General features: G+C 47.5%; 1 pseudogene; it reads left to right on the plus strand.

Annotated features, from left to right (window-relative positions):
• Positions 1–7,487: 7,487 nt before the first annotated feature.
• LOC149357894 (uncharacterized) lies at positions 7,488–8,645 on the plus strand (annotated as a pseudogene).
• Positions 8,646–144,179: the final 135,534 nt, after the last annotated feature.

Raw genomic sequence — 144,179 nt, forward strand, 5'->3', positions numbered from 1 at the left:
ATGGCCATTTTAAAATGGACATAGAACATGGCGCCAGGTTTGGTGATTTTCCTGTCAGTTTTAGAGCCCTTATTAGCTCGTTCCCACTTTCGCGCCGTCTTCAGCCTCCGCAGGGACACCTGCCCTTTTTCACCTGCCACCTCCAACAGGCTGGGGGCAAAGCGGAGAGACGGCAATCTCCTCTCCACCTTATAGGGAAGAGAGATAGAGATAGAGGTTAATGATTGCAGCAGAGATGTGCCTGGTAGTTAACCACGCATGCTACTCCAGATGAGGGCGAAGAAGAGGGAAAAGAACAGGAAAAAAAGAAAAGGTGAAAGGCAAAAATTAAGCGAACACAACAGTCGCGCACTCAAAAACACACAGGATTATCAAAGGGTGTCATTAAAATCGTATCCCTAAGATAAACTAGTAGGGCTTTTGTACCACGCGCAGCAGAAGTTGAATAACTCCAAGGGCCAATGGCATGCTTCAGGCACAGGACGCCGTCCTGACGGAGGCCTAAAGTACTTAGCAATGCATTGCGGTGTGCAGTGAAAATCTGGCAGCAGTAGACCAAGTGTTCCAGATTTTCGCGAAAACCGCATGTCGGGCACAGGGAGCTACTTGATGCACCAATTTTATGAATAAAGTATACTGTGTGAGGAAACGTTCGAGCGAATTCGGTGCAGCCAGTAATGCTCACGCCTCTACTTAAATTGCGTGGCATGCGAAAGTCACAAGTGGGGACGATACGAAGTAGGGGTCTGTATTGACGCTCCGGATCACACCATATGGAGAGTTGCGTCGGCCAGGATTCGGCAGCCACAAGTCTATAGCGCCATTGCTACGATAAGAGGAAATGGGAAATGGAAGGAGAGAGAAAAAGAAATGGGTGAGGGGGAGAGGGTGGGAGGTAACGGGTGGCAAATTTGAGGTATGGAAGTCCTCCTCTCCTCTTTGAAGGGAAAGGAGAAAGATGGAAAGGGGAGAAGGAAGACGAAGAGAGGGTAGTAGGTGACTGGTGGCAGGTAGCGAAAGTGAAGATAGAGTCCAGCGTGTCACACTGTGATTGCTGGATTGGATTTGTAATGTGGATTGGGGCTACGACGTGTCACATGGTGCATGGTTGACGGACTGGAGCACGCCACCGGCTCGCGCGGTCTGAACCCGTCAGCGGCAGCGGCTGCTCGTCCGGGTGAAACACTAAAGCTACAGCATACTTTGCCACGTTAATCGCATCGATCGTCTATACTTTTTTCTGTACCTGCTCTGAATGCACCGAGGACAATGTTTTCGGTCTCGCAAGCCAAAAAAAAATTGTACACGCCGGCTCTCCAATCGTCGTTTTTCTTTAAGGACACAGTGTATATAGCGCAGCTTCAATACTTATTTTTAGTGACGCCGCTTGCGATTGAACTCATTCTTTGTGCGTGAGAATATATGGCACGCCTTTACTGTAGAGGGTGTTGGACACAATAAACGCTCTCTTCCTGCACTGGACACCACCGCGTCCGCATCGGTAATTCCATCGCTGCACCTATCGCATCGTTGCACCCATGCGACATGGTGTGAGAAGTGGCTGCGCCTGCACTTGAGTCTCATCCCTAAGGCGCTGGCCATCGCCGTTTGACATGAAGCTCTCGCCCCGTCTGGGATCCAGCAGCTACTGCAGACCAATTTTTGAGTATTACCACAACGCCTGTATACAGGACAAGACAAGTGAGGAATCTCAAATGACGACTCTTCTGATTGCATAGGAAGGAAGACTCGAGAGATTCTGAAGACACTCAACCTTGACGATGACGAAATCAAATACTATGCGCTCATAAAGCCATAGTTCGACGCGTACTTCGCCCACTCAAGAAACGTCTTCTACGAGAGCGCTCCTCTCTCAACCGGGGAAACCAGGACACATGGGAGAGAGTAAACACGCGCTTAACGGTGCTGCTCGCGTTGGCCGCCAGATACAACTTGGGCGATTTGACAGAGCGGTTGATTCGTGACCGCTTTGTTGTCGGATTGAGAGATTCCACCTCGTCCAAGTCGCATCAGATGAACCCAAATCTTAGGCTTGTGAGTGCTGCACTGAAGGCGAGAGTTGAAGAAAGCGCTAAAAAGCATCTAGAGCACCTGAAGTTGAGAAACGGGGTAACCTAGTATTCTTATGTGACCATGAACGCAAAAATTATTAGGAAGGTGAAAATGAAGGCAGTTATGCTCTAGTGGCCAGCATTTTTCAAGCTTTCAGATACTGTGACCCCTCCAAAGCCAAGTGCCCAGCGAAATAGAAAATGGGCGCGAAGGCAAGCTCATAGGGCATTCTGTAAAGCTGTGCACAGGCCCGCCTAATTGTCGCGGAATCCCCACTCGCTAGCGCCTCATCGAGTCTCAGCCGACTCTTCACCAGCAGCCATTTCACGACTACAGACTCTGAACAGCCTTGCCGTCTTGACCAATTCGAACGCTGACTGGTGCTGTGACCTCATTGGAAGGTTCGAGCGGCTGGCTGCTGCAGCATCCCGGGGTTTATAAAATCCGAGCCGTGTTGAATGCGAGCAGCGGAATGGGAGCAGATGGAGACATCAAGCGAGAGAGGCGCCCTCCCTGGGCATATCGCCTCGCTCCTTCGTGAGAGCCCGTTGTGCTCTAGGCCCCTGTGCCGATTACGTAACCCCCTTACGTATACGGTACATAAACATTTTGTTCACTCTCAGTCGCCTTGACCTTTACGGCTCAGCTCTGAGCAACAGTGGCAGCAAGCTGAGATGACCCAGTCGCAATAGTGGTGACAAGGTAGGAACCCCGGTCCCAACAGTGGCGGGGTGGGTTGCGCCCTCCCACCCGAGGCTCCCACCTTGTCACCAGCAATCCCAACAACATAAAAGACGAATAATCCGTTAAACTTACCTAATCAAGGTTTTAAGTTTTGTTTTTACGCCGTAGTTGTGCAGATAAAGGCCAGAATTTCCGCATCGGAATCGTGGTTCAAGATTTCGAACATGAAAAAGATGTCATTGAATGCTCCTTAAGTTGGCTTTCCGACGTTGGACATTGATTACAGACATCGCCGCTCTAAGTGTCATCCCGGAAACAGCGTAAATGTTTTCTACGTTTTAAAACACCTTAAATGGGTAAGTATCTGCTGCATCACATATTCCATTTGAGCAGTGGGTAGCGTACAAAGCCAACCTAACGTGCTTTCAAAAGAGCGTTTTTCACGTTTAATATCTTAGACCCCAATACGGATTTCGACATTTTCAAAATACTTTCAATGTTGACGGCCTTCAAATTCGCAAAGTAAACTTGTGCCCTTATAGAAAACATTTTCGAGTTAATTAGTTGATTTGGTTAATTGGCCAGCTTTTAAGTCCCCTTTAACGCGTAAATAATGACCGCTTTGAAGCCCAGCCAAAATTCACACACAACATCAAAGTATATTTCACAGCTAACGAAAAATCGATATAGAATAACTAGAAACACCTGGGCGTTTCGTCGAACATAGCAGACGTTTTGCCGTTTTGCTCGCAAGCGTTCTTCAGGCATACACACAAAGATGGTGAGCATCCATCCGATATTCATCCCACGGCCTTCCCTTTCATCGCGCATCGAGATCGCTATTTTTTGCTCGCACATATTTTCTCGATCACTTTGTTTTACGCAATCATTTTCATGCAAAACTCTACAAAACGTCAGCAAATAAAATGAACTGGTGTGTAAAAGTTCGCATTTGGGATTTTCCTTTTCCCGATATCCATTTGACTTTTAGGTCTTGTTAATTTTCTATAGGGGCCTGATAATAGCTATCTATGAAGCCTGCATTTCTGTGCAACGCTCCAGAGGTACTACTTAATAGTTTGGAAGGCACTAAACTAAACTGGATGTGAGACTTGAAACATCAGTAGTTGAAAATACGTGGTGCCTGATAGCTATAACCGATGTCATCCTTCTTTGCGAACACTGCCTCCCAGTTTATCGAATCGGTTACTTTGCCTGCCCAGACAATGTTAATAAGCACTTCGCCATTTCAGATTGTAACAACAACGCTTCACGGTCCAACGACCATTGTAACGACACTTACTTCGCTGGAAAAAAAATCCAAACACTCTTTACGCGTCAAATGGGAAGCCTTCTACTAGAGATTGCCTGCGTGGCTGTGACATGCAAAAATCAGTCACTACACCTTATGTTTGGTGGACATTCAAAGGGGAGGAAATCTTTTCGTCAATTAAAACAATATTGTTAATTCACTCTTATTACTGGTCTTAAGTCTAATGTTCTTTCAGCGGGGTATGTAGCTAACATGACCGTTAACTGGCAACCTCATCGTGATTGTAAGCGCGTCGAGTGAGATCAGAAACCGCTTTAGCCAAAAGGAACCCTCAGGTCGTGCAGTAAACGCGTAGTAGGCACTTTACTACGTCCGTATTCTAAACGTAGCATATAGAAAAGTCTCTGAAACCTAAGGACGTGTCGGAATACGAGTGTTGCCAAGATAATTCCCTCATCACGCATTTAGTACTGGATGCTTGCGAGCACTGAGTTCTTTCGGAAAGTCCATACCGCAGTATGAACTGTTTCAGCATAGCTAACACAGAACTTACGATGGCATAGGACTGCAACATTTACAAATTTCTTGAGCCAAACATCACCCATATGGTAGATATGCTGCTTGAGCCGACCGCCACTGCTGCGCCATACCGCCAAGCAGCACCTGCAGACCGTTTTGTACATCCTCTCTTTTGCCGGCTTCAGAGAGAGAAAGTGAGTGAGTAAACCTTATTAAAACGGTGCTGGAACGAAGGCCTGCAGAGAGAAAGAATGAGCAAGCGAGAGGGTGAGAGGGGCCTCGTCAGATGAGAGGACAGCGAAACTAAGTTTCATTTCGAAGATCTTGGGCGAGCGGACGCAGTGAGTGGCCTCCTCTCCGAGCCGGAAGGAAGAGAACCGTCAGCCTGCGCTGCACGGGGCGTATGGCACTCGGCCCCTCCTGCGCCCGCGTTGCAAAACGGGAAAACACGGAGGCGGGAGCGGACGCACACCACCGGAGCTTTCCTCCTTGCGGCAGCGCTCTTGCGATCGACGGTCGCCGCGTTGGCCGTGGCCCGAGAACGCAAAAGACGCTGCCCTCCGCTGTCTCGGATCTGCACTGGCGAGTAAACGCTCCGCTGTCAACCGCTCTCGTTCGTTAATGCTGGTGCGCGAGCAAATCTGAAGTCACCGCTCGCAGAGGGCAGCCAGCAGGCAAGGGTCAGACTTGTCTTGCGTTGAGCCGAACGCTTTTACCGTAGTGAAGTACAGAATCTAAGCACCTGCAAGAAAATACAAACTTATAAGTCATGAATGAAGGCTTGCGGGATGCAGGTTCATGGGGAAAAGAATGCCTGCATAATCAGGCAATAGAAGTCCATAAAGAGCGTAGAGGCATGAGTGGGCATGTGTGCTTTGTCCGCTCATTCCCAACAATTCTGGACGAAAGCAGTTTAGAGTGGGAAACCGTTCATGAACGCAATTTGTTCATATAATGTAAGATTTCACTATAACAGTCAATATATCCGCAGATCACCCGAAGGCAGTCTTGTGTTTTTTAATCACCTTTTTGCTATCGTCAAAAGCGTCCCCTGTTGGTCTCCCGTGGCAGTTTTAAATGCTTAATGCGACAGATGGAAACACTTTAAAAGAAAGATTTTTGCTACATATCAGAAGAATTGACCATTACCGTCTCTGTTTACAATGTTCCAATCTTCAAAATGGCTGCCAAAGAATATTGGATATGGGAACAAATACTGACTGTCTAGCGGGGCAAAGTAGGAATAAATTTATTTTCGTGAATCCGCATCTAGCTAATTTTCTCCTTGACAGTAGTATATATTAGCCAGGAAGGAAGTGAGGCAGCTATGGCGTGTGTTTGGTGTTCGGTCTTTTGGGAGTGCAATTCCCTACTCTCGAGTAGCTGTTCATAGATGCCGGTCGAGGATAGTTCAAAACCGACAAGCTGCATTCATAGCGGATAGTAACGCAGTAGAACCGATAGTCATCACACGACATGACATCACTTACGGCGTTTTGATTTGATAGTTATTTCAGATTTATTTTCCTTTCCAGAATGGTGCAAGTGCATGCGTGACTGAGCCACTGAAAGAGGCTCCAAAACTGACAGCAGCAAAATGGCTATTTTCGCAAGCATGTGCCGAATACAAACCTGCTCCCAAAATGCTAACAAACAATTGCAAGTAAAATACTACTTTGGGCGAGTTGGTTCGTTTTGAAAGAAAAAACTGGTAATGGCGCAAGAAACGAGGACACGGAAGGCACATGAAAGACAGGACTGACGCACACAAAAGGCAGGATGGCGTCTGTCATGTCTATTATGTGCATTCCGTGTCCTCGTTTCTTGAGTCATTACCAGTTTTTTTTTGTTTAAAAAAATTGCGAGGACACTTTGGCAACTAAAGTGTTGAGAGGCGAAAGCCGAGAACACTATGCCGTGACGACTTCCGGTGGATATGACGTCACACCATTCCCATAGCTATATCGATACCCAAAATTGTACATTTTTCGGGGATCTTCAGTGCTAATTACGCTTAATTACCCATTTTTCCATCTAATCTGACACAAATCCTACGTTTTCCCCACCATTCTGTGATAATTTTCGCTATGCCATGACGACTTCCGGTGGATGTGACGTCACACTGTTCCTGTGGCTATATCAACGTCTGCGTTATTTCGACGTAATTTTGACATTTTTTGCTATAATTAATTAAATAACTACTCTACTGAAGCAAAATTTCGTTTTCTGCTATCTTTTTCAGTTCCCGAGTTAACACGAGTTAAACGCTGCCGAATGTGTGACACCCTCTGTTAACGGACGACACTATGAGCCAGTAAAGGCTTTCTTCTTAGTATATGCGAGGAGAAAGCGGAGACCGAAGAGAAGCAATGCAGCGGGGGGCTAAAAACGTGAAGTTGCCCGCTTATCTCACCGCCGATAGCATGTCGAAAGCGCAAAGTGTTATCTCTTCGAGACGAAGATATGGGCACAGCTACAGCGGACAAAGCGCATTTCACGTCGGCTCTTATCTCGCACCACATGTGTCATTTTACCGAGAACTATAATTTCTCAACACCCCATACACAAGTTTTAATACCCAAAAGAAGTGTCAATTGTTACGTTTTATGAACTCCATATTATATGTGTTTGAGAATTTTACATCAAAAATTCAGAATTATAAGAAAAATTTCTGACATAATGAAATGTTTCCTCAGTAATATCCATGTAGAAATCGAAAGTATTGCAACGGATAATCTCCGTGAAGACGACGTAGAGGAAGTGCCCGGTGTGTGCGCGCTTGCAGCTCGTGGCTAGCTATGATCTGTGTCCTGTGCTCCGGTCGTCCTTGTGCCGACATAGACTTCGGGCCACGTAACATCTTTGGTGGAGGTGCGGGGTAGACGATCTCCACGCCACTCAGCTCCGAAGCGGTCGTCAGGCCGGGGCTACTACCATCATGGCTCCATCCGGCGAGTCGCGAACCACTCCTGCTGCTCCCTTCGTGGTCATGGCTCCTCCCCGTGACCCCGGTACCTTTTCTGGGAATGACGGAACCGATGTCGACGACTGGCTCAGCCTATATGAACGAGTGAGCACCTATATCCGGTGGGATCCCACCGTGATTCTGGCGAATGCCATTTTCTATCTTAGTGGCACGGCCCGGGTCTGGTACGAAACCCACGAAGAAGAACTGACGAGCTGGTACACTTTTAAAGAAAAGCTCCGTACTTTGTTTGACAGAGCCGATGACCGGAAGCTCTCCGCGAAGAAGCAGCTCGCGTCGCGCGCCCAGTCGTCAACCGAAAGCTATGTGGCATATATTCAAGATGTCTTAGCGCTTTGCCACAAGGTGGACGCCGCCATGACCGAGTCCGACAAAGTGAGCCATATTCTGAAAGGGATTGCGGATGATGCTTTTAACTTACAGGTTTGCAAATACTGCACCACCGTGGACGCAATCATAAAAGAATGCCGTCATTTCGAACAGGTTAAAAGCCGCCGAATTACACAGCAGTTCTCTCGGCTCCCTAATACTTCTTGCGAGGAACAGCGATTACCACCGCCCCGCGCCTCTTCCGATGATGACCCCGTTGCCAGCACTGTGACCCGCATCGTTCGCCGCGAACTGGAAGCCCTTGCGCCTGTTCTGCCCCGTCCGACCGCACCTGATAACTCTCTACCCGCCGTGTCGCTGATTCAGGCCGTCGTGCGTCAGGAACTTGCTAACCTGAACCTTCATCCGGCTGTGTGCACCGCCAGAAGCCAGGACACCCCCCAGCCACCTCTCTATGTTTATCGTCGCACCTATTATTTTCCGCAGCGTTATCGGAATCCCAATGAGTGGCGTACGGCAGACGACCGCCCCACCTGCTTCCGGTGTTCTCGCATTGGCCACATCACCCGACATTGTCGCAGTCCATGGGCTTCAGCAGCTCGCAACGTCTGCCCCTCCTTCTAGAGTCCCATCTCGACCCGCACCTTCTCGCCCCGAGCCCCGTCCGAACGATCTGAAGCATCCGTTCCCCCTGCACGCCGATTCTCCCGCTCTCCGTCGCCGCAGGGCCGCCGCTCTCGCTCCCCACAGTCGTCTTCTACCAGCCGCTCCCATTTGTAAAACTAAATGATGCAGCTCCCGTAGGTGACGCTGCATCAACGACATGGACCACAAATCCTCTCTCGACCTCTCGACCAAATCTCATGGACGTCACTATCGACCGTGTTCCTGTCCGCGCCCTGATTGACACCGGTGCTCAAATATCAGTAATGAGTGCTGCCCTCCGCCGTCGCCTCCGCACAGTCCTCAAGCCTGCAATGTCCTGTGTGCGTGTCGCAGATGGTGGCACGCCTGCTGTCGACGGTACGTGTACCGCGCGCGTTACTATTGCCGGCCACAGTATACCGGTTCAGTTCACCGTGTGACCACCTGTGCCTATGACCTCATTTATGGCTTGGATTTTCTGACGGACCATTCCGCCCTCATTGACTGCTCGGATGGCGTCCTACACCTCGCACTTCCACTGCTGGATTCAGAACCCGTTGATATATCCCTGGGACTGTACAGTACCGATTATGCTCGCTGTCATCCCGCACCGCCTCTTTCGTTCCACTGACTCCATCTCGCCCAGTTCCTGATGGCGACTATCTGGTTACGCCCAACCTTGACCTCCTGCTGACCCGTAACGTTGCCCTACCTCATACCATCGCCACCATCCAAGCTAACGCCCTCTCTCTGCCTTTCCTCAACTTCGGCGTCTCTTCTCAAGTGCTCCCGTCCGGCATCTGCGTGGCTACACTATATCCTCTCGCTTCTTGCCACGTCGCTCAGTTGGCCAACACCGCTATTCAAGACACTGCCACCCCGCACCGGCAGTCTCCACAGTCGCCCGACGCCTTCAAGACCATGATGGCCACCGACCTCAGTCCCGACCAAACTGCCCACCTTCGTGCCCTTCTCGAATCTTTTTCGGATATTTTGGATGTCAACAACACGACGCTGGGCCAAACTCTCGCCGTCAGGCACCGCATTGAAACCGGCGATGCCCCTCCCATCCTCTGCCACCCCTATCGAGTCTCTCACGCCGAGCGTCAAGTTACCATTGCGGAAGTTACTAAAATGCTCGCGAAAAACATTATCGAACCCTCACACAGTCCCTGGGCCTCAAACGTCGTACTTGGGAAGAAAAAGGATGGCTCCTGGCGTTTTTGCATTGATTACCGGCACTTGTATATGATCACTAAAAAGGACGTGTACCCCCTGCCGCGTATCGATGACGCCCTTGACTGCCTTCATGGTGCCAAATTTTTCTCATCCATAGATCTTCGCTCCGGCTACTGGCAAATTGCTGTAGACGACCAGGACCGTGAAAAGACCGCCTTTGTGACACCTGATGGGCTTTACCAATTCAAAGTTATGCCTTTCGGATTATGCAACGCACCAGCCACATTCGAGCGCATGATGGATGCCCTTTTACACGGCTTTAAGTGGTCCACCTGCCTGTGCTACCTCGATGACGACATTGTCTTTTCGCCCACGTTTTCCACTCATATCACTCACCTTTCCCAGATCCTTTCCCTCTTTCTTTCATGCCGGCCTGCAGCTCAACTCGTCTAAGTGCCGTTTCGCGCGCCGCCAGCTCACCATCTTGGGTCATGTCGTCGACAATACGGGGGTCCACCCTGACCCTGAGAAGATCCGACCCGTCAGACTTTCCCCAGCCACGTTCTTCTAACGACGTCCGAAGCTTCTTGGGGCTCTGCTACTACTTTCGTCGATTCGTTCAAGGCTTCCCCTACATCGCCCGCCCCCTAACCAACCTTCTGAAGAAAGACACCACCTTCATCTGGGGACCCGACCAGGCACAAGCGTTTTCCAACCTGATATCGAAGCTTCCTACCGCGCCAGTTCTGGCCCACTTCGATGTGACCGCTCCCACTGAAGTTCGCACTGACGCCAGTGGTACGGCATCGGCGCTATCCTCTCACAGAGACAATCCGGAGAGCACCGTGTGATCGCGTACGCCAGCCGTCTCCTCTCTGCCCCGGAGCGGAATTACTCAATTACCGAACGCGAGTGCTTAGCTCTTATTTGGGCTGTTGGGAAATTCCGCCCATATTTATACGGCCGCCCCTTTGCAGTTGTCACTGACCACCAAGCGTTGTGCTGGCCCTCTTCCTTGAAAGACCCGACAGGACGGCTTGGTCGTTGGGCACTGAGCCTGCAGCAGTACCATTACTCTGTACTCTACAAGTCTGGCCGCTTGCACGCCGATACCGACTGCCTTTCCCGTTACCCCGTTGGCCCGTGTGACAATCTTGGCACTGACAGCGAGGATGCTCTGTGCTCCCTCTCTGTCCTCGCGAACATGGCTGAAGAACAGCGCCGCGATGCCGAGCTGCGCTCAATTATCGACCAACTCAACACCGCCCCATTCGACCCTCCGATGCGCCGCTCTGTGCTCTGTGATGGAGTTTTATACCGCAGGAGCCTTAACCAAGATGGCCCAGACCTCCTCCTCGTTGTCCCCGAGCACCTTCGCACTGCTGTCCTCCAAGAGCTGCATGATCTTCCCACTGCTGGTCACTTGGGTGTCTCCCGTACTTACGACCGCGTGCGTCGTCGATTCTTTTGGCCGCGCCTCTACCGCTGTGTACGCCGCTATGTTGCTGCCTGCGACGAGTGCCAGCGCCGGAAACGCCCCACCACTCTGTCAGCCGGTCTGCTTCAGCCCATTGACGTCCCACCCGAACCTTTCCATCGCGTCGGCTTAGACCTTTTGGGGCCATTTCCGGAATCCGCCTCGGGCAAAAAATGGATAGCTGTTGCCACCGACTACGCTACCCGTTACGCGATCACACAGGCACTGCCCACCAGTACGGCTACTGATGTTGCCGACTTTCTTTTGACCGACCTCATCCTACACCATGGAGCTCACCGTCAACTTCTTACCGACCGAGGCCGATGCTTTCTGTCCAGAGTTGTCGCTGACATTCTTCGGTCGTGCTCTACGAAACATAAGCTCACCACCGCCTACCACCCGCAGACGAACGGCCTCACAGAACACTTCAACCGCACTCTCACCGATATGCTGGCTATGTACGTTTCTCCGGACCATCGCGACTGGGATACCGCTCTCCCCTATGTGACCTTCGCCTACAACTCCTCCCGCCATGACACTGCCGGTTACTCCCCTTTTTATCTTTTGTACGGCCGCGAGCCCCTGCTGCCTCTGGACACGCGCCTTCCCATTTCTACCGCTCCGCCGTCTGGATACGCCCACGACGCCATTACTGGCGCTGACCACGCTCGCCAACTCGCACGCTCCCGGCTCCTTGCTTCCCAGACCTCTCAGCAGGAATTCTACAACCGCCGTCACCGTATGGTCTCCTTCACCCCTGGCTCCCTCGTCTTGCTTTGGTCGCCATCTCGCCGCGTGGGACTCTGAAAAACTTCTGTCCCGCTACATCGGCCCGTACCGTGTCCTGCGCCAAGTCACCGCAGTCACATACGAGATCATTCCGGCCTTCCACGGTGCCACGTCCTCTCAGCATCAGAGCGATGCTGTGCACGTTCCTCGCCTCAAACCCCACGTCTTGCAGTCGCCCTCACTACCCTGATGAACATCGAGACGGTGCCTTTCCGACCGGGGGGCCATGCAACGGATAATCTCCGTGAAGACGACGTAGAGGAAGTGCCCGGTGTGTGCGCGCTTGCCGCTCGGGGCTAGCTGTGATCTGTGCCCTGTGCTCCGCTCGTCCTTGTGCCGACATAGACTTCGGGCCACGTAACAGTATAAAGTATTATTTCTGCAAAATTCTATCAAAGAAACGCAGAAGTTCCCAACGTAGAGCTTTCATAGGGCTGCAAATAACACTTGATCAGTTTAGATATGGCTTTTGTTTTAGAGCGCGCGAAGAACAGAACATTGTTTTCTGAATCAGCCGTAGTTTGAGGGTGAATAAAAGCCGGTTTGGACACTCTTTTGATGCTTTTCATCCAACCCCATAACAAACAAGCTTTACCTTCTATCAAACTATTGACTGAAAAAGACTTGCGGCTGCGCTCCTCCTTTTTCACATTTTTTTGTTATTTGTTGCGCTTCTATTTGATCTATCTTCAGGGCTGTGAGAATGACCGAACAAAAATAGAAACAAAGCCTGCGCACCTTGCCCAGTTTAATGAAGAAAAATTAGACTGCACTCATTTTGGTGTTAAGCTTGTTTTACAGCGAAAATAGGAAATTTCAGCTTCTATACGGCTGAAATCTATTCCTGCAAACTGTTTAATATTGGGTTGCAGGCTTTCTTTTTATTTTGTTCGGCCTTCCATTATCGCAACCTCTTTTTCTTGTTTACCTCACATGGTCTCGGTTGAAGGCTTTGGGGGAATGTACAGAACAATCGCGAGCTCCTGCAGACTCAAGGTTACAGGAATGAAAGTTACCTACGATGCAAAGCTTTTGCAAAAAAAAACCTATCTGATCAGTTAATAATTGTGAACTTGCTTCCGAGCTGTTTTTAGTCTGTTAGCTGATATTGATACATGAAACCGCCAGCTCAAGCTCAGCGTGAATTATTTTTTACACCCGTTTGAGACTGGCACGTTTGACGTTGTCGCTCCCCAACGGAAATTGACAAACTGAAACAGTGTAACCACGTATAAGTCGTTTATTCCGTGGGTGGCATGCAGATGTGAACGAGGGTGTTGCTGCGGGGCCGTCAGCGCTTTCCAATGGGAATCCGGACACCCACCCCGACCTGCCCCTGGCCGTGGCTGCCGGTGGCGGGGTGTCGCTGGTGCAAGCCCTGACCCCAGATGGAGATGGTGGGGCCGCGTGCGGGCCGGTATATGTCGTGCTGGATGCTGCTGCTCACACTGTGCTGGGACCCGGATCCGCCGCCTTGCGCGTCAATACGCGTCTGTGGGAGCGTCCAATGACACAGTGGTCATGAAGCCGTTGTACACATTCTGCCCATTGATTCATTAGCCGTTTTGGCTTGCCCATTCTTCATACCAGGTGTTAGTATTCCGCAACTTAAAACATAGAAATGGGCAGTTAGGAAAGCGATTTGGTAAGGCTTGGGAGTCAGTGTTGAAATATTGGTCACCAAGATTCTCGGTAAGAGATTTCTTGAGAGGTGGAAGGCAGTTTCCATTTGTAGTGCATATTAATGCATCTAATTCACGTTAAAATATGGGCTCAGTAGCAGCACTTGCTGGGTTCATTGAATTAATATACGGCCCTTATAAATGGCCTGATACTAGCGTCTGTCAGTATCAGGCTGTTTAGATTCATTTCTTTGGTTGAACACATGAGGTGCCATGTGGCATTTAAGCCTGTGAGATATCAGCTGCGACAAAAGTTGAAGCGAACCTGAAGACTGAGCCACGTCAATCAAGTTAAATTGATTGTTTCCTACGTAATAAGCGAAATAACAAGATTTCATAAGTGCAAAAAGTATTCGAAATCGTCGGCATGAATGAAACCTACATGGCAAAATGCAACTGGGATAATTGCGTATTGGAAGTGCGTATTGGCCGATAAAATTACCGTGCGCGTAACTGCTAAGGTCTTGAATGCTTACAGAAAGAAAAAAAAAGCAAAATCTGCTCAGATTGTTGTTGCTTTTTTTCAATACATGCCATGTCATTTTTCTTTGCAAATTTTTATGGAATATTATGAGAAGCGATGTAGAGGGTCTCCATAGCTGCATCTAAAACTTGCCCGCTCCATGCTACACTACACTGCCGGTTCTAAATAATGGGGCGCTGTTAACCGTGCTCGATGGCTGTGTTCAATGCGTCGAAGTATAAAGCTAGGAAACAATTCTGGGGTCTTTTCTTTTATACAAATGTCTCGAGTGCTCAACATCTTCTGCAGAGCAAACTCGACTTGTGCGATAGCCTTACATTGGCCGCACCCAGACATGTATCATCAAAATCAACCTTAAGAATTGTTCCACGAGGTTTCTTCTCCAATCTTCTTGTTCAAGGTTAACCGTTAAACGAAATCGTACAACCTTCACGTCCTAGGAAACAAGCACATCTGCCGGCAAACGTATATGGAATGAGGCACAACAAATATGAACGCAAAAGTGGGGAGGTTCTTATTTCCAAAAGTTAAAATCTAGTAATTTTTTAGTTTTCCGCAAGCGATCACAGCACGTCGTTAGTGAAAGGTGAACACGTCTGTGTTCCATCTGGGTCAATAATAATATTTTTCAATTTAAGTCCGTAACTCGCATAGCGCCTTTCGGGTTTATGTCTGCCTCAGATAGCGAATCTGCACAGGCAGTATTGACTGAATACGACTTCACTCAATGGATACATACGCTCGGCGGCGGTGGAAGTTTCGGCAGCTGAATACGAGTTGGGGGTACTCGAATCGTGTCAGGGCTCTAAAAAAGATCGGGGTGTTAGCTTCGGCCATCTGTCTCCAAAGACAAAGCAGTCGAAAGGAGAAGTTTAATCCACAGCCTGTTTGGAATCTCGTCGTTCCGGTGATTTCGGGCAAAAAATTAAGCTTTGAGAGTCCTCGGCGTATTTCTACTCATATATGATGCTTATAGAAAACGAAAACATGGCATTTTGCTAATTCATCACTCCTGTCTTTCTGAAGTCAACAGCACTCGTTTAACCAGGACTAAAATTTTCACACACTAGCTCAAAAAGAGGAGACACATAAGGAAGACGCACAGGACAGACGCACGTGACTCTCTCTGTGTCTTCCTTACATGATTCCTGTGTTTTTTCTCGCGTTACTAGACCCGACATGCACCCTCAGCGAACATTTTTCCAGGGCCAATGTACCCGGCGTGGTATCTAAGAGGATTTGGCGTTCGGCTGATAACCCCAGGTTCGCGGAATCGAACCTCACCGGGGCAGCCCGCATAGCGATGGAAGGTGAATTCCTTGAAACACCAGTCAGTGGTCCGACGTAAGAGGGCGTTCAAGAATCTAGAGGGATCGAAATTAACCGGAAACCCTAAAATACGACGTCCCTCGTATCCAATATGCAGGTTTAGAATATTAAAGGCCAACGTCTAACATGGCTCAACCCTGGAATGCCTGTAAGCTTCTCCCTATAACAAGCGTAAAAAGTGACACTTACATGCTGTGCTTGACTGAGTGTGGCCATCACTGAAAAAAAAACAAGGTTACAGAATATTTGAATCACAAATCCCACAAAAGTTCTGTAACGTAACCCTCATATGAACAGGAAATGCCAGAAGGCCTGTCTTTTTTTGTCAGCATTTTTTTTTCGCGTGCTTGGAGGGATATTTGTTTTAATCGGTTAGATAGCGGAAGAACTAGCTTTCAAATATTTTTTTTTTCATTTTCACTAAATCAAAATGTGGCTCGCATCCATAAATAATATTAAGGAAAAATGCCTACCTACTACTGGGAACATTCGGAACATTCATCATCATCATCCTGACTACTCCCACTGCAGGGCAAAGGCCTCTCCCACGTCTCTCCAGTTAACCCTATCCTTCGCCAGTTGCGGCCACCGTATCCCGGCAAATTTCTTAATCTCATCAGCCCACCTAACTTTCTTCCGCCCCCCGTTACGCTTTATAGAAAGAAGTCTATACACACTTTATAGACTGTTTGAAACTTTTTGTGTAAGTTAGGCCACAGCTTTTATATTAAAAATAAGATTATGCCCCCGATATTTTAGTGGCACGAGAGCCTTCTTTTTCCTTATCCATTGTGTGTCTCAATCTACAATATCTCTGAGTAGTGTAAGGCCTATTGCGCAATTCAAGCGATTTAGGCAAGTGCCTGAACGTCTGTAAAATTACCATGCAACTAACCCGTCCGGGCACCTTGCCTGATGGACTGATGGATGATGGACTTGCCTGATGCGGCAAGTTCAATGCTGCCTGCTTGTATACGCTGCCTACACTGCGTGCAGTAGGCAACCGGTTAGACTACGCGACGCGGCTTCCTCTCATTGATTTTCGGTCGAAGCGCACTCGGCACCCCTCAGCTATGTCGGTTACGTGCCGGGCGACAAATGTACAGAAGCACCGAGAGGCCGTCTATTATATGCAATATTACACAGTGATGCCTCCAACGAAACAGAAAATAATTTGAGCCCAATGTTTTTCTTCTGTTCTTGAGGCCAGGATTCGAGGCTTTCATATTACTTCCCGAGTTCCTCACACAGGACGAACAGGGTGGCCGAGAAGCACTGCCGCGGTGGCTTAGTAGCTATACCTTTTGGCCACTGAGCCCGAGGACACGGGATCGAATTCATGCTGTGGCAACCAATTTCTGCGCAGCCAGATTCAAGACAGTCCTGTGGTGAAACATTTTAGTGCACATTAAAGAACGCATGTAGTCTGAATTAATCCACTATGGCGTCTCCCACAACCCGTGTGCAGCAGTGGAACGTTAAGCATAATATACAATACCGAGAAGCGATGCTCGCTACACCTCCTTAATTAAAATTACCTTCGCTCTCGCCCGTTTGACCTCGTCGTTGAGGAAGAAAGCGGGAACAGGAGCCGCCTGGGCAGCATGCTGAGGAACTCCATGCTTTCCTCGTTGTTCCCCGACGGGAGGCGAGCAGAGCAAGAGGGACTGCCGCTTCTGCCGCTGCCAGTTCATGGTGTGCCGCCTGAGCCGCGGCTCATGCCATTGGGTGCGACGGGAGGAATGACCAGGACTGCAGAGCAACCCGGGCACCTTGTCGTCACCAGGAACAGACTCCTGGCAACTGGGACCGCAAGATTAAGGGTAAGGAGTTCATGCGCAGCCAAAAACTAATGATTTCTCAGAATAATTTCCCTGCTAAGATTCTAACAAGGGTGAGGTACATTGGTTCCAAGTTCAAGAAAGTTCGTTCAAATGAAAAGTTGGAAGATGCAGCAGCCTTCTTTCGAAGTGTTGCTATTTGCGCAGGTGCTAGAATAATCTCACTGTTCTGTCGGAACTCATTTTCGAGTAAGTTCAGAAGTAAGGGGAGGGGGGAGGTGTAAGAAAATATTGGTGTGTCTCTGTGACAAGGTTGTTCGAGTTTACATACCAAATGCTTCAGTTTTCACATTGAAGCAATTATAACTATAAAATAAAGGTGGACATTCAGAAAGATAGCACACGAGTCACGACACCCAACTGAGCTTTACATTTCCTGGTGAAAGAAAGACATACACAATGCAAAAAGCGCGCTAAAATAAAAATGCACTAATAATAAGGCGACAGCGCGAAGGCAACCGGAAGAGCATCGAGTTATAGGTGCGCACTTACATGCGGCCAAGGAACGCAAGCTGGTTCCTATAAAGCTTGATTGATGAGTGTCTTAAGCAAAAAAGAGTATGAAAAGATTTGTGAGAACCTAACAAGGGTACGCCAAAAATTCGGAACTAACTCTGTGTAAAGAAGAAAACGAGGAAAACGCACTTGTGTTCTTCGAGATTTATATTACTTTATCGACTCCCCTAGTCGACGTGCCAAGCATCACAGATGGTGGAAAATCCGCGACTGCTGAAGTACGGGCAATCACTAGGAAGATTGCTGGGGTTTTTTTAAAACCGAATATGAGCAGGTAACATACAATGGTGTGAAAAACAAGAACATGAGCACCATATCAGCGCATCTTACAGAACCCCAGGTGTGATAACTTATCACGGAGTACTCCACTACGAAATCCCTCCAAGCTCATGACTCGCTCCGAGACGTCAAACTTCGCTCTTTGAAATTTTTTCAGTAACGATGACATTAGTTTTGAGGACCGCAAAAGTGGTGTTTTGCTGTGGTGCACCAGCTGCAGACTATAAACGTTTTTGTGTGTTCTCAAAATGAAACTTTGCGTTATAAGCAATGCCTTCTTACATTGCTTCGCTTTGTGCGCCTTTTTGCTCTGAGGTGAATTTTTACCTATTCGTCCAAACGAAGGTGCTGTTTAACTTTAGCGTTCATTCACACAAAAGTTTATTTGCAGTAGGTGTATCAAGCTGGCAAAGTATCGTCGAGCTGCATTCCTTGGCGCTTCGAAACACCGCCAGTCTCTAAACCAAAATTTACCCGAAGCGCTGTAGCGGTAGCACTGTCACGTCTTCGAATATTTTCTGGCTACATTAGTCTCAGAAAAATGGAAATTCTTGCTTCACTTCTGCCTTGCTCCCCTTCCGCATCTCAATTATTCTTTTCTTGTTTTTTTTTTTGCACAAAGATAACAACCATGCATTCACGCTCACATTAAGAAAAGCCTTTCTTTGCAGTTCATAACGGCTCATTCATTTTGCCAACGCCCAGGAGTTTATACTCTGGGCTTCTTCACCTTGCTTCGTGCTTTCCTGCGGCTGCTGCTGGTCGGTGGCGAAGACTGGTGCGGCGTTCGCGGGCTGGCGCGTTCAGGCATATGCGGCTGCGAACCAAGACATGGTCCAAGGTGACCCCTTGCGAGACTTCGTCGCACACAGCGTCTGCAGGACCAGCAATCCCAACATGAAACGCGAAAATACTGATTCGAGCGCCACCTAGGCGTCAAGGCACAGCAGCAATGCTCTCAGGAAGCCGCAGTTGCGCAAGCAGAACTTGAGCACGCAATCCGACATTTTTGTGGATGCGGTTGGAGCTATACTGAATAGCTTTTACAACGTCCTCGCCCTGTAGTTCAATGGAGCGCCTGCAAGGTAACATCTTCTACGCCCACAAATTCGTCAGCAAGACATACACTGCTGAAAGGCTTCATGATGTTCAAATTACTTGTTTCCCGCTGTTTTTTTTTTATCTGCTACTTTTCAGAGAGCTGGAGAGTCAACAAACTTATCTGAACGCCAATACCGGCGCTTCATGTTTTGTAACGTTATTATCAAGAGGTGAAAAGGGATTAAAAATATGACACTATACGATTCGTAACAATAAAAAAAATTGACAAGATAGCAATCTAGTCATGGCGAAACTCAGCGTATACGGCAAACGGGACACAGCGAACCAAAAGAGAAGAGGAAAATGAGTGCGACTAACAACTGAATTAGCGAGCAACAACTAAACGATGGGTGTTTCTAGATACCTAATGTTGTTATGCGTCTTCTACTTTTTTCCGATTATCATTTCTGTCCCATTTAAATGTTTTCAAGTACAAGACACGCGGTTCGGGGCAATTTGACCCGCATCCTTTTATCTTCTCTTCTATTTTTGTCTGCACCATCCTGTCGTATCACGATTGATTTACGTTTTTTTTTTTTTTTTGCTGAAGATAGTGGGTTTGCTCAAATTAGTTTTTCTCTCCAAATGCGGATAAGAGAATCGGTTTCAGAAATCGATTCCACTGCTGTGAGTATCCCGTGGAAAACAATGTCTCCTTCACTTAAGAGAATATTAGACGAAATTTGGGAATAAAATCAAATGATCCCGAATGAGCTATGTGGAATAGTTTTTGAGAAAACGTATCGTAAGGAGGCCCTGAAAAGACATGGGAAGTATAGTCTCTACCCTGTGCACTTAAGCACTAAGATTGCAAACAAGTTTACAGGCGTTGACGAGGCACTGCCAGCGCGCTAATGCCAATGGGCGACGTCTTACCAGGAGTTCATAAATGCGACAACGCTACAATCAGTTACGTTGTAAAGCCAAAGAAAAAGATAACGCTTGGCGTACAATGCAATTAAAATAAAACACAAGTCTTCCAATGCGTGACATCTAAGTTGTGTACAGAGACGCGCTAAGAATTAGAAAGGTCGTTCGGACTAATGTTTGAACGTTCATGTTTTCTGAAATCCCCGAAAGAGGCGAAAACTATAGAATGGTATGGGCGGGTGCCTTGTGCAGTCCCTGTCGCCCTTCTTGGTACTTCTGTGTCTGTCGTCGTCGTATGTTTCAACCCGCGCATTCCGCATGCACTATGAATGACTATTGAAAACAAGATATCAGGTATTCGGGGAGTCGAGACTTCTGAGTAATGGATTACTGTGAGTCATAGTCTGCACTCTTCGATATGAAGACATGCCGCGAAAGATATGAATGATCAACTGGCGATCAACAAAAGAACTCAAATATTGAACGTAATCCCCTCTACACACCTATATTAGAGTGCAAAAACTTGAACTTTAGGTACTCCACCTAAGTGATCTTGTTCATGTTCAGCAGTACGAAGAATGCCTTGAGTTGGTGATCATTCAGCATATTGTTGTAGCGAGATAGCCCAATACAAACGATAAGTGAAGGAGGATGAAGTGGGCACTGTCTCCCCCTGCTGAAGTTCTTTTCGTACTGCTGCGCTGGAACATCAGGTTCAATTCAACTACTGGACACATACGAACATTTCATAAACAATCATCCACTTTTCGGACCAAGCTCATAGCCCCAAAAACCACTTCCCCTACAACACGCCTTTCTTTTCCTAGCAGCGATTTAATATTACTGATATTTTTGAATCTGGATCAGAGTCACGTTTACACTAATTACGTCCCGATCGTTAAACGGCGCACACCTGATGCCGCCGCCGAGCAGGTTGCAAATGAGGAAGACGACCGAAGGCCGCATGCTGGCGATGTGAACGACGGAGCGGAACCGTGTAGCCCTGCAGGTGCCGGACTCCGCGCCTGTTTTCCGCCGCATGCTGGCCAGCCTCTCCGCAACCAGCGGACATATGAACACCTGCGTAGCGCACAAGAATAGAAGCGTTGCTTTGAAAGCATGCAGATAATTCCTAGTTGTCGTTAGAAAGAACCACTGCCATAGTAGAGCATAAACATCTGGTGTAGTTTTCAGCACATCTTGAGTATAATAAAGTTCCCCGATCATACATCTCTCGTTTCCTTCGAGGTCCGGCTGCACATATAGTGTTTCTTCCGCAGAAAGGAAAGAGAACACAGAGTTGTAGCTTACGGACCCTTTTAAATGCATGGTTGGGAAAATGAAAACTGGCACGGCCTGGCAATCCCATATTCCAAGTTCCATTCAGGCATGCCCCAGAGTCCCGCATTTGTGTAGGAACAAAAGAGGCAGTGACTACACAGTAATTTCTTGGCTTGAACAGTTGCACACAAAAGGGAAATATTTCATCGGATTGCGTTGCTACTACCGTTAAAACAAACGTTGGACGTACTCTGTGGTTACAAACATTGTAATACGTGTGCGCCTATCATGCATCCTATTTAACAGCAAACCACTTGATTTGAATATCATCTGAATCCATCGCTAACACATCGGGGCTTTTCTTTCTCCCGATGCTGATGCGTAAGAAATGTCACAGGAGGGCAAGGCTATTCCGGTTCATGATTAGGGGCACAGAGCACATAAATCTAACCTTTTAAGGCGGAAACCTTTAATGCCTCATCGTTGTAAGCAGTTGTTGTCGACAGAAATGTCACGGTTTTCAAATGGTCGAAACAGTCGTGACGTCACAGAGCGCGAATTTCAAACGGGGCCAATCGTACTTTGGCTAGTAACCATGCAACCAAATAAAGGGATGTGTAGTGATGCTCTAAGTAAGTGGGACTGAGTTCACTTAAATGCTTAATTACCCAATTAGCCTAATTAACCTTTCTAGTCAGGCCAGATAAATGAATAAAACCTAGTAGGAAACTGGTCGAGTACAGGAATGGAACACCGGTCTCAGGAACGCGAGACGAGCATGCTGACCACTCCGCCATGCCAGCTCGATGGTTTGGAATGAACGAAGGCGCGTCTAGTGAATACGGTGTCTTCGTTCACTCCCATCTTTCTCCCTTCTGGGTACGGCGAGGCTTAGGTGTCCACCCAGGTATGCGAGACAGATACATTTCTTTTCCTCAAAAACCAATTTACCGACGAGCAAGTCATCCGACTGAACGGTCGATAGCGTTTTGTGGACTCCCTGGCAGTGTTGCAAGACGTTTTCGCGTTTCACTCTTGAAGGCGAAGCCTAACATCTTAACAACGCATCTGTGACACAAACAGCAACATCGCGCTGAAGGCTTTCGCCTCACCGCACTTTAGGTCAACAAAGTGCCCCCCTGAATTTTTATCTTGACGCTCAGCAGTACAGTAAAGGGTATCAATCCTACGGCATATACCATGAGTAGTATATGTATTTTGTGTCTATGTCAAGGACGTAGGACGCTGTTGGATTTCACTGCTCTTTAAAAAGGCGTCAATGCACTTTCTGGCGCTGTGAAGCAGAGGTACAGGTTAGTGATGCCCTCTCAAATACATGAATAGAACCGCATCCTCACCTGCGCACAGCAGAAGCCGACGATGATGACGTTCTTGGGCTGCAAACAGGATGCCCCTAGCTGGCGGCACACCCGGTTTTCTCCGCCGCATAGGAGACCGTTCACTAGTGCCCGGGATAGAAGAACAGTGTCGACGAAGCCGGCCTCATGCGCAAGTCTCGCTACCGCCCACAGGGTCAGTCTGAGTCGAGCACCGCCAGCCTGCTCACAGGGACGCGTAAGTGAAGGTTCAAGCTAAGCATCAGAGTGGCGCGCGAGCTTCGCCAGAGTTGCGCATGGCTTAATACAATTTTCTTGTTCTTCGTGTTCCATCCAATGCAACTTGAGAAAATTTAAAGCCGCCGAGTCGGACAGCAGTTTTTTAGCAGCTTCCCAATCGCCTGCATTCCTAATTCATTCTGCATCCCCCCCCCCCCCACAGCAAACTTATATATGCGCTGGACAAAGGTTTAGTTTAGATCTATAATTGTCGAGACCCAAACATCAAGTTTCAGCCAGCTTTTTTTGTATCTTTTTATGGAGGGAAGTTTGCAAATTTCATACGGTATGCCGCCGTATTTCCTCTATACGCCACACCAAAATTAGCTGCTTACCATAACCGCTGTAGAGGTCACTGGGCAGGTACTCTTTACACCACCAAAAAAAAATACAGAGAATGTTTACTACATTCGAATCCGAGCTAAAGCACCGATCTCTGCAACGTAGAAGACGATGGTGAGCAGGCAGTGCCGCGGGACGGAGCAGATGGGAATTGATGAAGACTACGCTCTCCAATGCACAGCGCCACAGTGTGCAGGATTCCTAGCCTTCATCTATATTTATGCCGTTCTGGGTTTACGCCGTCGAATCTCTGTGCGTCATGCTGGGACGTTGAAACAATAGAGCATTTCACCCTGTACTGCCGGCGGTTTGCACTGCAGAGAATTCAGTTTTTTTGCAAATCCTCTAGCTCAGTTAGGGCTGCCGGTTACTCTTCCCGTCCTCCTATTCTACGGTTGGACCTTCAAAGGGCATGCCCTTAACAATGTGTGTCAGCATCGTTACGAGTATATTATTGAAACCGGGAGGTTGTTTTGTTAACTAATCGGCGGCTTTACTGCTCTCTCAAAATTATTTTATTTCTGATAATTGCTTTAAACTTTAGTTATTCAACCCACACCGCTTTGTTTCCTCGATTTTCATTCGGTTTCCTCAAGATCTCTCAAAAGTCGTGTTTTTTTTTGCACACAATTCTGTATTTGTATTTACGAGCCGCGTGAGATAATCCGGTATGTGTTTTTTCCTGTTTGGTCTGCTCCAAAGCATGGCCAATCTCCCACCGTTGGTATGTGCAATCGGCCGTCGTTTTTGAGGCAACAACCACGACAGTCTGCAGCGGTTCAACACACAGCGTATTGGCCGCGGCGACAGCCTAGTGGTCTCGCTGAGCAGCCCTTAAAAGTAATCCCAAAACAGTCATGGATATCAATTCAATTTATTTTTTCACCTCTAACTCATCTGAAGGTCAAATTTACACGCTCCACAATTTCTTCCCCGAGGTCCCGTAGTGAAGCTTTCGCTTCAGTATTAACGGCTGGTGAGCATCAGGTGCATCGAGGGACAGCAATGATTGTCTATCCACAGCGTGTAATGTAGGGTGTTCCAACTTTTTCTATTTAAAACAATGGAAACAAACTGAAGGAGAGCTGAGAACGTTAATCTATGTAATTTTTTGTTTCACCGCGTATTGGAACTGCCCTCTTAGGCTGCTGAAAGCTTAAAATATGATGGGTGGAAGTTGGTCCTGTATAAGTGCGGCCTTCATGCGAACGAACTCCTTAAAATTCAGCCAAAATGAAGGAGTTCCTGTGTATTACTGTGCACTTCTTGTGATTATGTGGTAACGGCCTCATTGCCAGAGCCACATTTAACACTGCTAAAAGACAATAGCCTGATCCGCAAATTCAGCATGGCAACCTTCGAAGGCTGGATCGAAACACGACTGCTAGGGTGGCTCAAGAAAAACTATGTCCCCACGCCGCTCTCTCCATTGCATTCCACGTATAGAATGTTCATTGCGTTCTACGGGATGACTTTCCGGACTATGCTTCGCGTCGAATAGCTACACAGCTGCCCGTCAACCCCTCCACCATAAGCTAAATGGCTGGCTAGATGTACAACATGCGCCAGGTCTACCTTCCAACATACACGTTGATAACCGGCTGAGCCCGACAAAGACTTTTCGCATTGATTAGTTCAACCATGCCATACAGTGCATGTGACTGCCTATGGGGTCCTGCGATCCCACTAGAAACATCGGGGACCGGAGCCTCCTTCAGTTTTGCTCGCCAGTGCCCTTCGCACCAGTGCTTTTTCCAGTGCTACGCGGGTAAGCTCCGGCTTCTCCGCTATCGATAGGTGGAACTAGGGGCAGGTACTAACCAGCGCTAGTAAACATTGCGATCTGGGGTGTTTTTTCTTCTTTTTCAACAAATCTGGGACGGCCATTAGACAACTCATTGTGTGAGGGAAAGAACTGTTCTGATGAGGATATATTTGAGAGATTCCCCCAGAGTGTAGAGCCCTTAGTCGAGGGCCCTATTTGCCGCAGCTGTCTAGGTGGCCCGGGCGATCAGGTCACGCTGGTCGTCCAGGGCTGAGCTACAAAGAGCGGCCTCTCACTGGGACGGGGAGAGGTGAGGTGTAGCTAGTTCTGGGGGAGGGTTGGGGCATTTCCGTGCAAAGAATCTCCTGTCGTAATTACATTTTCTAGGACCTGCAAACTGAGCAGGAATTGTGCTTTCCAGATGTCGAGACCACGTTTGTCGAAACAAAAAGGTCAGGGTTAAGAGCACGTTTGCTCAATCTCTCGTTGTGCTTTAGGCATTTGTTGTGATGTTACAAGCCAAAGCGTCCACACATACCGCATTCGTCGCGCCGTATCTGAGTGGTTTAAATCTTTGGCGCTTAGTTGAAAAGGTCCTGATAGGAACTGTTCGCAGCCCCATTTTTGGTCGTTTGCGATAAAGCACGAATTTTGATGTCACGCGCAGCGTCGGGGAGAAGAAGTGAACTTCCCTGCTGTCCAAAAACTTGCGGTAACAACTTCGTTTAACAGGCAAATATTGCGAAAGTAAAATTGAGTAGTTTTTGGGCTCCGCTCCGTTCCTAATATATTTTCTAGTAGCAGCAATCTCTACTTGCCTGAGAAAAGGTATGTTTTAAGCTAAACACTTACGGTGACGCGTGATCGAACCTGCCAGAGGTGCCGTTACTGCGGTCAGTGATTTGATAAAGAAACGGAAAAGATTCACATTTTAAACATGTTTAATGCGTCCATGTGCATCATTAGTCTATAATGGCTATCGCTTCAGGTGTTCGCTTTTTTAAGACATTCTAGATTATATTATGTACAGACAATTGCGCGACAACTGGCATCTACGATACTGCCCGCTACTTTTGCGACATCGTGAAATGCTACAAATTTCACATTCGTTCATTGTTCTTGTAATTACGCCCCCGATGGGGTGTAGCAGGCAACGCAACAAGGGCTCAATTTTCCGTAGGCCAGGCATTCTGAAATGCCTTCGCACAAACACCAGTGCCTCTGGAGACTGTTTGCTATTGGACTGGGAACTATACCAACCTCATCTCCCAAGCTGTTGCCATGTTAAGAACCCGCTTAGCCAGTCGCTCAGATATTGGCGATTGTAGTAGCGGTGTGACCATTCGACCCGACTCAACACCCTGGGTTTCTTCGGGACAGCGGAGTTCGGTCGAATCCATGTGTGCCCGCGCCTCACCGCTTGCTCTCCAGGCCCACTGTCTCACAGCGAAGCCGGAGATGGAAGGACTCTGCGGCTCCGATGGCGAGAATCGTCTTGTTGTTGACTCTGGTATCACGTCGTGTATGTGCGCTTCGCCGTTGACCGCTGGCGGTGATCAATGTGCAAAAAAAAAATCGCATTATAGCGGGCAAAAGGATTCGACAAGGAGAATTCTACAGTAAGGATTCTACAGAAGTGAACAAAGGGGGAGAGATGAGCTCGTGTGCAAAGGAAGGGAACGCCGATATTATTTGCAGTGTGTGCAGTAGTTTCACGAATCGGACGGCAAAGAGAATAAATAATTTTGATCCATTTTCGCAGAGATGAAGGATAACACGTTGCATTTTGAATCAGAGAATCCTTAGAGCTGGCCCATACAGCATAACGAATTTTGCGTATTGGAAGAGCACTTATGCATCAATTCTAGAAAAAAACCTTTCGGTGATTCTTCCACTTGTCCTCGCAAAAGAATGCAAAAAGTTTGATGTCCTGCAAAATTTCAGTTATGAAAGCAATCACATCTCGTTAAATCAAATAGTACACCAAAATTGAATTTACTTGCTTACAGTGTAGAACAGTTAACCTCAACGCAGCTTTAATCAGTGCCTGTTCAAACGTTTTTTGAACCGATGATGATCTTGCAATTAGTACGAAAACGAATACAACGCCGACCCATGGGCTTCGAATTATGCGAGGTTCGCATGGTTAAATGTTAGTGTCAGGCTGCCAAAGCGTTGCGAAGGGACCTCCGCTAACTACATCCTACAGAAATGCCAGCGCACTCGTGGCCCATGTGGCAAGCTTAAATATAATTCCGATTTTAGATCCAATAGCGACCACACCATTGCTAATACCCACAGCTGCATAGGTAGAGTGAGACACTATAGTGCGCTGAGTGATTCCGTTTTCCACCCAGTCCTAATTATAGTAGTAGTTATATTCGAAACCAATCTGTTCATAAATGCCTGTGCCTGCGCAGTACCCCTGCAGGATTGGCACACGCCATTTTTTTGTTTGCGCACACGGATGACTTGCAATGTCAGACACTCAACTGATACGAAAAAGCCCTTAGTTTATTGCAGAACCTCTGGTGTTCTGTTCAGCGGTAATATAAAATAAACACAAAGGAATACCTCCAGAGAGTAGGATGAGAGAAGATATTCAATCTGAACAACATGAAGCGTTCAGACACCGTCAGCGCTCGCCTTTTCCAAAACAGCGAGACCAAAGGTAAATAATGTAGAAAGTTAGGTACAGTAAAACACAATTCCAAAATGGTGCTCTTAACCTCCTAATGTAAGCACTTCCATGTGGCCAGCAGTGAGATGCCCAGAAGACTACTGAACGAAACAAAATATGCGTACAATGTCTAAGTCCCTGAACTTTATTGCCAAATTTGTAAAATTATGAATTCATTGCGTTGTTATGCGCTCAGGGGCCGCAGAAAAAAAAAGGAAGAAACAGATTTTCGTGGTGAATTCCTTTTCCCGCATACAACCCGAGTCTTGAAGAGCTCTCCAGTAGGGAAAAAGAAGACTTGGATGTGGTGCACACTGAGAGGGTATGATGGAATTCTACTTTAAATCGCGCGGACATGAAGCTAGAATAACTTATCTTTATACTTTCTGTAACAGTGTGCTGGCATTTTCCGGCTCTCCGGCATTTGCTTCGACGCAGAAGCCATCTTCACATTGAGGTATATCTTGAAAGTTGCGCAGAGCGCGGTGAACGTTCTGGAGAAAAATGACTGGTGTAACGTTATCGGAATCCTAGCGGAGCTCTACAAGGAATGACCGTGGTCAGGTCATATACCTCGAAGACAAGATAGCCCTCGCATTGCATCCCCTGCCCTGAGAAGGCAAGGTAGATAGATTCGAAGAGAAGGAGAGATTGTGGAGAGGGCGGCAGTAGGTCAGCTGGCTGGATGTTATTAGGGAGCTGACTTGGCTAAGGTGGCCGCAGCTGACAAAGGACATGGTTAATTGAAAGTTTATAGAAGGCGCCTTGATCCTGCAGAGGACGTAGATAGGCCGATGTTGGCTGACGTTTTTAGGCTGATTACCTATCTATGCGGCTATTAGTAGCAAAAAATGAAACAACGTCTTGAGTCAAAATCACCACCGGAGAAGCGGAACGCAGCGGTGTGAGGGAAAGAAACGCATCTTAAAAAACAACAGCGCAAAAGGAGGGACAAGAAAGTGACATTAGGACAGGCGCTTACTATCAACTGACGTTTTTACTTCAGAAGGCGGGAATATATAGGGTTTGAAGGCTTGAAAACAAATATGAAAAGGTCGTTGTAATAGGCACAAGTTTTAATACGAAGGCCGAAGGAAAGGCACGTGCCGCGCTCAGCTGCTAACAACAAAGGGGGGAGTGTAAGATGAAAAAAGTTCGGGGGCTTAGCTTTGGTTAAGCGTGGTAGGTTGCGAAAGCGAGCGCAGCGCCTCTAACGGAAGGAACGCGGCGCGTCGCGTCTAAAGGTCACGCGTGGCTACCGACCCCCGCTGCGCGACCACTCGACTTGGTATCCCATCTCTCACCCTGGTATTACGTCACGCTATGACGTCACTAGGCATGACATGACGTCAGAGGTCATTCTAAATGTCACGCGTGGCTACCGGCCGCCGCTGCGCGACCACTCGCCTTGGTAGCCCATCTCTCACTCTGGTATGACGTCAGAGGTCATTCTAAAGGTCAAACGTGGCTACCCGCCGCCGCTACGCGGGAGGCCGTTCATAAGCGTAGTATTGCTTTCGCACTAAAACCAGAAAACATACAAACAGGACCAAAAGGAACAACAGAAATGTTTGTAAACATCAAAAACAGAAAAAGCAAAAGTGCCGCTTGGCGTGTACCAAGCAATTGGTGATTACAAAATCAGATTTCCTTTTGAAAGACGATGAAGGATGGTTTGCTGACACAGCCTTGATTCTTCTTGTCAATGATGAAGGCTTCCCAGATTTCACGTGTGCGCTGGTCGAGGTATTTCTTTCAGATGCGTTTTCGGTTAAACAATGGAAAACAATATTCAGTTGGCGCAGTGAATAGCAAGGTTGCTACCTCTTCTCAATCTAAGTGAATTGCGGTGTTTCCGAAATCTCTCATTGATGCACCTTCCGGTTTGTTCTACATGATATTTTCCACATGACAACTGAATTTCCCATTCAACATGCGTTCTACACTGCATAAAATTCTGCCTGCGATTTGTGCCGCACGCTACAACTGGGGCCTCATCTGAGTTAACCATTTTACAAAGCGTCGCGAGCGTCTTGCGTGCCGAGAATAACAGATGGACTCCCACCCTTCCCGCTGTTTCTTGAGTCTGTGCATGAACCCTTCCTGATATGGACTGACGGCAGTTCCTGACCGCTCGACGTCTGGGCACTCTTGGCTTGAGTGTTGCGACAGTCTATTAGTAGTTTTGCAAAACAGTTTTGCTAAAGGAGACCCTCGGGAAATCTGGCCGATGTAAGTCAGCTCACTTCTGGGAGAAAGCTTATAGAATCCTGGTGCGGGCATTACCACTAGAATACATTATTCGGAGCAGAGATGGATATGGCTCGCTTTACTTGCTCGGAGAGTTATTGGGAGCAGTCCCGTACTTTCCGCTGCTCTTTAGGAAGAACGCAAACCAACCAGCCCAAATGTCTACTCCTTCCCAAAGAAACACAGTCACTCGCTCAGCCGAGTGCTACACACTCCGCACCCTGCGCTGCACACCGCATTACTTTTATACCGTCCAGCTTGTGTTGAAACCAGAAATTATTCAGAATGTTTCTGCTATCTTGCTTAGTGCTTAAGTTATTATAGAACCATCAGTGAAGCTGTGTTATCGTGAGAGACAAGTGGTAAACGCCCTGAACTGGCGCGACGTTTACACCATTTCTTTCCAAGTCAGTCGCGCTCCGACGTTGGTGACGGGTGTGACACCGGTTCAGGCAAAGTAAAAGCTTCTAGGTCATCCGCTGTCGCTAAGAATATGAGTGACGTCCTCCAAATTACTTAGTCGGCTGAGATTGTCGCCATGGCGGATATCGGAAACTTAGGCAGCGTTCCTTCTGTAAATTTAAGAAGCTTCATTTTATACTATGCTCTTCTCGGAGTGCAATAATTAAATACCATACCTCGGCAAGACGGAGCAGAAAGTTCGCGCATCTTCCATGGAGGGAAATGCACCATCACTTTCAATACTAAGCTTAGAATGAGAAAGCATGGCTCTGAATCTATGATGTGGTGTTACCTGTGTGATGTTTCCAGTGGCTTTACCGCCGAGGGAAGAGGCACCGGATTCCAGCTTCCAGGACTTGCAGGCTTCGGCGCCTGAGACCAGAGGCCACCCGAGGGAACGTCATGAACCGCCGCGTCACCGCCGGTACGCACCGATGTGACAACAGGCTGAAGCGAGACGGGCTGCGCTGCCGCTACTCCGTGGTCTGCTCCACCGGTGGCTGCGGCTGGCACTGGGAGAGCAGCCGAGGCAAGGGGGAAAGAAGGCTGCGGCGTGGCCTCCTCATGGTCGCTGGGTTGCAGCACCGGCTTCTGACTCGGCGTGGACGACGACGGGCTGCAGCTTTTGAGGCGCAATGGCATTCATCTCTTAATCACATGAGAAACATATACAAGCACATCCCGGCTATTTCTCGCGAGTAAGTGGACGTGTGCACAAAAGAAGAGTGCCGCCGCGGTCGCTCAGTGGTTATGGCGCTCAGCAGCTGACCCGATAGACGCGCTTTCGATCCCGCCCGTGGCGGTCGAATTTCGACGGAGGCAAAATTCTAGATGCCCGTCTACTGTGCGATGTCACTGCAGGTTAAAGAACCCCAGGTGGTCGAAATTTCCGGAGTCCTTCACTACGGCGTCCCTCATAGCCTGAGTCGTTTTGGAACGTTAAACCCCCCTCAACTTAAATCAATCCAAAGGAAAAGCAGCATTTGCTGTCCCATAAAGCGCACTCTTGATGCTAAATTAATAACTGTGACCATTTCCACACTTCCTCCCATTCTTGCATGCTAGGAAGGCAATGGGGCAGAGGCTGTCCTGAGTGTGCGATGGGAAAGAGTGTCAAGCCTAGAAGAAAGCAAAGCCTCTTTGCTGTCATCTGAAGTCTACTCGGGACCCTCAGCAGCAGTTAACATCAAGCTCAAAAGAAAGGGTCGCTCAGCCCGAGCTTGCGCAGTCTACACAAAATCTTAACTGTAGCGAGTTTGTAATATCTCTTATAATCTTCATTTTGGAGAACTAACCGAATAAACATACCTTATTCTTTACACCGCTAGCTGTACTGCTCGTAAGCGGGTGTTTCTGGGAGGCAAATGGTGCCGCCGTCGGCACTGGCGCCGTGAGTCCTAAGATTTTAAAGCACACTGTCTCCTATTCTTAACATGCGCAGCGTCCGTCGTGTGCACATTAGCACGCGGACGTTAAACACCAAATTTGATAAATCAGATGTCAATGCCTTCGGCATTACCAAAGATTCCTAATGAACATATACCAGGTATCCCAGCTAAATGTTACCAAGCTTTTAAAAAACACGAGGTGTCCTAGCCGTCTGAAACCAAATGAGAGTTGTTTAGAGTCGCGTAGCCAAGTCTGCAGTGTTTTTTGCGCTCTTCAAGGTTTACTGATTAGTTAAGTTAAATTAACTAACTTTTTAATTATTGACTTGAGGAACAAAGTGTCAATGGAAAAGTTGCAGATCGTTTTGAGAAACAGCTTACTGAGACATTTGCAGCAAAGTAATGTATACGTAAAGTAGTTTTTTTTACCGGCTTTAACCATGACCCGCATAATCAGAAAAAGCTTCCACATGACAACTGTGCCACTTCAACGTCCCAAGACGCGCCTTAAAGAATAAAATTCATTTTTTCTGAAGTCCTCTCCTCGATTCGATGAGACTTTGCGTGCACATTGGTGCAGAGAAGTGAGCGAGCAGCTGGTCACGTGACAACTTTCTTTTAAGGCCAATAAATGAAGCTACGCAAATGGTAACTTGACGGAAACAGCACTATTAGCGGTTTTTGAGGTGATCTAAAACTTTTGCATTGACACTTTGTTCCTGAAGTTAATAATTAAAAAGTTAGCTAATTAAACTGAACTAATTATACAACTTTTAAGAGCGAAAAAATACTCAAGACTAGGCCACGCGACTATGAACAACCCTGAGTTGGTTTCATTGGACTAGGACACTTCGCCTTTTTTAAAAGTTTGGTTACATGTAGCTCGGACACCCGGTATAGACAAGCGTCAGGCCGTGGCGTCACGGAGGTGCGGCGGCGCTGGAGTGAGCAGTGACTTTCGTTGTGTAGGCAAAAGCCGGTACCGTGTGCCTTGGGTATGCCACGCTTGAGCGTTTTTGAACGCATTTTTCAATATTCCGGCGAGCTGTGGTGCGGGTGGTTGAACCCCAATGCTGAAGAAAGGCAGCGGCACAAGTTTCCACAAGTTTATCGCATTTAGATAGGGGCCGAAGCGATGCGCAGCGGCCGTGGAGCGGGAACAGTTCGGCGACGGATCGGCTCCGCGGCTAGTATTGCATTTCTGCATCGAAATATTATAGTTTGCGTCTCTTAATACGCATGTTTGCTCTTCAGTCGCGCGGCGAACCGTGCAAGAATCAACGTCTGCAGCTTGTTCGCGTTCTGTCGAGCTCTCATTATTAGAAGTCGGGACTCTATCCATGTGGGTGTGACCGTAAATTGAACGCAGGGGACCGTTTTCAGGCGACAATCATCCGGACTACGTCCAGGGCATCTCTTCACGCTTAATAAAAAAAAAATTCTGCCAGTCGCCTTCAGCATTCATCGGGCCACTAAGCGCGACGCTTGAAGCAGCACTGTAGTCCGGTATATAGTAGGAATATACGACGTGTAGTTTTTTTCTCTATTTTCGCTTCCACGAGCTTCAACTTGTACGTTTTTCACCACCTATCCTAGAAAACGATTAAACGCCGCTAAGGTATCGGGAAAATCATGCAGTCTTATTTCCCATTTTACCTGAAATTTACAATTACTGGTCAATCAGAACCTGGCGAAAACAGCAAATACCAGATCAAAAGCCAGTTATCAAGCAAAATAAGCCCTACAATCAGAATGACTTAAAATATTTAGCTCTGCAGAGCAAACGTAACTTCATTGCAGCTCGGGGTAAACTTCTATCCATTCGCCTGTGCACCTCTCTTAAAGCCAAGCGAATAAAAAAAGCATTTTTTTTTCAGACATTACCAGTGAAGATCGCTTTTGCATGGCTCATTTAAAGTAACTGCATTGCTTCAGTGTCCAGTAGTGCTCGGCGTTCTCCGCACTGAAGTGGCTGGACGAGAGCAGGCACATCACAAAGGTTCGTCATGGGAAAAAGCTGCCTCCCGTCGTCCTTCTTCTTGCACTTAGCGATCGGGTATGCTGTATCGCCCCAAATGTTGAGACTACAGACCTGTATACCTCGTGCTTTCTCAGTTTCATTTAATAAGTCAACCTAGTCGACCGCTGTAGCCGCGCCGTAGCCGCGCTGTTGCTGCCGAACATAGGAGCACTGAAGGAAGCCTATGCAGTGCTTCGCCAGATAATTCCGTCTGGCGAACAGGTTGAAAAAGTGGTGAACTGCTCTCCGGTCACCAACAGAAATGTTTCTAACCACAAGCGACGCGCACGCTTTGAAATATGCGCGCACGCGAGTTGGTTTCGAAGGCAGCATCGCTTGGCGCAGGGTAGGCATGCTACGTTTTTGCCCACACTCCGCGTCGCTGCCGACCGCAGCGCCACCTTTGTTTACAAACATGACGGTTGTCTATAGTGCTCGGGGGGGGGGGGGGGGGAGCTGTGCATAGGAAAAAGGGGAAGGGCAAATATAGGACTATTATCCGGTTTTGAAGGACTCCTCGTATTGTGACAACAGGTACGTGGAGAAGGGGGATGAAATTGTTGGATAAAATTGCTCATGCTCCTAGGTTTGAAAACTTTGCGCTGGTAGAATAACTTCTTACTTTAGCCAAATGGCGTCAGTGGATATTTCCAAACCTTTGTAACTCTTCAAGAAAGTGTGTGAAGACGCATCTCATCGCACAATTCGCAAGTTTGTGTCGTACAGTGGTGTGTGGGCCAAAGCTGTCACGAGTACTTCTGGCGAAGTAAAAATTCTGTGACTGCATTCGGTAAGTACATTCCCTTGATTACCGTTTGAAAAGTATGCAAGTCTTGTTTGTGAGTCACACTGCATGTAAGAGCTTTACAGCGCCGTATCATACGAGCTGCCATCCTTGATCACGTGTTCACTCCGTCATTACACGCCTCCTCACTGCTCGGCGCGTGCCTCGTCGCGAAGGCTGCTGCGTCTGATGGTTCGGTTCCGACAGGCAGTGTTCTGGCTGATACGGTTTCAAAGCAGTCGGAAGACGGCACTGTGGTTTGGCCAAAGCTTCGAAGGACAAGTGAGAGCCCTAATTTGATCACTTGAGGTGTAAAAACATGATCATGCTTCATGTCGTGCCGAGCCGCTCAGCTCTGCCGCTTCGAGCTAACCGATGGATCGCCTGAATGCTTGTCTTTGCACGAGCTTAAGCCTTCGCTGCATGTTTTTTTTATTGTTATTGTCTAAAACAGCAAGGTTTAATACTCATGCGACATAGCAGTTCATTATCGTATTTTGTACATGCATGCAGACACCGCTCTAAGATGCTCACAGGCACATCGTATGCATTTGTTTAGAACCTGCTAACGGTGCTTAGGAAACCTAAAATATTAAATACAATTTTGTTAAACACAGAAATGCGACAAAAATGAATAGACAGACAAATGTTAACTATCATGGTAGCTGTACCATAAATGCATTGAGCAGCCTTCGAGCTGGTGCGAAGTCGTTTCGAAGGATTCCGCGATATAATTGTTATAAAGTGCGCATGGCAACGCGTTCAAACCACACGAAGTTCCCAATTAGGTCAGCCTCACGTATGAAATTGGGGTACGCTGCACGCTCGATATGTGGACACGAAAATGCTCGAGGTCTCGTTGGAGGCAAGTAATACCCGTGTCACAAGGACAGATTTAATGCTATTAAGTGCTTACTGCCTCATGTTTTAATGGCATTCGTGGGGTGCCACATGCATAAATTTAATGGCAATAGCCTTACTGCCATTCGCGGCCTACTCAGTTCGCGGCAACTCATTCGCCCGTGCAATGCGTACTCTCGTTCCCATTCCACACGCAGAAAAGCATGCAACATTCTTAGTAACAACTTCCTAGCCAGTAGAAAATTTTTAATTATTAACTTTCAATCAGATAAGGCATCTACCGCATTTTTGATGCGAAGAGCGCCATTTTAACCAGCCTTAATGACAGATACTCTCGACATGGGTGCTGGCATGCGAGTTTATAGCTAGTTTTTCGACTTGTAAGGCAGAAACAGCCGTATTTTCTGGAAAATCGTTTTTATATTACATCAGTACAACATTCCCCATATATTGTGCTCATTAGCAATGTTTGTATTCAGATGAAACTTTTGACTACCTTGGAAGCGTTATCTTCATCGTCACTTTCGATAATTGCATTAAATGAGGACGTGAAGCACCACCTCCGAAAATAATGGCATTAACGAACTTAAGGCCTTAAGCATTTACTGCCATTTCTTGTGAGCGTGTCGCACGGGTATAAGCTTCACTCTGAGCGCTGGCCTGCGGAGTCACTTTTAGCGATTGTCTCGCATATACTGCGATAAAATAACAACCATCCAGCACAGCAGCCCTAACGCAAATCCTTTCTTTCGAATATGATCGACGAAAAGTGCGCTACTTGGAGTGAAGTTCAGTATTAGCACCAAGATGTCATGTAATACACGGACTAGCGATAGCGTTGTCGGCTCGCACGGCGCTGCATTATACTATATGAGTTGCAGTATACTATATGAGCGTAAGTCGTCCTTTTTTTCCGCTCCTAAATCAGCCTTGGGTGCTCCTGTAACTAATAGCTGCACACGCCTTAACTTGCGAGCAATGGGGTCTCGCTGCACACGCAGACGCAACTGCACAGCAACTGAAAACCCGAAGTGACGGTTTCTGTGGCGGCACAGCTTGTTCATGCGGCTGTGTTGTGCACTTAACCTCTCAGATTTTCCAAGATCGAAACCCATCTTTCTATATTAGCTACCTAACGCTGGCGAACATGTTTGCTGCTTTCGCCTGTTCGGAAAGGGTGCATGGCGAACGAGCTCGAACCGGGGCAGTACTTCCGGGTGCAGTTCGATAACGTGAAGCTCGCAAATGATCCAAACCCGAGCCTTTAACTGTCTGACTCAATTCTTGAAATTCACAGTACAGTACGCATTTCCTCTTCTTTTCACATCTCTAGGGAAAGAACACATTAGGCAGCCACCTGCAATATTTTCACTCCTGCGTCGGGCCGTACACGCCGGCGACCTACGAGGCCCGCAATGGCGCCGTGTTCTGAGCGCTCCTGTGGCGCCATCTGGTTTCGAACAGAAGAACTGCGCGCTGTAAGCGGCCTATAAATCGGCGGTGCCCTGTGTGGGGTATAAACCAACGGCGCCAGCACAAATCTACCAAACAAATTTTGCCTTGCGCTACTTGGTTTCTGATCAACGTTTAGAAACAGCGCAGAAAACGAGGACGACAGTGCGCCAGCCATAGCAGTGCGCGTCTTGTTCGTATTTGAGCCTTGCATTGTCTTCGCTTTGTCGCGATATTTTAAAGATGGAAGACAATCTAGCACCAGCACCGTTCATCACATGGTCGCAGTACTCTTGGAGGAGAGCTAGTGGACGTGGGGTGTATTTACTTAATAGTGGCATATGCGTAATTATTTAGGGAACTTCAAGGCATATGTGCAAAAACAAAACTTAGATATTTATTAGGATCTAAAAAGAACCCACAATAACAGCCATTGTTGATCCTTTCTGCCTCCCCACATCCCCATCAGAATACAAAAATAAAAATACCAAGAATAAAGATATCACGCCGGGGAACGACATTAATACAGTAATATCTGCAAAGGGGACTTTGACCAAAGTGACTACGGCATAGTGCGTTGTGGTATATCTTAAATTAAGCCCAACTTCTTGTTGTCAAAGGACCTTGTCGATATGGACCAGTGGGTTCGGATTCTAAAGTTTATGCAGAGTAGTTCTTTGATAGAGGTGGTCTGTCACGTTTTCTTTCAACTATACGCTGCGATCCCACTAAAGCGGCCAGAGCACGTCGGTGCTGTGTGACTATCGTTGTGACTTATTTGCCGTTAGGGATAGTAAACATCCGCGTGAGTCTTTTTCGCGGTCTTCCGCTATTCTAAGTTATTTTATTTATTTATGCAAAAACATGTGTGGTACTAATTTAAGAATACTCATTCGTCACATGGCAGATCCGTGTCAGCGCTGCGCTAATTTGGCTGCGTAATTATGGACAGTTTAGATGGATGGCCCGTAGATGGCCCGATGGATGTGATGGATGGACAGCTGCCTCGATTACAACTTGCAGCCGGATGGCGTACGAAGGCGCCGGCGATTAATCGTAGCCGTTCATGCTGCCCGAGATTGCGTCTCAATTACCCTCGACAAAGGCAGATATAAATGGCGCGAAGCTTTGAGAAAACTGGGACTTCAGTGCTTAACCGATGGGCTACTACGCCCGCTGTCTTTTAAGAGAGAGAGAGAAAGCACGTAATCAAGCATATATTAGGTGTGTAAAATGTACGCGGCATGAGGCGCCAAGATCACCCGGTTCTCCAGTTGTGCCGACGCTAACCAGGCACTCCAGGAACGGAAGGGTGATTAGGAAGGAACGGTGTGAATAATGCCACCGGGCACTAAGAAGTAATCCGGCAGGTTAGCGATTACTTACCGGGGGTCAGTGCTCTCTGGCGAAGAGTTGTGGTGTTCGTCGGCTTCAGGTGCTGCCTTCGCATACGGGTGTGTGTCTTAGAACCGGAACCTAACGAACTCGTCGTCGCGGGAGCCACCATGGCAGTCGGCGTCGGAACACCAGGCCAACTCCAAGCTGACACCTACGATCACCAAAGAGAGAGAGAGCTGCGAGCGGGTCCAGCATATCCTGCGCAGGTAGGGCCGCATGAAACAAGAATCCTGCTCGTTGCCCTACGTGCGGTAGGAGGCTCGCTTAGGTATGCCGCAATGCAATATGGTATGGGATATCGGGTTAGGCCCCGAACCTACCCGTGGACCTGGCCTTGAGAAGTTGAGGGCTCCTCCTCAGTGTTTACTAATCCGGGTTCTTTACAGTGCATATATATCCCGCAGCACAGGCCCGCTTTTAAATAATGCTTCCATCCACGTGCGCCTGCTTAAAGCAGGTATAACGCTCCGTAAGAGCTGTGAGGTAGGTAAACGGTTCGAATACTTCGAGCGTTAACTAGTGACGATCCATTCAATGACTCAAAAATTTAAGGGGAAATCGGTATTCTTGCCATCACAGGCGGAGCGATACTTACTAGCTCAGCCGTCGAGGCCTCCCCGCCCTGCTATACACAACCAGAAAAACACGCGTGTTGTGAGGGCAAGATGCGACCTCGTGTAATAAATTTTAGGAGTGCAGCATATCAGCAAATTTGTTATTATAATTTTTCAGGGAAGTACATCAATAAATTAAAGGTTTATGCGTACAATTAGTTTTCACAGGATTGCTTTATTAAAATATGAGCAAATGTTCAATAATTAGATGCTGTCTTTTTTTAGATCTCAGCGAGTATGCTGACCCTACAAAGTTGACGGCATTAAAAGGACACTGAGGAGAGCTTTTTTAATATTTTTTTTATAGCAAAATCCCATAGTTCGGCATTTCATTGCTTTGTTTCCACTTGGCCAGCAGCGAAAGATGCATTTATTTCTAAGAAATTTGGATTCGAAGTTGAAACAGTTTTTCCCGCCGCTCTGATTCAAACTTGGGATTATCCTATGACGACACAGGGCTAAGTGACGTGAAACATGACGTGCACATGACGTAACGCAGACTCCGTGATTTCTGGCCGCCAGCAGTGCGGCCCATCAGCAGCCGAAAAGAAAGCTACCGCCGGCCGCACGTTGAAGGCATCTATCGGCTATTGCGGCCGGCGCTTCGTTTACGTTTGCACCGGCGTTTTGCCAGCGTTACAATAGATCCCGTTCTCGAAGTCGTCAACGAAGTTCTCGCAAATATACACCTTTAGCATACCGTGTACCTTGTTTACCGTTAGCGGAATACCGAGAGCCCGCATACCGCTGTGAGCAGGCGCTGATTGGTCCCGGCGCTGCAGGAGCGCGCGTAGCTGTCGGGTACGTGGCGCCATCTGGCTACGTCAAGGAGATTTGCGCATGCATTTGCTGCGCCTCAGTGATTCGTGGCTTCTCGTGTCCTTATGTTGCTAGAACTATTGGTTCTAGCAACACTGTTTTCTCCTATGACGTCATGAAGCTTGTACTTGCGAGTTTGGCCTGTGGCGGCGATACCTGTATTTTGGTTCTTGCTCTTTTCTACGTTACAAGAGCTCTGTTGTCAGTATGAATGGCGTTTATGTGATCAGGAGCTGGTATTCTGTCGATGCAAGTCAACTTCAATTTCTCCTCAGTGTCCCTTTAACACGTTCATTTCCGTGCATTTAGCGCTGGATTCGACGCTACTAATGTAGGTGCCTACCATTATTTGGCGAGTGAGGCGAAGTAAGAATTCGAGGCCTGGGGCTCACTGCTGTATATGCGCATATGCTTATGGTTTCAGTTTAGAGGATTGTCTTGTGACTTGTCTTCGTGGATGTAGATTTGGAAACTGGCTATAAAGTGTAAATGTGACAAAAGGCTATAAATGTCAGTGTCTGTCAAATAGAGGGTCTTTCATCTACCACTCAACTACTTTGCCTCGTCTCCGTTTCTTCGCGGCCTTCGCCCTCACCACGTTGGTGATGATGCTTACGTGTGATGAGGCCTGCATTAATGGCCGCACGGCATGGGTCCCCAGTTTCTTAAGCAGGCGGCACGACACAAGGCATTGAAAAATATGGTAACTAACATACATTACTTCCGTACGCTTCGGGCGTCACTTCAAGCTCCGTAGGCATCACTTCTGCAACACCTGTGAGTCCTTTTATCCTTTCCCATTTATTGCTGGCACCAAGCGTCAGCCGCCTGCACGGAACACAGTGAGTACCTACAATGGTGTTGCGATTTATGCAGGCAGGTGCTTCGTCGGCGTTCCTCGTTTCGATGTCGCTGCCCATGTTTTATTTAAGTTGCCTAAGTTGCCTTAGTTGGCATCGTGCGAACCCGGTGTGAACCCGGCGCAGACCCATATCGTCGAAAGCCATAAACGACAATAAATTTAACCAGCTTGCGAGATAAATTTCATGAAGGTCCAAGTGTATACATGAAGCAGGATGTCAAACCACAAACTTTCAAGGGGTAGCCCGAAAATAATGTAGAGTCTCATCGCAATGTTCGGCATTTTAATGGTCGAGTGGTACACCAAATGCCCTTCATTCGACGAGGGCAGTAAGTATTTACAACCTTTAGTTACATAAGACCTATAGCTAATTACAAAATACACATCTTCAAAGGCAAGACACAAGGCGATCCATTATACTGAAACCAACCCACATATAAAACACCCACAGGGCTGCGTCCGATCCAACTTCATCTCGGAAGCGTGGCCAAAGGTTCTAATCTCGGCGATGTAAAAGCTTATGATGCTACCGTCTTTGCTCAAGAAATCTTCGCACTTAAAATGTAGCTCCAGCTTTTCGATCTCGTTCATGAAATAGACTGCATGGAACACCTTACGCAGTCTGCGTGTTTTCAAAGAAGTAAAGAAACAACTAGCAGCAAAAAAATTTCAATATAGGCTGTGCTTTCGCGGCTTACGCAACACGTTCCGTCTTGTTACTGTGTATTCGACATAAGGCATTTTTATTATTGCGACGGCAATCTTATGGAGTTTCCGAAATGAACACCAATTTTCGGCTCCTGATTGTGCTATTTCGCCGAGAACTACTGACACAAAGTTTCACAGACTCCAGCGGCCTTAAGCTGCCGAGTCAGAGCAAATCACTGCAGAGACGCTAGATCCCTTCCGATTCATCTTGCATCGCTCAGATGTGGAGATGGCAGTGCCTGACGCCAATGGCAATTCCCTTCTAGCCGCTTGATTTTGCTGCATAGGTCATGACAGTAGCAGGTAAAAATTCAGGGGGCACTTTGACTGTCTAAAGTGCGTACAGGCGAAAGCGTTTTCCGAACCACTTTCGCTGCTTCTATGGCACTGGTGGCGCCACATATAATTGATGACTAATTACTAAGGAATGACAAATCACCATTTAGTGGTTAATTACTGATTAACTTCTGAATACTAATTAACTGCTAATTAATGACGCGTAAGCTTCGCCTTTAGGAGTGGAACGCGACAGCGTGTTGTAGCGCTGCCAGGGAGTCCACGGCAATCCATCACCCGTTCGGCGCGATGCCTTGCCCTTTGAACGCAACGGTTTATGAGGAAAGGAAATGGCGCAGAAAAATCTCTGTCATCTCGGTGGACAGCTGAACCGCACCGTAGAGGAAGGGAGGAAGTGGGAGTGAAAGAAGACAAAGAGGGCCGTAATGAAGAAAATGAAAATTGTATTTGAGGAAAGCAAATTACGCAGTAACTGTCTCACATATCTCGGTGGACACCCGTCAAAATTGAGGGGAGCACTTTTTTGACCTAAAGTGTGGTCACGGATGTGTGGTGAAGATGTTAAGCTTCGCCTCTAAGAGTGGAACGCGACAGCATCTCGCAACCCTGCCAGGGAGTCCATAGAACGCCATTGCCCATTCGGTTCTACACCTCCCTCGTCGGTAAATTGGTTTTTGAGGAAAGGAAATCATCTGCCTCTCGTATCTCGGTGGACACCTAAACCTCGCCGGAAGGGAAGGGAGGAGGATGGGAGTGAGCGAAGACACCGTATTCACTAGATGCGCCTTTGTTCATTCCAAACCATCTAGCTGGCATGGCGGTGTGGATAGCATGCTCGTCTCGCACGCCGAAGACCGGGGTTCGATTCCCGACCTCGACCAAGTTCCTACTGGGTTTTATTTGTTTATATGGCCTGACTAGAAAAGTTAATTAGGCTAATTGGGTAATTACGCAATTAACTAAGCTCAGTCCCACTTACTTGGAGCATCACTATACGATCCCTTCAATTGGTTGCATGGTGACTAGCCAAAGTACAATTGGCCCCGTTTGAAATTCGCGCACTCTGACGTCACGACCGTTTCGACCAACTGAAAAGCGTGACATTTCTGTCGACAACTGCTGCTTACAACGATGAGACATTAAAGGCTTTCGCCTTAATATGGAGGCCTCTTGGTGTAGATGACACTTTCATGTTTCCTACCCGTGTGAGGCTGAAATTATGAACTCCACTAGATGGGTAGCGAGGCGAGAAAGTGAGGCTGTGGAGGCGAGCGTTGGTACAGGGAGAAAAGGAAAACGCAGCATTTCGTAATTACTCCCCGTTCGTTCTTTCCCGAAAGCGAAATACGGGAGGATCTGAAAGGGCTGCTACTGAAACACAACCGCCTACAACTAAGCTGCAAGAGGCGTTCACTCGTCTTCTTCCCTGCAGCTAATTAACCCCACGTAAGAGAAACGCAGCACTTCGACATAAACAAGCTACAGCACACACCTGCGGCAAAATAAAATAGGCAATGCGTACTTCCTGCCGCCCTGGACTTCCTATTTCCTCCTCAGCATGGAGGTCTGTGCGATGTCTCAGAGCACGCCGAATGTGAACGAGCTCTTAGTGTCGTGGACAGTAAATCCACATTGGGAATCGAGTTGCGCGCCGAAGAAAAGGTAGAGCTAGACTTGGCTGAAATTGATCACATCGAAAGTAACTTCCCTTCACAAAGCTTACTATAAGCTGCTGCGTGGTAAGCGTCTCCTTATTCTCCAAGCGTCATCCCGATGGCCCGAACGGCATATCTAGGCGACGAATTTTCAGACCCAGCCTTGCCGTTGAGCGCTAGGAATGAGCGCTGGCAGCATGAATGATACCTTATCTTCGCAGAACAGAAGGCGAGCGCAACGAGTTCCACACCTGGTTCCCAGCTCGGCGGACACGAACAGCGCTGTGGCGTCCACGTCGCTCAGCAGGAACGAAGTCCTCGTAGAAGTGGCTGCCGCTTGCCACAGGGCGTTTGCGTTCAGTTCTAGGCTCGGCTTCGAATGGCCGCACGCGAGCTTCGCTGGCGAAGCACCACAATTTTTTCTTCTTCGTCTGCCGCCACTTTCGTGCCGCCCACTGGAGATTTTTTTTTCAGAAAAAAAAAACAATTTTCTTGTATTTCGGGACATCCTGCTGCGAACTACCGCTGTTTAAAGGCGCAATTCACACGTATACTCTGAACTACAATATATCAGTGACATCAAATACATCACTAGAAAGAACTGAGATTCGAAACTTGGGGCAGATGGTGAGAGTTAACCGTATAGGGCGTTCTCCAGAAAGGACAGTTTAAAGAGGCTCGTGATGCAAGAAATGAATGAAGCCAAGGCGTCACCGAAACAAAGCAGCATGGGGATTTTTTTATCTATGTAGTTTTATCAGTGGGTGCTATCCACGACCTCCTAATTTCGCGCAGATAGAGAACCACATCCCACTGGTAAAATGTGGTCGTTTTAGAACGCAGCTGTTAGGCGCCCGTTCCTGCGTCTCGCAGCGTCGCCGCCGCCACTATCCGTTGCAACCAGCAGTGATGGAGCGGGAGCTTGGAAGGGAGAAGGTAAAAGGGCAACCTGCCCCGCCGCGGTGGCTCAGTGGTTACGGCGCTCGGCTGCTGTCCCGAAAGACGCGGCTTCGATCCCGGCCGCGGCGGCTGAATTTCGATGAAGGCGAAATTCTAGAGGCCCGTGTACTGTGCGATATCAGTGCACGTTAAAGAACCCCAGGTGATCGAAATTTCCGGAGCCCTTCACTACGGCGTCTCACATAGCCTGAGTAGCTTTGGGACGTTAAACACCAATAAACCAAACCAAAACCGGAACCTCCTCCCCTCCTCAGCGACCGGCGCGCCAGTGGAAAGGGGGGCAGCTGGGCATAGCAACGGTTAGTCACACAGTAGCGGTATACCCAGCGCTCGCGCATCGGCGGTGGCAGCTCACCGCCGCTCCTTCGCCACACGTCATTGTTGCAGTCGAGTGAGTGAGACGCCTGGCTCCGAAATGGCCCAGTGATTCCGCGCCAAGCGATTCGGGGAAGCGGCAGCGGGTTGACCACAAGGCTTTCGCCACGCAGACTTTAGAATTTCCAAAGTGTCTTCGGTATTTTTTTAGGAAAGGAAATGCGCAGTATCTGTCTCCCATTTTCTTTCGTTAAAATTTACTCAGTCATCTGTCTCCCAAAGTTGCGAAACCAATAGAGGGCGCTTGGAAAGCAGAGGGTAAGATTTGTAAATTGGTTTTTGAGCAAAGGAAATGCGCAACATCTGCCTCACACATCTCGGTGGAAACCAGAGGGAGGCGCATAACTCCCCTCTTGGAACAGTGGACATCTCAATCGTGCTGTAAGCTACGTGGCGGTAGTGACAGATGTGCGCTGCATGCTTTGGCATTGACAAGCTTGTGCCAGAAACGCTGCCACCTGCCAGGGTGGCGGGGTAGTTAGGGGCATTAATGTAGATTAAAAAACAAGCGCGAATTTCTCGCCACTTATGCGGGAGAAACATCCCGTTCCGCACGCTCGTAACGGCTCCCCCAGCTGTAACAACCTCGTGAAATACTAGCGCAGAGCTCGTCCTTGAGAACCACGCATTGGTGCAGCAAGTGGAGCACATATCCATCTGTTTCTCCGTCCACAAAGCTTGCTTCATGACAATCAAGAACTGTTAGTGGAGTGTTTCTTGAAGAAGGAATATGTGTGAAAAATAACAAGTTGTCTGTAATTGTGCGTACATGTCTTGCTCGAATTTTTTGCCTCAGTCTATCCAAAAGCTGAAACAGCAGATGAGCTGCGCTCAAATCTCCGATTAGGAAGTAACGTAATCGTAGGCAATTTTTTTCTTCTGCTTTTGTTATTGTGCCATTGATAAAACTAGAAAAAATTTCCAAAAAAATTCCTATGCTCCTTCGTTTCGTTGACAGTTCGCTTCCACCAGTTGCAGTATAAAGAGCACAAAGTGCATAGTATGATCGTATCGTGAATGCCGCCTTCACTGAATGTGTATTCGGCTTGGCGGACAAAATATAAGGACATAGTTCAAGGAGTCAATAAATTATCGGAATTTCTTTAATCATCACTTTAATTTTTTGTTTTCTGCCGAATATTTTCATCACAGTCTTGAAGACTGCAATGACAAAGACGACAATTTGCAGCACATTCGTAAGTGCAACTGTTATTAAGATATTCACGCATGAGTTTACAGCCCTTTCGAATCCGATTCGTAAACTGGATGCTCAGAGTGCGCTAAAAACCCATCCACAATACTGTTGAAGGTACTGAAGTAATGGTGGCGACACCTGTTTGTGGTTGCGTGCCTACACGGCACCGAGGCCAGTGGACCAGAGAGGCGTTCGAGATAAGTGCATTGTCCCTGCAGCCGTGGGCCGCACGCGCCCTCCTTTCGTGATTAGCATTGAAATTGGCGGCGCGTCTTCTCCCGTCAGCGGCCTCGAATAAGCAGCTCGTAGATAACGCACAAATGTTATGTTTCCGCTCTGGATCAGGCAAGAAAGGAGGGTGTGCGCGCTGTTGGCTTGTGATTTATTATTTTCTCCCAAAATAACTCCAAAAGAAGTCAACTGACGAATGCTACCCTGTCATATCTCGGGGCTAAGTTTTATTCACCTGCAATGATCAAAGTGAGTGCCTGCATCCGCCACGCATGCCATGAATCTCTCCTTTCTGAACTCTAGCATTCCTTTTCGACCTTCGGGGATAGAGTGGCACATGTCGTGTTGGTTCTTCCGTTCAGGTCTGGTAGACCTTAGGGTTCAGCTATTAAGACTTCGTTCTTGACGTAGACCCAAGGAAAAAAATCTAATGCAGTTAGGTCGGGTGATCTAGGTGGCGAGAACATGGGTCCAGTGCGCCCTATCCACTCACCGGTGAAGTTCCAGTCAAGCCAGCCCCTTACACGCGGCGAGAAATGCGCAGGCACCCCGCCGTGTTTAATCCACGAGCCATGGACTTAACTTAAGCGCCTATAATACATGAAATTGCTAACAACACCACTTAGAATAATTAGCGTGTATGATTTTGCTGTTAGATTTCCGTCTAGGAAGTGTTGCCCAACTATTGGATCTCACTAAATGACACACGAGACAATCACTGACTACTGGTCTTGGTGGTTGGGTTCTCGGAGCAAGTGCTGGTTGTGGTCATATCAGTAGTGGGAATTGTGCCTATTTATCTCCTTATTACGGCAAAAGTCTGCCTCGTCCTTCCATAGAACTTTCCTAGAGATATCAGAGTATCCACTTTTTATCAATATATGATTCTTTCCGAGGCAGCTTCATTATTCTTGCACCCTTATTGCGTTCCACCAATATAGCCTAGAATAACTGTGCATCTAACAAGGGCAATCTCCCTCGCGTAAAAAGTTGTCTCGTGCACACGACCGTTTTCTCAAACCGCTCTTACTCTCCGACGGTGTATCGGTGGATACGAAATCTTCATGCGTCCGTATACAGTGCGATGGTCTTGCACGTTAAAAAACTGCAGGTGCTCGAATTTCAAACGGATTCAACCACTACGCACGCATCCATCAGAGGCCAAGTGCAGTTTAGTTCTGCATACGATGCGTACTAAAGCGACCGTGCCCAATAGACGTTCTGCGCACACCCTGGAGGGGAGTACACTCCGCCAAAACCATCTCTGGACTGCAGCGTATGCGACGCTCCGGAATATGTGTTCCCGAAAAATAAGCGTAAGGCAGCGACGTTTCTGATATCGGATATTCGAATCTGCCAAGACAACTTCGAATATATGGTTAAGCTTCATGGTGAAATGATTTAAAAAGGCGCTCAAACGCAGAATATTGCTCATTGTCATCCCTAACCTAAGATCTTTGGAGGAATTCGAACGCAAGTGCAGTGAATGTCACTCAGCAGAAGTTTTGAGTGCACTGTAAAAGGTTCTTTAAACAACGGCTTCCACAATTCTGTGGATACGCCTATAGGACATACGCCTAGAAACCAGTGGCTCTGGGCTTATGTCGCTTAGCTCCAAAGCCAAGTGTGTAGAATTGAATCCATCTAGCGGTGGCCGCTTATGCGTGGATATGACATCTAAAATCGCCTTTGTGCAGTGCGACGGTCTTGCACGCTGAAGAATCGCTGGTGTTCGAATTTCAAACTGTGTGAGCCACTACGCGTTCCCCTGAGCCCACTTGCAGCTTATGACTGCACACCATGCGCACCAAAGAGACCGTGCCGAAGGGAGAAACATAGCCTCCCACTGCTCCAGTGGGGTTGTAGACTGAACAGTCCCTGCGTATCAAAATCATAAGGTAGAAGGCCTCTCTCCAGCTGTACTGCAGGGAGCTTCGTGGAGTGTCGGGTATATAGTGCTCAGAAGTGACGTGTGTGCGGAGGTATTAAGATGAAGCTGTCTCCAGGCCACTTTCCTGGCATTGGATAAAGTATTGTGTGCCTCCGGAGATTCCGTTTTTTGTAGGTTGCAGTGTTATAATTCCCTGAAAGTGATTAGATGAACATGTTATCGCCATCTTCCCCACCAAGCACTAGGCCCGTCGAACCTCGACCGCGATCGTGTGTCCTGCTTTTACCATGGAAGTAGTTGTTAGCCGGAGCACAAGCAATCTTAGTGGCTTTAGTCGCGTGTGTTATTAAGTTTTTGTGTGCGGGCAGCGCAATTGTACCCAAGGCATAATTTCGAGCTGCATTTTTTGCGCCAACAGAGGCCACGCCGGGTAGTCTTTCGAATTTTGTCTGCAATGCTCTAGATCCTTCACTCCGTCTTTTTTATTAAAGACCTGATGCGTATTTCTTTGCATTTGACTGATGATCATCAGTTCTTTGAGAGGTTGACTAATTTCAGCTCTCAACCCGCGCACAGGAACGTAATGTAGACCTCGCTTGTACAGCACTCCTGTGCCGGATCTCTTGCTTGATAGGGGTTCATATTGAGGCGATAAGTGTGCAGCTGCGTGTTCTTCTAGTGTGTAATGAAGTCCTACCGCGAGAATCGTTTTTTTCCATAGGTTTTTGATGGTGCCTCCCGTGCCTTTGTACGCCATCCTGATCAAGGTGTTATTTCCTTCTTCTCAGCTTTTGTGACGTCGAGAGATGGGTTGACGTAAATTACGCGGCTTAGTACAGACGCCCGTATTAAGCGGATGGTTTCCTCCTCTTTCATTTCGTGAGATTTGCTGGTTATTCGTCTTAGGAGTCTAAGTAGCTGCTTCGTGGCTTCATTTAGAGGTTTGTACCCTTATAGTCTACCTCTTGTGCCTGTTTTCATCACGATTGATTTTGGTATTGATGTGAGTCTACCTTGCTACCTGTCTTGATTGCTTCAGCAGCAACAGGTGCCGTGACTTTAGTGGCGCGCATCTTCACCCACGCTATCGTGCATACTTTTCCAACGCCCCCGCCACCTGTCCTAGGCGTGATGTCGTCGCCGTAGTCAGCCTGTATAACACCTGGGATCCGGCTAAATTCGCTTGGAGGTTCGAGCGTGGTAACGTTAAAGAACAGATGAGAAATTATCGCGCCTGCACGTGGCCTCCTTCTGGTGCCCATACTAATTTTTTAACATTAAATTCATTTGATGCTCAGTGACCGTCCCGTCCCTGAGGAAGTCTCTAATATATTCGTGAGAATACCTCAATAAATGGGTGATGCCGATTGTCGCCCTCTCCGGAGGTGTCCAGCTTCGGGAGTGCCGTGAATGTCCCACTACACGACCCTTAGGCATATCACGCCCAAAGACTGAACCGAGGCTGTGTAGCCCTTGAATTTTAGGCGTGCGGTGTTTTGTACGGGAGGGTGCCTACGATGCGCTTTCCTCCTCGTTTAGAAAGCGGCGTTGAGACACTGCCTCAGATGTAGTTTTCGTCGGCAATACGATGTTGCTCCACGAAGATAGATTCCGTCCTAATTTCTAGATGTGTACTGTTAACAACAATACGTTTTTAAATTTCCTTGCCTTAACTTTTTTGGTGGCAGTGGTCTGGCCTCCATGCGTCCCGACTGCCTCTGCTGAAGCGGCCGTGGATGCCTTAAAAGGTTGAACTCCAGACAGCGTCCCGGTGTCTGGTATTAATGCACTTGATTCAAACTGACTGCATCTATATTCTTCATTATAAAATGTGTGTGCCCCCAATCAGATCTATGATCTTTTGCGAAACTATTAATTAACATTTCGACAGAAGTAATTCCGAACCGACATCTCACAGTGTAACAAAAAGGCGTGCATTGACATATTTTCGCTGTACAGGGTTGGCCTTCGGGCGATAACTGCTGATTTCATACCCAACTCTTTCGCGAAATTTTTTGCAGCAGTCTTAGCGTTAAACGCCCTCTTCGGCCGTAATTATTACAGGTCGCTTCAGTGTATGCTCCTCTGTAACCAAGTTAGCGGGATCGCAGACATTGTGGCTGTTCAAGGGTTTGGTTCCGTCACCCGTGAGATCCGATGATCAGTTTATATTTTGGGTTATGTGGTGCGCAATTCTCTACAACTTCACTGGGTCTGCAAATCTCGTCTTTTGTTGAGAACTCTTTGCTAAAGCAATTTTGTTGCCTTTGAAAAATCACCTCTAACGTAGCTCTGATTCTATTAGCAACTGACGAGGTACAGTTACTATGGAGCAAGGCGTAATGGCCAAATCTCTCTGAATTTTAAAGTAACTGACACCCCATTTCTTGTTCCCTATATCAATGTAACGCCTCGTCTAGTACGACCTATGCCATAAGCAAATGTGCATAAATGGTGGCAAATTATTCTAGCGCAACGCCCGCACCGTCCTTCAACTGGTGTGCGAGAGCTTGATACTCACCTACTGATCTTCCCCTCTGCAGTACTTCTGAGGCTCTCTCTTCTTCCTCCTGCTTTGCCACCGCAATTTTCAATTATCGACCGAGCAATACCTCAGGCCTTGGCATCCTGGTAATGCCGGCTACTAAATAAATCCTTATGTAATTCGGGTCCTGTTTAACTACATCACCTAATTCGCTGATAGCACTCCCTTCGTGTCTTCTTAGCAGTACGGTTTTTTTATTGGTGTTGACAAAAATTAGGTTGCATTCTGGCTTCGCTTAGGCTTTAAAGCTTGATCAGACCTTTTCCTGCTGTACTTCTTCATGCTGCTTGCCTTGCACGCATTGGTCAACTTTTAATGTTCAGCTATTTCCGTCATATCTCAGGAGTCCGGGAGTTTTGTTCATTGCCGACCATCTCGCAAAATATTCTTGAGCACTCTTTAAAAAAAATTGGCAGTGGTTTAGCTCTGATTATGACATTAGGATTGCAAAAGCAATGATGAGAGAGAGAGAGGCGATGGAAAGCACGCGTCAGCGGCGGCGGCCCTGGCACGCTAGTTATGCGATGCCTCTGCGCATGGGCAACTGGCGAGCGCTGCGGCGGCACCTGTATGTCACCAGCGCAGCGACGGCGGCGGCGCCCCAGCTGTGCGCAGTATGACGTCACTGCTCCTCGGGCTTGCGCAGTATGGCCTTCCGTGAGCTCCGTGAAATGTCTCGGCGACTCACGTAGTGTTGCTTTCGCAACAAAAGAAAACTATCAAATCTATTCCTTCGGCCACTACTCGCATGGACGGACGCAACTTCGATGCCAAAAGATAACAGGAACCACTGCGCTGTGAGGAAAGGAAAATTGCAGGAAAGACAATATGATACTGGAAGTAAGTGGCGTCAATTTACTTTTATTCATTATTTATTTATTTATTTCATGGCACTGTAAATCCCTTCGGGGATTTTTACAGCAACTATATGTTTACCTACACGAAGTGGGTTTGCAGTTCTGGGTTTAAAACACGAAGTTATGCAGGCGCTCAAAGTTGAAAATGTAGCATGCATTGAAAGAAACATAAAATGATAACGCGGAATGAGTGTCAAGTTTCACATACTATATGAGGCAAGAAAAATTCGAAATTTTTAAAACGTGAAAATCTACATCACGCTTTGTTTGTTGACAAAACAATTTTGCGAGCACCATCGACAGGTCTAAAGCGTTCCACTTTCGCACAGCTCCCTGAAAGCGGGAAGAACAAAACATAATATTTGCACGCATACATGCCTGCAGTGGGAGCTTACGCTTATGACGAGTTGCTCCGGAAAGGTCGAAAATAACGCACATACTTAACAATCCTGGATAAAAGCATTTTGGAGCAGAAAAGATTTTATCAACACAGCTCTTTCGCATATTCTATGATTTCATCATAACAATTGTAGTGTGCCAACTGTGACAGGTTCCGCTACCGCCATGCGCCGACACTACGCTGCGCCTGACGACGACGAAGTTGCCCCGCTCTCTTGGTGCTGGCTACGCCCGTCTACGCTGCCAGATCTTGCACGGCGGTTCGGTCTCTTGAGGACGCCTAATAAACGCACCCCTACAATTGGTGCAGGTGCTGAGTTCGTCCCCTACCAACCTGGAACTCCGGAGCCGTACGCTGCCGCCTGTGTCAACCATGCCAGATGAGACTGCCCCAACACCGGCGGCCAGTTCAACCACCGTCATTTGTTCTGGCGCCATCCGGCAGCGTGACCCTGCCCTCTTCAGTGGGACTGCCGACCAAGATGTTGACGACTGGTTGTCATCGTATGAGCGAGTGAGCAGCTATAACAAGTGGGATGACACTATCAAGCTGAGTAACGTCATCTTTTATCTCACGGACGTGGCGAACCTCTGGTTTCGAAACCATGAGGCGGACCTACCCACTTGGCCCGTATTTAAGAAGAGCTTTGCGGAAGTGTTCGGCCGCCCTGCGGTGCGCAAGCTCCGTGCCGAACAGCGCTTACGGGACCGCGCTCAACACACCGACGAGACCTTCACAAGTTACATTGAGGACATCGTTGACCTCTGCAAACGTGTCAACGCCGCCATGCCAGAAGCGAACAAGATCCACCATATCCTCAAAGGCATCGCTGACGACGCATTTCAGATGCTCCTCGCGAAAAATCCCACCACCGTCAGTGAGGTCATTAAGCTTTGCCAGAGCTACGACGAGCTCCGCAAGCAGCGCGCTTCTACACGGCGTGCCGGTGTCTGCGACGAAGCCCTCTCCACTCTGACCCTGGGCGGTACTACTCCTGAGGACTCCCCTCTTCTCAACCACATCAAAGCCTTCGTTCGTGAAGAGGTCGCTCGCCAGCTGTCCCTCATATCCCATTTTCAAGACCCCGCCCGCCAAGTTCCTGACTCGACCCCGTCTTTGGCTCCTACCATTCGCCGTGTCGTGCAAGACCAAGTCGCTGATCTGCTACCGTCCAGCCCTGTGCCCGCGCCTGTGACAGCACCCCTGACGTACGCCCAAGCGGTGGCCAGGCCACGACATACGCCGGCAACCGATTCCTACCAGGCCGCCCCTTCTTTCCGTCCTCCGCCGCCGTCTGAGCCCCCGTCTCAAGCTCCGTTTTCAAGGGTTCGCCCACATCCTACCAATCCCTGGCGTACTGCGGACAACCGACCCATCTGTTACGCCTGTGGTCTGCCCGGCCATGTCGCGCGGCTTTGCCGCCAGCGCCTTCCGCCTTCTCGACCTGACCTGCGCTCCTACCCGTACGATGCCGAACTATCCTCGCCGAGAAGGCCACCTGGTCCCCCCTTTGTTTCCCCTGACAGCCAAATTTACACCACTCGCCGATCGCCTTCCCCTCGACGCCGTTCCCCTTCTCCGATGCTGCGACGTTCTAGCTCCGCGCTATAGGGAAACTAACAGCCGCAGTTCCGGGGGCAAGAACTGCGCTTGTTTCGAACTCCTCAAGTCCTCCGTGTCGTCCCGCTAATGTAATCGTAGTGTTCGTGGAAGGTGCCAAGGTTCTCGCCCTCGTCGACACGGGCGCTGCAGTATCTGTCAAAAGTGAAGCTCTCTGCCGCCGACTCCGCAAAGTGACTACCCCAATTTCTGACTTTTCGCTTCGCACCGCCTCATCACAGCGCATTCATCCCTCAGCCGCATGTACGGCCCGTGTCCTCATTCAAGATGTTTTGTACACCATCGAGTTTATTGTGCTGTCTCACTGCTCACACGACATCATCCTGGGATGTGACTTCCTTTCGACTCATCGTGCCCTTATTGACTGCGCTCGAGCTGAAATCGCCTTTTCTCCGCTGTATGACGCTCCCTTTTGCGACGTACCTACGCAGTCTGCCAAACTTGTGGTCGCGACTGATACCGACATTCCTCCGTTTTCTGCTGCCCTCGTGCCGCTCTCCTGTGTCGGCGTCCCTCATTCAACTGTTTTCTTCACGCCTTCCGAAACCGCTTCCCGCCATCCCTGCCTCCTGCTTCCCTTTGCTGTTCTGACGATCGACCAAGGACAAAGTGCAATTTACGTCTCGAACCCATCTTCGTGCCCGTCAGCAGTGCTCCGAGGTGAATGCCTCGGGCGTATTGAAGAACTTGATTCCTGCCTTCCCTACCCTATTCTCGATACCACCGCTTCCTTCGATGTCGATGTGCTCAGCTCTAGTGATGTTCAGAATGATCCACCGCCCTCCGACGTCTTCCACCGTGCCATTGACGCCGACCTTCCACCCGCGCTACGTGATCAACTCGTCGCCCTCCTCCAGCGCTTCAGTTCTTCTTTCGATCTTCCTCAGACTACCTTGGGCCGTACGTCTGTCGTTGCGCACACTATCGACACCGGTACACACGCCCCTCTTCGCCAGCGCCCCTATCGTGTCTCGGCTTCTGAGCGCCGCGTCATTTCTGATCACGTGGACGACATGCTCCGTCGGGGTGTAATACAGCCCTCCCACAGTCCCTCGGCGTCTCCTGTTGTGTTGGTAAAAAAGAAAGATGGTTCCATCAGGTTCTGTGTTGATTACCGCCGGCTCAACAACATCACACGCAAGGACGTCTATCCCCTGCCACGAATCGATGACGCCCTGGACTGCTTGCAGGGAGCTGAGTATTTCTCCTCGCTGGATTTGAGGTCAGGCTACTGGCAGGTGCCCATGGCTGACGCTGATCGCTCAAAAACTGCCTTCATAACACCTGACGGCTTATATGAGTTCAACGTCATGCCGTTTGGCCTTTGCAACGCCCCGGCAACTTTCGAACGCCTGATGGACACTATCCTTAGTGGACTCAAGTGGGAGAGTTGTCTTTGCTATCTCGATAACATCGTCGTCTTTTCTGCGGACTTTTCTTCTCATCTCATCCGCCTCGAGCGCGTTCTGACTTGTCTTACTGACGCTGGGCTCCAGATGAATTTGAAAAAGTGCCGCTTTGCTGCCCGACAACTCACCATTTTAGGACATGTAGTCTCTAAAGACGGCATTCTTCCGGACCCCGCCAAACTTCGTGCAGTTGCCGAATTTCCGAAGCCCACCTCACTGAAGCAGCTCCGTAGCTTCGTTGGCCTTTGCTCTTACTTCCGTCGCTTCATCTTGAATTTCGCCACGATCATCGCTCATATGACCCAGCTACTCGCAGGCAGCTCCAACCTCTCCGCTTGGACGCCTGCTTACGATGACGCCTTCGACACCTTGCGCCGCTTTTTGGTTCCGCCTCCCATCCTGCGCCACTTTGACCCGACTGCGCCTACTGAGATCCACACTGACGCCAGCGGTATTGGACTGGGTGCCGTTCTCACTCAACGCAAACCTGGCTTCCGTGAATATGTGGTCGCCTACGCCTGTCGGACCTTGAGCAAAGCGGAGGCCAACTATTCTGTTACCGAACGAGAATGTTTGGCCATCATTTGGGCTATTGGAAAATTTCGTCCCTATGTCTACGGTCGCCCGTTCTGTATAGTAACCGACCACCATGCCCTGTGCTGGCAGGCCTCTCTCAAAGACCCGTCAGGCCGCCTAGCTCGCTGGGCTCTGCGATTGCAGGAGTATGACATTCATGTCATTTACCGCTCTGGCATCAAGCATAATGACGCGGACGCTCTTTCCCGCTCGCCGCTACCTAGTGCTTCATCGCCTGCTCCTGTGTCTGCTTACGACTTGTCCTCGCTTGCCACTGCCGACATGACCACCGAGCAGTGGAAAGACCCTTGGATCGCCACTCTTATTAACTTCCTTTCGAGTCCTACGACTGATAATTCGTCCCGTTCCCTCTTACGTCAAGCCCGTCACTTTTCTATTCGGGACGGTCTCCTCTATCGTCGCAATTACCTGTTCGACGGACGCAAATGGCTCCTAGTGATCCCCCGCCATCTACGCACCGACATTTGCGCCGCTTTCCATGCGGACCCCCAGTGTGCACACGGCGGCGTGTTGAAAACCTATACGCGTCTGCGTCTCCGATTCTACTGGCGTGGCATGTACCGCTTTGTTCGCCACTTTGTGCGATCTTGCCCATCCTGTCAACGGCGTAAATGTCCGCCTCACACCTCGCCTGCTCCACTGCAGCCGTTACCCTGCCCTGCCCGCCCGTTTGACCGCGTTGGCATAGACCTCTACGGCCCCCTCCCTCCCACTCCCGCTGGTCACCGCTGGATTATCGTGGGGGTAGATCATCTCACACGTTATGCTGAAACGTCTCCATTACCATCTGCCTCCGCCCGCGACGTGGCTTCCTTTCTTCTAAAGAACCTGATTCTTCGCCATGGTGCTCCTCAAGAACTGCTCAGCGACCGTGGACGCGTATTCCTGTCTGACGCTCTTGAGGCCCTCCTCAAGGAATGCCGCATTATCCATCGAACCGCTTCGTCTTACCACCCTCAGACCAACGGCCTGACCGAGCGTTTCAACCGAACCTTCAGTGACAAGCTGTCCATGTACGTCGACGCCAACCACTCCAACTGGGACCAAGTTCTTCCCTTCGTCACCTACGCATATAACACTGCGACACAAACCACCACTGGATTCTCTCCCTTCTTTCTTCTGTACGGCTGCGAGCCCCCCTGCACGATGGATACTCTTCTTCGCTGCCAACCCGACATTTCCGAGTCCACGCCACTGTCCGACGCTGCCAGGTACGCCGAAGAATGCCGCCAGCTTGCTCGCTCGTTTACCACGCAGACCCAGTGGCAGCAAAAACATGACCGCGACACTTCCGCGGCCTCTACCTCCTACCCTGCCGACTCCCTTGTGTGGCTCTGGGTGCCTCCCACAACTCCCGGCCTTCCGCGGAAACTGCTGCATCGGTATCATGGTCCCTACCGGGTTCTCAAGCAAACATCTCCGGTCAATTATATTGTTGAGCCTGTTGCACCCGCTCCAGACTTGCGTCGCCGTGGCCGCGAAACCGTCCACGTCGACCGACTGAAGCCGTACTACGACCCCTCTGTTCTTCCTTCCGCTTAAGACGCCAGGATGGCTCCTTTTCACCGGGGGGAAACTGTAGTGTGCCAACTGTAACAGGTTCCGCTACCGCCATGCGCCGACACTACGCTGCGCCTGACGACGACGAAGTTGCCCCGCTCTCTTGGTGCTGGCTACGCCCGTCTACGCTGCCAGATCCTGCACGGCGGTTCGGTCTCTTGAGGACGCCTAATAAACGCACCCCTACACAATGAATATATCCTCAAATCTCTCCTCTACAGGCTCGCATTTTTTTTCCTGTTAACGTGTTTGCTGTCGTCAGAAGCGTCCAATATTGATTTAATACGCCAGTGTTAACTGCTCGATGCGAGCGAGGGAAACAGTATTGAGAAAGATTTTGCTGCTTAACTGAAGAATGGATCATTACTTTCAATATTTCTATACCATTACTGTACATTTTTCTAATATTCGAAATTTTTGACCAGGAATGTTGGGCATGTGTGCCAAAGTCTACTTTTTTTTTATTCGAGAAGTCTGCCATGAGGCACAAGTTGCACAAGTTGCACAAGTGGGGGAGTGGAATGAAAGATATAGAAAGTTAAAAAAAGGGGTGGAGATCGGTTTCTCCGAGGCAGTCGTATAGGCTGCTGGTGAACTGATTGTTCATAGTCCACTTCACGTACTCCCCTTCGCGGTTCTACCGCAGTCCGACCTCCCTCAGGAGCCATTTTCTAATAGAGGCCGTAGCTGGGCAACTCCACAACAGGTGCCGCACATCACAAATGTCCGGTGCAGCGCCGCAGTAAGGGCACCTGTCAGTTGTTGGCAGATCTTTATCACGCCACCGATGACGGACAGATGGGGTCAGAGCCGCCCCTGCCCGAATCCGGTGCACTGAAACCTCCTCCTGCCGTATAAGACTACGGGGAAGAGGGTGCGAACACGGAGGTATTAGAGCGCGGCTTCGCTGGCGCAGAGCTTGTGAATCGGAGACATGGGACAGGAACGGATCTGATATAAGAGGGGAAGGTGGTGGGTCGTCTGATGTGTCAGGCTGAGTCATAACATCCCCTTGAATGTTATGTGGATCGTAAGCATGGCCGCGAATCCAGTGTATCCGTACAGGACATGGGTACTTTACGCAGAGCAGATGAATTGATAGTGTAGTATGGAATATGCGTCCAAATGCCTTAAGCTGTTTAAGGGCGGCGAGGTAGTCATTGTAAAGATGCACTGCATTGAATGTGCAAGCGAGCGGGTCGAAAGCAATGGCACTGTAAATGGCTTGAAGTTCCAAGGCCAGGGGGGTGCATGTATCCGCGGTGCGCATATGTCGCGCGGGAAGAGTCTACTTTAAGCTTTTCATGCGCGAAAAGAGGCTGTAACTTCAGATGGTGAAGCGACGCACGACAAAAAAGAGCAACTTAATCGGCGAGCCGGTGCATGACATGTTTGTTCAAGATAAACCGTGCAGCTTTTTGCGGGACATTCTCGGCCACAGCCATTTATCCTCGGTAAACGAGAACCAGGTGATGCTCGCGTCTTCTAAAAAGGACTGTATGTATGATAATTAGAGAAACGAAAACCTTCACTTGCTTGGTAGAATACTCCAGCGCTGCTATCAGTAGCAACAGTTTTCGCATCTCTTTATTTGCCACGATAGCAGTCCATCCGTTGTTTGCTGACACAGTGACGCCTATGTATTTATGCTTGGTAACAATCTTAAGGGTGATGCCGTCGTCGCTGTACAGGAAACTGATTTTACGTTTCTTTTTCGGTACACCTTAATTGAAGCTGTGTCGTCACAGTTCACAACTGCCGCTTCGTGCACCGTTCAGCTAACGGACCAACATTCTTGTTTATACTTATTTCATCGATGTGTATTTGTAAAGGTGAAACAGTGGAACAGCGCAAGGATGAGGAAATAACCGATAAGACATAGTGCTGACTTACAACTCACAGATTTATACAGAATACCATTCGACGGCAGCGGTGGCCTAGTGGTCTGAGCATCCGCCTCGTGCGCGGGAGGTGCGCGGTTCGATCCCCAGTGCCACAGGGTACCCACTGATGATACAATGGGTACAAGTATTGAAGAAGCGTAGCTTGTTGGGCCAGTTGGTGCATGGTAAGTAGAAAACCAGGGGCAAGGACGCGTTCAGAAGGAGAAGTGCACAGGAGAACGCAGGAAAAACAACTGAAAATTCTCTACTTGGGAATCACCAACATCAGAACAGGGCGCAAATGCGCGAGAGCAAACACAAATGTTAAGAAAACAACAAACACAAAATTGATTGAGTGACGGAAGATTGCATGTGGCAACCTATATCCCATTCATAAAACTGTACTCTTTGGCCGTGAGCCTAACAGAGCTGTCTCTGACACATTCAGTTCCTAACTGCTTGGTTTTGAAGGCTTCAAAGTCGTTGACGCATTGAGCTGTTTGACCTACGTAGGCCTTGATACAGGACAGTGGAAGCGAGTCAACAACACCGGTTGTGCATTTGGTGAACATGCTCTGGTGCTTGACATTACATTTGTTTTTTGTGCTAATTCTAGAGATGCGTGAACAAAGCGACGGCAGTTTGGAGGGCGCATAAAAGAAAACTTTAACACCGTATGTCATGGCTACCTTTTCAACGTTATGTGAGACTTTATGCAGGTATGGTATTACAGCCGGTCTGGATTCTTCACTAGGCATTTCATCTTTTTTTGTATTGTGACTTAAACTTACTGTTCAAGGTCTCAGCAATAGAAACCGGGACGTCCTCAGGGTAGCTCGCAGACCTCAAGCGGTCAAGCTGCCCTAAGAAACTCTTCTGCATATTGTGCGTACAATACCTGCGCAGAGCATTACCGAGGCAAAGGTAGGCAATCCCTTCACAAGTTTAGAATATGAGGAGGAGTAGGGCAGCAGGCTTTTCTTAGTCCGTGGAGAGTAGCTCCAGCCAACGTGCGTCAGCGACAGCTCGGTTAGGCTCACGGCAAAAGAGTACAGTTTCATGAATGGGACATAGGTTGCCACATGCAATCTTCGGTCGCTTAATCAGTTGTCTGTTTGTTGTTTTGTTAATGTTTGTGGTTGCTCTCGCGCATTTTCGCCCTGTTCTGATGTTAGCGATTCACCAAGTAAAGAATTTTCAGTTGTGTTTCCAGCGTTGTCCTGTGTCCTTCTTCTCCTTGTGAACGCGTCCTTTCCGCTGGTTTTCTACTATAATGACCCCAAGCTTTCCCATGGCCTGGTGCTCGGCTTATTTAGGGTGAAACGCTTTGGAAATGGGTCTTCGACCCCACCTTGAGTAGAAGAAAAATACATTGTGCCATGACACTCATTGGCCCCAGATGCCCTTGCGCCATAAAAATTCATCGTCATCATCATTAGGATGCAATTTCTTTAGTGTACGCGGGCATGACCGAAGAGCCGAAAAAACAAGAACTGCACACGTTCAAGAAGGCAACAACTATTGATTATTCACAGACAAATATAATCAGAATTTGATCCCGAAGAAACCAAATACTCGTGTTCTTGTTTTCAGATAGCAATTGAAAGGGCTAGCTAACACACCTAGTGCCAAGTTCCATAACCTGAGAGTCGTCTATGCCACAAAAAATCTTCAAAAGATGGAGGCCCGTGTACTGTGCAACGTCAGTACACGTTAAAAAGCCCCAGTGGGTAAAAATTTCCGGAGCCCTTCACTACGGCGTCTCTCACAGCCTGAGTCGCTTTGCGACCTCAAAGCACCATAAACCAATTTTCTACCTTTGACCTTACTTTCCCTTTCTGCCGTTTTTTTTTCGGTTTCTTGTCCCACCATACGCTATGGTATTTTCCAGAAGGACGTGCAAGAGGAAGAAGAAGGTGCAGGTGTAGGCGACGAAAGAAAACGAGGACCACAGACTGCCACGCGCCAGCTGCGATGGCGGAGCAGCTTCGATCTGATCCTGCACAAAGCTACTTTGGTGCGACTCCCTCACCTGAGACTTCCCAAGCTATCCGCTCATCCTGTGAGGCTGCAGTGGCTGCGAAGGGCACTGGCGGCGAAGTTTCGTCAGCTGCGTGCCTAGCTCGAAGCTCGATGTCGCGAGTCTCGGCCATCCCGTCGGGGCCAGCACATCCGGGCCCCCCAAGTGGACTTCTGACCCCTTCAATCGAGGAAAACCGCAAGCGGCCCCTAGAAGAGCTTCCAAAAGATGCTGCACTGGCTGTAACGAAACGAAGTAGGCGTTCTCAAGGTGAGGTTGCCATAGCTGCCCCACCAGGAAGGAGCTTATTCCATGGGCCATTCTCCAGCGCCATGAGCCAAGGTAACATCTCGCAGCAGCTTACAGAAAACACGAATGACTCAGGTGCTCAGGCACTTGCCAGCTCCTCCGTGTTCCCCGGGATTTTAAAGACTCCTGCTGCCAACGCAGGAGGTGCTTTGCCTGCGTCGAGCACTAAGTCTTCCACTGCAGCTAAACCTTGCCTGGAAACAGCGGCTTCAACCACTGGCGGCATTTCAGCTCAGCCATCACCAACTGTGCGCATGCATCATCCAGAAGAAGGTCCACGGCTCGAAAATACGAGAGGTGCGTCTGAAATAATCTGGCTTTCTATGCACGCCGCAAAACAAGCTACTGTGTGTAATTCCAACTCCCACATTCTTCGCTTTGCAACAGGCCAGTCTCATGTCAAGGAAAGTAAAACAGGCGTCGACAGCTGCGGAGGAGGCGATGCGAGTCGTTCCGCCTCAGATGAAAGGCCTTTGTCTTGGAAGAACAGGGCTACCGGTCCAGTTCAAATAGTCCATCCAATGGAGGTTCAGATTTCCATGCGCCGTAGGCCTACACGCAACGATATTCGGCTACAGACCGCCTCGCGAGAACATGGCCAGTCTGGGTACAACGAGGGCAGCGGAATGCTAGCAATAAGGAGCAATTCAACACCCCCTAGGGAGCGATGCAGTCGATGTGCTGCGATGGTTTCTGCTAGAGGTCTCGTACCTGGGGACGTCGTTACAGCGCTGGATGGTGTGTCTGGGGAAGACGATTTGCTGACCACATTCAGAAGCATGCAGATCGAAGATGACACGATGCAGAATCAGCCAGTGGCTCAACTGACAAGTATACATCTGCCTGGCGGAAAAACATGCTTTCAGTGTGGTAGGCCGACACTCAACCAACCAGAATGTGTGGAGCGTGCTCAAGGGTCCGCGAAGGAAGGAAGCGACGCTAATGACGAGCCTGAGGGCAAAAGAGCAAACCTCAACTACGCATCGCCCGACTCATCGACCAAAAAACGGAAGTGGGGCAAATTCGAAGGAAGATGTGAAGGAGAGCCGCGAGGCAGCGAGTTTCCCGTGACTCGCGGGCAATGCAAAAAACCCAAGGCATTGCCTTCGTGAGTGGAAGCGAATGAAGGAGATATAAAAGTCAGCATTATACCAACCTCTAGTAACGCCCCCTCGACTTCAACGCTACAACGGGCGTTTCCACACGAAGCGGCTTTCAACTATGACTCAACTGGCGCCTCGGCAGTTGTGTACGAAAGCCAGCCGTTTAAATACAGCGTGTGGTCCAAAAAAGAAACAACACAGTACGAAAGCTACATGGCAAAGGCGATGACATCGGCTGCTATGGGGAACAACACTTTCGATTCCAACGCTGGAAGAAAACCAAATGAACCCGACGCATCATTTCACCCTGTTGCGACGCCGCGGCCGGGAGCAAAAACGCCAAGCTCGAGCAAGAAGATGCATGATCAAAGCAGCACCTCCAAATCTCATGCTACTTGTAGTGATGTGCAATCTTCGTCTACAAGAGACACCAACGACTCGCAGTCGCCTAATCTGAGCCCCAGACCACTTTCAGCGATGGGCTTTGTTTCCGACATGACTTCTCCAGCGAGTTCACCTCTAGAGGATTCATCACGTAGTTTTTCCTCTGACAGGGAGCATGCCAATCCTCGGGCTCCATTCGAGCAGAATTCCAGCATGGAGGAGTGTATCCGAGACCTTGAGCCGTACATCCGACTGCAGGAAGGTTACCCGATACCGTTTCTTCTGGGGGACATCCCAGAGCCAGATTGGGATGACGATGGGGAGCGCCTAGGCCTGTAGCGGATGGATGGCCGTAAATTCAAAGTGTTGTCAAGTCGTTCCCGACTTCACTGTCCGGAGTGGCATTCTGTTGGTGAACGCTCTGATTGTCATGGGTGTCGAATACGCAGACTTCATCGTCGGCGGAACGTGTTCGTCGTTTTTTTTTTTTTGGAAACAAGTTATCCTTGCAAAGGCTGCCTCTTTATTTTTCTCTTCGCTGGCTTGGAGACCTTTGCACGGCCGCTGTGTATCTGTAGTTTAGTGCTGCAAAATATGAGCTGGACCGCGACATTGGTCGGGACAGAAGTGTCAGCTTGGTATAGAGACTAAGTGGTTTCAAGACACTGAGTGGCTTGAAAACACCAAGTGCCCTAAAAAATGTCAAAATTTTTGAAAACACCTTCAGATGTAATGTCATGATCAGCAATCAATGTGCCTCGCTGAATGTGTCATGACACGCTGTCGGCATGCGAAGGAAGAGACGCGCCACTTGCACCAACAATTGATATCCTGTTTTTTACTTGATCTTTCTCAGTTCAAACAGAGAGTCAAAAGGGGCAAAATACTTATAGCTGATATTTAAAAGCTGTTTCATGTCGCAGATTGACGGGTCTCTGAGGAGTTGGATGTGGTTATTGATTCAATATGTTAAAAAAGCGGCCCTTTAACTACGGAGTGCTCCGTTTCATGGTCACACAGCTAGAGTCATTTATAAATGTGGATTTGGTCAATTCCCACTGACTGCATGAAGCTTGGCTCTGTGCCACTGTCGAACTTATCTGTCAGTGCCCATATTTTAAAGGGTCAGCCTACTCACCGAGATGAGTGTATAAATAATGGCATATTCTGGTAGTTGGCACCCTATAACATCAATAACGAGGGGTCTGCGCCCGGTTTAGGCCGGAATTTATATTTTATTTCGGCGTTAAAAGTCGCGTAAAAAAGCATGGTGGCGACCCCAAACGTTCATTTTGTTCAAGAAAGTGGTAGTCTTTTTTGTAGAAGCATAAGTGAATATACTACGTACCATTTGTATGCCCCAATGTCAGAGAAACGCACGTTTTGTTCTAGTAAACTGTAGAAGGCGTACCGCTCGCTTTTTCTGTAAATCACATGAATATTTATAGTTACACGTACGCAAAACGCAGGCACATTACCACTTTTAGTTCAGCGTATGCTAGCAGAGACGCAAAAATAAACTCAGCCTATAGTGGCGCCATCTGGTTGTTAGGACGGGAACCATCGCTGTAAACAAACCGACTCTCCACTTAAGCCTAGGAGCGGCAGAATCGTCAATCTAATTATTAAAATAAAACAAATTTATCTCTTACATGTTTTCTTATAGGCGAGATGAGACGAAGCGAAAGACTGGCGCCCCATTTATGGCCAGTGAACGCACTGAAAAAGGTAGCAACAACGAGAATTCCGTCCGAAGCGGGAGGTACGGCCCGGCTTCGACGGGCGCCGCCATGTTTGTCGCCGCGCGGCGGAAATCCAGATGGTTGCCAGATGAGACTACCATCTCATACAGATGTGTTCCCACATCAATAAATTCTATTTTAAAATGTTCTACCGCACTTCTTGGCACCACATCTGGCTAAACGGTAATTTGAGTAAAGAGCTATCGGTTGCCGCAAAGAAAATATGGTCGATAAAATTCAGTAGACTGACCCTTTAAAGAAAAATCAGTTAAATGCCTGCTTCCCGAGGTTTTCAGTCTGCAGGGTTGGACAAAGAATCCCTCTCACTCACCTTCAGCCGAGGAAAAACGTAGGCCAGTTCAGTCCTGAGCTACCAGGCACATGTGCACTTTTGCCAAGTCCACGTTAAAGCGAGTGGCGTCGTGTTTTTCCGATTCGGGTGTGGAGACGATGCTGCTGTCACAAATCCGCTCTCTCAAGATGTATTCCGAAGCCACGAATAATATTCGGATCGATTTTACAGGCATCTGAAGAACAGAGAATCAGCGGAAACGAATGAAAACCGCCGTCCTCTCTATTATTCGATGGCACAAAGGTCCATCCTTAGTGTTCGATGACCTCGTTCTTCTCTTCGTCCCCTTCACCAGTGCATAGTAGCAGGCCAGATAATGATCCGACCGGCTGACGTCTCCGCCGTCCTCTCTAAATACACCTCTCCCTCCTGGCTCACCTCACGTGCCGGTATCACTGAAAAATGCTGTGCAAGAAGAAAGGCCAGGCTTGGAGAAAAAAAAGTTAACACCCAACGCTCAATCGCGGTCCATCCGTGCAGGCCGCTCGACCGGCGTCAAGGCAGGGAACCTTTTGCATGCAACTGTCGTGAATTCTTCGGTTCCTACAGCTGGCCCAGAGGCTTGGGCCTCTGAAAAGTTTAGTGATGTCACCGCCCGCATAGATTGCATATGCGCCTGAGCAAACTTCGCTGTCTGCGTTCGTCTCGGGTGGAACTCATTACCAGGAAGTCGAGACAGCGCACAGGCAGCGCCGCTAAAGCTAGCAGCTTATCACGTGCTGTTCGAAAGCCACTAAATCATTCTCTTTATTAATTACTTCACGGATGATGCCAGCGTACTATCTTACTGCCCATGCGTACTAGCCGTGCGCCACAAGGCGGTAGCCAAGGGAAATAAAAGCGCTTGCCCAAATTCCTGGCAATGATCAAGCCCTAGCTTAATGCTTGCACTGTTCTTTCTGTACCCACGAAAATGCAGGCTCAGCAGTTCTCCACTTATGGATAATCAGACCACAGCCACGATGGGGAAGGCATGGCGGAAGGAGTCGCGACAAACGTGCTTTCTTTTCTTCTTCTTCCTGCATTGCACCCGCACCTGGTGGACCTCGCAGCCCACCTTCAAGGGCTGCACGAATCTCGCTACTGCACCGAACTTCCGGCAGCTGCTCGCGACAGGCAATGACAGAACAACATGCAAATGAGGAGTCTAGCGCAGTCTGCAGAGTGCGAGGAAATTCTAGCACAGTTCAGACGTTCAGCACCAACAGATCCCCGACACTGAAGTCTCGCTAGGAGAACTGGTGCTACACTTTGCTTTGGTAGACCGACGCTGTCAATTGGGCACAAGAAAACACGCTCACGTCGGGCTGCTTCGTCGCGGATAGTTGCACCGGCTGGCAGCTTCCTTATGCCTGAGGGGACCCCGGTGATACTGGCTTAATTGTGTAAGTCGAAAAACTTCCGCATCAAAGAGGTAGAGGGCGCCAGCAACAATCATCTCATTGTTCAAAAATGAAGGCATGGAGGCTTCAAATGGTCATTCTATTGACTTTTATCGGCCACATTTTCTTTGCGCTAATCGAACGTTCTTTGCCTAAATGAACTTCTACCCGGCTGCGGGCTCAGAAACTCGACAGATAAATTTAAAATGTACTTTTTTTAAATGATAGTGTTTCATTTTTCGTGGTATTTGGCGTCTGTAAACCCTATCATTACATAAGCGCTCCCTCTAGAACCACAATTCCTGAATATGTCTAACTCGTTTCCAACATTCCTCCTCATTCTTTCTCACAACCCTTTCTATAAAGATGTTTGTTACTACTTCTACTAACGACGCAACAAGTACTACCCTCCGCCTGGGCAGAGAATAACGGGATAAAGCGTATGCATAGATTTCCTCAAAATATAGTTTGAAGCTTTTGGGGGTTCTCAGAACCATCCGCAAAGTAAAACTGATGGTACCTATCACACATACAAACCCCGATTTTTTCGCTAGTAGGAGCACTGACGATTGCAGCGCCATTAATAAAATAGGGGCAGTCTGAATTTACCAAACATCGCCCAAATGAATGAAAAACACTGTTAAAAACTGCGAGAAACGGTGACTATAGTAGGATACAACTTACAAAAAACTGTAGTTGGAAACAGTGGGCCACGGTCCGCGGCCTTTTAGCTGTATGACTCCTCTTGCCAATCACAACAGTGAACAAAATCACTTTTCAGTCTTTGACCGTATCAAACAAATTAGAGGTCTCAAAATTACTGAGCCTATATTTTCATGTGGTGATTAGCGTCTTGTTTAGATAGCATGATTAGGTTTAACTAAGGTTTACTTTCTGTCACGGAGGAATTCGATTCGGTGGTCCTGAATGTGGGTTGAACTTCACTGCAGACTTGAGTTTATCCGATTATAGTGGCAAGAGAATAAAAACGTAAAGGCGCCTGAAGATTTCAAGAACACATCACGAGCTAGTTCGTTTTCCATCACACGATGTCAGCGCAAACTACACAAAGGACCCAGAAAGGGGAGACGAGACACAGGCGCTGTTACCAGGTGGTGTGGATCATACAAGGCAAAAGAAAAGATGCTCGATGTACTAGAAATGAACTTGAAGAACACATCACGAGCTAGTTGGTTTTCCATCACATGAAAACAGGGCAAACTACACAAAGGTCGCAGAAAGGGGAGACGAGACACAGGCGCTGTTACTAGGTGGTGTGGATCATACAAGGCAAAAGAAAAGATGCTCGATGTACTAGAAATGAACTTGAAGAACACATCACGAGCTAGTCGGTTTTCGATTGCAAGAAAACAGCGCAAACTACGCAAAGGACGCAAAAAGGGGAGACGAGACACAGGCGCTGTGTACAGCGCCTATGTCTCGTCTCCCCTTTTTGCGTCCTTTGTGTAGTTTGCCCTGTTTTCGTGTGGGCCTGAAGATTCCAGCATTCAAAGTAGCCGTCTTCAATTCGTATATCACTCCAAGCTGGCTACGAGCGGAGGCACGCAAAGCTGCAGAGTTTGACCACAACATGGCGTCACCGTCTGCTCTGACCTAACTTGATTTGGCAGTTTGAACTCTAAATTATAGTTAAAACCGCGAGTTGACCACTCGTTATTTTCACCATGGAAAACATCTACAATAATAAGCCAATTTTTTTGTGCTCACTCCCATCTGTGTACTATCAATTTTTCTGCATCTTGAAAACAAAAACGAGGAAGAATAGGGCATTCTGAAGTGTGCGCGGGGGAAGTGAGACTGATGTCATGTCTAGAATGAGAAAAAACGAAGCCCTTTCCTGCCGGTTGAGGAGGAAGGAAGAATCCTGTGGAATGAAAGAACGGCGGCAACGAGAGCCAGGAGAGGGAATGTTTCACGGCAGTCGTGGTTAGCTAGACAGCGCTGAGCCTGACGCATGGAGACCGGAAATGAGTCGAGTGTGAGTAATAGCATGAATTTGGGCTGTTCTTTTCATGAAGAGCGCACCGACTATCTGGTTTTATCAGCGAAACCAATGGCCGCATTTTATCCATGTGGTTGACCTAGTCCTACTATGTGGACATCAACATCCCATGCAGCCGGAGTTTTTCCAACAGCAACGCAATTTATAAGCAGCGTGCTCATCAAAAACGATAGTCCAGAAAACGCCAACAGCGCGACGGAAGCGATGGATTTGTCTCCTCTTAGATACGTAGCCTTTTATTCCCCCCATTCCCTAAAATGAGGTCATGCTCACTCGTGAATTCTTCAGCAGCCCCGCCCAGGCTGCATGCCAAGAAGTGATACATACCGTAGTGACGGAAGCAAGGATCAAAGTAATCACCCTTATTATTGCCATTTTTCAGCGCTGTTCCGCCCTTGGTTGCAAGAAACCTCGCAGCCTGGCACTCGACTGCCCCGAGTTATTGCTGCCCTTCTGTTGTTTCCAACTGCACTTGCCTTAGCAGCTGTCGCAAGTGGCAAAGTGATAAACTGGACGAATGCTTCCGGTGCGTTGAGATGAAGACGCGAACACTATGCTGCAGCAGCAGAGTGTGCAAGGAGCTCCGCAGGCGGCGACGGCACAGACAGCATAAAGAGCACCCATGAATGCAGCACGAATATCACGAGCGGCAGCAAAAAATTGTCCTCGTGGATCGCGAGAACCACGCTCCGAGGGGGGCAATTCGCTAGGAGAGGGTGAAGAAAGCAAGCGAAACAGCGCTCATGCGACGCCTAGCCTGCGTCCTCACTGAAAGAGCAAGTGAGCCGCACTGCAAATTTAGCGCAAAAGGACATTGCACACACGAGAGAAACGAGTACACAACACGAAGCGCCCCCCGTCTCTCCTGTGTAACCGATGTCCTCGTCTCTTCTCTGAGTCCAATGTTCGTCTGCAGCTCGTTCATATAACGCAGTCGACCCGTGAAGCAGCCCGTGAGTTATGACACTTCATTTCTTTTATATGTGAGGCATGTGGTTATGACCTCCTCGGCGTCCCTACCCCCGCCAAGTTTTTCATTTCAAGTGTTTGAACTTTCAGGTAGAAATTGGCTCTCAATCCGGTTTGCAGTAGAGAGGTATTCTCAGGGCGGTACGTCGATTAAATTTAAGTTTTCGTGCCCTTTTTCATAACCTACCTATTATGATTTCTTGAATTTAGATAGTAACTTAATTATCTATTGCTACTTTTAAACCAATGGTAAAAGCGTACATAAATTTATTTAATCGCAAGGGAATGTACGCGGACATCTGCTGCAAGTACTGCTGTGACGTCTCCGTTAAACCAAAGAAAGTACTTAGCGGATTTGCAATAAGTAACAGCGATAAATTCGAGTACGTTGGCTACGTTTAACACGCCTTTGATTGTAATCTCAGGTCCTTCAAAAGGAAATTTGTTGAATTTGTGTTTCGTAACTACGCTGATAACAAGGAAGGGCTGCACCAACTGTGCTTTCTGTGCGCACTTATTATACTTCGTTTTCAAATCCATATGGTAGGTGCCTTTACGGTGCACCATGACGCATGGCTTTGCAGAGGCGAGGACTAAGCATAATTTGACTACGTGGAATTCATTGCCCTACCTAGAAATAGCCGTACCTAGGCAATATGCACCATCAGAAGGGTGTGGTACTATGTCTACAGTGGACAGCATTCGTATTAATTCCTGCGGTCACGGGAAACCGCGATATTTCGTGGCTAACTTCTGACAACCGCTATCAACGCCGGCCTGCGCAAAGCCGCTGTCGAGGCTTCCCTGCTTCAAGCGATCCGTGTAGTTGGTGCAAGCAGGTGCGGTCTTCTGAGTGGGCGATGTGAGCTGTCCGTGGTTTGGATGTCACTAGTGTCTTCGGCCTCCACGAATGCGGACAGGCTGGCGGACTGAGGATTCGCACCCATTGAAATACGTACGGCTCGCTTAGAAATGGAGCCCGTGGGATCTTATAGAACACTTTATCCACCCACAAACTGAAGCAGATGCACCGGGAGCTACTTTCCAGTGCTTATAACAACAAAGGGTAAAAATTATCGCCTAGGAAGACTTTTTATCACGAGCCTTTACCGTTTCTTTCACCCACAGGCCCACGCGAGCGCTGATTTCGAGACCACGAAGGGTGCGTACATTCATCAAAACTGCTCGGAAGTCTGGCCGATGCAACACACGCAGCGATCAAGTTCTCGGCTCCAGGCCTCCCAGAATGAAGTCCTAGCTTGGCCTGCCACCCGTGACGAGGTGTACCAGCAACTGTGTAAGCCCAAGCTAACTCTCTTTAATTTCATTCTTCATCAACAGTCGCACTTGTCGAAAATGCTGGCGTTATCGGTGTGAAGACAGTAATTTTCTTCTGTCTTAAGCCGCCACGCTCCAGAAGCGCCACCCACTTGCCACCTCGCCACTCTATCTGATAGCTAGCCCAGGCAGCAGCAGAACGTAAACGCGATAATTAAATTAAATTCAAAGCCGCAGTGGGAATGCCAGCAGCCCTCCAGAATCACTACCCATCAGCCACCTCCCTACGCAAGATTCCAACCTGCCAGTTAGATTCATTAGAATTAAAGCATCAGAGTTACCATCCAGGGTAAATCTAACTGCTCTCGCACCATACTCGCATCAGGGCCCGTATTCTATAAGCTGTACATTTTAAAATGGCCGTTTCGTCTCCGTCTGCTCCTCTCCGATTGGGCACTCAGATATATCCGTGGCTTTCAGGTGTCTGTGGAAAGCGACCGGCCATTGCGTGGTCGGCGAATGGACCTGGCATTTGGCTCGCATTGACTGCGATTAACTCTGCCGCTAAATATATTATCTGCCCTAATGATACTACCATATTTTTTACCGGAAATGATCTTTATCTCCACGTTCGGGAATGCAATGACACCATGCGTGAGTTACAAATATAGCCTGATTTAATTAAAATGTATGCATATCAATAATAAGAAAAGAAAATCTGCTAAATTTCGCCCTAAAAACAAAGTACTTCCTTCCTCCCTCGAGACTAAACTAAACTCGCGACTCATAGAATTTGTCGAACAATTTAAATGCCTAGGAGTATTTTTCCCCCTAAAGCATGTCTTGGGAACATCACGTGCTCCATGGAGCAACGAAGCAACGAAAAACCGGGGTCATAAGCCGGCTGAGATATGTTATTTCAAGACAAGTAAAGCTATATATATACTCCTCTATATTTTCATTTTCAACTCCTATTTCAACTATTGCCACTGAGTGTAGGGTACATGTGGGTACAGTTCACGGTTCGCTGTCTTCAGCGTATCTATATTCTTCATAAAAAGTTACTTCACCTCGTTTACAATGTCCCCTGTAACATGACAAAGGCGCACCTCTTTCTAGAAAGTGGTGTGCCAAAAATTCACAACTTGTATAAATATCGCTTGAGAGTCCGGTTTAAACTCAAAACACGTAGGAATACAAACTACATACGTAACCTTGCTGAACTACATCGCTGCATATCTCAACGACCGGTCCCGTCCACTGGCTGCCATTGATTGTGATATGCAGCTAACGATCGCTGCATATCCCAACGGGTCGGTTCCCACAGACGCTTGAAACCGGAGGGTATAATTAAGTGACCAATGACAGAGGACCAGATGGACGCGACATGGCCATTTTAAAATGGACATAGAACATGGCGCCAGGTTTGGTGATTGTCCTGTCAGTTTTAGAGCGTTAGTTCTTATTAGCTCGTTCCCACTTTCGCGCTGTCTTCAGCCTCCGCAGGGCCACCTGCACCTTTTCACCTTCCACCTCCAACAGTTGGCTGGGGGCAAAGCGGATAGACGGCAATCTCCTCTCCACCTTATAGGGAAGAGGAGATAGAGAGAGAGGTTAATGATTGCAGCAGAGATGTGGCTGGTAGTTAACCAGGAATGCTACTCCAGATGAGGGTGAAGAAGAGGGAAAGAAAAGGGCAAAAAAAGAAAAGGTGAAAGGTAAAATCAAGCGTACACGACACTCGCGCACTCACAAACACACAGGAGAATCAAACGGTGTCATTAAACCCGTGTCTCTAAGATAAACTAGTAGGGCTTTTGTACCACGCGCAGCCGAAGTCGAATACCTCCAAGGGTAATCAGGGAGAACTTTTTGCTGGGATAGTTGGTTCATTGCGACATGAGTAAAACAGCGCTAAAGAAGCCCGAAGGCGAAACGAAGAAGGGAGAGGAAAGACAGGAAAGTTGTCAGTTCAGCGCTCTATCCTGTCCCTTCTTCGTTTCGCCTTCGGAATTCTTTCACGCTGTTTTCACTCATGTCGAAACTCCAAGGGCCAATGACATGCTCCAGGCACAGGACGCCGTCCTGACAAAGGCCTAAAGTACATAGCAATGCATTGCGGTGTGCATTGAAAATCTGGCAGCAGCAGACCGCGTTCAAGATTTTCGCGAGAACCACATGTCGGGCACAGGGAGCTGCTTGATGCACCAATTTTATGAATAAAGTATACTCTGTAAGGAAACGTCCGAGCGAATTCGGTGAGGGCAGTAATGGTCACGCCTCCGCTTAAATTGCGCGGCATGCGAAAGTCACAATTGCGGATGATACGAAGTAGGGGTCTGTATTGACGCAACGGATCACATCATAGAGAGCGTTGCGTCCGCCAGGATTCGGCAGCCACAAGTCTATAGCGCCATTGTGACGATAAAAGGAAATGGGAAATGAAAGGATAGAGTTAGAGAATTGGGTGAGGGGGAGGGGGTGGGAGGTAACGGGTGGCAAAGTTGAGGCAGGGAAGTCCTCCTCTCCTCTTTGATGTGAAAGGAGGAAGATAGAAAGGGGAGAAGGAAGACGAAGAGAGGGTAGTAGGTGATTGGTGGCAGGTAGCGAAAGTGAAGATAGAGTCCAGTGTGTCACACTGTGATTGCTGGATTGGATTTGTAATGTGGATTGGGGCTACGACGTGTCACATGGTGCATGGTTGACGGACTGGAGCACGCCACCGGCTCGCGCGGTCTGAACCCGTCAGCGGCAGCGGCTGCTCCGTCCGGGTGAAACACTAAAGCGACAGCATACTTTGCCATGTTAATCGCATCGATCGTCTATACTTTTTTTTGCGCCTGCTCTGAATGCACCGAGGACAATGTTTTCGGTCTCGCAAGCCAAAAAAAAATTGTACACGCCGGCTCTCCAATCGTCGTTTTTCTTTAAGGACACGGTGTATATAGCGCCGCTTCAATACTTATTTTTAGTGACGCCGCTTGCGATTGAACTCATTCTTTGTGCGTGAAAATATATGGCACGCCTTCACTGTAGAGGGTGTTGGACACAATAAACGCTCTCTTCCTGCACTGGACACCACCGCGTCCGCATCGGTAATTCCATCGCTGCACCTATCGCATCGTTGCACCCATGCGACACGGTGTGAGAAGTGGCTGCGCCTGCACTTGAGTCCCATCCCTAAGGCGCTGGCCATCGCCGTTTGACATGAAGCTCTCGCCCCGTCTGGGATCCAGCAGCTACTGCAGACCAATTTTTGAGTATTACCACTACGCCTGTATACAGGACAAGACAAGTGAGGAATCTCAAATGACAACTCTTCTGATTGCATAGGAAGGAAGACTCGAGAGATTCTGAAGACACTCAACCTTGACGATGACGAAATCAAAGACTATGCGCTCATAAAGCCATAGTTCGACGCGTACTTCGTCCACTCAAGAAACGTCTTCTACGAGAGCTCCTTTCTCAACCGGGGAAACCAGGACACAGGGGACAGAGTAAACACGCGCTTAAGGGTGCTGCTCACGTTGGCCGCCAGATACGACTTGGGCGATTTGACAGAGCGGTTGAATCGTGACCGCTTTGTTGTCGGATTGAGAGATTCCACCTCGTCCAAGTCGCATCAGATGAACCCAAATCTTAGGCTTGTGAGTGCTGCAGGGAAGGCGAGACTTGATGAAAGCGCTAGAAAGCATCTAGAGCACCCGAAGTTGAGAAACAGCGACCCCTCCGGAGCCAAGTGCCCAGCGAAGTAGAAAATGGGCGCTAAGGGCAAGCGCATAGGGCATTCTGTAAAGCTGTGCACGGGCACGCCTAATTCTCGCGGAATCCCCACTGGCTAGCGCCGACTCGAGTCTAAGCCGACTCTTCACCAGCAGCCGTTTCACGACTACACACTGTGAACAGCCTTGCCGTCTTGACCAATTCGAACGGTGACCAGTGGTGTGACCTGATTGGAAGGTTCGAGCGGCTGACTGCTGCAGCTTCCCGGGGTTTATAAAATCCGAGCCGTGTTGAATGCGAGCAGCGGAAGGGGAGCAGATGGAGACATCAAGCGAGAGAGGCGCTCTCCCTGGGCATATCGCCGCGCTCCTTCGTGAGAGCCCGTTGTGCTATCGGCTCTTGTGCCGATTATGTAACCCCCTTACATATACCGTACATAAACGTTTTGTTGACTCCTAGTCGCCTTGACCTTCACGGCTCAGCTCTGAGCAACAGCGGCAGCAAGATGAGATGATCCAGTCGCAATAGTGGTGACAAGTTGGGAGCGCCGGTCCCAACAGTGGTGACAGGGTGGGGTGCGCATTGCCACCCTGTCAACACTGTGGCACCGAGGCTCCCACCTTGTCACCAGCAATCCCAACAACATAAAATACGAATAATCCGTTAAAGTTACCTTATCAAGGTTTTCAGTTTTGTTTTTACGCCGCAGTTGTGAAGATCAAGACCAGATTTTTCGAATCGGCGTCGTGATTCAAGATTTCGAACGTGAAAAAGATGTCGTTGAATACTCTTTATGTTGGGTTTCCCACATTGCACATTGATTAAAGACATCGCTGCTCTGAGTGTCATCCCGGAAACTGCATGAGCACCTTCTACGTTTTAAGACACCTCAAATAGGTAAGTATTTGCTGCATCAAATATTCCAGTGACACCATTTGAGCAGTGGGTAGCGTGCAATGCCAACCTAACGTGCTTTCAATAGAGCGTTTTTCACGTTCAATATCTTAGGCCCCAATACGGATTTCGACATTTTCATAACGCTTTCGATGTTGCCTGCCTTCAAATTCGCAAAGTAAACATGTGCCCTAATAGCAAACATTTTCGAGTTAAATAGTTAATTTTGTTAATTGGTCAGCATTTAAGTGCCCTTTAGCGCGTAAATAATGACCGCTTTGAAGCCCAGGCAAGATTCACAGAAAACATCAAGTATCTTTCACAGCTAAAGAAAAATCTATGTAGAATAACTAGAAACACCTGGTCGTTTCGTCGAACATAGGAGACGTTTTGCCGTTTTGCTCGCAAGCGTTTTTCATATATGCTCACAAAGATGGTGAGCATCCATCCGATATTCATCCCACGGCCTTCCCTTTCATCGCGCATAGAGGTCGCTATTTTTCGCATGCACATATTTTTTCGATCACTTAGTTTTACGCAATCATTTTCATACAAAGCTTTTCAAAACGCCAGTAAACAAAAAAAAAATACACTGATGCCAAAAAGTTAGCATTTAGGTTTCTCCATTTACAGATATCCATTTGACCTTCAGGTCTTGTAAATTTTTTACAGGGGCCCGATGATAGCTATCTATGAAGCTTACATTTTTGGGGGACACTCCAGAGGTGGTACGTAATTGTTTGGGAGGTATTAAACTAAACTAAATGTGGGAATTGAAACATCAGTAGTTGAAAATACGCGGCGGCTTATAGCTATAACCAACGTCACCCTTCTTTGCGAGCACTGACTCCCAGCTTATCGAATCGATTAGTCTGCCTGCCCAGACAATGTTAATAAGCACTTCCCCATTTCAGATTGTAAGAACAACGCTTCACGGTCCAAGGACCAATGTAACGACACTTATTTCGTTGGAAAAGAAATTCAAACACTCTTCTTTACTTGGACTTCTCTGCGCGTTAAATTTGAAGCTCTCTACTAGAGAGCAAAAATCACTCACTTCACCTTATGGTCGGCCGTCTTTCAAGGCGGGGAGCAAGCTTTTCGTCAATTAAAACAATCTTGTTAATTGACTCTTACTTTCTGGTTCTGGTTTCTGGTCTAATGTTCTTTCAGCGGGGTAAGAAGCTAAGATCACCGTTAACTGGCAACATCATCGTCGTTGTACGCGTGTTGAGTTCTATCAGAAAGCGGTTTAGCCAAAAGGAACACTTCATGTAGTAAAGGCGTAGTAGGCACTTACTCTGTCCGTATTATAAACGTAGCATATGGAAAAGTCTCTGAAACCTAAGGACGTCTCGAAATACGTGTGGTGGCAAGATAAATCTCTCATCACGCATTTAAAACTGGATGCTTGCGAGCAGTGAGTTCTTTCGCAAAGTCCATGCCGCAGTATTAACTGCTTCAGCATAGCTAACACAGAAATTACGATGGCATAGGACCGCAACAATTACACATTCCTAGAGGTAAACATCACCCATATGATAGATATGCTGCTTGAGCCGACCGCCACAGGTGCAGCATACCGCCAAGCAGCACCTGAAGACCGTTTCGTACATACTCCCTTTTGCCGGCTTCAGAGAGACAAAGTGAGGGAATAAACCCTATTAAAACGGTGCCGGAACGAAGGCTTGCAGAGAGAAAGAATGAGCAAGCGAGAGGGTGAGAGGAGCCTCGTCAGATGAGAGGACAGCGAAACTACGTTTCATTTCGAAGACCTTGGGCGAGCGGACGCAGTGCGTGGCCTCCTCTCCGAGCCGGAAGGAGGAGAGCCGTCAGCCTGCGCTGCAGGTGGCGTATGGCACTCGGCCCCTCCTGCGCTCGCGTTGCAAAACGGGAAAACACGGAGGTGGGAGCGGACGCACACCACCGGAGCTTTCCTCCTTGCGCCAGCGCTCTCGCGTTCGACGGTCGCCGCAGTTGCCCGTGGCCCGAGAACGCAAAAGACGCTGACCACCGCTGTCTCGGATCTGCATTGGCGAGTAAACGCTCTGCTGTCAACCTCTCTCGTTCGTTAACCTTGTGCGCGAGCAAATCTTAAGTCACCGCTCGCCAAGGCCAGCCAGCAGGCAAGGGTCAGACTTGTCTTACGTTGAGCCGAACGCTTTTACCGTAGTGAAGTACGGAATCTAAGCGCCTGCAAGAAAATACAAACTTATAAGTCATGAATGAAGGCTTGCGGGATGCAGGTTCATGGGGAAAAGAACGCCTGCATAATCAGGCAATAGAAGTCCATAAAGAGCGTAGAGGCATGAGTGGGCATGTGGGCTTTGTCCGCTCATACCCAACAATTCTGGACGAAAGCAGTTTAGAGTGGGAAACCCTTCATGAACGCAGTTTTTTCATATGTAAGATTTCACTATAACAGTCAATATATCCGCAGATCACCCGAAGGCAGTATTGTGTTTTTTTTTAATCACCTTTTTGCTATCGTCAAAAGCGTCCCCTGTTGGTCTCCCGTGGCAGTTTTAAATGCTTAATGCGATAGATGGAAACACTTTAAAAGAAAGATTTTTGCTACATATCAGAAGAATGGACCATTACCGTCTCTATTTACAATTTTACAATCTTCAAAATGGTTGCCAAAGAATGTTGGATATGGGAACAAATACTGACTGGCTAGCGGGGCAAGGTAGGAATAAATTTATTTTCGTGAATCCGCATCCAGCTAATTTTCTCCTTGACAGTAGTATATATTAGCCAGGAAGGAAGTGAGGCAGCTATGGCGTGTGTTTGGTGTTCGGTCTTTTGGGAGTGCAATTCCCTACTCTCGAGTAGCTGTTCATAGATGCCGGTCGAGGATAGTTCAAAACCGACTAGCCGCATTCATAGCGGATAGTAACGCAGTAGAACCGATAGTCATCGCACGACATGACATCGCTTACGGCGTTTTGATTTGATAGTTATTTCAGATTTATTTTTCTTTCCAGAACGGTCCAAGTGCATACGTGACTGAGCGACTGAAAGAGGCTCCAAAACTGACAGCAGCAAAATGGCTATTTTCGCAAGCTTGTGCTGAATACAAACCTGCTCCCAAAATGCTAACAAACAATTGCGAGTAAAATACTACTTTGGGCGAGTTGGTTCATGTTGAAAGAAAAAACTGGTAATGGCGCAAAAAACGAGGACACGGAAGGCACACTAAAGACAGGACTGACGCACACAAAAGGCAGGATGGCGTCTGTCCTGTCTTTTGTGTGCCTTCCATGTCCTCGTTTCTGCGCCATTACCAGTTTTTTTTTCTTTCAAAAAATTTCGAGGACACTTTGGCAACTAATGTGTTGAGAGGCGAAAGCCGAGAACACTATGCCGTGACGACTTCCGGTGGATATGACGTCACACCGTTCCCATGGCTATATCGATACTCAAAATTGTACATTTTTCGGGGATCTTAACTGCTAATTACGCTTTTATCCCCAATTTTCTATCTAATCTGACACAAATCCTACGTTTTCCCCACTATTCTGTGGTAATTTTCTCTATGCCATGACGATTTCCGGTGGATGTGACGTCACACTGTTCCTGTGGCTATATCAACGTCTGCGTTATTTCGACGTAATTTTGACATTTTTTCTATAATTAAATAACTGCTCTACTGAAGCAAAATTTCGTTTTCTCCTATCATTCTCAGTTCCCGAGTTAACACGAGTTAAACGCTGCCAAATGTGTGACACCCTCTTTTAACGGACGACACTATGAGGCAGTCAAGGCTGTCTTCTTAATATGCGAGGAGAAAGCGGAGACAGAAGAGAAGCAATGCAGCGGGGGAATAAAAACGTCAAGTTGCCCGCTTATCTCACCGCCGTTAGCATGCCTAAAGCGCAAAGTATTATCTCTTCCAGACGCACGAACAGGTCGCAGATATGGGTACAGCTACAGCGCACAAAGCGCATTTCACGTCGGCTCTTATCTCGCACCACATGTGTCATTTTACCGAGAACTACAATTTCTCAAGACCACATACACAACTTTTACTACCAAAAGAAGTGTCAATAGTTACGTTTTGTGAACTAAATATTAAATGTGTTTGAGAACTTTACATCAAAAATTAAGAATTATAAGGAAAATTCCTGACATAATGAAATGTTTCCAAAGTAATATCCACGTAGAAATCGAAAGTATAAAGTATTATTTCTGCAAAATTCTATCAAAGAAACGCAGAAGTTCTCAACGTAGAGCTTTCATAGGGCTGCAGATAATACTTCATCAGTTAGGTATGGCTTATGTTTTAGAGCGCGCGAAGAACAGAACATTGTTTTCTGAAGCAGCCGTAGTTTGAGGGTGAATAAGAGCAGGTTTGGAAACTCTTTTGATGCTTGTCATCCAACCCCATAACTAACAAGCTTTACCTTCTACCAAACTATTGACTGAAAAAGACTTCCGGCTGCGCTCCTTCTTTTCTACATTTTATTGTGATTTGTTGCGTTTCTATTTGATCTATCTTCAGGGCTGTGAGAATGACCGAACAAAAATAGAAACAAAGCCTGCGCACCTTGCCCAGTTCAATGAAGAAAAATTAGACTGCACTCATTTTGGTGTTCAGTTTGTTTTACAGCGATAATAAGAAATTTCAGCTTCTATACGGCTGAAATCACTTACTGCAAACTGTTTAATATTGGGTTGCAGGCTTTCTTTTTATTTTGTTCGGCGTTCCATTATCTAATTCGATTTTTCTTGATGCCTCACATGGTCTCGGTTGAAGGCTTTGGGGGAATGAATACAACAATTGCGAGCTCCTGCAGACTTAAGGCTACAGGAAGGAAAGTTACCTATGATGCAAAGCTTTTGCGAAAAAAAACCTATTTACTCAGTTAATAATTGTGAACTTGCTTCCGAGCTGTTTTTAGTCTGTTAGCTGATATTGATACATGAAACCGGAAGCTCCAGCTCAGCGTGAGTTATTTTGTACACCCGCTTGAGACTGGCACGTCTGGCGTTGTCACTCCCCAACGGAAATGGACAAACTGAAACAGTGTAACCGAGAATATGTTCTTTATTTCGTGGGTGGCATGCAGATGTGGAGGAGGGTGTTGCTGCGGGGCCGTCAGCGCTTTCCAATGGGAATCCGGACACCCACCCCGACCTGTCCCTGGCCGTGGCTGTCCGTGGCGGGGTGTCGCTGGTGCGAGCCCTGACCCCAGATGGAGATGGTGGGGTCGTGCTGGATGCTGCCGCTCACACTGTCCTGGGACCCGTATCCGCCGCCTTGCACGTCAATCCGCGTCTGCGGGAGCGTCCAATGAGAGGGTGGTCATTTGGCCGTTGTACACATTCTGCCCATGGATTCATCAGCCCTTTTGTCTTTCCGATTCTTCATGCCAGGGGTTAGCATTCCGCTACATAAAACATAGAAATGGGCAGTTAGGAAAGCGATTTGGTAAGGCTTGGGAGTCAGTTTTCAAATATTGGTCTCCAAGATTCTCGGTAAGAGATTTCTTGAGAGGTGGAAGGCAGTTTCCATTTGCAGTGCATATTAATGCATCTATTTCACGTTCAAATAACAGCTCAGTAGGAGCACTTGCTGTGCTCATTGCATTAATATACGGCCCTTATAAATGGCCTGATACTAGCATGTGTCAATATCAGGCTTTTTGGATTCGTTTCCTTGGTTGAACACTTCAGGTGACATGTGGCATTTTAGCCTTTAAGATATCAGCTGTGACAGAAGCTGAAGCGAACCTGAAGACTGAGCCACCTCAATCAAATTAAATTGATTGTTCCCTACGTAATAATCGAAATCACAAGATTTCATAAGTGCAAAAAGTATTCAAAATCGTCGGCATGAATGAAACCTATATGCCAAAATGTAACTGGGATAATTGCGTATTGGAAGTGCGTATTGGCCGATAAAATGACCGTGCGCGTAACTACTATGGTCTTGAATGCGTACAGAAAGAAAAAAACAAAATCTGCTCAGATTATTATTGCTTTTTTTGGATACTTGCTATGTCATTTTTTCTTTGCGAATTTTTAGAGAATATCATGAGAAGCGATGTAGGGGGTCTCATAGCTGCATCTAAAACTTGTCCGCTCCATGCTACACTACACTGCCGGTTCTAAATAATGGGGCGCTGTTAACCGTGCTCGATGGCTGGGTTCACTGCGTCGAAATATAAAGCTAGGAAACAATTCTGGGGCCTTTACTTTTCTTTTGTACTTATGTCTCGAGTGCTCAACATCTTCTGCAGAGCAAACTCGACTTGTGCGATAGCCTTACGTTGGCCGCACCCAGACATGTATCACCAAAATCGGCCTTAAGAATTGTTCCACGAGGTTTCTTCTCCAATCTTTTGTTCAAGGTTATAGCCGTTAAACGAAATCGTGCAACCTTCACGTCCTAGGAAACAAGCACATCTGCCGGCAAACGTATATTGAATGGGGCACAATGAATATGAACGCAAAAGTGGGGAGGTCCTTACTTCCAAAAGTTAAAATCTAGTAATTGTTTAGTTTACCACGAGCGATCACAGCACGTCCTTAGTGAAAGGTGAACACGTCTGTGTTCCATCTGGATCAATAATAATATTCTACTATTTAAGTCTGTAACTCGCATAGTGCCTTTCGGGTTTTTGTCTGCCTCAGATAGCGAATGTGCGCAGGCAGTATTGACTGAACACGACTTCACTCAATGGATACATACCATGGTAAAACAGCGCGGAAAAAACACGAGGACACGTCTGTACTTCGGATACATACCCTCGGCGGCGGTGGAAGTTTCGGCAGCTGAATACGGGGTGAGGGTACTCGAATCGTGTCCGGCCTCTGAAAAATATCGTCGGGGTGTTAGCTTCGGCCATCTGCCTCCAAAGACAAACCAGTAAAAAGGAGAAGTTTAATCCACAGCCTATTTGTAATCTCGTCGTTCCGTTGATTTTGGGCAATAAATTAAGCTTTGAGAGCCCTTGGCGTGTTTCTACTCATATATGGTGCTTATAGAAAACGAAAACATGGCATTTTGCTAATTCATCACTCCTGTCTTTCTGAAGTCAACAGCACTCGTTAAACCAGGACAAAAATTTTCGCATACTAGCTCAAAAAAAGGAGACAAATAAGGAAGACGCACAGGACAGACGCACGTGACTGCCCTCTGTGTCTTCCTTACATGTTTCCTGTATTTTTTCTCGCGTTACTAGACCCGGCATGTACCCTCAGTGAACAATTTTGCAAGGCCAATGCACCCGGCGCGGTGGCTCACAGGATTTGGCGTTCGGCTGATAACCCCTGGTTCCCGCGATCGAACCTAACCGGGGAAGGCCGCATAGCGATGGAAGGTAAATTCCCTGAAACACCAGTCGGTGGTCCGACGTAAGAACGCGTTCAAGAATCTAGAAGGATCGAAATTAACCGGAAGCCCTCAAATACGGCGTCCCTCGTAACCAACTTGCAGGTTTAGAATATTAAAGGCCAACGTCTAACATGGCTGATCCCTGCAATGCCTGCAAGCTTATCCCTATAACAAATGTAAAAAGTGACACTTACATGCTGTGCTTGACTGAGTGTGGCCATCACTGAAAAAAAAGAAAACAAGGTTACTAAATATTGGAATCACAATCCAACAAATGTTCTTTAACATAACCCTACTATGAACAGGAAATGCCAGAAGGCCTGTATTTTTTTTCCCGTACTTGGAGGGATAGTTGTTTTCATCGGTTAGATAGCGGCAGAACTAGCTTTCAAATATTTTTTTTTCATTAAATCAAAATGTGGTTCGCATCAATAAATACTATTAAGGAAAAGTGCTTGCCTACTACTGGCAACATTCGGAACATTCATCATCATCATCATCCTGACTACTCCCACTGCAGGGCAAATGCCTCTCCCATGTCTCTCCAATTAACCCTAACCTTCGCCAGTTGCGGCCTCCGTATCCCCGCAAACTTCTTAATCACATCCGCCCACCAAACTTTCTGCCGCCCCCTGTTACGCTTTATAGACAGAAGTCTATACACACTATATAGACTGTCTGAAACTTTTTTTGTAAGGGAGGCCACAGCTTTTATATTACAAATGAGATTATGCCCCCATCATTTTTGTGGCGCGAGAGCCTTCTTTTTTCTTATTCATTGTGTGTCTCAATCTACAATATATCTGAGTAGTGTAAGGCCTATTGCGCAATTCAAGCGATTTAGGCAATTGCGTGAACGTCTGTAAAATTTCCATGCAACTAACCCGAAAGGGAACCTTATTGTTGATGGACTTGCCTGCTGCGGCAAGTTCAACGCTACCTGCTTGTATACGCTGCCTACACCCACTGCAGTAGGCAACCGGTTAGACTACGCGGCGCGGCTTCCTCTCATTTATTTTTAGTCGAAGCGCACTCTTCACCCCTCAGCTGTGTCGGTTACGTGCCGGGCGACCAATGTACAGAAGCACCGAGAGGCCGTTTATTATATGCAATATTACACAAGTCGTCACGACATTCAATAGCAGTTAAGAATGTCACAGCTGCTATGTGACTATGCGATCAGTCACGCGTAAGCCTCTTTTTGTCGCAAATGCTCATATGTTGCTAGTTATGTCACTAGAGTGTAACCTCTGGAATTTCCTGCATAAGAGCGCTTGCGCGAAAAAAGCTATTAACCCACAGTATATCGAATCAAAATGCAAATTATGCGGCAAGACGCCAGACCTGTATCTTATGCTACGGGCCTGCCAGAAAAACCAAGTCGCTGATATCATAAGTCAGTCAAAGTGGCAGGGGTGGGACGCTGCACTGTCTAGCTCAAACGAAGGACGTCAGCGTCAAATTATCGAACGAGCACGGGAAGCAGCCTCCCCCAATGGGGTCCCGAACTAAGGACACCACTCTCCTGTTCCGCACCCTCTGGCTTTACTCCAATAACACTGTCTTCATGAAGCTCAGCGGTTAAGCCCCTCTCCATGGGAAGTCTTCAAACATAGATTTTCAGAAACTCTATAAACATGTGGTCGTTCCGCACTTTCATCGCATGCCCAACAAATTGAAGAACTCGGCTGAGAGATTCCCTTCGAGTGCATATTTTAAAAAGCTCCTCGAACTGGGGCTCTGTTCCGGCCAGAGAGTGCGCCTGGTTCAGTCAGCCCGGCCGGGTCTCCGCCGGTTCGAAACCAGTCAAAAGTCCAAGTACGCCGCGTTCACGTATGGCGTCCTTTAGAGCATCTCTGATAGCCTCACGTCAGCGTAGTAGCGTCTGACGGGGCGACGTGCTGTCGCGACGATCAAAGAAAACTGAAGCGTTTTTTTCGTTAGCTTCACAAGCATCTGGGCTCTCATTGTTAGTAGTATCCTTGCCTGTCGTTTTGGGCGACACTGGAATACTATTCTATGCCGCAATGAGGAAATTCTAAGGATATTAGTGGCATTTAATTTGTTTTTAGAACATGTCTAGCTTTGCAATACAGAAATTGTAGCAGTGCGATTGGTCCGCCGCGGTTGGCTGCTTTCATTGGGTTTCGTGCGCTGATCTTAAGGTCACAGGTACTGATCCCGGCCGCGGAGGCTGTACCTCCATGGAGGCGAAATACAAACAAGTCAGTGTGATTACCGATGTCAGCGCACGATACAGAACCCCAGGTGTGATAAATTATCACGGAGTACTTCACTACGAAATCCCTCCAAGCTCATGAGCCGCTCAGAGACGTCAAACTCCGCTCTTTGAAAATTTTTTGCAACGATGACATTAGTTTTGACGGCCGCAAAAGTGGTGTTTTTTTTTTCAGTATACCAGCTGCAGACTGGAAACGTAGTTTAGACTGTTTCCAATTTTCACTGTATTTCGTCTTTGAGCACCATTTACATCGTTAGTGAGTATATTTTCTTTGTGTTCTCAAAAGGAAACGTTCCGTTATCAGCAATGGCTTCTAAGATTACTACGCTTTGTGCGCCTTTCTGCTTTGAGCTGAATTATTAAGGCGGAAGCCTTTAATGTCTCATCGTTGTAAGCAGCAGTTGTCGAGAAAAAAAGTCACGCTTTTCAATTGGTGGAAACGGTCGTGACGTCACAGTGCGCGAATTTCAAACGGGGCCAATTGCACTTTGGCTAGTAACCATGCAACCAATTGAAGGGATCATATAGTGATGCTCCAAGTATGTGGGACTGAGCTTAGTTAATTGCTTAATTACCCAATTAGCCTAATTAGCTTTACTAGTCAGGCCATATAAATAAATAAAACCGACTAAGAAATTGGTCGAGCTCAGGAATCGAACCCCGGTCTTCGACGTGAGAGACGAGCATGCTATCCATTCCGCCATGCCAGCTTTTTTTTTTTCTTCATTGCCGCCATGCCAGCTCGATGGTTTGGAATGAACAAAGGCGCGTCTAGTGAATACGGTGTCTTCACTCACTCTCATCCTCCTCCATTCCCTTCCGGCGAGGTTTAGGTGTCCACCGACAAATGAGAGACAGATACATTTCCTTTCCTCAAAAACCAATTTACCGACGAGCGAGGCGTAGAACCGAATGGGCGATGGCGTTCTATGGACTCCTTGGCAGCGTTGCAAGACGTTGTCGCGTTCCACTCTTAGGGGCGAAGCTTAACATCTTAACCACACATCAGTGACCACACTTTAGGTCAAAAAAGTGCCCCCCTGAATTTTGACTGGTGTCCACCCTGATATGTGAGACAGTTGCTGCGTAATTTCCTTTCCTCAAATACAATTTTCATTTTCTTCATTACGGCTCCTCTTTATCTATATTCTTTCACTCCCACTTCCTCCCTTCCTCTACGGTGCGGTTCAGGTGTCCACCGAGATGACAGAGAATTACTGCGCCATTTCCTTTCCCCAAAAAGCGTTGCGTTCAAAGGGCAAGGCATCGCGCCGAACGGGTGGTGGCGTTCCGTGGACTCCCTGGCAGCGCTACAACGCGCTGTCGCGTTCCACTCCTAAAGGCGAAGCTTAAGCGTCATTAATTAGCAGTTAAATAGTATTCAGGCATTAATCAGTAATTAACAATTAATTAGTGATTTGCCATCACTTAGTAATTATATATGACGCCACCAGTGCCACAGAAACAGCGAAGGTGGTGCGGAAAACGCTTCCGCCTCTACTCACTTAAGAAAGTCAAAGTGCCCCCTGAATTTTTACCGATTCGTCCAAATGCAGGTGTTGTTTAACCTTAGCATCCATTCACACAAAAGTTTTATTGTAGTAGGTATATCATGCTGGCAAAGTATCGTCCATCTGCATTCCTTGGCGTATCGCAACAACGCCAGTCTCTAAACCAAAATTTACCCGAAGCGCTGTAATGATATCACTGTGACGTCTTTGAATATTTTCTGGCTTAATTAGTGACAGAAGAAGGGAAATTTTTGCTGCACTTCTGTGTGGCTTCCAAGTGAACATCTCAATTATCGTTTTCTTTTTTCTTTATCAACGATAACAATAATGCATTCACGCTCACAGTCACGGAAGAATTTCTTTGCGGTTCATAACGGTTCATTGGTTCTGTCAACGCCCAGGAGTTTTTAGTCTGGGCTTGTTCACCTTGCTTCGTGCTTTCCTGCGGCTGCTGCTGGGCGGCGACGAAGACTGGAGCGGCGTTCGCGGGCTGGCGCGTTCAAGCAGGTGCTGCCGCGAACCAAGATGTGGTCCAAGGTGACCCGTTGCGAGACTTCGTCGCACACGGCGCCTGCAGGACCAACAATCTCAACATGAAACGCGAGAAGACTAATTCGAGCGCCATCTAGGCTTCAAGGAGCAGCATCTATGCTCTCAGGCAGCCCCATCTGCGCAAGCGAAACTTGAGCACGCAATCCGACATTTTTGTGGATGCGGTTGGGGCTAAACTGAATAGCTTTTACAACGTCCTCCCCCTGTAGATCCATGAAGTGCCTGCAAGGTAACATCTTGAACGCCTACAAATTCGCCAGGAAGACACACACTGCTGAAAGGCTACATGAAGTTGGAATTCCTTGCTTCCTGCTGCTTTTTCTATCTTCTACTTTTCAGATGGCTGGAAAGTCAACACATCTTATCTGAACGCCAGAACTAGCAGTTGATGCTCCATAACATTATCGTCAGGAGGTGAAAAAAAGCTTAAAAACATCAAACTATACAAATCATAATAATAAAAAAAATCGACAAGATAACAAACTAGTCGTGACGAAACTCAGCGTATACAGCAAACGGGACACAGCGACCAAAACAGAGGAGGAAAATAAGGTTATGGATTATGGTTTATGGGGTTTAACGTCCCAAAGCGACTAAGGCTATTTGCGACTAACAACTGATATGACGAGCAACAACTAAGCGATGGGTTTTTCTAGATGCCTAATATTTTTATGCATCCTGTACTTCTTTCCGATGATCATTTCTGTCCCTCGTAAATGATTTCATGTGCAAGAAACGCGTTTCGGGGCATTTTTACCCGCATCCTTTTATCTTCTCTTCTCTTTTTGTCTGCACCATCCTGTCGTACCACATTTGATTTCCGCTTTTTTTTTTGCTGAAGATAGATGGTTTGCTCTGATTAGTTCTACTCCCCAAAAGCAGCCAAACTAATCAGTTTCACAAATATATTCCACATCAGCGAGCATCCTCTGCAAAACAATGTCTCTTTCACTTAAGAGAATAGGAGACAAAAAGTGGAAAAAAAATGAAATGAACCCTACTGAGCTATGCGTTATAGTTGCTCAAAAACCGTGCTTTAAGAAAGACCTGAAAAGACATGGGAAGTGTAGACCCTACAAGGTGCCCATAAGCACTAAGACTGCAACAAGTTTACAGGCGTTCACGAGGCACTAGCAGCGCGCTAATGCCAATGGACGAGGACTTACCACGACTTAATAAATCCGACAGCGCTACAATCAATTACTTAATAAAGCCAACCGCAAGATCGCGCATGGCGTACAATGCTAATGAAATAAAGCATAGGTCCTCCAATGCGTAGTCTCTAACTCGTGTATACACACCCACTAAGAATGAGAAGGGTCATTCGGACTAGTTATTGAACGTTCATAGTTTACTAAACTCCCCGAGAGAGACGAAAACGATAGACAGAATGGTATGCACGGGTGCCTTGTGCAGTCCCTGTCGCCCGTCCTTGTACTTCTATGTCTCTCGTCGTCGTACGTTTCACCCCGCGTATTCCGCATGCACTATGAATGACTATTGAAGACAAGATTTCTGATATCCGGCTCGTCGAGACTTCTGCGAAATGGATTACGGCGAGTCAGTCATAGTCTGTACTCTAGGATATCAATATATGCCGCACAAGATATCATTGATTAACTGGCCAAAAGAGCCCAAATGTTGAACTTAATCCCTTCTACAAACCTATCTTCAAGTGCAAAAACTAGCTTTAGGTACTCCACCTATGCGATCTTGTTCACGTTCAGCAGTACGAAGAATGCCTTGAGTTGCTGACCCTTCAGCATGATGTATGAAGCGGGCTCTGTGTCGCAGTGCTGCATTTGTTGTCGTACTGTTGCGCTGGAACATCACTCTAAAATTCAGCTACTGGACTCCTACGAACACATGATCAACAATCACCCGCTTTTCGGACAAAGCTCATAGCCCCGAAAACCGCTTCTCCGACGACACGCCTTTCCTTTCCTAGTATCCATTTAATATTATTGGTATTTGTGAATCTGAATCAGCGTCACGTTTCCACTAATTACGTCCCGATCCTTAAATGGCTTACCACTGATGCCGCCGCCGACGACGTGGGAGGTGATGAACACGAGCGAAGGCCGCATGCTGGCGATCTGAACGACGGAGCTGAACCGTGTAGCCTTGCAGGTGCCGGACTCCGCGCCGGTTTTCAGCCGCATGTTTGCCAGTCTCTGCGCAGCCAGCAGCCTTATGGACACCTGCGTACACGAGCACACAAGAATACAAACGTTGCTTTGAACGCATGCAGATAATTCCTAGTAGTCCTTAGAAAGAACGACCGCCACAGTAGAAATCATAAATATCTGCTTTAATCTCCAGCAACTCTCGAGTATAATGATAAAGATACCCGACCAGATATCCTTAATTTCCCTTGAGGTCCGGCTGCACTTAGGATGTTTCTTCCACGCAAAGAAAAGAGAAAACAGAGTTGTGGCTGACGGACCATTTTAAATGCATGGTTCGGAAAATGAAAACTGGCAGAGCCTGGCAATCCCATTTTCCAAGTTCCATGCAATCTGCCCCTCTGTCCCGCACTTGTGTAGGCACAAAAGAGGCAGTGACTACACAAAAATTTCTAGGCTGATGCAAATGCACACACAAGGAAAACATTTCATCTGATTGCGTTGCTACTACCCTTATAACAAACTTTCGACGTACTCTGGTTACTCCCCGGTTCCAAGCATTGTAATACTGTGTGCTCCTACCATGCATCCTAATTCACAGCACAGCATTTTATTTGAATATCATCTGAAGCCTCCCTGTGCTGATGCCGAATAAATGTCACACGAGGGCGAGGTTATTCCTGTTGAGTACTAGGGGCACAGAGCACATATATCGAACCTTTTATCTTGACGCTCAGCGCTAGAGTAAAGGGTGCCGATCATTTAGGAGGCGAAGGCTATTTGCCATGAGCAGCATATGTATTTTGTGACTGTGTCAAGGACGTACGACGCTGTTGGATTTCAGTGCTCTCAAAACAGCGTTCATTGTACTTTTTAGCCATGTGAAGCAGAGGTACAAGATAGCGATACCCTCACAATACATGAATAGACCCGCATCCTCACCCGCACACAGCAGAAGCCCACGATGATGACCTCCTTGTGCTGCGAACACGATGCCCCCGGCGAGCGCCACGCCCGCTTCTCTGCGTCGCATGGAAGGCTGCTCACCAGCGCTCTGGATCGAAGAAGAGCGTCGACAAAGCCGGCCTCGTGCGCAAGTCTCGCTAACCGCCCACAGGGAAAGTCTGAGTCGAGCACTGCCAGCCTGCTCACAAGGAGGCGTAAACGAAGGTTCTAGCTAAGCATCACAGCGCCGCGCGAGCTTCGCCCCAGTGTTGTTGTTGTTATTGTAGCCTACGACAGAATGGCACATATCCACTCTGGGGGATCGGCCAAGAATCGGGTGGTAAAGGTTGGTATTCACCTGTACGTATTAAAGGCAAAAGGAAACCACACGGGAGAGGAACACCGGGGGAGTCTACCACAAGAAGGGCACGGAGAGGATGGCAATAAAAGAGAAAAGAAACAACACAAAAAACAAATAATAATAATAATTATTATTATTATTAATAATAATAATATATATATATATATATATATATATATATATATATAAAGGAGTTTGGATTGGAGAGAGAGTGAAAGAGAGAAAAGAGAGTAATTCGAAAAACAATGAAGCATAAAAAGAAAATACTGTAAGCTTTAGCAAGGCAGTCGATGAGATTCCAGCAAGAAATTTTGAACAGCGTCACAAACAGACCTGTGGCTGAACCCAAGTGTGGTGGCACCAAATGATAGCAAGTGTGGGCTGCTCAAACTAAGGCCAAGTTGCTGTGAGGGCAACTCCAGCAGTCTTCTTCTCAAAGAGGTGAAACGACGACAATGGAGCCAAAAATGATCGATAGATTCAGGCTCACGGCAAAATGCACAGAGGGGAGATAACGCCAAACCAGATCTGTGCAGATAGAAATTTAGAGGGGGGATGCGGCAGCGCAACCTCGTCAGAGATACTTCTAGCTGCCGAGATGGACAAATTTTCCTGATCCAGGAATATTTCAGATGCTGATATTCCACCGATGTTAAAAGTGTTGTGTCTTGCACGCTTAATATCGCTCGTCGCCGGAACCTAGATGCTGTGATATACGCTGTAGCCGGGATGATGGGCAACACAGGGCCGCCTAGGGAAGCCTTTGCAAGGCTATCCGCGATCTCACTGACAGTCACGCTGCTGTGGCCGGGTACCTATATCAAGTGAACAAGGCTCAAATGCGAAGGAAGAAGCGATAAAAAAGTGCTTAAAGTGGGACAGTCAACATGCGATGCGAGGGAAGAACACAAAGATAAAGAATCGGTAATGACTGCCACTGTAGAAATAGAAGGATCAAGCTTGCGCAGAGCAAGAACTACTGCCAGAAACTCAGCTTGAAAAATAGGGGTGAAATCCGGAAGGCGCAGCGAAAAGGACCAGTCTAAACTCGGACAGTAAAATCCCACCCCTGCCTTTTCGTTGCACAGAGAGGCATCTGTTGCTATTGCAATTTTTGTAGGTAGGGACCTTAAATGATCCTCTAATAGACCATTTAAAATACGGGGTGGTAAAAGTTTCGCGCTTTGAGGAAAAATGTTGTCGAAAACAATGTGGACAGAGGACCCACTGCTTAATGCTGGAAGGATGTTGTAAATCTGCACGTTTAAAGGCTCAAGCAGCCTTTGCACGAACACAACCTGTGGGGTATGAAAACGAGGTCAGTGGACACCAAAAAAGGAGGTCGGCTGGCAACAGAAAATGCTTTGCGAACGGTGAAAATGGTATTCAAAGATTTCTCGGAAAGTCTGCACAGTTAGAAAGTGAAATCGGGTTAACAGAGGAGGAATGCGGGCCTCAAGGTACAGCACATTGGTAGCCACGAATTTTGGGGCGCCAAGGCACATCCGAAGCACCTCCCTCTCCAAAAGGATGAGAGGACGAAGTTTGTATGAAGCCGAGCCTGAAAAAAACACAGTGCCAAATTCTAAAATTGGCCTAACATACAATACGTAAATCATTAGGAGCGTATCCCTGCGCATGCCGCACCTGTGACTACATAACCTCCGTAACATGCCTGCGGCACGAGTCCCTTTTACAGCAACATGGTCAATGTGAGGCCACCAGGAGAGTTTGTCGTCATAAATGACGCCCAGGTATTTTAGAGATTGAACTTGAGGTATTGGTTGAAATTTGCATGAAAGAGAGAGCAAGACAGGATCCTGTAGAGGAAAAACAAGGACGCCACACTTGTTAACATTTAATGTGAAGTGTAAACTGCTCAACCAGAGCTCAAGAGAACTGAAATATAATTGCAACTGATCATAGAGGGAATGTATATCAGGCGCAACCGCAAAAAATGCTATGTCGTCCGCATAGACGTAAGTGCGAACATAGTGGTGGAGAGGAATGGAGCTCAGAAGAATATTGAACAGCACAGGCGAAAGGACAGCTCCTTGCGGAACACCTCTCGTCTGTTTGTTCCTCTCGGATTTTACCCCATTATGGACGCAGAAGAATTCCCTGTTATAGAGAAACGCAGATATCCAAGCAACTAAATATTCCGGAAACTGGAGGACTGTAACCTGTGTATTATGATGGAATGCTCTACACTGTCATAAGCTTTAGAGACGTCGAGCGTAACCAAAGCAGCATACAGGCGTTGACGACGAGCTAGAGGAATACGACTCTCAAGATCTACATGTGCATTCCATATCGAACATCGTGGCCGGAAGCCGAGTTGACACGGGCTGAGAATAGTTCTGCGGTCCACAAAGGCAGAAACCCGCATAAGTAACACCCTTTCTATTAATTTTTCCACGTTTGATGTTAGAGAAATGGGCCTAATATTTTCCAATTCATAGCCTCCAACCTGGTTTTTAAGTAAAGGGATCACCTTGGCCAGCTTCCACTCAAAAGGGATCCAAGCGTGTTTGATAGAATAGTTGACCAGGTGTAACAAAGAGTCCGGAGACGCCTCAAGTAGAATCTTGATCATCTTTGAAGTAACACCATCAGGACCGGGAGCAGAAGCTGGTAATCTTTGAACAACTTGAGAAAGCTCCGAAAGAGTGACTTTAGTGAAATAATTATCTGGCGTCCTTTGCGCAAACAACATGGGACGTAAAGGAAATAGAGACGAGAACCGCTTATGCAAGCCCGCGGCAATTGATTCAACCACTCGATAGCATCCTTTGGAGACATAACTAATGACTGTAAATCACGAGAAGGCAGGACCTGTTTCCTGGACCGTAAAAAGCCAAATAATGCGCGTCGGTTGCCTGACTTTGAAAGAAAATCAAAATGTTCAGAGTCATATTTCTCTTTCGCACGAGAAACTGTGCGTTTAAAGGTGGCTGCTATGAATTTATAATCTTTCCAGTTGTCTGGGCATTGGTTATAAAGAAGCTTTTTCCATGCTGCCTTCCTCCGCCTGTAATCCCTCGTACAGTCCGCGTTCCACCAATGATTAGAGGAATTCCCATTTGAGGGCCGCACCAGGAACTCCGACTTTTTCCGGCAATCCTCTAAAGCCAGGCATATACTTGTTGACTGGTGATCTTCGGCGATGTTAGAAACTGACGCGAGGGCAGAGCGCAACATCGTCTCAAATTTGTCATAATTTACATGCGTCCGCAACGGACGAGCCGCAGGTGTTACACGACATAAGATATCAAAACGAACAGGTATATGGTCACTTGAGGAGCCGCAATCAACAGTCCACCAATTCATTATGCCAGTTCCAGGACTGGTGCATGTAAGATCTAAAACAGATTTAGACTGAGCGCGAAGGTAAGTGGCTGATGCAGAATTTGAACACGTAAGGCTGTTATCAGAAACCCAGTCCCAAAGGCGCTTCCCACATAGATTTGTGCGGTAGCCCCAAGACACATGGTGTGAATTGAAATCGCCAGCCATGAGAAGTGGGTTTCCACAGCTAGCGAGAAGCGAATCTAGCGGTCTAGTATCCTGGACTCCATAGGGGAAATAAACATTTACTAAGGAAAATGGGGAGAACCCACGAAAAAGAAAGTCTTATGCCAAAATCTCACAGTCAGGGGACATTAGCTGAAAAGATACCTTAGCCTTGTGGCAAAGTTTTGAAGAAACTAACGTTAGCAAACCCCCTCCTCGTGACTGGCGATCTAGACGAAATGAACGATAATTTTTAAAGTGAAAATGTTTGTCGGCTGAAAGCCGCGTTTCTTGAAGAATAATGACATCCGCATTAAGCTGGGAAGAAATACAGTGTAAATCTGTTTTAGCTGTAAGAATAGAGCGACAGTTCCACTGTAAAACTCGCAACGACGCTATGGTTTCGAAAGCAGAGCAGCAGCAACTGCCTGCTCTAAAATGGTGTCCTTTGGCATATTGCCAAGCTGCTTCTTCTGTGATTTGGATTGTGAACGAGAAGTAGATGAAGGAGATATCGGGGACCCGCTACGCTTTAGGACCCGCAAGTCAGGCTCCATCATCTCGGAATCGGAGATAACTCCAGCGTCACTGGAAGTACCCGAGGTAAGAACAGTGTTGGGTGCAGAAGTTTGTTGCAGGGGCTGAGATGTTGCAGATAGAGAAGAACGGACAAGAGCAGGGGTAATTACATTCGATAGAGAAGCCAAACTGGTCTGCACAGCATTGTGAGCTGGGAAGCGAGGGCGTTGGTGAGGCATTCCGAAACACTTGCTGCAATTTTCTCTACCATTTTTGTCATGGACGCTTCCACAGCAGACGCAATTGCCTGAGTCAGCGTTGAATCAAATGTCATTCCCTGACGAGTGGTCACCCCTGCATACACGTAGGCCCGTTCTTTAATTTCCAGTATAGCTTCTCGGCGCGAACATCGTTTCCGGTCTATAACCTCCAGGATCTGAATCTCCTGCGCACGAGAGGGGCAGTTGGAAGAATTAGCAGCGTGGGCGCCACCGCAAAGGGAGCACTTCTCGTTGTGTTCAGAGCAAGTGCTCGTAGCATGATCTTCTCCACAGTGACAGCAGCGCAAGGTGGATTTACAACCGCCCACGCTATGGCCATAGCGCCAGCAGTTGGCGCACTGCAGAGGCCTAGACGACAACTGGTCAACCGGAAAAATTAGAGGCCAGGCCTTTATTTCTCTGGGGCAAGACGTACCGGCAAAGGTGGCAATTACCGACGCAGTGGGCACCCGCATGTTGCCAACATCTCGGTTACAGCGGTGCACAGCAACAACACCTGCGGCGGACAGCAGATCAAGGGTCTCAACTGGAGACAGCGAAGAGTCGACGCCTCGGACAATGCCCTTCGTGCAAGCCAGATGAGGCGGAATAAAAGAGCTTACCGGGAGAGATGCGAAAGACGAGGTAGCTAGGAGATCTCTGACGCAGGCGAGGTCTGAGGACCTGCAGAGAATACCGCCGCGTCCAAACTGGCGGACCTCACTGATGGCTTCATAATGAGAAGTGGCTGACTGGAGCGCAGCCCGAACAATTCCAGGATTTGTCATCTTGATGGCGCCACCATCCTTAGGCACCAGCGCAACCGGGATGCAGCCGACGCCACTGCGCAAAAAGCCTCCAAGGGCAAGGCATCAGGGGAAAGGGATGCCGACCAGGAGGAGCTCCCCTGGCCGGGAGACTGGGTAGACATACCCCGGACTTACGGCCTCACCGTGTGCTTGATGCCCAGAAAACGATAAGGGCAAAGGTTCAGGGAGAAAAACAAAACCTCATCCAACCACCCGAAACTCAACCGATCGTTCCAGGTGGTGGCTACCTGCGCTCGATCACTTGCGCCAGCCTTCTTCTTGTTTTTTGTCTTCCGTCCAAGGTAACTTGAGAAAAAGTAAAGCAGCCGGGTCGGACAGCAGTTTTTTAGGGGTTGTCCTAATCGCCTGTTAAAAAACATCAGTTATCGATTTGCATCCCCTACCAGTAAACATAAATATGCGCTGTACAAAGATTCAGTTTAGCTAATTATTTGTCGAGATCATAATAGCAATATTCAGCCAGCTTTTTCTGCATATATTTATGAAGCAAAGTATGCTAATTTCATGTGGTGTGCCGCCCTATTTCTTCTATACTCCACACCAAAATTTGCTGTTTACCATAACCGCTGTACAGGTCATTGGGCAGGTACTCTTTACCCCACAAAAAAAATACAGAGAATGTTTACTACATTGGAATCGGAGCGAAAGCACGGATCTCTGCTACGTAGAAGACGAGAGTGAGCAGGCAGTTCCGCGAGACGGAGCAGATGGAAGTTGATGAAGACGACGCTCTCCAATGCGCAGCGCATGCTTCCTAGTTGTTGTTGTTGTTGTTGTTGCCTTGGTGGCATGGCACATACCCACGACGGGGGATTGGCCAGGGTTCAGTGAGGAGAGCCCAAAGAAGGCAAATTGGTACCAAGCTAATGGATAACCTTTTGGGGCCAAGCTAATGATTAACTTTGGGTACGTATTGCGAGGAATTAAAGATGGAATTATGGATAAAAAGAAATTACGGGAAGAAATGAATTAAAAAAAAACCGGCATAAAGATTAGAGAACTGAATACCAGAAAAATTCTGAAGGATTTTGCAATGCGGACATTTTGGGTACCATTAGCAAGGGAACCTGCCGGTAGCAATTATGTAATTGTGGAGAAAATCGCAAACTTGATGCAATGCAAAACCTCTGGCGCTAGCACCGAAGGACAGGAGAAGCGGAACCGACAAAGTGAGTCCCATTCGAGAAATTGGAATTTCGAGATACCTCCTTCTCTGAAGTGCAAACCTCCGGCAATAGAGTAGGAAATGCTCCAGTGTTTCCACCTCTCCGCAAGTCGCCCAAAGGTTTGAGGGACTGAACCCGCATCTGCATAAATAAAGATTTAAGCTGGGAATTCTGCACCGCAGGAGTGTCATTGCAACCTCACACTGCCGGGATTTACAAGCACGAACCTTCCATGGGTACATGAGATGGTGGTAGTCAATAGTAGACAGCAAGGGATCGTTGCACATAGTGGTAATATGCTGAAAGCGCTGAAAGCGAGACATTCCGAAAAGGATCAGATTAGGGACGCTACAGGCGACCGGTGCATTGAGAGCAGATTTTGCTAAAAAGTCTGCTGCATCGTTTTGAGAAATACCGCAGTGACCTGGGATCCAAACGAAGCGCACCTCTTTCACCCATCCAGGAATGGAATACTTCAATGAGCGGCTCAATAGATCGTCCCGTTTAGAATCCAGCGCCAACAACACAGAGAGGCAATCTGACAGGAATATCACTTGGGAGACACTGGGGGGAATCTTTAAAGCAGCCAGCCCAAGAGCCATAAACTCCGCTAGAAATATGGGAGTGTAATCCGGGACCCGAAGTGAATAACTCCAAGAGAGATCCTCAGAAAAAATGCCAACGGCTGCGTTCTGGCCAGCCCCGGACGCATCTGTAGCAATCACGCTGTGGTGGGGGAAAGAGTCAAGGTGTTCTGAGAGGAGACTAAGTAGGGTCCTGGACGGCAGATGCTTTGAATTAGGTGGGAAATATATAATCAAAAGCAATATCCACAGGGGACGTTGCAGAACCTACTCTACACACAGAACTGAGATGTACACCAATGACCGATAAAAGGTTTTGAGTAAAAACGACCTGAGGGAGGCGAAACCTTGGCCAATGATGACTAAAAAAGAGAGCAGGGTGGGAAACAAAAATAGGTGTAGCCACACCAGAAGCAGACTCAAATGCCCGTAAGAAAGTCCTGACAGTTAATAGCTGAAAACGAGAGTTAAGGTCGGGAATACGAGCCTCCAGGTACAGACCTGCGGTGGAAACTGACTGAGCGAGGCCGAGGCAGAGGCGCAGGGCACGCCTTTCTAACAGCAGCACCGGACGGAGCTTGTATTTGGCGGACCCAGAAAAGAGTATACAGCCAAATTCCAAAATGGGTCTGACATAGGCTTGGTAAAGGAGTAGGAGCGTGTCTCGACGCATGCCAAATCTCCTATTGCTTATTCGAAGTAGCCGACCCAGCGCACGCTCTCCTTTCTCAATGATACTCTTGATGTGGGGCCGCTAGTCCATACTACCATCACAAATTACGCCTAGATACCGCAAGGATTCCACCTGCGGTATAATGTCCGTGCGATATTGTAACGATATATATAAAGGCATGTTAGATTGAAAAACTAACACACTGCTTTTATGCACATTTAACACCAGATTAATGTTATTAAGCCAAACGTCGAGAGCATTGAGGTAAGCCTGAAGACAACGATACAGGGCATGAATGTCGGTTGCCGAGGCAAAGAAGGCAATGTCATCTGCATAAACGTAAACTGTAACGTCAGGGTGGATGGGAATGTCACACAATAAAATATTAAAAAGGAGTGGCGAAAGCACAGAACCTTGTGGCACACCTCTGGTCTGGGCATAGGTGTCTGAAGTGAAGGAGCCGTCAGTGCAAAAAAACTGCCGTCCCGCTAAAAATTCGCGGATCCACGCATAAACGTAGTACGGCGGGTGTAGTGTTGACAATTTCGTGAGAAGGATAGAATGTTCAACACTGTCGTACGCTTTAGCAATGTCAAGCGTCACTAACGCTGGGACTTCGTTTTTTCGCATAGCAAGGCGGATTCTGCTCTCTAAATCAACATGGGCAGACCATATTGAGCATCCGCGGCGAAAGCCAATCTGGGCTGGACACAATGCATTAATTTCTGAAACATGCTTTGACAGGCGGCTGTGCACAATTCTTTCCACGAGCTTTACCAAATTGGATGTTAGAGCTATCGGCCGAATGTTATCAAGATGGAATCCTTTTTTTGAATCTTTTAAGAGTAATACTATTTTCGCCACCTTCCAGGAGTGCGGCAGCCATGCAGCTTCCAATGAAGCGTTGACCAGATCGAGAAGGTCCTGAGTGAATTCTTCAGCTAAGATTTTCAACATACCGACCGTAACACCGTCCGAACCCGGAGCCGAAGACTGCATCGCAGAAACTACAGTTAGTAGTTCTGATTTATCAACCGCCACATAGTCTGAGCAGGGGAAGGGGTCGAACAAAGGCACTCTGCGCTTCTCCTGAAAGCGTAACGCGAGCCCTTGTGCGATTCGCTCTGACTCATCTTTCGCCTCATGTGGGGACAGTACAGCCGAGCTTGTTAACTGCATTGATGAGGAGTGGATATTCCGTTCCATAAAACGGTACAGAGCCTTCCTATTGTTTGGGGCTGACAAATAGGCATTTAAATTTTGATTGTAGCCATCCTTTGCCTTTGCTATTGTTCTCTTAAACGAGGCCGAGAATAATTTATAGTTGATCCAATTAGCAGGGCTCTGATTATGCGAAAGGCTCTTCCATGCTGCTTTCCTACGGCGGAAGGCTGTCTCACACGCAGCGTTCCACCATGGGGATGGTGATTTATTGCTAACACCCGACCGCACAATGAACTGGGAACTCTCTGTAGCCTTCAAAACAGAATGAAACACTCGCTGAGCCCTGTCGTTTCCGTTGGAACAAACATCAGATGAAAGGGAAGCGCGCAAAGACGATTTGTAGGCTGCAAGATTAACTAACTTTCGGGCAGAACCCTGCCCATGGAGTGAGCGCACCAAGATGGTGAAAATAATTGGCAAGTGGTCACTAGACGTACCACTGTCAACTGTGGACCATGCCCCTATACCTACCCCACCTGCTGCCAAAGACAAATCGAGAACTGAACTCGAATTTCCACGGATGAAGGTTATGGCCCGAGAATTGCAGCAGCGCACATTATTTGCCGACATCCATGTCCATAACATCTGACCATGAGAGTCAGTGTAGGTATCCCAGACAACGTGATGTGAATTAAAGTCTCCAGCAATTATGACCCTATTAGAGTTGCCAAGCAAGCTGTCCAGGTGGTCTGTTCTGTTTACTCCTGCTGGATAATGTACGTTAGCAACTGTGACAGGAGCACAGTGCGGCAAAATAAGATCAACAGCTAAGAGCTCGCAGTCGGGAAGCATAACCTTTTTATTAATTGATGCGCGGTGAAACAGTTTTGAAGAAATCAGGGTCACTAACCCACCGCCCCTACCATGTATGCGGTCCGCTCGAAAAACACGAAACCTATTTAATGAAAATGATTTTACAGATGAGAGCCAAGTTTCTTGTAAGAGCACTATATCTGGATTATGAGAAGATAAAAGAAGTTTTAAATCTGTAAGAGAAGAAGCAAGAGATCGACAGTTCCATTGTAGAACCTTTACACCAGCCATGTTAACTAGTCGAGAATAGAGGCCGAAACAGCCTCCTTTAGCACATCAGACTTCGAGGAGACTTTAGCAGGCCCTTTTCTAGTCTTGAGCTGGGGAACGGAGGTCTTAGAGGGAGAGGTGGAAGCACGACGCTTCTGTGTAGGGCAGGTCATTTCCACATCAGTATTACAGACACTGCTGCGAGGAAGACTAACTGGGACGCTATCGAGAGGTGGCACGGGAGTCGGTATATTGGAAGATGATGGTCCAATCGAACTTTCAGCACACGGTTGAAGTGAAGTTGCCACTGGCGGCACTGCAGGTGGGAGATGACAAACTGCCTGACTCGCAGCAATCTCAGACAAAGCCTGAGTAAAGCTGCTGAGCATGCGCTCTACCACAGCTGACAGTGCTTTTTCGACGCTTGACACAATCTTTGTAGACAGCGTGGCTTCAAGGTCGGGAGTAGAGGAACGCACAAGGCTGGCGTAAGAGTGATTTCTGCGTTTAAGGAGCGCATGAGCGTCTGCTCGGGAACATCTATTTTGCTCAATTAATTCCAATATACTCTGCTCCTGTGACCGTTTTTCGCAAGTGGCATCATCAGCACTGTGGGCGTTACTGCACAAGCAACAGACAGGTTCACCAGCAGTGCAGCTGTCGGAGGAGTGACCTTCACCACACACCCGGCATCTAGTCGCCGACTTGCAGGCTTTACCACTATGTCCAAATCGTCAACAGTTTGTGCATTGCAGAGGACGAGGTTGCAACGGGTCCACGCGATATACAATAGGCCATATTTTCAGCTCAGAGGGGCAGGTGCGACCAGCAAAAGTTGTAATTACCGACTCTGTAGCAACACGCACTCCTGCGACCTCGCGCGAGCAACGGTATACAGAAATAACCCCGGCTCCTGCGTCCTGGAATTCCTCCAGAATTTCTTGGGCGGAAGATGACGGGTCCACTCCACGGACAATACCTTTGGTGCACGCAAGCTGTTCCGGAATGAAGGCCTTAACCGGAACTGCAGTAAATGTACGACACCGGAGCAGATCCGACACACACTCAGTGTTTGCCGACTTGCAAAGAATACCACGCCTCCCGAAAGGACGCACTTCAGAGATGTCGAGATAGTGATTTGACCGACTCTTCATGAGATGCCTCTGGAGGCATTTCAACCCACAGGCGTCCGCAGCATTCCTGTGGCGCTGGTGCCGAAGGATGGTGGTGCCATCAAAATGTCCAACTCAGGGACTGTTCGAGCTGTTCTCCAGGCAGCCACGTCCCTCTATTAGGAAATTTCTGAGGTGAGACAGTTTGGACGCGGCGGGATACTGTGCCGTTCCCAAGACCTATCCTGCGTAAAGGATCTTCTAAACTGCGCATCCTTTGGATCTATTCCGGTTAACAGCTTTATTCCTTCCCATCTCGCATGCACAAAAGGTCTAGTCCGTGGCGTCGACTCCTGTATGTCTCCGGTGGAGACCCTCGACCTTCTCTCCACGGCAGGCGTTCTTGCTGTGTACAGATGTAGCCGGCAGGTGAATAATGTGCGTGTACCAACCGAATCAGTCATTGCCACTTTTGCCGGTACTTCCTGCCCGTCAGAAATTAAAGCATGGCCACTGATCTTCCGGGTCGATCCCCTGCCATCAAAGCCACTGCAATGTAACAACTGCTGGCGATATGGACATAGTGCTGGTGGTTGCAAGTCCACCTTGCGATGTTGCAATTGCGGCAATGACCATGCATCGTCTGCATGCACCGATCAGGATGTTAAGTGTTGCCTTTGCGGGGGTGATCACGCTGCAAATTCCCTGGATTGCCCTTCTCGGGCTCAGGAATCACAAATTGTTGAGTTAATTGACCGCAAACGCTGTTCGCGGCGTGAAGCCATAACCGAAATTAAAGATAGAGCGCACGGCTATGCGGGTGTGGCAGCCCGCTCAGGTGTCGCCCTCGATGCATCTGTCTCGCAGGCCATAGTGACTGCTGTAGAAGCCTCAATGACGAAAATGATTGAAAAGATTGTATCAACTGTCACAGAGACCATCTCAAACGCTCTCGCTGCGCAGATTACTCAGGCCATGCAATCTGCAATATCTTCTCAGATGACACGATTGCCATCGTTGCTTTCTCAACCTTCATTATCGGTCATATCGCCACCCCAGGAACCAGTTAGTCCTGATGCTCCTATTGTTAGCTCCAGCGTTTCGAATGATGTCCCAGTCACTCATGATGCAGAGATGATAGATACAGATACGCGAGTCCTCAAACGCAGTGGCTCCCATATGTCTAACCCGTCCTCTCCTCAAAATCCGAAATCAAAGAAACAACAGCTGGGCTCTAAGCCAAAGGAAAATATTTTGCGGCAGGCAGTTGCTGCTGCTCAGATCGCGCCACCATAGGGGTGTTACGACTACTCCAGTGGAACTGTCGGTCACTCATTTCAGCTTCAACAGATTTACTTTACCTTTCATCACAACTTAATCCAGACATAATCATTTTGCAAGAAACTTGGCTTTCACCTGAAAAACATCTCCATTTACAAAATTATTCCTCATTTCGCCAAGATCGCCAGTCAAGAGGAGGGGGTTGCTCATTCTGGTTTCTTCAAAATTTTGTCACAGGGCCAAAATTGTTTTCCAGTTCTCTTCTCTAGACTGTGAGATGATGGCTTTGGACTTTGTAATTCCTGGGTGCTATCCCTTCTCATTAGTTAATGCTTATTTTCCCAATGGTGTGCAGGATTCAAGGCCTCTAGATCTTCTACTAGTCAATTGCCAGAAGTCAGTTCTGTTGGCAGGCGACTTCAATTCGCACCATGTATCGTGGGGATATAAGACAGATCCCTGTGGCAAACGCCTTTGGGATTGGGTTACAGATAACAACCTTATGTGCATGAATTCAGGCTTGGCGACCTTTCTTCGGGCTCAAACCGTATCTGTATTAGATTTAACTTTCTCCAGCCCTTGTGTTCCTGTTCTGAATTGGTCGACAGTTGATTGTGGTACATCTAGTGATCACATACCTATTATTTTTGAGGTTAACTGCCGCTTAACTCCAGCGTCTTCACAGTTGAGATCATATATTAATTATAACCAGTTCCAGGCTACTTTGTGCTCTACTCTTGCGTCAGCGTTAAGTTCTGAAGACGAACATAATTCAAAAGACATTTGCTTGGCTATTGAGGATTGCCGCAAAAAGTCCGAATTCCTGGTGCGTACATCAAAAGGGACCAATTCTACAAGGTGGTGGAATGCAGACTGTACGCGGGATTACAGACCCAGAAAGGCTGCATGGAAGAAGCTCCTCCACAATCAGTGCCCGAAAAATTGGCATGATTATAAGTTTATTGCAGCCACTTTTAAACGCACGATTTCCCGAGCTAAAGACGTTTATGAATCTGAGCGTTTCGATTTCCTGACGAAATCAGGAAACCGACGTGCACTTTTCAGATTTTTACACTCGCGGAAAAAGATACCGGCCCCAGGTAATTTTCCCTCATGTGTCTTGACTCCGCAAGAAGCAACAGACACCATTGAAACCATTGCCAAAGGATTAGAGAAGCGTTTCTCCTCTGCACTACCTTTGCACTCCGTGTGTGTAGCGTCAGTGGATCAGATTAAGCTTGTCCCTCAGGTTACCCTTTCAGAACTTTCGCCTATAGTGCTGAGGTTACCATCAGCTGCTCCTGGACCTGATAGGGTAACCTCAAAAATGATAAAGATCCTCTTTGAGGATTATCCTAACTCTTTATTACAGCTAGTAAATTATTCCATCAATCATGCTTGGATTCCTCCTGAATGGAAACTCGCCAAAGTGATTCCTTTACCTAAAAATAATGGCGGCGGCTATTCTCTGGAAAATATTAGACCTATTTTATTGACATCTGATGTTAATTGAAAGGGTCTTGCTCCTACGTGTTTCGGAGTTTGTGGATAGTGAAAATATCCTCAGTCACTGTCAAATCGGTTTCCGTCGAAAATGTTCAATATGGAATGCTCATGTTGACCTCGAGAGTCGAATTATCCTTGCGCGGCGTCAAAAAATGCATGCTGCTTTGGTTACATTAGATGTAGTCAAAGCTTACGACAGTGTGGAACACACCATATTATTGCAAAGACTGCAGACTCTGCAGTTTCCTCACTACTTAATTGCTTGGATCTCGGCGTTCCTAGATAACAGGCAGTTTTATTGTACACTCCATGGTGTCAACTCTGGATGGTATAAACAAACTAGAGGTGTTCCTCAGGGGGCAATCCTTTCGCCCTTACTCTTCAACATTCTACTGAGCTCAATTCCCAGTCATCACGAAATTCGCACGTACGTCTATGCGGACGACATTGCATTTCTCTCGGCTGCTCCTGACATTCAATCTCTTTACGTGCGTCTGCAATCGTACCTGAACTTGCTTGAGAGTTGGTTGGGTGGCCTACGACTCACTTTAAATGTTACCAAATGCGCTACCCTTGTTTTCCGTCTCCAAGATCCTGTTGCTCTGTCTCTAACTTACAAGCGACAAATTATTCCCCAAGTTCAGTCTTTAAAATATCTTGGTGTCATTTATGACGACAAGCTCACATGGCGCTCTCACATTGACCATGTTGCAGCGAAAGGCACTCGTGCTGTGGGCATGTTGCGTAGATTAAGCAATCCCCGGTCTGGAATGCGGAGAGATGCACTTTTAATGATTTATGTTATGTACGTCCGACCAATGTTAGAATTTGGATCAGTGCTGTTTTCTGGTTCAGCTGCTTACAAAATGCGCCCGCTTGTTCTTTTAGAGCGGGAAGCTCTACGGTTGTGCCTTGGCCTCCCTAAATTTGTAGCTAACGACGTGCTTTACCTTGAAACTCGAATTCCACCTTTCGTACCTAGATTTAAGTTTCTCACTGTTCAGACGTACCTCATGATATATGACTCAAGTTTCCACCGTTCCTCGTCTGTGTTTTGTTGCCAGCCGACCTTCTTTTTTGGAATTCACTGGCCTCGATTTCATACACCGTAGGTAGTACTGGTACAAACTTTACTTCACCCGTTAAATGTACTCCTGTCTGACATTCTTCCGACACAGAAGAGTAGGCCTTCCGTGAAAATTGTCTTTGATGACATTTTCCCGAAGAATGCAAAGCATTTACCATCAAGCATTTTAAATGGATTACTAGAAGACCATTTACAAAGCCTACCTGTTTCCATCATGATTGCTACTGACGCCTCCCAATGTGGTGAAAAGGCAGGAGTGGGAATATATTGCCCGCTTCTGGATTGGTCTTTTTCTGTGCGTCTTCCGGATTTCACCCCAATTTTCCAAGCGGAGTTTCTGGCGGTGGTGCTTGCTCTTCGGAAACTAGACCCTTCTTTCTCCGCAGTGGCTGTCATTACTGATTCCTTTTCTTTGTGCTTGTCCCTTGCCTCAGCTAGGGATTCTTCAATCCTCAACACCTTCTTATCATTACTTCCTCCCCATTTGAGCCTTTTACATATGATATGGGTACCGGGTCATAGCAGTGTGACAGTCAATGAAGTGGCTGATAGCCTGGCAAAAGCGTCCCTCAATGGCCCCGTGCTACCTATTCTCCCGGCTACAGCGTACATCACAGCAGCGAGGTTTCGGAGAAGTATTTTGTTAGGCATGACATCTGGATCAATTTTAAGATCAGATGATTTCCTGCATCTTCAGTATCCGTGGAGCAGGAAATCATGCCATTCGCGACAGCTTGAAGTCTCTCTAACTAGGCTGCGCTGTCGGATCCCCCCCTTAATTTTTTATTTGCACAGGTCAGGTTTGGCGCTTTCTCCCGTCTGCGCATTCTGTGGTGAACAGGAATGAATAGACCATTTTTTGTTGTTTTGTCGACGCTTCACTATGATAAGACGTCGATATTTAGAGCAACCACTGCAACAGCTTGGTCTTAGTTTGAGCAGCCTGATCATATTGTCATTTGGGGCCACCATTCTCGGTTACAGCCACAGGTCTGTTTTTACCGCCATTCAAAAATTTTTACTGGAATCTAAACGGCTACCTTGCTAATATTTTATTATTTATTTATTTATTTATTTAATTTTTACACTTTTCATTTTTTTCTATCCCCCGTTACTATTATTATTATTATTTTCATTCATTTATTTATTAATCAACTCCCTCTGCTAGAGATCTTGCTGAGTCCAGCTCCTGCGTGCGTTATGCGTGTCCTGTTTCTTTTTGGTCTTTCTGCTTTCTCATAAAGATTCTCTTCCCCAGCATTCTGCTATTTCTATTTATTACTTAATTTATCTATTTATTTTTCCCCAGAAAACAAAACCAAACAAACAAGCAAAAAATCCCAAAAACTCTCTATGCACCCCTCTTCTTGGCCGATCCCCCTCTGTGGGTATGCGCCATCGTTTGAGGTGAACAACAAAAACAACAGCATGCGCCAGTCTGCAGGATTCCTCGCCTTAATCTATATTTATGCCATTCTGGTTTAATGCCGTCGAATCTATGTGTGTCATCCTTGGACGTTGAAAATATATCACTTCATCCTCTACTGCGACCGGTTTGCACGGCAGAAAATTCAGTTTCTGCAAATCCTGTCGCTCAATTAGGGCTGCCGGTTACTCTTCCCGTCCTCCTCTCCTCCGGTGCAGCCGTCAAAGGGCGTGCCCTGAAGGAGGCGTGTCAGCTTCTTTACAAGTATAATATTGAAACCCGGAGATATTTGTGTTTACTAATCGACGCCTTTACTGTTCTGTCAAAATTATCTCATTTCTAATAATTGCTTTTAACTTTATTTATGCAACCCACACCGATTTGTTTCCTCGATTTTCATTCCGATTTCCTCAAGATCTCTTACACTTCGTTTTTTTTTCACACAATTGTGCATCCATATTTAAGAGCCACTTGAGATAAACCTGTGTGAGTTTTTAAGGTGGAAGCCTTTAATGCCTCATCGTTGTAAGCAGGAGTTGTCGACAAAAATGTCACGCTTTTGAATGCGTCGAAATGGTCGTGACGTCAAACTTCGCGAATTTCTAACAGGGCCAATTGTACTTTCGCTACTAACCATGCAACCAATTAAAGGGATCGTATAGTGATGCTCCAACTAAGTGGGACTGAGTTTAATTCATTGCTGAATTAACCACTTAGCCTAATTAAGCTTTCCAGTCAGACCAGATAAATAAATAAAACCGAGTAGGAATTTGGTCGAGTTTGGGAATCGAACCAGGGTCTCCAGAGTGTGAGACGAGCACGGTAACCACTCCGCCATGCCAGCTCGATGGCTTGGAATGAACAAAGGCGCCTCTTCGTTCACTGTCTTCGTTCACTCCAATCTTCCTTCCTTCCCTTAAGACGAGGTTCAGGTGCCCACCGAGATATGCGAGACAGATACATTTCTTTTCCTCAAAAACTAATTTACGGACAAGCAAGACGTAGAGCCGAACGGGTGATGGCGTTTTGTGGACTCCCTGGCAGCGTTGCAAGACGGTATCGCGTTCCACACTCAGAGGCGAAGCTTAACACCGTAACTTAACATCGTAACCATACATCAGTGACACTAGAAGCAACATCGCGCTTAAGGCTTTCGCCTTTCCACGCTTTAGTTCAACAAAGCGCCCCCTGAATTTTCCGGAGACCCCCACTCCGGCATCGCTTTCTCTCTTTCTTCTTACACTCCCACTTTCCTCCCATCCCTTAGGACGTGGTTCAGGCGTCCACCGAGATACGTGGGAGATACTGCGCCATTTACTTTCTTCAAAAAAAAACAATTTACCAATGACAGAAAAGATAGACGGAAGGAAGAAGGAAGGAAGAAAGGGGTGTCGTAGTGGAGGGCTCCGCCGGAGCCTTGACAAGCCGCGGCACCTCTTTTTCCAGTTTGGATCTCTACCAAACCCTGGCAAATTTCTCACCGGGGGTATGTGCCATCGGCCATCGTTTTTGAGGCAACAACAACGATCATATAGAGCAGTTTAACACCAAGCGTGCAGGCCGCGGCGCAAGCCTAGTGGTGTCGCTGAGCGGCCCGTAAAAGAGATCTTAAAACAGTCATGGATATTAATTCAATTTATTTTCCCCTTTTTCATGGTTTGACCTCTAACTCAACTGAAGGTAAAATTTACATGGTCCGCGATTTCTTCCCCGAGGTCCCGTAGTGAAGCTTTCGCTTCAGTATTAACGGCTGGTGAGCATCATGTGCTTCGAGGGACAGCAATGATTGTCTATCCACAGCGTGTAATTTGGGCTGTTCAAACTTTTTCTATTCATAACAATCTAAACAAACTGAAGGAGTGTTGAAAAAATTAATCTATATAATCTCTTGCTTCAGCGCGTAGTTGAACTGCCCTCATAGGCTCCTGAAAACTTAAAATATATTGGATGGAAATTGATCCTGAGTAAGTGCGGCCTTCATCCGAACGAACGCGTTAACAGGCAGTCAATATGAAGGAGTTCCTGTGTATTACTGTACACTTCTGGTGATTATGCGGCGACGGCCTCATTTCCAGAGCCATATTTAACGCTGCTGAAAGACAGTAGCCTGATCCGCAAATTCGGCATGGCAATCTTCCAAAGCTGGATCGAAATCCAACTGCTAGGGTGGTTCGTGAAAAACAATGTCCCCACGCCGCACTCTCTACTGCATTACACGTATAGAATATTCATAGCATTCCACGGGATGAGTTTATGGGCCATGCTTCACGTCGAATAGCTGCGAAAGCTGCCCGTGAACCCCTCCATAAGCGAAATGGCTGGCTAGATGTATTATGAGCTAGGTGGGCCCTCCAACTTTCACGCTGCTAACCGCCTAAGCCCGGCAAGAATTTTTCGCATTGATTAGTTAAGCCATGTCATGCAGTACAATATGACTGGTTATGGGGTCCTCCGAGCCCACTCGAAACATTGGTGAGCGGAACCTCCTTCAGTTGTGCTCACATATTCAGTACAGTATGATTTTGTACTTATGCTGTATTTAAGGCAATATATACAGCCCGAAGATTATGATAACAGGCACAGTATACACCGCCAACGCTCTTCGCACCAGTGCTTTTCCAGTGCTATGCCGGTAAGCTCCGGCTTCTCCGCTCGAGATAGCGGGACCTAGGGGCAGGTACTAACCAGCGTCAGTAAACCTTGCGAACTGTGGTGTTTTTTTTTTTTAGCGGGAAAAGTCGCGCGATTTTTGATTACTAATCGAAGGCACCAAGGACAGAATTTTCTCGCAGGACTAAAGTTTTAGGTGGGGTCCAGCAGACACGAAAGGCATCATCAGCGTAACGATTCATTGCCGAGCACATGTTCCAAAAGTATTCAAAGATTAAAAAATGGGAGTCTGGGCAAGCGGCAAAAAAGTAACCAAAATTCTGGGGTGGCCAATAGAAAACTCAATAACAGAAAGTAAGCACTTATTATGAAGAAATATTGGAGGGATTCCCTCAGAGTGGGGAGCCCTTACTCGAGGGCGCTATTTGCTGTAGCTATCTAGGTGGCTCGGGCGATCACGTCACGATGGTCGTCCAGGGCTGAGCTACAAAGAGTGGCTCTCCATTGGGACGGGGAGGGGTGGGGCATCGGGAGTACTCCGGAAGGATTGGGGATTTCCGTGCAAACAATCTCCGGTGGTAATTACATTTTCTAGACGTTGCAAACTGAGAAGGAATTGTGCTTTCCAGAGGTCAAGGCCACGTTTGTCGAAACAAAAAGCTCAATGCCAAGAGCATGTTTTCTCAATCTCTCGTCGTGCTGTAAGCTTTCGTTATGATGTTCCAAGCCAAAGCGACCACACGTACCGCATTCATCGCGCCATATCTTAGTGGTTTAAATCTTTGACGCTTAGGTAAAGAGGTCCTGATATGAAGTATTTACAGCCCCATTTTTGGGCGTTTGCGATAAAGCACGAATTTTAAGTCACGCTCAGCGCCTGGGAGAAGACGTGAACTGGACCACTGTCCCAAATTTTCGGTAACTACTTCATTTAACAAACAAATATAGGGAAGATAAAATTGAGTAGTTATTGGCCCCGTTCCGTTCCTAACATATTTTCTAGCAGCAGCAGTGTCTTCTTGCCTGAAAAGAGGTCTTTTTTAGGCTTAACGCTTACGGTGACGCGTGATTGGACCTGTCTAAGGTGCCGTTACTGCGGTCAGTGATTTAACATGTTTGATACCTACATCTCTACATCATTGGTCCATAATGCCTATCGCTTCAGGTGTTCCGCTTTTTTAAGTAATTCTAGATATTATGTGCAGACAGTTGCGCAACCACTGCCACCTGTTATAATGGACGATGCGGTAGCGACATAGTGTAATTTGCTACCAGATTTTGCTATATTTCTTGTCCTTATAATTATGACACGGGAGGCGTCAAGTAGGCAACGTGAGAAGGACTCAACTTCCCGCAGGCCAGGCACTGTGAAATGCCTTGGCACAAACACCGGTGCCTCTGGAGACAGTTTGCTTTACACTACGAACTATAGCAATCTCTTGTCCGTCAGGCCGTTGTGGAGTTAGAAATCCGCTTAGCCAAGCGCTCAGATATTGGCGATTGTCGTAGCGTTGTGACCGCTCGTTCCGACGAAACACCGCTGGCTTTCTTTGGGGTAGCGGAGTTCCCGGTCGAATCCATATGTTCCCGCGCCTCACTGATTGCTCTGCAGGCGCTGCAGGCAGTGTCTCGAAGCGAACTTGGAAGTGGAAGGACTCTGTGCCGTGGCGAGAATTAATTTGTTCTTGACTCTGGTGTCACGTCGTGTAAGTGCGCTTCGCCGTTGTCCACTGGCGGCGGTCACTGTGCAAAAACAAAACAAAAACTGTCACTATAGCTTTCAAAAGGAGTCAGTCAAAATCTACAGAAGAGAACTAAAGAACAGAGATGAGCTTGTATGCAAACGAAGTGAACGCAGATATTATTTTCAATGTGCGCAGTAGTGTCGCGAACCGGACCACAGGCGGAAGAAACAACTCTAATGAATTTTTGCAGAGGTGAAAGATAAGTCGTAGCACTTTGAAGTTAAAAATCCTTAGAGCTGGCCCATGCACCCTAACGAAGTTCGCATGCTGCAAGAGCTAGAACGCATAAATTTTAGAAATAATCTGTTAGTGATTCTTCCGCTGGCCTCGCAAGAGAGTTCGCATAATTTGATGTCCTGCAAAATTTCAGTTATAAAAGCAATCGCGTCTCGCTAAAGATCAATAACTTACTTGATTCAATGATATGAGTAAATAAAAAAATGACTTATTTCCGGATAAAGTACCATGCTTAGCCTCAAAGCAGCTTGAAACAGTGCCTGTTGAAACGTACTTTGAACCGAGGATAATCTTTCATTTAGTACGGAAATGAATACCACGCAGAACCATGGGCTTCGAATTAAGCGAGTGTAGTGGCTGCGCGCCTACTGATAACACGCGCGCTACCGGGACACGCCCCTTTGATAAGGGCTTATATACCGCGGCACCGAGCGCTGTCGCGGGCACTTCTTCCTAGCTTGTCATAGACGTCGGCCCAGCTTTGCTGGCGCTCGCCAGTAACTTTGTTAGATGGAATAAAGAAATTCGGTCGACGCACTTTGCTGCAGCTTCGTAGTTCTTGCTTGCACGGACGAACACCACAGCGAGGTTCGGATGGTTAAATATTAGCGTCAAGCTGTCAAAGCGTCGCGCAGGGGCCTCCGCTAACTACAGCCTACAGAAACTCCAACGCAGTCGTGGCCCATATGACAAGGTGAACTATAATTCCAATTTTCCATTAAATAGCAATTACACCATTGCTAACACCGACAGCTGCATAGGAACAGTGAGGTACTATAGTGCGCTCATTGGTTCTCTTTTGCACCCTTCTCTAATATTAGCAGTAGTTATGTTCGCAAGCAATTTGTTCACAAATGCCTGCGCCTACGCTTTACCCCTGCAGGATATGCACACGCCATTTTTTTTCTTCGCGCGCACGGATGAATCATTGACCTGCAACGTCCGACTCTCAACTGATGCGAAAAACCCTTCGTTTATTCCAGGACATCCCGTGTTCTGTTCAATGGTTATATTAATTAAATATAAAGGAATACCTCCAGAGAGTAGGAGGAAAGGAGATAATCAATCTATACAACAAGTAGCGTCAGACACCGTCAGCGCTCCCATTTCCCAAAACAACGGGACCAAAGGCAAAAAATGTAGCATGTTAGGTACAGCAAAACATATTTCCAAAATGGAGATTCTAACCTTGTAATGTAATTTGGCCAGGAGTGAGATGCCCAGAAGTGCGAAAGAAAATATGCATACCATAAATAAATCACAGAACTTCATTTCCTAATATATAAAATTATGTATTCAATGCGTTGTGTTTCGCTCAGGGGCCACAGTAAAAGGAAAAGAAGAAGAGAAACTTTCGGGGCGAATTCCTTTTCCTGCATACAAACTGAGTCATCGGTATTTGTCAACTCATGTAATGACGTACTTAGACAGTGTGGACATAAAGCTAGAATGATGTAATTTCACTTTAAAATGCACGGACATGCAGCTAGAACTTCATTTTATACATTCTGTAAGAGACTGCGGTCATTCTTCGGCATTTGCTTCGAAGTAGCAGCGGTCTTCAGTTTGAGCTATATCTTGAAAGTTGAGCAGACCGGAGACAGTTTTGTGGAGAAAAACGAGGGGTTTAACGTTAATGAAATCTTAGTGGATGTTTGGAAGGAATCACCGTGGTCAGAGCATGTAATTCAAAGGTAAGATAGCATTCGCATTAGGAGAGAGTGTGGAAGGGGCAGCTGAAGTGCCTCTGGGATGATGAGATTAGGGTGCTGACGTCGATAAGGCGGCCGCAGCTGACACAGACCATGGTTAATTGTAGGATTACGGTAGGCGTCTTTGTCCTGCAGAGGACGTAGATAAACCGATCTTAGCTGACGGTTTTAGGCTGATGACCTGCCTCTGCGGCTATTTCCGAAGCGTATATATAGAAAAGCCGCCGCGGTGGCTCAGGGTTTACGGTGCTCGGCTGCTGACCCGAAAGACGCGGGTTCATCCCGGCCGTGGCGGTCGAATTTCTACGGCGGCGAAATTCAAGCGGCCCGCTTACTGTGCAATCTCAGTGCACGTTAAAGAACCCTTTCCGGAGCCATTCACTACGGCGTCTCTCATAGCCTGAGCCGCTTTGGGACGTTAGACCCCATAAGCATATATATGCAGAAAAAAGAATCAAAGAGCCTCTTGTGGTTAAGTCGCCTAAGCAGAAGCGGAAGACAGCGGTGTGAGGGATAGAACCACATCCTAAAAAACAACCGCGCAAAAGAAGGGACAAGAAAACGACAAGAGGACCAGCGCTGACTGTCAACTAACGTTTTTACTTCAGAAGGCGGAAACATGTAGGACTTCAAGGCTTGGAAACAAATATAAAATGGTCGTTCTAATAGGCACAACTCTTGATACGAAGGCCAAATGAAATCCAGAGGAGAGGCCAAAGGAGAGTCATAACCATCGTGGCAGAGATAGTTATGACTCGTTTTACTAACTTGAAGTGCGCAGGTTAAAATGTGAGCAGTCCCGTCCTATCCGCAGTTTATTAAGAGCAACGCAAACCATCTAGCCCAAATGTCTACTCCTGTGCAAAGGAACACAGCCACTCGCCCAGCCGCGCGGTTCATAGTCCGTACCGTACACTGCACGCCACATGTCTTTCACTGCATCTAGCTTGAGTTGAAACCAGAAAGCATTTAAGGTTTCTCCTATCTTGCTTAATGTTTACGTTATTGCGCAAGCATCAGTGAAGTTGTGTTTCCGTGCGAGAGAAGTGGTAAACGTCCTAAATCGGAGCGAAGTTTACACCACTTCATTCCAAGTCGGCGGCGCTGTGACATTGATGGCGGGTGTGACACCGGTTCAGGGAAAGTAAAAGCTTCTTTCTCATCGGTCCTCGCTCAGAATACGAGTTTCGTCATTCAAATTACTTAGTCTGCTGAGGTTGTCGCCACGGCGACAACGAGTAACTTCATCTACTGTTCATTCAATAAAATTTAAGACGCTTCATTTTATCCTACGCTCTTCTCGGAGTTCCATAATTAAACACCATACCTCGACCAGAAGTAGCGGAACGTTCGCAAATCTTTTGTTGAGTACAATGCAGTGTCTGTTTCACTACATGGGGTAAAATCGCCAAGAATGGCTCTCAATCTATCATGTGGTTATACCTTTATGATGTTTCAAGCGACGTTCCCGCTGAAGGAAGGAGCACGGGGTTCCAGCTTCCAGCACTTGCAGGCTTCGGCGCCTGAGACCACAGGCCATCTGAGGGCACGTCATCAACAGCCGCGTCGCCGCCGGTAACCACTGATGGGAGACAAAGCTGAAGCCAGAGGAGCTGCGCTGCCGGTTCTCCGCGGTCTGCTCCATCGGCGGCTGCGGCGGGCACTTGGAGAGCAATCGAGGCAAGGGGAAGAGAAGGCTGCGGCGTGGGGTCCTCATGTTCTCTAGGATTGCTGCACCGGCTTCTGACTTGGTGTGGACGACGACGGGCTGCAGCTGTTGAGGCGCAGTGGCATTCATCTCTTAATGAGACTCAAAAAATATGCAGGCAGCTCCTGCCTTTTTCTCGCGAGTAAGTGGACGTGCGCACATACGCAGCGCTGCGTTTACTTTCTCATGAAACGCATTCTTGATGCTTTATTAATAACTGTGACCGTTGTCACACTTCCTCCCATTGCCCTCTTAGCATGCAAATCCTAAGAGGGCAATGGGGCAGAGGCGGTCCTGAGTGTGCTATGGGAAGAGTGTCAAGCCTAGGAGAAAGCAAAGCCTCTTTGCTGCTATTTTACGGTCTACTCGGGAACCTCAGCACCAGTTAGCATCATGGTTAAAAGGAAGGGTCGCTCAGCTCCAGCTTGCCCACTCTACACGAAATCTTAACTTTACCTAGTTTGTAATATATCTCATATTAATCTTTATGGAGAACTAACCGAATAAATATACCATATTCTTTACACCGCTTTCAGTAATGCTCGTATGCCGGTGCTTCTGCGAGGCAAATGATGTCGCCGTCGGCACTGGCGCCGTGAGTCTTAAGCCTTTAAAGCACACTGTCACCTATTCTTGACACACACAGTGTCCGCCTTGAACACATTAATTAGAACGTCCGCCTTGTACATATTGTTACGGGACGGCTGGCCCGCGCAGAGGAAGGCACACAGGAACGCAGGAGGCCCAGACACAACCGTCCGCGGCGATTCTGTTTCGGTGTCTGTGTCGCGCTAGCGTCGCGCGCTCTCCCCTCGCGCTCACCCCGCGCCTCTTTATTCGTAGAGCGCAGCGCGCTCTGTGTCAGCGTCGGTCGTATGCCGTAACATCTTTCCACCGTGCGAGGGGGGGGGGGGGGGGGGGGGATATAGCACGCAGTTCCAACACCGCTGCTGTCCTCTAGTGCGTGCTTGGCTTTGCAGGCTGCCATCAAGTTGGTTGGTGCTCATTGAGCGTGGTAGTGTCCCCGGCGAAAGTGACGGGGATGACATCGCTCGCGAGCGACATGTTGTAGAGCACCTGCAGGTCCTGTGTCAGGGGTGAGCGAGGTTCCGCAATAGCAGAAAAGCTTTCGCCGCTGGATAGGGACGAGGAATCCTGCGACGAAGCGTGTGGGCTAGGTGACTCCGCGCCGGTGTCTCCTGCGACGGCATCCGATAGGGAAGGGAACGGTGGCACTGTTACGAGAAACGCCCTGCATATCTTGCACATTTTGCAGCGCTTCCTTGACGGGAGTATATTCCTTGAGAAAGGCATCGAACTCATCCCTATGAGCCCGGGTTGAGGTTCTTCTCACCGGCGCAGCTTGATTTGCAAAAGGCATCATCACGTTGTGATGACATAGTGTCGTCTGACACCAAACTGTCCCGGTAGATCTTGGGGCTGCTTGTAGGCGATTCCGCACCGTACGACAACAGCGAGGGCTTTTCCCGCCCTCTGAAAGTGGTTCCAGTAAGCCGTTCTTCTCATGCTGAGCACGACGTTCAGTTCCAGCGGCATAGTCGGGCGACGGCGTTTGTATTTGCGTTTGCGGCTTCGTGTTAGCTTGTGGAAGGGCATCGCCGCGCTTGCCCTCGTCTAGTGTTCCTGTAGGCGACGGGGTTGCTTTGACGTGCGCAGTTAGGACGGACACAACTCGAAACTTGTGATTGCGTCCATGGCACAGCGCTCCACTTAAGGGGCAGCATTCCGGGAGGGAGGCCTGGTGCTAGCAGGCGGCGGTGGCACTGGTGAGGACGTGGGAGCCAAGTCGGGAGCACGGCGGGTGCCGGAAACATAGCGCTTCATGTTTGAGACATGTTCGCGAAAAATGTGCTGCACACCGCGTGGTCGAAGCTCGGGGAGGTCTTCTAGGCGGTACGTCACGGGGCCGAGCCGTGCAAAGACACCGTAAGGGCCGCGGTATCGGGGCAAGAGCTTCGCGGCACGGCCATTCGCGCGGATGGTGTGGCGAACGAGGACCAAGTCACCGGACCGGAAGGAGGTAAGTTGTGGTGCTGCTGCATTGGCCACTTGCGCACGCGCATGAGCCGTGAGAAGATTGCGCTGAGCGTCGAGGCGGGCGTAAAGAAGTCGTTTGGCGCATTCAGTCGGTGGCGCAGTAGGATGGGGAAGGCCCAACTGCGCGTCGAGAGGGATGGAGGGCGTTCTGCCATAGACGACTGAGAAGAGCGTGATATGCGTTGTTTCTTGAGCCGCAGTGTTGAGTGCAAAAGCTGCAGCAGAAACAAAACGATCCCAGTTTGTGTGGGACGGGGCGACGTAGGAGACGAGTATATCCGTGAGGGTGCGGCTGACACATTAAACGAGGCCATTTCACTGGGGATGAATGACAGACGTAGTGGAATGCGCAATGCCAAAGGAGTGGAGGGCGCACTCAAATTCTTGGGACATAAAGCAGCTCCCACGGTCCGTGATGAGGCGTCGGGGCACACCGTGCCGAAGAACAAGATGTCGTTCCACAAACAAGACAGCATGAGCGGACATGTCTGGAACGGGCAGTGCTTCGACCCACTCGGAAAAGTAGTCGATTGCAAGCAGAATATACCGGTTGCCGGCGCGTGCCTTCGGGAACTGGCCCAAATGGTCCAGTCCAACCAGTTCGAAAGGTGAACTCGGCGCCGAAAACGCCTGCGGGGATGGCTTGGTTACTCGTGTGGACGACCTCCTGAATTGGCACGTCTCGCAGGACGCCACGTGTTCCTTGACGTCTCTGGTCATATTAGGCCACTAAAAGCGCTCCGACACTCGTGCGTAGGTTTTGCCGCGACCAAGGTGCCAGCCGTGGGAGCGTCGTGTAGGCCGTGCAAGATTTGCGACCGCAGTGTTGCCGGCACCACTGGCAACCACACCGGTGGTCGACCACGGAACCGCTTCACATCACACAAGAGATTATTCTTCATTCGATAGACCCGGCGCATTTTGCGGAGGCCGGCGCCGACGGCGGTGCCAAGGGAGTGGATTATGGCAGCAACGTCGGGATCTTGCGTTTGCGCAGTCCTGAGGTCCGTCAAAGCCGTCACGGAACAATGGTGGCGAGAAAGGAAATCGGCATCATGATGTGCTGAACCGCGCCGATGCACTATGCTGAAATCATACTCTTGAAGTTGCAGGGCCCAGCGTGCAATCTTTGCAATTGAACTGTTTGGCAGACTGCAGCCAAGTGAGAGCGCTATTGTCCGTGACGATGGTAAAGTGACGACCGTGCAAGTAGGGACGGAACTTCTCGACGGCCCAGACAACGGCGAGGCACTCGAGTTCTGAAGAGTGGCGGCGGCGCTCAACGTCGGAAAGCTGGCGGCTGGCATAAGCGAGGACTCTGTTGTCACCAGACTCGTCTTCTTGCAGGAGGACAGCGCCGACCCCATCTTGGCTGGCATCCGTGTCGAGGACGATGGGGGCCGATTCGTTGTAATGGTCCAACGTAGGAGGCTCTAGGAGGGCGTGCTTGACGTCAAGGAACGCGAGCTGTTCTGCCGGTGTTCAACTCCACGCTGCATTCTTCTTCAGCAGGGTGGTCAACGGAGCGCTTCGGTTGGCAAAGTCGGGTACAAAAAGACGGAAATACGAAGCCAATCCAAGGAAACTTTTGAGCTCCTTGGCACTGGTGGGAGCTTCATAAGCCGCAAGCGCTTTTAGCTTCTCCTGGTCGGGACGGATGCCATGTCGGCTCACAATGTGACCCAAGTACGTGACCTATGCGAAACCGAAGAAACATTTCTTTGGTTTTAAGCGAAGCCCAGCAGAGGTAAGGGCTTCGAGGATGAGTTTGAGTCGCCTTTGGTGTTCTTCAAACGTGGCCGCATAGACGATGACGTCGTCCAGGTAGACCTGTGCCATAGTCCACTTCATATGGCCTAAGACACAGGACCGCTGGCGCTGGAGTGTGGTGAGATGGTTTTTCAGGTTGCAAGGACGCAACCGGTGATACGGACCGATGCAACGTGGGGGTTAAACACAAAATTTCATAAATCACTTGTCAATACCTTGCGCATTACCAAATATTTCTAATGACATATATAGTGCTGCTGGAGGGGGGGGGGGCAGGGCTGTGCATATAAAAAGTGGAGGGAAGAGCGAATAAACCACTACTATCCGGTTTTCAAGGACTCCTCGTATTGCGACAACAGGTACATGGAGAGTGAGAATGAAATTGTTGGATAAAATTGCTCATGCTCCTAGGTTTGGAAACCTCGCGCTGGTAGTTTGGTTCATTGATTTATTGAGGTTTAACGTAACAAAGCAACTCAGGCTATGAGGGATGCCGTAGGGAAGGGCTCCGGAAATTTCGACCACCTGGGGTTCTTTAACGTGCACCGACATCGCACAGTATACCCTTGTGCTCGTAGAATAACTTTTTATTTTACCGAAATAGCGTGAGTGGATACTTCCAAACCTTTGTAACTCTCCAAGAAAGTGTATGAAAAGCATTTCGTAGCAGAATTCACGTTTGTGTCCTAGAGTGATGTGAGTGCCAAAAGCTGTCACAAGTACCTCTGACGAAGTAAAATAATCTCTTAATGCATTCGGTAAGTTCATTCCCTTGCAGTTTATACGAGAGTATTGCCATTTCTAAAGGATGAAAGTCTTGCATGTAAGCCACATTGCGTTGCATGCACATTGCGCTCTACAGCGCCGTATCATGTGGGCTACCATCTTTGATCACGTGTTCACGCCGCCTTTACACGCCTCCTGACTGCTCGGCGCGCGCCTCGTCGCGGAGGCTGCTGCGTCTGACTTTTCGGTTCCGACAGCCAGTGGTCTGGCTGATATGGTTGTAAAGGAGTGGGAAGACGACACTATGGTTTGGCCAAAGCTTCGAAGTACATGTGAGAGCCCTAATTTGATCACTCGAGCTCGGAAGACGTGATCATGCTTCATGTCGCGGCGAGCTGCTCAGCTCTCCCTCTTCCAGCCAACGGGTGGATCGCCTCAATGCTTCTCTTTGCACCAGCTTAAGGTTTTGGTGCATGTTTCTTTTTTTTACTGTCATTCTCTGAAACCGCAAGGTTTAATGGTCCGGCGACACCGCCTTTCGTTGTCGTATTGTGTACACGCACGCTGACGCCCTGAAACGCTCACAGGCACATCGTACGCATTTTTTAGAACCTGTTAACGGTGCTTAGGGAACCTAAACTAACACAGCAAGGCGATAAAAATTAGCGTCATGGTGTCATGTAATACACGGATTGAGGGTAGCGTTCTCGGTTCGCACGGCGGTGCACAGCGTAATCTATAGAGTAGCAGTATGTAGGAAAGTAAGTTGTCCATGTTTTCGACTCCTAATTCAGCCTCATTCAGCCTCCTAATTCAGACTCATGCCTGCACACGCCTTAACTTACGAGCAATGGGGTCTCGCTGTACACTCAGACACAACTGTACAGGAAATGAAAGCACGAAGTGAGGGTCACAAAGTGAGGGTTTCTGTGCCGGAACAGCTTGTTCATGCGGCTATGTTGTGCAATTAACTTCTCAGATTTTTCAAGATCGAAACCTTTCTTTCTATATTAGCTATCTAACGCTGGCGGACACGTTTGTTGCGTTCGCCCGTTCGGAAGGAGTGCATGGCGAACGAGTTCGAACAGGGGCCGTACGTTCTCGTGCAGTTCGGTTCCGTGAAGCTCGCAAACGATGGCATCCTGCGCCCTTAACTCTCGTGTCGATTCTTGAAATTCACAATACAGCAGGTATTTGCCTTTTCACATCTCTGGAGAAAGAAGACATTCGGCAGCCACCTGCGATAATTCCTCTGCTGCGCCGCGACGTACACGCCAGCGACTTACGAGGCCCGTAATGGCGCAGTGTTCCCAGCGCTCGTGTGGCGCCATCTGGTTTCGAACCAAAGAACTGCGCGCTGTAAACGGTCTATAAATCGGCAGTGCTCCGTGGGAGATCAGAACCAACGGCGCAAAAACATATCTAGCAAACAATGCTGGCCTTGCGCACCTTGGTTTCTGTTCAGCGTTTAGAAACAGCGCATGAAACAAGGACGACAGAGCGCCAGTCATAGCAGTGCGTGTCTTGTCCGTATTTGAGCCTTCCATTGTCCTCGTTTTCTCGTGCTATTTCAAAGGTGGAAGAAAAACTAGCACCAGTACCATGCATCACATGATCCCAGTACTCTTGGAGGTAAGCTAGTCAGCGTGGGGTATTTTTTCTGCGTAGGAGCATATGTATACTTATTAAGGGAGCTTCAAGGAATAAATGAAGAAACGAAACACAGATATTTATTATGTTCAAAAAAGAACCAACAGTAATAGCCATTCTTGATCATTTCTGCCTTCCCACATCCCCATCATAATACAAAAAAGAAAATACCCAGACTGAAGATATGCAGGGGAACGGCACTAATACAGCAGCAATATCTGCAAAAGGGAGTTTTGCAGATATTGTGGCGACGCTAACCAGGCACTCCAAGAAAGGGGGGCTGAATGGGAAGGAATGGTGTGGATAGCGCCACCGGGCACTGTAAGAAGTAATGCTGCAGGTTTGCAATTGCTTACCAGGGGTCAGTGCTCCCTTGCGAACAGTTCTTATGTTCGTTGGCTTCAGGCGATGCCTTCCAATGCGGGTGTATGTCGTAGAACTGGAACATAACGAACTCGTTCTCGCGGGAGCCACCATGGCAGTTGGCGTCGGAACACCAGGCCAACTCCAAGCTGACGCCCACGATCACCGAGGAAGGAGCCGGCAGCGAGCGGATGCAGTCTATCCTGCGCAGGTAGTCCCGCATGGAGTAAGAATCCTGCATGTTGTCCTACGCGCTGTAGAAGGCTCGCTTAGGTATGCCGCAATACACTAAGGTATGAGATATTGAGTTAGGCCCCGAACCTACCCATGGACCTGGCCTTGGCAAGGGCAAGTTGAGGGCTCCTCATCAGTTTTTACTTATGTGGGTTCTTTACTGGGCATATATATCTCGCAGCACATGCCCGCTTATAAATAGCGCTTCAATCCACGTGCGCCTGCTTAAAGCAGGTATAACGCCCCGTAAGAGCAGTGAGGTAGGTAAACGGTTCAAATACCTCGAGCCTTAACTACTGAGGAGGCATTCAATTACTCAAAAATTCAGGGAGCGATCGGTCTTCTTGCCCTCACGGCGGCACGATACTCACTAGCTCCAGCCTCCGAGGCCTCCCCGCGCTGCTATACACAACAAGAAAAACACGACTGATGTGAGGGCAAGACGCGAGCTGGTGTAATAAATTTTACGAGTGCAGCATATCAGCAAAATTGTTATTATAATTTTCCAGGGAAGTACATTAACAAATGAAAGTTTTATGCGAACAATTAATATTCGCAGGATTTCTTTATGAAAATGTGAGTAAATTTTCAATACTTCTATGCTGTCTTTTTTTAGATTTCAATCACTATGCTGACCCTACAAAGTTTACGGTATTAACACGTTCATTTCCATAAATTTAGGGCCAGATTCGACGCTCCTAATGTACGTGCCTACCACTATTTTGCGAGCGAGCCGAAGTAAGAATTACAGGCCTGGGGCTTACTGCTGTATATGTTTATGGTTTCAGTGTAGAGCATCGTCTTGTGACATGTCGTTCTTGATGTGCATTTTGAAATTGGCTACAAAGTTTCAATGTGACATAGGTTATAAATGTCAGTGTCTGTCAAAAAGAGGGTCTTTCTTCTACCACTCGACTACTAAGGCTCGTCTCCGTTTCTTCGCGGCGTTTGCCCTCACCACATTGGTGATGATGCTTACGGTGTGGTTAGGCCCGCGTTAACGGCCGCACGCCATGTGTCCCCAGTTTCATCAGCAGGCGGCACGACACAATGCGTTGAAAAATATGGTAACTAACATCCTTTAGTGCCGTACGCTTCCGACGTCGCTTCAAGCTCCGAAGGCATCACTTCTGCAACACCTGTGAGTCCTTTTAATATTTTTCATTTTTTTGCTGGGACTGACCGTCATCCGCCGGCACGGAACGGAGTGAATACCTACAAGGATGTTGCGTTTTATGCATCCAGTTCCTTCTTTTGCGTTCCTTGTTTCGATATGACTACGCAAATTTTTTTCAAGTTGCCTAAGTTGCCTTGGCTGGCATCGTTCGAAACCGGTGGGAACCGGGTGCAGACCCCTCTCTTCGGGAAGAAATAAGCGTCGATAAATTTATCCAGCTTGCAAGATAAATTTGATAAAGGTCCAAGTGCGCACATGAAGCCGAATGTCAAACCAAAAACTTTCAAGGCGTAGCCCGAAAATAATGCAGAGCCTGATTGCAATAGTCGGCATTTTAATGGTCGAGTGGTACATCAAATGCTTGTCATTCGACGAAGGCAACAAATATTTACAACCTTTAGTTACATAAGACTTATAGACAATTACAAAATACACATCTATAAAGGCAAGACACAAGGCGATCCATTATACTGTAACCAACCCACATATAAAGCTCCCACAGGGCGACATCCCAACCAATTTCATCTGGGAAGCTTGGCAAAACGTTTTAATCTCGGCGATGTAAAATTCTGATATTGCCGTTTCGCTCAAGAAATCTTCGCACCGGAAATGTAGCTCCAACTCTTAGAGCTCGTTCATGAAATAGACAGCATGGAACACCTTCCGTAGTCTACGTGATTTCCAAGAAACAAAGAAACAAATAGATGCAAAAAAATGTCAATATGGGCTGTGCTTTCGCGATTTACGAAACACGATCCGTATTTTTACTGTGTATTCGACATAAGGCATTTTTATTATTGCGAAGGCAATCTTTTGGAGTTTCCTTCATGGTACTATTTCGCCGGGAACTACTGACACACAGTTTCATTGATGCCAGCGGCCTTAAGCGGCCCAGTAAGAGAAAATCACTGCAGAGACGCTAGTTCCTTTCCGGTAAATCTTGCACTGCTCAGAGGTGGAGATGGCAGTGCCTGACGCCAAAGGCAATTCATTCTCAGGAGGTTGATTTGGCTGCACAGTACATGACAGTAGCGAGTAACATGGAGGCCTGTTGCTGCAGACGAGACTTTGTTCCTACACGAGTAAGACTGAAATTATGAGGTGCACTAGAGGCATAGCGAGGCGAGAAATTGAGGCGGTAGGGGCGGGCGTTGGTACAGGGAGGAAAGAATAAGGCAGCATTTCGCCATTATTTCCCGATAATTCTTTCCCGAAGGTGAAATACGGGAGGATCTGAAAGGGCTGCTACTAAAACACAACCGCCTGCAACTAAGCTGCAAGAGGCGTTCACACGTCGTCTGCCTTGAAGCTAATTAACCCCACGTAAGAGAAACGCAGAAGTCTGTGATGTAAACAAGCCATGGTAGGCACCTGCGGCAAAAAAAAATACGAAGTGTTCTTCCTGCCGTCCTGCACTTTCTATTTCCTCCCTTAGCATGGATATCTGTGTGATCTCTCCGAGCACAACGAATGTGAACAAGCTCGCAGTGTCGTGGACAATAAATCCATGCTGTAAATCGAGTAGCGCGCCGAAGAGAAGGTAGAGCTAGACTTGCCTCAAGTTGATCCCATCAAAAGCAACTTCGCATCACAAAACTTGATATAAGCTGCTGCGTGGTAAGCGTCACAAGCGTCATCCCGGTGGCCCAAATGGCATGCCTAGGCGAAGAAATTTTCAGATCCGGACTTGCAGTTAAGCGCTAGGAATGGGCACTGGCGGCCTGAATGACACCTTACCTTCGCAGAGTCGAAGGCGAGAGCAGCTTCCAGCAGAGAAGAGAACTAACGGGTGAGTTCCGCACCTGGTTCCCAACTCGACAGACACGAACAGCGCAGTGGCGTCCACGTCGGTCGGCAGGATGTCCAGCACGAAGTCCTCGTAGACGTGGCTGCCGCTTGCCACAGGTCGTTTGGGTTCAGTTCTAGGCAGCCTTCTCGCAGTGCTAGTTGACTGAAGTTTCCAGGCTCGGCTTCGAATGACCGCACGTGAGCCTCGCTGGCGCAGCTCTCTCGTGATGATGATAATGATGATGGTGATGTCCTCGCAAGCGGTACTGTTTTTTCTTCTTCCTCTGACACCACTTTCATGCCGCCCACTGGGTTTATTTTTCAGAATGAAAAAAAAAACAATTTTCTTGCTTTGAGGGACCTCCTGCGGCGAAGCACCGTTGTTTACAGGCACAATCCACACGGATACTCAGAACTACACCGTATCAGCGATATCAAACTAATCAATAGTCAGAACTAAGATTCAGAACTTGGTGCCACACGGTAAGATTTAACAGTATACAGCGTTCTCCAGACGAGAAAATTGAAAGACGTTCGTGATGACAGAAATGACGGAAGACAACAGTCACCGAAACCAAGCAGCATAGGGATTTTCTATATTTTTGAAATTTTCTCAATGAGTGGGATCCACGACCTCCTAATTTCGCGCCGATCAAGAACCACATGCCACTGGTAACAAAGGGTTCTTTTTCTTCTGGTCTCATTATTCTGCCATTGATAAAAGCCCACAAATTTGGAAAAAAAATTTATTCTCCTTGGTTTCGGTGGCTGTTCGCTTCCGTCATATACAGTATAAAGATTATAGAGTATATAGTATGATCGTATCGTGAATGCCGCCTCCACTGAATGTGTATTCAGCTTCGCGGACACAAGATCAGGACATAGTTCAAGGAGTCACTAAGTTATCGGAATTTAAATTAATTATCTTTTTAGTTCTTTGCTTTATGCAGCATATTTTAATTACAGTTTTGAAGACTGCAATGACTGCAATGCAAAAATGACAATCTGCTGCACATTCTTAAGTGCAACTGGTATTAAGATATTCACGCTTGAGTTTCCAGCCATTTCGAATTCGATTCGGAAACTGAACGCTCAGAGTGCGCTGGAAACCGAGCCACAATACCGCGTAAGGGCCAAGCGAAATGATGACGACACCCGTTTGTGGCTGCGTACCTACACGGAACCGAGGCTAGCTACGAGCGGGGCACGCAGGCGTTCGAGACAAAGGCATTGTCGCTGCTGCCGTGGGCCGCACGCGCCCTTCTTTTTTCGTTAGCATTCAAATTGGCTGCACTTTTTCCGCCGTCAGCGGCCTCGAATAAGCAGCACGGCGACAACGCGCAAATTGTTCCTTTAACCTCTGAATCAGGCAGGAAAGGATCAGTGAGCACGCTGTGGGCTTGCGATTCATTATTTTTCTCCCAAAACAACTGCAAAAGAAGTCAACTGATAACTGCAGCCCTCTCGTAACTGGGGGCTAAGTTTTACTCCACTGTAACGATTAAAGTGCTTGCCTTCAACCGCCACGCATGCCATGAGCCTCTCCTTTATGGACACTAGCCTTCGTTTCCCGACCTTCGGGGATACAGTCGCACATGCCGTGCTCGTTCTTTCTCTCAGGCCTGGCACGTCTTCGGGTTAAGTTGCGTATACTTCGTTCGTGGCGTAGCCCCAAAGAAAGAAATCTGATGGAATTAGGTCGGCTGACCAACTTGGCAAGAACATAGGTCCAGTGCGCCCTATCGACTCCCCGGTGAAGTTCCAGTCAAGCCAGCCCCTTGCGCGCGACAAGAAGTGTGCTGGCGCCTCGCCATGTTGAAACCACGAGCCATGGACTTCACTTAAGCGGCTATCATACATGAAATCGCAAACACCACCACTTAAAATGCTTGGCGTGTGTGATTTTTTTGTTAGGTTTCAGTCTAGGAAGTGCTGCTACAATACTGGATCTTACTAAATGCCGCACGAGACAATCACTGACTACTGGGCTTGGTGGTTGCGTTCTTGGAGCAAGTGCTGGTTCTGATCAGACCAGTAGTGGGAATTGTTGAGATTTATTTCCACATTACGGCAAAAGTCTGCCTCGTCCTTAAACAAAACTTTCCTAAAGATGTCAGAGTATTCAGTTTTTATCAATATATGGTGCCTTCCGAGGCAGCTTCATTATTCTTGCGCCTCTAATGCGCTCCACAAACAGAGCCAAGAATCACTGTGCATCTAATCAGGGCAATCTCCCACCACGTGTTAAAAGTTGTCTCGTGCACGCGACCTTTTTCTCAAACCGCTCTTACTTTCCGCCAGTATTTAGTGGATGCGAAATCTTCATACGTCCGTGTACATTGCGATGGTCTTGCTCGTTAAACAACTGCAGGTGTTCGAAATTCAAACGGAGTCAACCACTACGCATCATCGGAGCCCACGTACAGGTTAGTTCTCAATCGCACGCGTACTAGAGTGACCGTGCGGAATGGACATTCTCGCACACCCTGTTGAAGAGTACACTCCGCGAAAGCCATCTCTTCCCTGAAGCGTCCGAGGCGAGCCTCCTGCATATGTATTCCAGAAAAATAACAGCAGCCCAGCGACGTTTCTGATATTGGAGATTCTGATCTTCCAAGACGACTTCGAATATAAGGCTAAGCTTCATGGTGAGATTATTTACATAGACGCTCGAATACAGAATATTGCTCACTGTCACCGTTAAAAGTGAACTGCAGACAATTCTGAGCTCGTCTTTTTTACCGCGTGAACTCGACTTACAAGCTCCAAGCATTCGCAGAAACTTCGAATGATTGTTCTGTGCGGCTGATTTCCCCATTAAATCGGATTAAACGTCCCGTCACCCGCCTTTCTTTCTTAAACTCACCGCATAGAGGAGGAGGAGTCAACCAACGCGTAGAGTGCCTTTCTGTTAGTCGAGTGGAGGTTTCCCGCTCAGGCATCGGCGTAGTAGATACCTAGTAATGCCCAAAGTGATCACTGAAAATGTGTATGCTCCTCACGAACCGAACACGTAGAACAAAATGCCCCGCAGATCGCACAAAAACAGTAAATCCACGGATGTCGCTGGATTACGAAACTGGGGAGGGGGGCAGACACCGGAGCTTCGAGAAAGAGGAACCCTGATCACCAAAGTACCACAAGGAAAGAAGCGAGGAGTGCGCTTGCGCCTTTTAAGACATTTTTAAAAATTCGTGGTTGATCTTATTTTGGCGGCAGATGTGACGCCTCCATGAGTCTTTACTGCACCAGTGAAAGCAGTCGTGGGTGCATTAAAAGTTCAAATTCAAGAGGGCACCTCGGTGTGCGCTTTTAATTGAATTGTTTCAAAGTGACTTCGTCTACATTCTTCCTCACAAGATGCTTGCGCCCCCCCCCCTTCCCCCTAAATATTTCTTGGCATGCGGTATGCGTCATTTCATAACAACTCACCCACACCATTGATGCGCTGATGTAAACGTACTTTTTCTCACCGATGCAGAAAGCCTTCCGATGCCCCTGATGGTCTTTCGGTCTTTTCCACTTGACAAATCTTTTCCCTAGATTATAAATTCTCACATACGCCTTTTCCAACGGTCGGCTACGTTTACTGATAATTTCGCTTCGTCTTTTATGCTGGTAGTATTCTGTGTGGATGAACGGTGGTGCTTCTTCTCAAAATTATGCACATTATATAAACAGGAATTACTACCCTCTTCAAAGAATAACTGATGTATGCACTGTTCGTCCATCCCCTGGAATCGTGTACTTTTCCTTAACAAGTCACCTAGTTTATCCAATTCGTGGATTTATCTTTGGCGCTGCTTGGTCGTAAAGGGCACATCCGGAGGATTTTCGATTATTTTGAACTTGCTGTCGGATTAAATTTCTTGGTCTTCAGTCTCAGTTACGGTTATGTTCGCTATACGAGTGAAGAAAACATTCGGAACACTACAAAAAACAGGACACCGAAACTGCGTTTCGACCAAATTATGATGCCACGACAGTCCAAGCCTTACTGTCACAAAACCTGTCGTACGTGCTAAAATGGTTGCTCTAAGTTACAGCTTCGATTATTTGCCTGAAATTGCAAAAAGCAATCTGTCTTTCACAATCACAAGCTATAATATCGACGAGAGTGCCGCTCGCGGTGACGTCCCCTTAGGTTAGTCGTATAAATCACCATGATTGATTCCCCGAATGGGAAAAACTTCACATTCAGTTCGCATTGAAAAAACACCTTCGGGTTGATATATTTTGCACAAAAGAGCCTGAAACTCTGGACAACCCACAGTAAATGTTTCATTCTAAAGAGGTTGAAAAACCTCACAGTTGCCCTTTATCAGCATTCTAGGCAAGAGATTTTACATAGAAAGTGCAGCAACGAGATTTTTTTTTCTGCTCTCATGTGTCCAGTGGGTACTTACCAGCATATGGCTCGAAGAAAGGGGTGAAGATGGGAAAATTGGAATCAGTAATGGAGTACATAGGCGTCCAGAAAGGTAAAGCTGGTAGACCACCGCACGCCATAAAAGGTGACGTCGCACACATAGCAAGCTGATCCCGTGCGCAAAGGGACGAATAAAGCACAGCGTTCGACAGAAAGCCAAATATATCACAAATGTTTACTTCATGAAATGTTTACAGCAAAGCTGACAGAAACAAATATGAACAATATTACACGCGGTGCAGCTGGCGTCCACCAGGGTGCCTTGACGCCGATTACCACGCCGCGTCTCCCACCTAACAGAAGAGAAGAGAATAGGCATGGGAAACATGCAATACAGTTAGAACAAAGGAGGCAATCTCATCTTATCCGCTGTAAACAGGAGCAGCCTTCACGAAGGCGCACACAGAATGCGAAAAAAATTCGTGCAGTGCCTCCTGTCAACAACAAGGAGAAATGTCTTTAGGAATCATGCTTTCCCCGTTGTTCAACGACGGGAGGCGAGAAGAGCGAGTGGGACTGCCGCTTCTGCCGCTGGTAGTTTATGGGTTGCCGCCTTAGCCCCGGCTCATGCCGTTGGGTGTGACGGGAGGAATGACCAGGACGGCAGGGCAACCCGGGCACCTTGTCGTCAACAGGAGGATGCTCCTGGTGACTTGGACCGCAAGATTACGCGCCATAAGTTCATGTGCAGCCAAAAAAATGATGATTTCTGGTAATTATTTCCCTGTTAAATCTCACAAAGGTGAAGTACATTGCTTGCAAGTTGAAGAAAGTTCGTTCAAAGCAAAACTTAGTAGGTACAGCAGCCTTCGTTCGAAGTGTTGCTATTCGCGAAGGAGCTGCAATGATCTCATTATTCTGTCGGAACTCATTTTCGAGTAAGTTCAGAAGGAAGGGGAGGGCGGAAGTGCAAGAAAATCGCGGTGTGTCTTTGCGAGTAGGTTGCTCGAGTTTACATACCAATCGCATCAGTTTTCATATAGAAGCAATAACAACTATAAAATAAACATGGATATTCAGAAAGACAGCACACCAGTCTCGACTCCAGACGGAGTTTTACATTTTCTGGTAAAAGAACAATATACGCAATGCCAAAAGCGCGCTAAAATAAAAAAACACTAATAATAAGGCGACCGCGTGAGGGCAACCGAAAAAGAATCAAGTTTTGCGTAGGCAGTTTCATGCGGCCAAGGAAAGCAAGCTGGTTGTCATAGAGCTCGATTGAGGAGTGTCTTCAGCGAGAAGAAGTGTGACACGTCTTCTTTTTCTTTCTTGTCGTTAGTGTTTGAAATACAAAAAAAAATAAACACTATTAAAGCCCGCGTGAAAACCTAACAAGGATACGCCAAACATTCGAAACTAACTCTAAGTAAATAGGAAAACGAGGAAAGCGCCCTTCTGTTAGACGAGGCATACATTCCTTTCTCGACTCCTCTAGTCGACGTGCCATGCATTGCAGATGGTGGAAAATCTGTGACTGCTAAAGTACGGGCAAGTACCGGGAAGATTGCTGAGTCTCTTTCAAACCGATTATAAGCAGCTAACATACAATGGTGTGAAAAAGAAAAACATCAGCACCATATCGATTTGTGAAGCAGAGGTTTCTCCTCCCCTTGATCATACTTACTGGCGTTTACTGCCCGGATCAGAAAAGGCTTTGCTGAACCAGTTGTCATGACATTCAATAGCAGTTAAGAATGTGTCCTGCTGCTATGAGACTATGCGATCAGTCACACGTAAGCCTCTTTTTGCGCAATTGCTTATATGTTTTTAGTGATGGAACTAGAGTTTAACCTGTGGAATTTCCTGCAGAAGAGCGTTTGTCCGAAAAAAGCTATTAACCCGCAGTCTGTCGAATCAAAACGAAATTATGCGGGGTGAAGGCAGGCATCTACCTTAAGGCATGGGCCTGCCAGAAAAGAACCAAGTCACTGATATTATAAGTCACTCAACATGGCAGGGGTGGGGCGCTGCACTGTCTAGCTGAATTGTCGGAGGTCAGCGTCAGATTATCGGACAAGCAAGGGAAGCAGCCTCCGCCAATGGAATCCCAGACTAAGGACACCACCCTCCTGCTCCGCACCCTCTGACTGTACTCCAATAATATTGTCTTCATCAGGGTCAGCAGCAGCTTACATAGATTTTAAGAAAGTCCATAAACATGTGGTTATTCCGCACTTTCATCGCATGCCAATTGAATTGAAGGGCTCGGCGACGAGATTCGTTCGAGTGCCTATTTTTCGAAGCTTCTCGAACTGGGGCTCTGTTCCGGCGAGAGAGTGCGCCTGGTTCAGTCAGCCCGGCCTGGTCTCCGCCGGTTCGAAACCAGTCAAAAGTCCAAGTACGCAGCGTGCACGTATGGCGTCCTTTGGAGGATCTATGTTTGCCTCGGGACAGCGTAGTAGTGTCTGACAGGGCGACGTGCTGTCGCGACGCTCAAACAGAAGTATTTTCCCCTAACCTTCACAAGCATCTGGGCTCTCACTGTTAGTAATGTTCTCGCTTGAGTTTTGAACAACACTGGAATACTGTTGTATGCCATAATCAGGAAGCTCTAAGGATATTAGTGGCGTTGAATTTTTTTTTAGAACATGTCTAGTTTTGTAATACAGACATTGTAGCAGCGCGATTGGCGCGCCGCGGTTGGCTACTGGCATTGGCTTTTGTCTCTGATCTTAAGGTCACAGGTATCGATCACGGCCGCGGTGGCGTACCTCCACGGAGGCGAATTAGAAACAAATCCTTGTGTTGTGCGAAGTCAGCGCACGTTACAGAACCCCAGGTGTGATCAATTATCACGGAGTACTTCACTACAAAATCCCTCCAAGCTCATGAGTCGCTCTGAGACGTCGAACTCCGCTCTTTGAAAATTTTTAGTAACGATGAAATTAGTATTTAGGTCAGCAAAAGTGATGCTTTTCTGTAATGCACCAGATGCAGACTGGAAACGTAGTTAAAGATTGTTTCCAATTTTCACTGTATATCGTCTTTGAGCACCAGTTACATCATTCGTGAGAATATTTTCTTTGTGTTCTCAAAATGCTATAATGTGTTCTTTGTGTTCTCAAAATGTTATAAGCAATGGGTTCTAAGATTACTACGTTTTGTGCGATTTTTGCTTTAAGCAGCATAGTTACCGATTCGTCCAAACGCAGGTGTCGTTTAATCTTAGCATCCATTCGCACAAAAGTTTCATTGAAGTAGGTATATTAAGCTGGCAAAGTATCTGCATTCCTTGCAAAATCTGCATTCCTTGACGCATCGCAACACCGCCAGTCTCTAAACCAAAAGCGCTGTAGTGATATCACTGTGACGTCTTCGAAGATTTTCAGACTAAATTAGTCGCAAGAAAAAGGGAAATTTTTGCTGCACTTCTGTGTGGCTTCCAAGTGAACTTCTCAATGATCGTTTTCTTTTTTTTTCCTCAACGATAACAACCATGCACTCGCACTCACATTCAAGAAAGGCTTTTTTTGCGGTTCATCACGGCTCATTCGTTCTGTCAACGCCCAGGAGTTTCTAGTCTGGTCCTGTTCACCTTGCTTCGTGCTCTCCTGCGGCTGCTGCTGGTCGGCGACGAAGACTGGTGCGGTGTTCGCGGGCAGGCGCGTTCAGGCATGTGCGGCCGCGAACCAAGACATGGTCCAAGGTGACCCCTTGCGAGACTTCGTCGCAAACAGCGTCTGCAGGACCAGCAATCTTAGCATGAAACGCGAGAACACTGATTCTTGCGCCATCTAGGCGTCAAGGCACAGCATCAATGCTCTGAGGCAGCCGCAGATGGGGAAGCGGAACTTGAGCACGCAATCCGACATTTTTGTGGTAGCCGTTGGGGCCAAACTGAATATCTTTCACAACGTCCTCGCCCTGTGGATCAATGGAGCGCGTGCAAGGTAACATCTTTAACGCCTGCAAATTCGCCAGCAAGACATACACTGCGGAAACGCTCCATGAAGTTGGAATTCCTTGCTTCCTGCTGCATTTTCTATCCACTACTTTTCAGATTTCAGATGGCTGGAAGGTCAGCGCATCTTATCTGAACGACAAAACTGGCGCTTCATGCTTTATAACATTATTATCAAGAGGTGAAAAAACCTTAAAAACATGAAACTATAAAAATTGTCGCAATAAAAAAATTTGACAAGATAACAATCTAGTCGTGACGAAACTCAGCGTATTCACCAAATGGGACAAAGCGACCAAAACAGAGCAGGAAAATAAGTGCGACTAAAAACTGAAATGACGAGCAACATGTAAACGATGGGTGTTTCTGGATGCTCGAATATTTTTATGCGTCTTGTAATTTTTCCGGTGATCATTTCTGTCCTTTGCAAATCATTTCAAGTACAGGACACGCGGTTCAGGGCATTTCGACCCGCATCCTTTTATCTTCTATTCTGTTTTTTTCTGCATCATCCTGCCGTATCATGTTTGATTTCCGCATTTTTTTTTTGTGTTGAAGATAGTTCGTTTGCTCTGATGACTTTTTCTATCCGAAAGCAGCAAAAAGAATCAGTTAAAGAAATCGATTCCACAGCACCCAGCATGCTCTGCAAAACAATGTCTCCTTCACTTCAGAGAATAGGAGAGAGAAAATTGGGAATAAAATGAGATGAATTCGACTGAGCTCTGAGAAACCGTGTCTTAAGCAAGACCTGAAAAGACATGGGAAGTATAGACCCTACCCTGTGCCCTTAAGCACTAAGATTGCAACAAGTTTACAGGCGTTCACGAGGCACTACCAGCGCGCTAATGCCAATGGGTGACGTCCTACCACGACTTCATAAACCGAAGAACGCTAAAATCAACTACTTTGTAAAGCCAAAGGCAAGTCCATGCTTGGCGTACAATGCTAATGAAATAAAGCATAGGACTTCCAATGCGTAACCTCTAACTCGTGTATAGACACTCGCTAAGAATGCGAAGGGTCATTCGGACTACTTGCTTAACGTTCATGTTTACTGAACTTCCTGAGAGAGACGAAAACGATAGACAGACGTTCAGCACTACGAAGGATGCCTTGAGTTGGTGATCCTTCAGCATGATGTTGCTGCGCGATAGCTAAAAACAAACGACAAGTGAAAGAAGATGAAGCGGGCACTGTGTCGGCATGCTGCAGCTCTTCTCGTACTGTTGCGCTGGAACATCACTCTAAAATTCAGCTACTGGACACTTGCTAACATTTGATGAACAATCATCTCATTTTCGGTCGAAGCCCATAGCCCCGAAAACCGCTTCCCTGACGACACGCCTTTCCGCTCCTAGACACGCCTTTCCGCTCCTTGTAAACATTTAATATTATTGGCATTTGTGAATCTGGCTCTGGGTCACGTTTCCACTAATTACGTCCCGATTGTTAATGGCTTACCACTCATGCCGCCGCCGACGAGGTGACACGTGAGGAAGACGAGCGAAGGCCGCAAGATGGTGATGTGAACGACGTAGCGGAACCGTGTAGCCTTGCAGGAGCCAGACTCCGCGCCTGTTTTCAGCCGCATATCTGCCAGCCTCTCCGCAGCCAGCAGCCTTCTGAGCACGTGCCTACACGAGCACACAAAAATAGAAGCCGTGCTTTGGACGCATGAAGATAATTCCTAGTAGTCATTAGAAAGAACGACCGCCATAGTAGGGAGCATAAACATCTGCGGTAGTGTCCAGCAACTCTCGAGTATAATGATCCCTGATCAGGCATCCTTCATTTACCTTGAGGTCCGGCTGCACTTAGGAGGTTTCTTCCACGCAAAGGAAAGAGAAAAGAGAGTTGTGGCTTACGGACCATTTTAAATGCAAGAATGAGAAAAATGAACACTCGCACAGCATGGTAATCCCATTTTTCAAGCTCCATGCACCCTGCCCCTGAGTCCCGCAGTTGTGTAGGCACAAAAGAGGCAGTGACTACACAGCAATTTCTGGGCTGAAGCAGCTGCACACACAAGGAAAACATTTCACCTGATTGCTTTGCTACTACCCTTAAAACAAATGTTCGACGTAGTCTGGTTACTCTCCGGTTCCAAGAATTGTAATACGCGTGCGCCTATCATGCATCCTAATTAACAGCAAAGCATTTTGATTTGAATATTATCTGAAACCTTCGCAAACCCATCGGGGAATTCCCCCCTCCCCCCCCCCCTATCCTGATACCTAAGTAATGTCACACGAGGACGAGGCTATTCCTGTTCATTACTGGGGGCACAGAGCACATAAATCGAAACTTTTATCTTGACGCTCAGCAGTAGAGTAAAGGTTACCGATCATACAGGAGGCGAACGTTATAAGCCATGAAGAGTATATGTATTTCGTGACCGTGTAAAGGACGTAGGACGCCGTTGGATTTCACTGCTCGTAAAAAAGGCTTCATTGTACTTTCTAGCTCTGTAAAGCAAAGGTACAGAATAGCGATACCCTCACAAATACATGAATAGAACCGCATCCTCACCTGCGCACAGCAGATGCCGACGATGATGACCTCCTTGTGCTACGAACACGATGCCCCAGCGAGCGCCACGCACCCCTTGTCTACGTCGCATGGAAGGCCGCTGACCAGCGCTCTGGATCGAAAAACGGTGACGACGAAGCCGGCCTCGTGCGCAAGTATCGCTAACCGCCCACAGGGACAGTCTGATTCCAGCACCGCCAGCCTGCTAACAAGGAAGCGTAAATGAAGCTTCTAGCTAAGTATCACAGCGGCGCGCGAGCTCCGCCACAGTGATGATGATGATGATGATGTCCTCAGCCTTATTGCCATCATCTTGTTCTTTGTGTTCCATCAAAGGTAACTTGAGAAAATTTAAAGCCGCCGGTTCGGACAACAGTTTTTTGGGGGTTTTTACGAAACGCCTGTTAAGAAACATCAGTTGTTCTGCATCCGCTCCCAGCAAACTTAAATATGCGCTGTACAATGTTTAAGTTTACCTTTTTATTTTTCGAGACCCAAACATCAAGTTTCAGCCAGCGTTTTTCGCATATATTTATGAAGCAAAGTATGCTAATTTCATATGGTGTTCCGCCGTATTTTCTCAATACTCCACAATAAATTTAGCTGTTTACCATAACCGCTGTACAGGTCACAGGGCAGGTGCTCTTTACACCACAAAGAAAGTCTACAGGGAATGATTGCTTCATTCGAATTGGAGCGAAAGCACGCATCTCTGCTACGTAGAAGACTATAGTGAGCAGGCAGTGTCGCGGGACGGAGCAGATGGAAGTTGATGAACACGACGCTCTCCAATGCAGAGCGCCTCAGTCTGCAGGATTCCTCCCCTTAATCTATATTTATGCCGTTCTGGGTTTACGCCGTCGAATCTATATGCGTCATGCTGAGACGTTGAAACGATAGATCACTCCATCCTGTACTGTCGGCGATTTGCACTGCAGAAAATTCAGTTTCTGCAAATCCTCTCGCTCAATTAGGGCTGCCGCTTACTCTTTCCGTCCTATTATCCTTCGGTGCAGCCGTCAAAGGGCGTAACCTTAAGCAGGCGTCTCAGCTTCTTTACAAGTATATTACTGAAACCGGGAGATATTTTTGTTTACTAATCGATGCCTTTGCTCTTCTGTCAAAATTATTTTATTTCAGATAATTGCTTTAAACTTAAGTTATTCAACCCACAGCGCTTTCTTTCCTCGATTTTCATTCCTGTTTCCTCAAGATCTCTCGAAATTCGTGTTTTTTTTCGCAGAATTCTCTATTTATATTTAAGAGCCGCTTCAGAAAAACCTGTGTGAGTTTTTTGCTAATTGGATCTCTACCGAACCCTAGCTAATCTCTCAACGTGGGTATATGCCTTCGGCCATCGTTTTCGAGGCAACAACAACGACCGTATGGAAGAGTTCAACACCAAGCGTGTTGGCCGCAGCGAATGCCTATTGTTCTGGCTCAGCGGCCCTTAAAAGAGATCTTAAAACAGTCATGGATAATAATTCAATTTATTTTTTCCTCCTTCATGGTTTGACCTCTAACTCAGCTGAAGGTCAAATTTACACCGTCCACGATATATTCCCCACGGTCCAGTAGTGAAGCTTTCGCTTCAGCATTAACGGCTGGTGAGCATCAGGTGCTTCGAGGGACAGCAATGATTTTCCATCGACAGCGTGTAATGTGGGGTTTTCCAACTTTTTCTATTCAAAATAAGCTAAACAAACCGAAGTCGGGTTGAGAAGGTTAATCAGTATAAATTTTTGCTTCAACGCGTAGTTGAACTGCCCTTTTAGGCTCCTGAAAACTCAATATATGTTGGGTGGAAGTTTATCCTGAATGCGTTCGGCCTTCATGTGAACGAACGCGTTGAAATGCAGCCAATATGAAGGAGTTCCTGTTTATTACTGTACACTTCTGGTTATTATGCGGTAACGGCCTCACTTCCGGAGCCACCTTTGACGCTGCTGAAAGACTGAGCCGCAAATTCGACATGGCAACCTTCCAAGGCTGGATCTAAATCCGACTGCTGGGGTCACTAGTGAAAAACAATGTCCCCACGCCGCTCTCTCTATTGCACTCCACGTATAGAATATTCGTTGTATTCCACGAGATGAGTTTCCGGACTAAGCTTCGCATCGAATAGCTACGACAGCTGCCCGTCGACCCCTCCATAAGCGAAATGGCTGGCTAGATGTACTATATGCGCCAGGTGGGCCCTCCAACTTTCACGCTGCTAACCGCCTAAGCCCGGCAAGAATTTTTCGCATTGATTAGTTCAACTATGTCATAGAGCACAATATGACTGTTTATGGGGTCCTGCGAGCCCACTCGAAACATAGGGGACCGGAACCTTCTTCAGTTGTGCGGACATACTCAGTACAATATGTTTTCGTATTTATGCCGTATATATGACAGTGTATACGGTGCTAAGATTATGATAATTTCACAAGCGCAGTATACATCACCAGGGCTCTTCGCACCAGTGCTTTCCAGTGCTATGCGCGTGAGCACCAGCTTTTCCGCTCGAGATAGCGGGAACTAGGGGCAGGTACTAACCAGCGCCAGTAAACCTTGCGACCTGTGGTGTTTTTTTTTTTTTTTTGCGGGAAAAGTCGTGCGTTTTTCAATAACTATTAGAAGACACCAAGGACAGAATTTTCTCCCAGGACTAATGTTATATATGGTGTCCAGGATACACCAAAGGCAGCATCGTCGCGATTCATTGCCTAGCACATGTTCCAAAAGTATTCAAAAATTAAAAAATCGGAGTCTGTGCAAGCGGCAGAAAGCAACAAAAATTCTGGGGCCGCGAATAGACAACTAAATGAGAGAAAGAAAACACATTTTTTATGAAGAAAGATTCACCGATGCCCTCAGAGTGTGGAGCCCTTACTCGAGGGCCTTACATGCCGTAGCTATTTTAGGGGTCGCCTGGGCGATCCGGTCACGATGGTCGTCAAGGGCTGAGCTACAAATAGAGGCTTCCCATTTGCACGGCGAGGGGTGGGGTATCGGGAGTACTCTGAAAGGATTGGGGCATTTTTGTGCAAAGAATCTCGGGAGGTACCTACATTTTCTAGCAGCTGCAAAGTGAGCAGGAATCTTGCTTTCCAGAGGTCGAGGCCACTTTTGTCGAAGCAGAAAGGTCAATGTTAACAGCCTGTTTGTTCGATTTCTCGTTGTGCTTTAAGCTTTCGTTCTGATGCTACACGCCAAACCGTCCACATACACCTCTTTCGTCGCGCCGTATCTCAGTGGTTTAAATCTTTGACGTTTAGGGGAAAAGGTCATGATAGGAATTATTCGCAGCCCCATTTAAGGTCGTTTGCGATAATGCGCGAATTTTGAAGTCACGCTGAGCGTCCGGAAGAAGTGAACTCGACCGCTGTCCCAAATTTGCGGTAATAACTTCGTAAAATAGGTATGTTTTAAGCTTAACGCTCAGGGTGGCGCCTGATTAGACCTTTCTAAGGTGCCGTTAGTGCGGTCAGTCATTTCATTAAAAGAAACGGAAAAGATTGACATTTCAAAAATGTTTAATACCTCCATGTGCATCATTGATCTGTAATGGCTATCGATTCAGGTGTTCCGCTTTTTTAAGTCATTCTAGATGGTATTATGTACAGTCTGTGGTGCGACCACTGGCACCTGCGGTACTGCCCGGTGCGCTCGCGGCATCGTCTATTCTGCTACCAGATTTCGCATTTGTTCATTGTCCTTGTAATTACGCAACGGACAGGGAGAAGTAGGCAACGTAAGAAAGGATCTACTTCCCGTAGGCCACGCATTCTGAAATGCCTTGCCACAAACACCGGTGCTTCTTCAGACAGTTTGCTTTTATACTGCGAAATATACCAATCTCATCTCTCAAGCTTCTGTCCCGTTATGAACCCGCTTCGCGAGTCCTCAGATATTGACGATTGTCGTAGCGGTGTGACCGCTCGTCAAACACCCCTTGCTTTCTTCTGGGTACCGGTTTTTGTCGGTCGAATCCACGTGTGCCCGCCCTTCACTGGTTGCTCTGCAGGCACACTGTGTCACAGCGAACGCGGAGATGGAAGGACTCTGCGCCTCCGATGGCGGGAATTGTCTTGTTCTTGACTCTGGTGCCACGTCGTGTATGTGCGCTTCGCCGTTGCCCACTGGCGGTGATCACTGTGCGAAAAGAAAACAAAAATTGACACTATAGCGAGCAAAAGGATTCAGCAAGGAGAATTCTACCGAAAGGATTATACAGAAAAACACAAAGGGAAAGGGATGAGCTCGTATGTAAAGGAAGAGAACGCAGATATTATTTTCAATTTGCGCAGTAGTGTCGCGAACCGGACGACAATCAGGAGGAACAACACTGCTACATTTTTGCAGAGGTGAAGGATAGGTTGTTGCATGTTGAGTCGCAGAATTCTTAGAGCTGGCCCGTGCACCATAACGAATTTCGCGTATTGGAAGAGCACGTGTGCATAAATTCTAGAACAAACCGGTCGGTGATTCTTTCACTTGTCCTCGCTAGAGAATTCGCCTAATTTGATGTCCTGCAAATTTCAGTTATGAAAGCAATTTCTTCTTAAAAATCAAATAGTACACCGAAAATGAACTTCCATCGGGCTAGTGTACAATACTTAACCTCAAAGCAGATTTAAACAGTGCCTGCTGAAACGTTCTTTAAACCGATGACGATCTTGCATTCAGTACGGAATGGAGTACAACGCAGAACCATGGGTTTCGAATTAAGCATGATTCGGATTTCAAAATATTAGCGTCAGGCTGCCAAAGTAACGCGCAGGGGCCTCCGCTAACTACATCCCACAGAAATGCAAGCGCAGTCGCGGCCCATGTGACAAGCTGAATTATAATTCCGATTTAAATCCAACAGCGACCACACCATTGCTAATAGCCGCAGCTGCATAGGAACTATATGGCACTATAGTGCGCTCGGTGGTTTACTTTTTCACCCAATTCTAATGATAGCAGTAGTTATCTTTGGAAGAAAAGATTTCATAAATGCCTGCGCCTGCGCAGAACCCCTGCAGGAGTGGCACACGCCATTTTTTAGTTAGCACACACGGATGAATCACTGACTTGCAACGGCAGGCACTCAACTGTTACGAAAAAGCCCTTAGTTTATTGCAGGACTTCGGGTGTTCTGTTCAAAGGTAATACTAAATAAATATAAAGAAAAACCTCCAGAGAGTAGGATGAGAGCAGTTATTCAGTCAGGACAACATGAAGCGTTCAGACACCGTCAGCGCTCGCGTTTTCCAAAACAGCAGGAGCAAAGGTAAATAATGCCGAAAATTAGGTACGTACAGTAAAACATAATTCCAAAATGGCGTTTCTAAGCTCCTAATGTGAGTACTTCCATGTGTCCAGCAGTGCGATGCCCAGAAGACTACTGAGCGAAACAAAATATGCGTACCGTGGCTGTATCCCTGCACTTTCTTGCCCAATTTGTAAAATTATGAATCCATAGCGTTGTTATACGCTCACGGGCAGCAGAAAAGAAGGAAGAGACAGATTCTTGGGGGGAATTCCTTTTCCTGTATACAAGCTAAGTCTTCAAGAGCTCTCCAGTAGGGAAAAATGAAGCACCTGGATGTGGTGCGCACTGAGAGGGAATGATGGAAATTTACTTCAAATTGCGCGGATATGAAGCAAGAATAACTTCCCTTTATACTTTCTGTAACAATGTGCGGGCATTCTCCTGCATTTTCTTCGACGTAGAAGCCATCTTCAGTTTGAGGTATATCTAGAAATTTGCGCAGAGCGCAGCGAGATTTCTGGTGAAAAATGACGGGCGTAAGGTTAAAGAAATCCTAGTGGAGGTCGACAAGGAAAGACCGTGGTGAGGGCATGTAATTCGAAGACAAGATAGCCTTCACATTGTATGCCCCGCCCTAAGAAGACAAGATAGATAGATGCCAAGCGAAGGCGAGCGTAGGAGGGGGCGGAGAAGGTCAGCCGGGAGGATGAGATTAGGTACGTGACGTGGATCAGGTGGCCGCTGCTGATAGGGGACACGGTTAATTGGATGTGGATGGAAATCGCCTTTGTCCTGCAGAAGACGCAGATAGGCCTATCATTTCTGACGTTGTTATGCTGATTACCTATCTGTGCGGCTATTTGAGAAGAATAAATGTAGAAAAAATAATTAAAGAGCGTCTTGTGTCTAAATCACCACCAAAGAAGCGCAACCCCGCCGTCGGAGGGAAAAAACACTTCTTAAAAAACAGCAGCGCAAAATAAGGGACAAGGAAGGGACAACAGGATGAGCGCTGACTATCGACTGACGTTTTTACTTCAGAATGCGGGAATACATGGGATTTCAAGGTTTGAAAACAAATATAAAAAGGTCGTTGTAATAGGCACAACTCTGGATCCGAAGGCCAAAGGAAAGGCACGTGCCACACTCAGCTGCTAACAACGGGGGGAGGGGGGGGGGAGGGGGTGTAAGAAGAAAATCAGAAAACATAAAAACTGAACCAAAAGGAACAACAAAAACTATTGTAAACACTAGTAACAAAAAAGTTTAAGTATCGCTTAGCACGTACCAAGCAACTGGTAATTAAACAATGTGATTTCCTTTGGGAAAAAGAAGGATGGTGTGTTGACACAGGTTTGCTTTTTCTGGTCAATGATGAAGGCTTCCCAGATTTCGCGTGTGTGCTGGCCGAGACATTTTTTTCAGATGCGTTTTCGGTTAAGCAATGGAAAACAATATTCACAGTAGGCGCAGTGAACAGGAAGGTTGCAAACTGTTGTCGATCTAAGTGAATTGCGGTGCTTGAGAAATGTGCCATTGATACACCTTCCGGTTTGTTCTACGTAATATTTTCTCAAGACAACAAAATTTATTTATTTTTCATTTATTTATGGATACTGCAATCTTCTACACAAGATCATAGCAGGTAGGAAACAATGTGTTAAGATTTAAAAATACAGACACATAAGAACAAAACAGAGTTGCACATAGAAAATCAGCAAGAAAATATCGTGGCAAGGTCATCAACAACAATCATTACAAGTGCTCTTCAAACAAATGCAATGATCTCTGCCTGACAACATCACCCGTGAGGTTATTTCAATCAGTGATGGTCCTTGGAAGAAAAGATATTTAAAACAATTAACTCGCGATTTTAATGGCGTTATGGAAAGAGAATAACGATTTCTACTTTGGTACCCCGAGGAATAAGTAAGGATATTAGAGGTGTCAACTTTGAAATTATTAATTGAAAGAAAAATTTTAAGCGACATATGCGATTTATGTTAGGAATAGAGGGTAAGCCGCTTTTTTTGACGAGATCACTGACTGATGCTCGCCCGTAAGTGTTTTATATAAACCTTACTGCTTTCTTTCGGATTCCTTAAAGTTTATTTATATTTACCTATGTGAACGGGTCCCAGATAATGACTGCACATCATGCGTTTTGCAGTGCGTAAAATTTTGCCTGTAATTTGTGCCGCACGCTACAACTGGGGACTCATCTGAGTTAACCCGTCTTCAAAGAGTCACGAGCTGGTTGGGGTGCCGAGAATTAATGGCGGACTCCTATCCTTCCTGCTGTTTTATAGAGTCTGTGCAAAAACCATCATGATATGGATCGACAGCAGTTTGTGATTGTTCGAAGTCTGGGCAATCTTTCCTTGAGTGTTGGCGACAATATTTTAGCAGTTTTTCACGCAGGTTCCGCAGGAGGTCCTCGGGAAATCTCGCGGATGCAAGTTGGTTCATTTGCGAGAGAAAGCTTGAAACCTGATGCAGGCATTGCCGCCAGAGTGCATTATTCATGGCAGAGATAGCTATGGTTCATTTTACTAGCTTTGAGTGCGCAAAGTAAAATCGGAGCAGTCCTGTCCGTTCCGCTCCTTTTTAAAGATAAATGCGCAACAACTAGCCTAAATGTCTACTCCTGTGCAAAGAAACACAGTCACTGGCTCAGCCGCGCGGTTCATAGTCCGCAGCCTGCGCTGCACACCACATGACTTATATAGCGTCCATCTCGAGTTTAAACCGGAAAGCACTAGAATATTCCTCCTATCTTGCTTAGTGTTTAAGTTACTGTAGACGCAACAGTGAAGCTGTGTTCCCGTGCGAGAGAAGCGGTAAACGTCCTGAATTGGAGCGACATTTACACCGCTTCATTCGACGTCGGCCGCGCTCCGGCGTTGGTGGCGGGTTTGACACCGGTTCTGGGAAAGTAATGCCTTCACGTCATCAGCTGCCACTCGGAATGCGCTTGATGTCATTCAAATTACTTAGTCGGCTTAGACTGTCGCCACGGCGGTCAATCGGTAACTTAGGTAGCGTTCCTTCTATAAAATTGATGAAGCTTCATTTTATCCTATGCTCATCTCAGAGTGCAATAATTAAATGCCATACCTCGACCAGACGGAGCGGAAAGTTCGCAAATCTTCCGTGGAGGACAACGCAATGTCCGCTTCACTATAGGGCTTAGAATGGGAAATAATGGCTTACAGTCTATCATGTGGTGTTACCTGTATTATGTATCGAGTGACGTTCCCGCTGAAGGAAGAGACAGCGGATTCAAGATTCCAGCTCTTGTAGGCTTCGGTGCCTCAGACCCCAGGCCGTCCGTGGGCACGTCATGAACGGCCGCGTCGCCACCGCTACCCACTGATGGGAGACGAGGCTGAAGCCAAATAAGGGACATGGAAGGGACAACAGGAGGAGCGCTGACTATCGACTGACGTTTTTACTTCAGAAGGCGGGAATATATGGCATTTGAAGGCTTGAAAACAAATATATAAAGGTACTTGTAATAGGCACAACTCTTGATAAGAAGGCCAAAGGAAAGGCACGTGCCACGCTCAGCTGCTAACAAAGGGGGGAGGGGATGAGGGGGTGTAAGAAGAAAATTAGAAAACATAAAAACAGAACCAAAAGGAACAACAAAAACTATTGTAAACACTAATAACAAAAAAAGCTAAAGTACCGCTTAGCACGTACCAAGCAACTCGTAATTAAACAATGTGATTTCCTTTGGGAAAAAGAAGGATAGTGTGTTGACACAGGTTTGGTTTTTCTGGTCAATGATGAAGGCTTCCCAGATGTCGCGTGTGTGTTGGTCGAGATATTTCTTTCAGATGCGTTTTCGGTTAAGCAATGGGAAACAATATTCACAGTAGGCGCAGAGAACAGAAAGAGGTCAAGCTGTTGTCGATCTAAGTGAATTGCGGTGCTTGAGAAATGTGTCATTGATACACCTTCCGGTTTGTTCTGCGTAATATTAAGGCGAAAGC

Source organism: Amblyomma mixtum, chromosome 3, assembly GCF_055824585.1.
Source record: "Amblyomma mixtum isolate Tamu chromosome 3, ASM5582458v1, whole genome shotgun sequence".
NCBI classification, from domain to species: Eukaryota; Metazoa; Arthropoda; class Arachnida; order Ixodida; family Ixodidae; genus Amblyomma; species Amblyomma mixtum.